Source organism: Gouania willdenowi, chromosome 17, assembly GCF_900634775.1.
Source record: "Gouania willdenowi chromosome 17, fGouWil2.1, whole genome shotgun sequence".
Taxonomy (NCBI): Eukaryota; Metazoa; Chordata; class Actinopteri; order Blenniiformes; family Gobiesocidae; genus Gouania; species Gouania willdenowi.
The window spans coordinates 1-130,000 of record NC_041060.1 but is presented as its reverse complement, the minus strand read 5'-3'; the positions used below and the strand labels follow the sequence as shown (position 1 = coordinate 130,000).

The following is a 130,000-nucleotide window of genomic DNA, read 5'->3' as shown; positions in this document are numbered from 1 at the left end:
ATGACACAGTGAATTCCTCTGGTTGATAAGGTGCCACTTGTTGTTGCCAAGCAACAAACTGTGAACTGGTTGGAAGCTTCTCAGCTGCTGGGAAAAGTCATGTTTTTTATTAGTGTGTCCCACTAAAGGTGAATCAGCTGCTTCGTTACTTTGACCCCATAATGACGAAGAAAAACCTTCTGTGTAGAATTTAAAGTTTTTACAAGTTTGGCCTAAAAACACATTATTATGCACTATATTTGTTTTACTAACTTTTAAAAATAGGACTACTTTACAGTTTTAGAGCCTGTGTTCCTCCATCTTGAAATCATGTGATTGATGATGTCACACGGCCCCATCGTATGTAAACATTCCATTGTTTTCTATTGGAGTGAAACATTCAGCCTGATTTATAGATCATTTAATAACTTTTTAGATCATTTAGTAGCTTTTCAGTCAAAATAATAACTTGTGCTGCTTTAACTTCAGGAAAAGTTAAAGATGTTGATGTAAACCTCTTTGGTTTACAGAATGAGGATAAAAACAGTGTTGACCACAGGGCTCCTCATCCAACCTATATGTATATACAGTATGTGTAACAATTATGGTATCAAGCTTTGTCAATCATACTTTAACACATTAAAATGACCGTAACTCTGTTAAAACCTACAAACATTACGGTAATCACATCCCCTCCTTCGTAGAGAGCCTACGAATAAATCACTTCAGCTTCCGGTTGTTATCATTTTTGCACATTTAAAATCATGGAAACATTTTTTTTTAATTGTAAATACTTCTTTACATTCTAGATTTCATATATTTGTTGAAAAAAAAAACTGTTATTCATTTGAGCTTTCATTATTTTCTTCCTACTTAATGTCAAAAAATGTATTTCGTTGTGTTTTTCTATTTTTTTAAACTGATATTCCACTGGTAGAACATGTAATTGTAAAAAAAAAAAAAAAGGAAAAAAGGTTAAAAACACTTCCTCATAGGACATTTACTGACAATGTTATAGACAGAATAAGCACAGAAGAAAACCAGACGGAGATATTAATATTCCAGGTGTTAAAGGGTTAATTCTGGAACTCATGCACAAGCAACGTTTGCGGGAATGTATCGTGTGTATCTGGCAACACCGCCTGTGCGCGTCCAGCTATAACCTTGTAACATGAAGGCGTAATAAAACTAATAAATGAGTAACATGGGGACAAAATGGTGAACGAGTAACTGAGAAGAAAACTTACAGTAAAAATAAGATAAGATGGAGGGATTGTTGTTTTATTTTTTAGAGGAAAATGGTTTCAAGTTTACTTTTAATTTACCTGTGTTCAATTTTTCCACAATTAAAAGTAAACGTATCCTTTGTTCTGCTTTCATTTGTTTTTCTTGTGAATATTTGACGCTATAAATAGCAGTTAAAGTACAGTAAAGTACAGTAAAGTAGTGTAAGGACTTACATGCGTTTATCCACCGGCTGCAGCTGCCGGTGCATGGCGAGAGAGAAGCCGAACAGGGAGCCCGGGTCCCCGGACTTCTTCAGGACATTGTCCACGTCTAGATTAAAAGCTGATAAACGGTTGAATTCAAACAGAAAGATGAACAAACACAGTGCACGACTGTTCCAGACCTCCATTAGAACTATAGAGCTGCTGGATGGATGTGGACGGTTGGATGTTGGTTGGATGTCGGTTCAGTTGAACTCTTCCAGCAGCTCCTCCCAGTAACCTTTCCTCCCACACACACACACACACACACACACACACACACACACACACACACACACACACACACACACACACACACATGCGGCTCTCGGTCTAATTTTATGCGGCACCCAAAGTAAACGTACAAAATGACAGAAAAATACACAAAACAAAAGCAAAAATACATTAAAGAAAAGATAAAAACACAGAAAACTACGACAAACGTGAACAAAAAAAACTGTTAGATGGAAGTTTTTTTTCCCACCGTCGCTGATGCTTATTCATGTGGATTTGTTGGGTTTTTCTTTTTTTGTTTTTAATTACGATTTCTATATTTTGATAGTACTTTGAGATGACTTTTGTTGTAATTAGCACTATTTAAATAAAGTTGAATTGAATTGAAAAAATACTCGATACACAATATGACTCTAAAAAACATATATTTTACCAAATAAATGCACTAAAGAACTACAGAAATGCACAAAATGCTTCACAAAGACAAGACAACAACAAACAAACAGAAAAACACACAAAATGACTATAAAACTTTGTTCTTTTCTGTATTAATGCTTAGATCACTCATTATTCTTAATGCTGACATGAATGTTGATCATGTGACCATCTGATCAAACAATGAGTAGAAAGTATACTTAAAAAAGTAAGGAGTAAAAGTAAAAAGTCGCCAAAAAAATAAATACTTCAGTAAAGTACAGATACCAGGAAAAACTACTTAAGTACAGTAACAAAGTATTTGTACTTTGTTACTTGTCACCTCTGGTAAGATGTTATCAACACCATCGGATTGTTAACTATCTATTAAAGTTGGGACGGTATCGACAGAGTTCACGATACGATACATTTGTGGTTCTAAAACTTTTTTTGGATCGTGACCCCATTTTGAGCTCAAGAATTTCTGGTGACCCCCATTTTCTTTCTAGAATTAGTTATTAATCATGTTTGAACTCAGATATTTTAATATTCTATTTAAAGTCTGTGTAAAGCAGAAATAAATGTGTATTATGAGTTTGTCCCACCACAGTAACATTTAAAGTATATAAAATTAGGTTTTAAAATCGTGGCTAAACAAGCACTTCACTCTGCTCTGAGATGCTGGGGGCGTGTCCATTAGAGGTGCTGGAACCACGCCCATGCGCCGCTTCCATATACTGTCTTTGATAGAGAGCAGTGTGAAAGTGGCTCCAGCATCAATATTGCTTCCAAAAATACTCTGATCGGGACAAACGAGGTGTCAGCGGAAAGGTCTGCTCCGCCCAAGTCTGAATATGTGCATTACTCCTGTGTAGAGTCAGAACTGCGCCTGCTAGAGGTGAAAAACACAATCGTAGTGTAAAAAAGTGCTCATTTCAACTGTTCTCACAGAATGCGACTGAAGCGACAAGATTACAATAAAATCAATGTAAATGATGCAACCTCAAGTTATCCCCCCTCAAACCACGTCAAGTGCAAACTCGTTGCTCCAAGTTAAAAAATGTAAACTTTTTAAGTGACTTCAAGCGACAACTCTCCCGTCCTTCATTGTCTGTAGAGCCGAGGCAGCAGCCCCTCCCCGCTACAGTGAGACGGCTGCAGCAGAGGGCTGTACTACACTTCCTCAATTTATCGGGGCAAAATGAAAGCGGTTAACTTCTTGAATGAGCCTACATTCTGCTTGAACTCATCCTTTAGTAACTCTGTACGTTGATCATTTAAACTGTAAAAGCTGAGCTGTCTATGATACGTGCTGTAAACGTACGACCGAAGAAGAAGGAAAAGAAGTGATCAGATTTCTCTCTCTCTCCTCTGTCACCGCTTCTACACACACACACACACACACACACACACACACACACACACACTGTTCCCTGGTCATTGTGTCAGTGGAGCGATAAAGCGATGACCAAAAAGCACCACACAGTGAAAAATAACAGTAAAAGCCTCAGCTCCATGAGCAGGGCCGTAGCACCACATCTTGTTGGGCCCCTACTGTAAGTTATGTACACTTTTTTTGCCCAGAAACTATACTAGTATTTTCTAGCTTTCTTTTTTTCTTCACATTAACCCAGAGATTCACACAGAAAGGTTCATACAAGGTGAAGATAGAATGATTAGAATCATGGTCATACACTGACCACCTACTTAAGACTTGGTGGCAACAAAATGTGGTCTTCAAAATATTTTTTTTTTTGAATAATTTAATTTCCAATTAAGATTTGATGTGCAAAAGGAATGTTGCAGCATTTAAATGCGCACGAGTGCACGTAGTTTATTTCAAACTAAATTATGTATTGCCTAAAAAAAGATGTTTTAAAGCTCACTTCTGAATAATCGAGTAAGCAGCAGATTTCCCTCAGTTTTCCGTGAAGTTTTTTTTGTACTTTTTCTGTCATAATCAGTTGTTCTGCACTAAGCTGTTCTAAGACGTTGGTAGAATCTCCAGTGGGAAAAATACTTATGTTCTTGGCATAGCTGGACTGCCTAAGTCATCAGGACATATCTACCTTCATAAAGAAAAAGTGCAATCAACCCTTTGTCGTTTTTAAAGGCTAAAGGTGAATAAAATACTTTGTGTGTTTGCAGAGTAATAACTAGAGTTTACAACCTTAACGTCCTCCCAAAGTTGTTCAAACATAAAGTGACAATCCCATTCTGCCATAGCATCAGCACAGGGATGGGGATCCTCCCTAATGTCTCACTGATGAGTCACTGAGATAGGACGTGGCACTGGCAGAGCGCCAACACACTCCCTTAATCACATCATTTTCAAGGCATTCCATGAAATTCTGACCCAAAGCTTGTTCTCGCTACAGCGTATTTCAGCAGACAAACGCTGGATTTGTTTCCTCAGTGGGCGGAAGAGAGGAACCGCCCACTTACAGTAACAGTAGAAAAGGCTCCAATAATGGTGAGAGAGGGAATAAAAGAGTTCCTATGCAGATGTGTTGATTAGACATAACTGATCACTATAAACCCTGTGTTTTTACACTTTAGTGTTTACCTTCCCTGTCCTGTATACTGTCTGTGTTTAATCACCAAGCACAATTATAGACTTATCTCAATCTGTCTCAATTCACACTCAGCAGCTCTAATCAGTGATGTTATGTTAGCTCACTGCTACCTTGGTTATTCTTCTTTACCATCATTATACTAGGGCACATGTTTAGTTTGTTTAGTGGTGATTAAGGAAACAAGTCACTGCTTCTCAAGTAAATCTCAAGTCATGTCAAAAGTCCTCATTTTACAGATCACGTTTATTCATCGTACATTTACTAAGTTACTTGAACAGAGTACATATTAGCACAAGCAGAGTTTGACATTTTGGGGGTGGGGGGATGAAAAAATAGAATTAAATCGATGCATTGTTTATTGTTGTAAATTCATGATAAAATTGTTCGGCTTCTATTTTTGCTGCAATACCATCCATAAACTGCTGGGTGCAGTAGCGCTTCATGAAGAATTGCGCAACAGAAGACGACTATGGTCACATGACTAAAAACCAAAAATAAATGAATAAGTATTTTTAAAAGAACAAATGAACTAACATATATTTTGTACAGTCACTGTGTTTTTTGGCACTTAAAATATTTTTATATTATGTACATTATATTAGAAATTGTATTTTATCGAATAAATACAATCCCCCCCACGCAAACTCCACGTATGCATATTAGTCAAATAATATTGATATAATCTGACATAATGAAAATCAATCCATCTTTTTAGATTTTTACATTTTTCACAGTTCCTTTATAAAAAACAGAAAACAAAGTTAATAGTCCTTCGTAATTTTATCGAGTCTGAAATAATCAAAATTGTTACTCGAGTACAAGTCATGTGACTCCAGTCCACATCTCTGTTAAAGCTACAGTACCGATTATTGAACCATGACAGAGGGGTGTGGCTGAATTTGAACCATAAATCCCGCCCCCCACTCTAATAATCACTCCCACTCTCCTCCTCTCACGTAAATGCACAAAATTGCGTATGAGAGCTAAACGTGCACTACCGTAAAACACGTATGCACACAAAATATAGGAAAATGTAACATTAGATGATCTGTCTAGAAGGAAAACAGCCACTTATGCGTCTAAAGTTAGTCCAAGACTTAAAACAAGTTTGCATCGTGCACGCCCTTCACTATATATCGCAGCAGCCAATGAGGAGGCTCCGTTGTGGGCTCTGCTCACCCCTCCTTTCACTAAATCCTGTGATTGGAGCTGGAGGGGGGGGAGGTGCCAAGATTTAGTCTTCTGGGGTGTTATTAACTAAAATAATTAATTATAAGGCACAGACAGCACGCAGACGTACAATTTTTTCAGAAATGATTATTTTTACGATATACTATATGATGCTAATAAGAATATTTTTTTTAATTAAAGAAAATAAATCCAGTACCCCAGCTTTAAGGACCTGTCAGACACATTGTCATCATCTATATATGCCTTTTAGCCAGTATTGAATTGTTTTTCTTAGTAAAAAAAAAAGTATCTTCAAAAGGCAAAGCTTTGTATTCATTGCAGTGATTCAAGAATTTTTAATTGTTCCCTGTGCTTCCTGAACATGTACAAAACCAAAATACATACACAAATCCCCCATTAAGCCCTTATGTACAATATAAATGAATATACAAGCAAATTTTAGGAGATTGGTTTGGCTACAAAGAATTTTAAAAGTGGAAGTTTTGTAGTAGAATTTGTTCTTGGAAAACACTTTCAATCCATCTGTAATCATCTCTGAGCAAAGAAAAAGGACATTTTTTTCCTGATGTAAAAGTGTCATGTTTCCAGTATTTTATTGATCTTAAACTCTTTGTTCGATATGTTTCAGTATCTAAACAGCAGAGAAGCAAGCCCCTCCCCCCAGTGAAAGCGATCTTGACTGAAACACAAAAGACAGCGCTCAGACTCGCCCGAGCCACAGCCCTGAACTCATTCCTGTAGATCAGCTCACCTGAGGGGTGTGGCAGCAGAGGAACGCTGCAGAAACACGTAGCCTCTGGCAACCAACCAGTGTGCACGCTAATCTGTTTCACAATCACATCAAGTGCAACACATTACTGCTTCATAATATACACAAAATAACTCCAAAAACATACAAAAATGACAACAAAATACATGTAAATAACAGAAAATATACAAAATGTCAACAAAAATACACAAAATACCTCATAACACACAAAACAACAGCAAAAACACACAGAATGACTCCAAAAAAATAATAAAAAATAACAGAAAAATATACAAAATGACAACGAAAATACACTAAATTACTCAAACACAAAAGGCGACTAAAACAGAAAAAACTGATGATATGATATTACCCAAAATGACTTAAACAAATAAAAATAACAGCAAAAATACACAAGACGACTACATGAAAAACAGAAAAACAAACAAAATGACAACAAAAAATATCTTGTAACACACAAACCAAGAGCAAAAATACAGATTCACACTAAAAACAGACAAAACGACAACAAAAAACAGAAAATTGTACAAAATACTTTTTTGACAACAGTGTTACGTTCAAACAATTTCAACCTTTTACATCTTTTATCATCTATTCTGCAGCAGCTTTAAGTGAACAGTGTTTTTTTTTCTTTTGATATTTACATTCCATGCTGTGCAAAAATGACGCTCCGGTTCATCAGTGATGGTAAATCTGCACTTGTTTCAAAAAACTGTTCAGACAGTTGTCTTTGCTTTTCTGCAGTGTGGCTTTTTTTTTTTTTAAACGAGCAAAGTATGAAGACGAGCAGAAGCTGCTTTTGAAAAAAACCTTTGACTGCAAAAGCGAAAAATTAAATCAGATTGTAAATGGATCAAAAGATGTGATCAGAGAAGACAGTGGTGCTTCCTTGCAGCAGTTATTGTTTGTGAGTGTCACCTCCCGTCACCATGCAGCTGAAGTCATGACGTAATCACGTGTGAAATCCTTTAAAAGTGTTAGATCTTTGAAGGAAACAGCGTTCACAACACCAGAGAGCAACTGTTGTAGCAACAAAACAAAAACAAAAACAGGGGTGAGTCGGTCGTGGCTCGACGGGTATTTTTTACCCTGTGTTGTTTTTATGCGTTTGGTGTCAGTTTCTCTTTTTCTTCTTTATTCTTTTTCCCAAAAACTCCACACTGAGAACAGACAGATTATTAGAGAACGTGGATACAAAAATATCAACAAACAGCCAAGATGTTTGCTATGAAAAATGTGTGAGGTTCAGGGTTGAGGTCAATTATTATTGTAATTGGTAATTACAACTAGAATATTTGCATTTGCTGGCCTATGTCGCACTGCATTAGCCTAGCGTAAGCATTAGCCTAACGTTAGCATTAGCCTAGCATTAGCATTGACCTAGCATTAGCCTAATGTTAGCATTAGCCTAATGTTAGCATTAGCCTAATGTTAGCATTAACCTAGTATTTACAATAGTCTAGCATTAGCCTAGCATTAGGCTAGCATTAGCCTAGCATTAGGCTAGCATTAGCCTAGCTATAGCCTAACTATAGCCAAGCATTAACCTAACATTAGCAACAGCCAAGTAATCGCATTAGCCTAGCATTAACATTAGCCTAGCAAAAAGAAAAAAAAGAATTAGCATAGCAGTAGCTTTAGCATTAGCCTAGCGCGTTAGCATTAACATTAGCCTAACATTGGCTTTACCCTGGCATTAGCCTAACATTGACATTCGTCTGGCATTAGCACTAACCTAGCATTAGCATTAGTGAACAATGCTTGGTGAATTCTGCTTCACAATGATAGGAAGAACCGACATTAACCAAGCAGTAGTGGATAATTAGCAATAATGTTGAAAAAGTTGAAAAAAGTTGAAATTGGTTGAAAAAAGTAAAAAAAAAAAAAGGTGTTATTTGTTGAAAAAAGTTGAAATGGGTTAACGTAATTGAATTGGAATTTAGTTCGTATAATTGACTTGGAAATTGTATAATACTATTCAATTACAATCACGTAAACCTGGGAAACCACATTACAGTTCAATGGCTTCTATATACATAGTTAATAAAGATATGTTTCAGATCAACTCTTCCTATTGTTGGTTCTGTTGAGGATCATTTTATTATTTAAAAAATAAATACAAATCTAGGGGTAATATGATTGACTCTTAATAACTCTTAGAATAATAATGGAATTATGATAATTCAGATAATTCACTTTGTAATTGTAATTGTCATGGAAATATAATATTTATTTGTGTATTTTTCAGCTGATTTAAGGCGTGGGTCAAACTGACCCGTTATTATAAGAGATGCTAACAGAAAGCTAACACAAGAAGGAGGTTACATTTTATGGGCTTATTTTTTAAAGGATCAGTAATTGTAATTAATTGTAATTGAACTTTAGTAATTGAGAATGTAATAATAATAACTTTTTCAACCCATTTCAACTTTTATCAACCTATTTCAAACTTATTGCTAATGTTCAACTAACGCTTGACTAATGCTAAGTTAGTGCTAATGCAAGGTTAATGCTATTGCTAGGTTAATGCTAGGCTACTACTGCTATTGTAGAGTAGTGCTAATGCTAGGCAAATGCTAACATTAAGTTAATGCTAAGCCAATGATAGGTTAATGCTATTGCTAGGTGAACACTAGGCAAATGCTAATGCTAAGTTAGTGCCAATGCTAGGCTAATGCTGTTGCTATGCTATTGTTAACGTTAAGCTAATGCTAACGCTAAGTTAATGCTAACATTAAGTTAATGGTAATGCTAGATATATGCTAACACCAGGCTAATGCTAAGTTAATGCTAGGTTAGTGTTAATGCTAGGATTATGCTATTGCTAGGCTATTGTTAATGCTAGGTTAATGCTATTGCTATTTTACTGCTACTGCTAAGCTAATGCTAAGCTAATGCAGTGCAACGTGGCCCAGCACCTGCTTCCTCACTTGCATTTCTTCAGGAAATGCAAATATTCTAGTTGTATTTGAACATGGATATGTAATTGACGTGTATGTAATTGAAAAACATAATTGACCCCAACCCTGGTGAGGTTTAATTAGCTTGTTGCCGTGTTACCTTCCAAAGCAGGAAAAACAGCAGACCCAACAGGAGGAGAAAGAGGAGGATGGAAAGCACGATGATCCACCAGGGCACGCCTCCAGACTGAGCCTCACGCCTCTCTGGGAACACCGTCAGTTTGACCTGAACAACACAACACAACCCGTGCGCGTTAACGTCCTAAAATCAGTCAAAACTGAGCTTAAAGTTATTTTCTGCTCACCTCTGTCTCAGCGTTTTGCAGCAAAATGTTCTTTGCCAAACTTTCAAAGCTCAGAAAGGCTCTGGCTGCTAGTTCTGTGTGGTGTAACTTGGAATAGTCCTGTTAGAACAAAACAGATTGTAATACATTGTAATACAACAGAAATATTTGGAGCAGGTGGGGTCTGCGTTTGGCGATTGCTGGGCTTATTTATGTGGGGTATGTAAAGTTGCACATGCTAAAATAAACTACTTTTTGTAACATTTAGCAACAAACCATGTTTAAAAAACACACGTGAATTTGTTTTGTGATAATATGCGTAATACTTTGTGATATTTTTTCACGCAAAAATTTAATGTCGGTGTTAAAACTAAATGTTAAATGTTGAATCTAAATGGCACTGGTGAAATAGCATATGTTCAAGTCAATGAGCTTTTATTTTGGTACTTTTGGTGAATTTGCATATAAGCTAAATATTTAATTTCACACGTTGACATTTATATTCAACATTTAGATTTAATGTTGACATTGTATTTTTACGAGAGAAAAAAATATCACAAATTTCACAAGCATTGTTGTAAATCTGGTCAAAAGTAACATTAAAAAATTCACATACAATTATTAAATTTGATTTCTTGCTAAATGTTACAAAAACTTGTTTATTTTAGCATTTGCAACTTTACAATTGCTGACCCATACATTTGTACTGGTGACAAAAGTGATCCGAGGCTCTCTGGGAGGGTTTGGCCGATGCTCATGGGTGCTGGTGGGGCGGATTGCGGCGTACCCCTGGTATCCTAGGCAGCGGAGGGTGTGGCCGTCATCCCGGGCTAGACTACTGCCGGTGCTGCCTATAAAGCAGTTCCCTCTGGCCTGGGGTCCTGCCCCTTCTGGCTCTGGACCTGGCTGCTGGCGGGCGCCCACTTATTGCCTGTCCGGCGCAAAGCTGGTTGCCCCCTAGGCCTAGGTCTCTGCCCTCTTGCTGGGGTTTCGGACGGGGGGCTCCCTGGGCCCTCCTCCAGGGGGTGGAGTTTTGGGGCATGGGTCAGTGTTAGTTGGGTGGCTATTGGCAGGGGCCACATGCGGCAACCAAACTAATTTTGTTAGCGTTAAAAATGACAAAAAAATATACACAGAATAACTCCAAAAACATGGATTTAAAAAATCTAAAAATGACAGGATACACATAAATAACAAAAAAATATACAAGATGACAACAAAAATACCTGGACCTCCCCCGGGGGCGGGGGGGGGGGGTCAGGTTTTGGGGCGTGGTTGAGTGTTGGTTGGGTGGGCGCTGGTAAAGGGCCTCAGGATGTGGCATTACGCATTACGCCCTCTGTTCCCTGGGGCTTGCTCAGGTGTGTGTGTGGGGGCGGGATTCTCTCGGACTGGGGTCTCAGGGGAATCTGGTTGGCTACTCGGCCGTGGGGGTGGCCCCTCCTTGGCTCCCATTGGTGCTGCTGCCCTTGCTTGACTTTGGAGCCCAGAGCGACCCCTGGGTTCACACAGCTGTCAAGGGGTGCGTTCAAGAGCCGCAATTGTGGCATCGGTCATGGATGCACTGGCATGCCTTAGGTGCGTTCACACCGAATGCAAGTTGCTTCAATCACCCGTGATGAGTCGCTTGAACATTTTCTCGCTTTTTGGTCACTCCATCACTTCATCGCTCCAGTAATGACCGGGGAATAATATGAATAGTGTGTGTCCGCGGAGCCGGCAGCAGCACTGAGAGGGCTGGTCACTTCTTCTCTGGCCGTACGTTTACAACACTTATCATAGACAGCGCTGTTTTTACGGTTTAAATTATCAACTTACGGAGTTAAAGGATGAGTTCACTCAAAATGTAGGCTTATTTTGTCCTGATAAGTTGAGGAAGTGTAGTACAGCCCTCCCGCTGCAGCCGTCTCACCGTAGTGGTAGCTAGGGAGGGGTTGCAGCATCGGCTCTACAGACAGTGGTGGCCAGGGGGAGTTGTCACTTGAAGTCGCTTGAAAAGTTCAAATTTTTCAACTTTGAGAGTCGCCGGAATCGTGCAAGTTGTGTCGCTTGAAGGCAGGTAGCTTGACGTTGCATCATTTATCTTGGTTTTGAATCTAATCTAGTCGCTTCAGTCGTGATTGGTGTGAACGCACCTTTAAGCTTTGGGATAAACTCATATTGGGCTTAACCTTAGATACGTTGATATCAGTTCTAGGTGTAAGCACTACCCCCCCATTCACAGCCACCATTATTATACTTAAGCCGGTGTTGCGTCACCCTCTTCAATCTCTCCACATTTGTCACCAGAGTGGCCCCACTCCTTCCACGGCCCCACCCCAACTTGCCCCTGTTCCTTTCCCCCTCACCAAGGTGTAACACCACCCTTCCTTATGGAGGGCTGGTGATGGTCACAACTATGCAATGAACGATACAGCAGGTGAGTAATATCAATGGTTTGTAACTTTTTACCTCTAGGAAGGTGCTGTTCCACAGCCGAGAGTTGAGAGTGATGAGTGCATTACTGTCCAACGCCCGCAGAGGGCATTTTATTCTCACACATTTAGCACCTTTCCCACAAGACTGTAAAGACAGAAAACACAAAATCACCACTGAACTCTCCTCTCACTGGTTGACACGATGAATTCAAGTGGACAGAATCAAGTCATTTACCAAAGTTTTGGTATTTTTTCCATCAGCCAGACGAGCCAGAGTGCCCTGTTTACTCTTATTTTTGCTCTTTTCTGCTGCTCTCCTCGACCTGGCACTGGATGCTCCCTTTAAATGAAAAAGGATATTTCATTTTAAAATGACAACATTTATGAATAAATGTTTAATTTCAATTCACAATGTGGAGTTTGAGCTGCTACCAAACTGATTTTTTTATCTCATTAAAAAAAACATTAGTGCGCAGAAGTTTTAAATGATCTCCTGTGTCATTAGCTGTTGTTCCATTACAGATTTTAGCAAAAAAAAAAGCGATATTTTCAATTTCGACAAAATTGCACTTTGAACGTGTTTCCAATGTTTTGGGCAGGCGCCACGTAACTCTGTGAAATCTCATCCAAAGAGACTCTATGCGGGAAGATGGACGCTCAAAACCTCCTTAGAACACTCCACATTCCTTTGTTGTTTCACGTTGTTGTGTCTCCCCAGGTGATGATGTGGATGGTAAAAAAGAGGTCGTGTGGAAAAAAAGGTCTTCATTGAAGCTGACTTGCAAATTAATACAAAGTTTATTAAAACAAGCAGAATCAAAAACCAGGGCAGAGACAAAACCCTGGGAGAACAAGGAGGTCAAATCACGCTCTGAGGAAAAAACAGGAGAACTGGAGACAGCAGTCTAGTCCAGTGAGAGCAACCGGGGTCAGATCATGCTCTGAAGAAATCCAGCCCGGCAATCACATATATAAACTGACGAGAAATTTGAAACCCAAATGGTGGACCCCAAAGCCTTAGTTTTCAAGACAAAGAAGGAAAGCAACAAATGTTCATTACGGTGGTAAAACCCCCATGCATCTTTGAGTAGCACGAGAACAGGCAACTTCCCCGATTCACAGGCAATAAACATCCCAACAGCAGAGCTACAAAAATAACTGGCTTGGTTTGTAAACCGATGTGTTCAGGCCACCTGTTGAAGGCCTATACTCAGCTTTTAAGTGAAAAGGGTATATAGCAAAACATGAATATCAAATTAAGCAGTCAATACACCTCAACGTCTAATGTGGCACTAATGATTTTGAAGTCTAACACTATTAAATTTCTGGGTCTCCCTATCTGTCTACACATACCTAGTCATATTTTCTGGGAGATAAGTGGTCATGTGACCAGGTACATCACGTTCTGTGACGTGTATTTGTATAAAAAGGGTTTTCATGGCACTTTTGCGACATTTCAATATCGAAACGTATGAAATTCCTCCTCATGAAAGCGTTAAAACTTTTTTGCGATATTTGAGTCTTTTTTCAAAATTTTGGTGTTTCCATTACCAGTTTTTATTGAACTATTTAGATTTTGCACATTTCCAAGAACAATGGAAACACAGCTCCTGACTGACCATGGTAAGAGGGTTGATCTCCCCCTTCGGCGTGCACTCCATCTCCACTCCCATGGAGCTGATCTTCATCAGGTAGAGCAGCCACTTTCCCTTCTCCGTCTCCTTTGGCCAGTCAATGTTCAGGGTAGCAGTGCCAAAGTCTGCCAGTCGCTTTCCTAAGTTAATGATCTGGGAACATGTGGGAGTGTAAATCTTCCTTCATTTAGTTCGTTGACCAGTAGTTGGACAACAGTAGTAGCATTACTCACTCTGAACTGGTGTATGATGGGATTCCCGATGTCGCTCTCTGACTTCATGGCCGCCTCCCCTTTAATGTCTCCAGTGAAGTAGATCTGAGATGGCTGGGCTTGTCTGAACAGTTAGTGACATACTTTAGTGAGAACACATTTCAACCTTATTGCTAATGTTAAGTTAATGCTAGGCCAATGCTAATGCTAAGTTAGTGCTAATGCTAGGTTAATGTTATTGCTAATGTTAAGCCAGTGTTATTGCTAGGTTAATGTTAATGCTAGGTTGATGCTAACACTAGGTTAATGCTAATGATAGGTTTATGTTATTGCTAGGCTAATGCTAGGTGAATGTTAATGCAAGGTTAGTGCTAATGTGAATCATAACATAACCTAACTGCTAGAGCGAACATGGGCTCGTCTGTAAACTGTCACATTTACTGGTTCAATAAACAGGAAGAGATTCAAATTCTGATGTAGCTGGTTATGATTTACAGTCCGCATAAACAGGACTGAATCATAACATAATCTAACCGCTAGAGCGGACATGGGCTCGTCTGTGAACTGTCACATTTACTGACCTTAGAGTCACTGTTAGCTTACCAATAAACAGGAAGAGATTGATCACCTTTATAATAAGTGCTGACTAGGCACTAGGAGTGAGGCCCAAGGCCAAGACAGGCTGACTTGATAATAATATCATGTTTTTCTGCAGTCAGTGTCTTCTCCTCGTCCTTCTCTCTCTGCTCTGTTTCAGGTGTCGTGAAGCTGATGATGTCACTTCCTGATCTGTGGTTCACGACTCAACTAGTCTGAGACACTCTGATGTTCTATCTCTCTATCCTGTTCTGTTGGTCCTTCTATCCACTAACCACAACCAGTCCACGCAGATGGCTGCCACCTCTGAACCTGGTTCTGTAAAAGGTATTGTTTTTTTCCCCACTGTCACTAAATGCTTGTTCATGTGGATATTGTTGGGTTTTTTCTTTATTATGGATTTGATATTTTGATAAGCGTATTGAGATGACTTTGTAATTTGTGCTATGTGCCATGTTAATGTCAATGCGAGGTCAATGTCATTGCTAGGTGAATGCTAATATTATGTTTATGCTAATGCTAGACTAATGTTATTGCTAGGTTAATGCTAGGTGAATTTCAATGCTAAGTTAGTGCTAATGCTAGGTGAATGTAATGCTATTGCTATGCAAATGTTTATGCTAGATGAATGCTAATGCTAGGTTAATGCTATTGTTAGGCTAATGTTAATGCTAATGATAGGGTAGTGTTAATGTGCGGCTAATGCTATTGCTCGGTTAATGCTAGGTTAATTCTAATACTAAGTTAATGCAAATGCCAAGGCAATACTATTGTTAGGCTAATGCTAACATTAGGTTAATGTTAGCTAATGCTAATTTATGCTAATGATAATGTTATTGCTAGCTATGCTAATGCTAAATGAATGTTAATGCTAATTTATGTTAATGCTAGCTAATTCTAATGCTAGCTAATGTTAATTCTAATGCTAATGCAGTACGACGTGGGCCAACACCTGCATCCTCACTTGCATTTTCACGAAATGCAAATATTCTAGTTGATTTTCTCTTTACACAGTGCGTGCGTGCGTGTGCGTGTGTGTGTGTGTGTGTGTGCATTCTTCTTACCCTGATAATGACAACTGTAACACAATGGCTATTTTGGCCTTGGCTTTGACGGGAGCTATTTGCTTCTGGTTACTTGTCCTGTGGAATCAGTTAGAAAAATAATATATTAATCATTGGAAGATATTTCGGTAACACCTTACTTGAAGTTTTATACATAAGACTAACATTATGCCGTCATTATTATGACATGACACAGCATTAGCATGAATAAGGTGTCACGAAGGCTGTCATTAAGTGTCGTTCATTACCCTAGCCCTTACCCCTACCAAATCCTAAAACTAACCCCTAACCCGACCTAGCCCCACGAGATGCCTCCATCTAACCCAAAAAATGCCAACATAGCTCCAAAAGTGTCGACTTACGTTTCTAACTGAAGTTCAATCTCCAGTTCAGAAGTGTCAGGAGAAATTCCAGATGTGCCCAAAATAATGTAAAAGGTTGTCTGTTAACAAAAAAGCAGAAATGTGATTTATAAAATGTAACTGACAATTGAAAAAAAAAAAAAAAAAAAAAAAGCCCAAAAGGAAGTTTTCTCACCTCAGAGTCACGTTTAAAGGGGTTTCCAAGATCACAGTGAGCTCTCGATCCATTTTTATTGGCAATGCAGCTCACTGAAAGCTCCTGTGGGCAAATGAAAAGGTCATGTTTGTGTTTCTGTGTGTGTGTGTTTCATGGAGGCAAAAACTCACCTGAGGTGAAACTCTGTAAGCAGCGTAGGTCAGGGAGCGAGGGAAGCTAGCGTTAATAGACGCCTCGTGTGCATCGTCTCCATCTGGATTGGTCACTTTGATCTCCAGAGCGATGTTGTTTTGGTCACTGAGCGAGATCACGGGAATGCCATTTTCCCTTTAAACAGACACAACAAAATAATATAATGTGAATAAAATGAGAATTAAGGGATAAATCTGATTTACTGTAATAAATAAGCAAAAAATCTAAATATTGTTTTCTGAGGAAGATTTATTTTTTATTCAGGAAACAAACAAGTTTATATAATGTTGTTTTAATAATAAGAAAACAAGGTTTTTGATAGTGGGAAAAAAAATGATCACGTGCCATTAGAGACACATTTTAAATTTATTTAATAAAAACAAAGAAAGTCTGCAGTGACAACAGGCTAAACATGAGCCAACAAAAACCTACAGAAGTCTAACTGGTTTGGAGCCTATTTATAGTGTAACCCAAAGAGTTTCTCTATCCATCACGTGAAAGCTGTAATAAAAAATGACAGAATGTGAAACTCTAATTTTTGTTTTAAAACAGCAGCATGAAAATATAATTTAATGCCTCAATTGCTCTTAAATTGTGTACTTTGTCAGTCAGCAAAGAGCAGTTAAATATCTAGCTCACAACTCAACTGTGCTTTGACCGTTGTCGTGTTTAATGTGAAACAATAATATAGAATATATTTTAATATGTTGCTCACTGGCATTAACAATAAGGTTGAAATAGTTGAAATCTCTATTAGAAATCAATGGGAAAGAAAAAATGTAAGTAAAAAAGTTTAAAAGTTACAAATTATAAAAGTACAAGCATAAATCTCGGAAACTTTCTGAATTTTTTGATAGCCTAATTGTCAAAATCGGATAAAACTCTTTGAAGGAGTTGGCGATGATGGAAGAAAAAGTGGATAACAATAGGGAGGATGCCTCCTGCATCATAACTAATAATTGTAATATAATATTATATAAATGACTGTATGTGTATGACTTCTTACAATTCCAAAGGAGTGAATGTGTCTTGATCAGTCGATCTGTGTCCAAAGCGATGTTTCACCTGCAGGTTGCTCTCACACACATTGTCACCGCCACAGCCTTCCTTAAGAAAATTCACCTAGAAAACAAATGTACACACAAACACTACAGATGATCTGTTATAGTTACATTTATTAGGACAATTTTTTTCAGGAAATTGACTTTGATCTTCTGACATCTTTCAGGAAATTGACTTTGATCTTCTGACAGCAGTCGAAACGTGTCAGGAGATCAAAATCAATTTCGATGGAAATTTCCTGAAAAAAGTTGTCTGAATAAATGAAAGACCAAATCAACTTGCTTGCATTACTACAGATCATCACACTACAAAGCTAGAATATGCTAACACACACACACACACAGACACACACACGTACAAACCTGTGATCGGGTCGTTGGGGGTTCGTTGGCGTCCAACACAGGTTTCAGGGGCCCATTTGAGCTCTGCCTACGTTTACGTGTTGCATCGTTGATTTCCACCGACACGTCGATCGGGATCCCATGCAGTTTGTCTTTGATGTTTTCCTGCAGGTCAAAAAAAGGCCACATTGTGCCATGTTCTCACACTGCAAATGCACTTAATGTTTTAAGGAAATATTGAAATGTTCACTACCTGTATGGCAAGCTGACGTTTAACACACACTGTTTTGTCTTTGACATTAATGGAGATGATGCCTTTGGCTTCGTTAGTTTTTTCAGATGCTCCAGGCTCTGTGAAGGACGCCCTGGGAATAAAACCATTCTTCTTTAGGTCAGCGTCTGCTTCCATGGAGTAAACCAAGGCTAAATGAAGTAGAGAAAAGAGTTGATTTAATACAGACAAGCCTGTGATGTGTGTAATATTAACAGTATACATGAGAATGAAAATGAAGAAGGAAAACACAGTTTACCTAGTCTGGGAGCGTAACTTTTAGGGTTGGCAGTGTAGGTGAAGCACGCCTCAACCGTCAAACTGGTGACATAGAGATTAGCTGCATTAGACTGGATAAAAGCATGTTTGTACTGGTTTTTAACCATTAAATTTAAGGTGTACGCACTCCAATACTTAGTTTTTACTGGATTTATTAAAGAGGCAGTATTATGAAAAAAATCACTTTATAATGGTTTTGCTACAGTAATATACATTCCTTTAGCCTGACTCAGATGGTCAAAGTTGAAAAAGTTTTGCCAAGGTGGATTTTTTTTGTGTTGTGACGTCTCAACGCGGAAACTCTTCCTCCTGACATCTATACTATAATGCAAGAAAGGTCTGCGTGCGTGTGTGCGTTTGTGGAGTGAATATCTTCCCGGCGCGGCCTCTGTTCGACTTGAAACTTTGTTAACAGCTTCCAAATACCCCAAGTGTGTGCATCTGTTATTTTGGATTTATTTGGACATTTCAAGAAGTGAAACCTATTCAGCTTTTGACCTCCGTGTGAGGGGGCGCAAACACACCACCTATATCTATTTCACTGCACAGTTCCCCTCCGGTACGTGCCAGAGCCACAGAGTCACGTGTGCAGCCAGAGCCAATCGCTCGCTGAAGACCTGGAGTAGCACCAGACCTGTGCGCAGGCAAACGAGTGAGGAAGATAGTTTAAGGCTCTTTCACAAGTTCTGAGCTCCTGAGGATTTCTCTTCTCTCTTGAGGAAACATACTTTTTGACTGTCCCTTATTTGGTGATTACATTTCAAAACATTTATTTTCATGTTTGTTATTGGCGGGCAATGGCCGCTGTGTTGAAAGCAAACACAAATTTCTCCATGGATACGGCCTTATAAACACTGATATTTTTACCACGTGCTATATAACCAAATGCGCACCTTGGATGTACATTCTGAACACACACAGAGCAGTTTAGAGAGAGAGTTGCGACAACGGAACCATTGAAATCATACATGCTGTTTTATTTTGCACCCACAAATAAACCCCTTTATAACACTACAGAGTATGTACACCTCTTTGTACATCCAACCTGCAAACATACTCATTTGGCCATAATTGACTACTGTACTTAAGCTCCCACATGAATATGAAAACATACTTCCGACGGACACTGTACTAGTAGTAAGAATGTGAGCTCCTCCCTCTCAAACTACCTCACAGCTAAAACAAACACTGTGGTTTAATATAGAATATACATTATTGTCATATATGTAAAGCTACATACATGAAATGTGTTCTCTGCATTTAACCCCTCTTTGAGGAGCAGTAGAGAGTCACGGTGTAGCACACAGGGAGGGGTTAGGGTTAATATAAGGGACTGATTAACATCCCACAGTGATGGACCAGGGAGATTAGAACCAGTGAGCCTCCAATTACAAGCCTGCTCCCTTAACACTAGTCCCTTTATCCACAGATTATATATTTACATTCAGTATATAGATTATCCAGTATTTAGATAATCGGAAGCACAGTGTGAGCGCTAACAATCAGTTCTACTTTTAGTAGCCATTATATCGCCTCGTATCATCTTTGACATGATCTGACGTGTTTGTGACCCAATGCGACGCAGCAGTTGGACAAAACAGATGATTATCACCTTAATTTGACTAGTTCTGTGGTCAGAATATGTGAGGATGATAAGAAAGCGACATAGCAGTTCCAGTGAGTGTTTGAAACATCTGAAACAGCTGATGTGATAAACACACACCCTGAAGCAGTGTGTGTCTGACTCACAATCACAATAGCCACTTAAATATCCATGTGTTTTACTGTAATGTGCTGTTTTTTGGCAGAAAACAATCACAAGTGTGTGGATAGCGAAAGACAATTGCTAGTGATCAGATGTACTGTGAAGTCGGCATCTATAGCCACGTCCACTCATACATGTGCATGAAGGGCCAAAAACAGCCTGTTTTTCGAAGTGTCAAAGTGACTTTTCAGAGGCTATTCTTATGTTTAAGGTTAAAATGTATGTAACCATTGGTTAATTAAAAAATGGCTCAGTATTTCTCATACCTGCTGTTGCTGACTATTGTTCTCTGTTTGACTAATATCAATTTATCAAGTCTTTTCTAACATTCCTCACTACACAATAAGTAATAAAAGTATGTATAAATTGTGCTGGTGTTGCATTGTTTCGATATGTATCGGCCAATTCTCAATGCACCAATATCGGCATCATATCAGAAGTGGAAAAGGTTGTATCAGGACATCTCTAGTCAAGTCATCAATATATTGCCAATTCAGTGACCCCTAACAGATTTAAAAAAATATTCAAATAATCAGACTAACAGTTGGAATCACTGCCTATTACTTGATTAGTACCATTTCCCACAGTTGGGAATGTGAGGAAACAAGCGTACCAGAAGGTGTTGCCACAGTTCTTGTTGTTGAGATCGATTTTAGTGGGCGTGAACTTGATCGTCTTCTTGATGTTGATCACTGGACGTGTTCTGTCAATACAAACATAAAAGGTTATGGGCAATACACACTTCAACTAAACTTGAAAGAAAACCAACACAGAACATATGATAGGATTACAATAAACATAACGAGGATGTTCCAACACCTGAAGATGAAAACGGCATCTGAAAGGGATCCGACAGCCACGTCAGGATATGAGTTCTCATCCAGGTCCATGTTCCCTGCCAGAGAGTAACCAAACCACTTCACTCCTAAAGGCTGGCCAGACAACACCTGAAACAAGATCAGTAGCGTTATTACTAGTATTTATAAAATAAGATGCTTTGGAAGAGAGACAGACAGGAAAATAACCCCAGGGACTCACTGCAGAGTAGCCATAACTCATTAAACCTTTTGTAGAGACTTTGAACTGGGATTCACTGGTATTATAGTTTCATTTAACCATACTAAAGCTGCTTTTTTGTTGTTGTTTAGTTTATTTGAGCAATTCACATTTATATTTTTAATAAAACACAAGATACATCATTAGATAGTAATGACAGCTCAAAGGAGTAGGCTGATGCATGAAAGCTATTAGGCTCCTCCCCCATATTCAATTATTATTATGAACATACAAATAGATCATCAACAACAGAAAAGAAGACAAAAGCATTTTAGTACATTTTGACCTCACACAGAATGATCACAAACTACACATATTTATACACACATTATATTGTTGTTTATGAAATAGCATTTGTATTAATTCCAAATATTACAGGGTTACCTACAGTTAAAAAAGTTATTTGCATATTTCTCCAAAATACTTCTCTTATGTATTTTGAATATCTGCAGACTAGTAGCGTTAATTAGGTTTCCATCTAAACTATTCCGTGGGTTGACATATTTTAGCGTGATACAATGATTTTTAAGGGTAGTACGAGCATCCTGTACCTTCAGATTAAGAGTTCCCCTTAGGCAGTATCTACACTCTCTATTAGCACATTTTTGTTGAATGTTTACTGAAGTTAGTTATTTCTGGCTTATATATTAATAACAAAGATTTCATTTCTATCAAGTCACCAAGTTTTAGAGTGTTAGATTTTAAGAACAGTGAGTTAGTACGGTCCCTATGACCTTCATTGTGCATTATTCAAAGTAATGCCCCAGGCCTCTACGCAACAGTTGATATACAGTCAGATTAGAGGACAATATAAGATAAGAGCTTTTTGGTTCAGCAAATATCTACACCTACCCATTTTAGCAACATTTGTGGCTACTGTACAGCAAATACTATTTATTTGTGATCTCCAGCTAACATTGTGGCTGAAAATCACACCTAGAAATGTATATTCTTCAAGCACTAGATGATACTGTCCATACATAGGTCTAGTATTTTATCAACAATATTGCATTTGTTAGTTTGTTGATGGTAGAGAGGAGTCAATAACAAACCTTCAAGCTGCAATTTCTATCTTCGACATTTGTTTGTGAGTCAATCCTTTTCAAAAGATTTATGAGAACAACTTTTGAATGAAATACAGTACTACTTACTCAGCTTTAACTGTTTTCTCATGTATTACATAAATAGACCAAAGGAATATGAATGGATCGTTCATATACCTGTGCAGCCTTTTCGGAGCTGAGCCCTGTGTCTGATCCATGGTAGATAAAAACATTTCCACCTTCATCATCATCATAAGGAGCTCCCACAGCAAAGTCTGTTCACAAAACCAGCAAAACTGAGTGTAAAAAAAAACAACAAAAAAACACACACACACATCTGTGAGTGTACGTGTGTTTCATCCTCACCATGGTAACCATCCAGATTGATGTCTCCAAGGTTTTCCACCGACAGGCCAAACATGGAGTCCTGAGGCCCAGCTATTCTGATGGGTGTGACTTTGTTCCATTTTCCAGCTTTGTTGACAAAGACGTAAACGGCTCCACCGATCTCTCCGTCCTTTTCAAAGTACTGAGGAGCTCCTACCACGATGTCCTCCCAGCTAACAAACAAACACCAGCATAGCATCGTCACTGTCCACAACTTTTTATCTCTTTGTATCCCTTACCCGTCCTTGTTGAGATCCAACACAGCCAGATCGTAGCCGAAAGACGAAGCCAGTCCCTCTCCTTCCAGGGAGTACTCCTTTAACAAGATGGTGCTGGTGTCTCCTCCGGTCTTTAACAGCAACACCTCTCCGCTGTGACCGGCTCGTGGAGCTCCGGCCACCACCGTCAGCTGGCCCTTCTTCGTCAAACTCCTTCCCGAGTCCAAGGAGAAACCTGGAAAAAGAAAGAGACGTGGGGAGGCTTACACAGTCAGTCTGAAGAACATCCAGTGCTGATGTGAACATTTAAAAATGGAGACCGGTCATGGATTATCTGTTTTTCTCACCCAGGTAGCTACTGGACGGAACAGGAACAAGTTCGGGTTTTCTTTTACTATCATCCCCTGTCTCGAATGGACCATCATCAAAAATGCCCAGGTCATATAAAGTGTAGTTTTTCTGTTCCAAACGTACGATACCTTAAATAAATAAAGAGAGCTAGAAATGACTCGATGGGAGAGACTGAGATAAAAGAAAAGAAAAGTCAAAATGAGGCAGCAAAGCAAACACATTTTCCATCCCAAAAAGCAACATATGAACATTCTGTCTGCGATCTCCACTTTCCAATAGAATACTTTATTGATAATATTAACATTAGACAGTGAACATGGGTAAAGGTTAAATGCAGCTGACAAACTGAATAAAATACAAAAATGAAATCGTACAACACTACACAACGACTTCTCAACTGACTACCTTTCCAGTTATAGGCTCCAGGAGCTCCAAAGATGAGGTAGTGGTAGTCTTTGTCGAATGTTGCAGAAAGACCCTGCTGACAGGATCCGAACATTGCATGACCTCCGGGTCTGTTGTCACAAAAGTGCCATCCGCCTCCTTCTCCTTCCCTCGATTTATCGGAGATTGTCAGGTCCTGGCCCAGCATGTAGCAACGGCCGATGATGTCGCGAGTTTCGAGGTCCGTCCCAACATTACTGCGACGCTGGTACCGATGAGCGCACGTCTGCAACAGGAGCAGAAAAGCTTGGTTTGACCCAAGAATCAAGAAGAATTTTTACGGTTTTTCAATGGAGGTTGCATTTTTGACCCAAGTCACTGAATTTTTTTCTGGCAGGGGGGTGTGGGTGGGGGGAGGGGTGTGTGGGTGGGGAACCTTAAAAAAACTCACTCTTCAAAGGGGGGCACGACAGAAAAAGTCTGAGATGCATTGTGAGAAATTCTAGTTATTTTAAGTAGTGCTGTCAAGAGATTTAAAAAATTGTGCAATTAATTCATTATGTTCTGTAATTAATTAATCAAATGATCCTATTTTTTTAATCGCACCTAAAGGTATTTTCTTTTAAATTAATTACATTATTGTGCAGATCAAAAGATTGATTTATAACAAACTAAGTTATTGTTTTTAACAGACTTAAACAGATGGAGGCGTAGACATTTATTTTATGCTGTATGTGAAACTAGTCCCAAGGACATATATATATATATATATATATATATATACTGTATATATATATATACTGTATATATACTCTATCATCTTGTCCAGTTTTGACAACATGGCGTGCTCAGAGCATGTTGCAGCTAGCACTCTTTGAGTGTTCATGCTAGCTGTCAGCGCTAGTTGCTACATGTTTAGCATTGAGGTGCTAACGGAGGCTGCAAAGCTCCGGTGATAAGGCAAACTATTTCTTGCTTGATTTGCACACAACTGGGTTTGTGTTTTCCACCGCTGTTTTTATTTAAGCCAAAATTAATGCAAACAAAGCTGAGCAGCTCAGCAGTCTCCCGTCTTGTTATTGTAGTTTGTGCGTCAGTATTATGGGTATACTGGGAACTCTTGAAATAAGAAAGCTTCCAGCGCTGCTTGTAGTAGAAAACAAAGCGATTAACGGCCTTATTTTTTTCAGCGGGTTATTTTTTCCTATGATTAATTAATCGCAGTGACAGCCCTAATTTTAAGATGTGGCTCTAAATATTGTGTGTAATAAGTTAAATATGAAGGAAACTTACCACAACTCTACCTCCAGGTCCCTGACTGTTGACTGTCACTCCCATCCACTGATTTTCTTTGCTCTCTCTCCTTGTATCCTCTACACACATAAAGCAAACACCACAAATATGACATATTACACAATAAAAAGCTTCAACTGTAAAAAAAAAACAAAAACATGTAATAACGGATCACTCACCAAATTCATTATCAAAGTTAACCCTTGTGCAGCCAGGAGAGGTGGATATATCACAGCTGTAAAGTCCTCCAGGGGTTTTGGCTTGATGACCACCTATGGGGCCGGCCTTAGGAGCACCAACCAACAGCCTGTGACACACACACACACGCATGCTAAGGCAAATACAGTCTACTGTATAATCAATAACTCGATGAGATGAGATACCGTTCCGTGTTTGTAAAGTTGTATACGCCCTCATCCCTTGAGGATGTGGTTGCTAAATTACCGCTCCGCCGTAACGGCAGACTATACATGGGAAAATACGGGTAAAGGCAGGAAATCGTGTTCCTATAGTTAAGTAGCTTATTTACCAATATTTTAAGTGTAGTGTTACCCAAAAACGTAATATCGTTACTGTAACGCGTTACCCCAACACTGTTGGCGACCCCACAACTGGTCCGCCTTTGGCCCCTGAACTGTTTGACACCCCTGCTCTAAAGAATCACTTAAGGTGCTTTCTCTGTTAAATAGTGGAGTGACGAGCTGCTACCCTTGATGATTTTTTATTGGATAAAATCCTATTGTATTCCTCATAGATCAAAGAATCGAACATTATTTAGATGAAAAAATCTCCAATGTAAACACAAATGTTCACACATTGCATTGTAAGATGTGGTGGAGTCATGGAGACAGGTGAATAGAAGGGTTTTTACTTCATTCTGATATCACTGGGAATACTGGGAACAAATTGAACAAAAGTGGTTTCAACCTAATCACTGTTCCACAATAAGAATAAAATCACTTTTCCAGTAACCTGCAATTTCAATTTTTTTCTTTTTTTCTTTTGATTAAATGATGTTTGATTCATTGATCTATGAGGCACTATGATTATTTAATCTTCTAAAAAAAGTAATCGAAGGTAGCAGCTTTAAGGTTTGTCAGTTGTACTGTAATTCTGGACAGCATCCAAAGCGTGTTCACAGATTTTAAATACCTGGGAAGTCATCAGCTGTATCTGCAACACTGCCTGTGCAAGTCGAGCAATTACCTACATTTCTACATGAAGGCATAATAAAACTCATCAATGTGTAACCCGGGGGCAAAATGAGAACAAGCTGGCAAAAATATAATTCACTCTTTTAAGATGGGTGGTGCAATTGTTTTTGGTTTTAAATTTACTTTTAATTTAACTTTGTTCAATTTTTCCACAATTAAAACTAAAGGTATTCTCGTCCACGCTGCTATTATGCTATAAATCAGTTGTTCTTGAACTTTTTTGGCTCATGTACCCCCTTTCTCTAACTTTTGAGAACAACATTTTGCTCAGGATACTGGGCAAAACCTTTTTACAGATAATAATGATGGAATGAATCTCATGTTGTCAATAAGTACAATGAAGCAGTATTTAGTACCTCCTAAATTATTATTTCTGGTCCTTTTCCGATTCACTCTTTGTATTTTCAGTTCATGTTCTAATTAACATAATTTCATTGTTATGATTATCATTTTTAACTCAAAATAAACATCATAAAACCCCATATTTTTAATGCTTTTATTTGTTAGTTTTCCACTCTCTCTCAAGTACCCCCTGGAGCACCATCTCGTACCTCCATTTGAAAAACAGTACTATAAAGTACAGTAAAGTAGTGTAAGGACTTACATGCGTTTATCCACCGGCTGCAGCTGCCGGTGCATGGCGAGAGAGAAGCCGAACAGGGAGCCCGGGTCCCCGGACTTCTTCAGGACATTGTCCACGTCTAGATTAAAAGCTGATAAACGGTTGAATTCAAACAGAAAGATGAACAAACACAGTGCACGACTGTTCCAGACCTCCATTGGAACTATAGAGCTGTTAGAGGAGAGAGCTGCTGACTGACTGGATGGTTGGATGTTGGTTGGATGTTGAACACTTCCAGCAGCTCCTCCCTTCCAATTTTCCTCCCACACACACCCACACACACACCTCATCCAATGTTTCTACTGTCCTTTTAATTTCCCCTCACGTCAATGAGTTGCTTTAAAAAAACATTGTCATAATATGTACCCTGGTTCTAGGAGCTGTGGTTTAATATTAGAATGTTAGAACGTTGAATAACAGTTTTATACAAAGGCTGTCATTATTATGACATAACACCTGTCGTTCTGTGTCACAAAGGCTGTCATTAAGTGTTGTTCATTACAATAACCCCACTAGATCCCTCCACCTAACCCCAAAAATACCAACATAGCTCCAAAGGTGTCACAATTTAGCGAACGACACTGATTAGCGTCCATCGGTATTACCCACACCCCCTTAACTGGTTTAAATCTCTCCGGCTGCACTCAGTTTAAATCAAACCCCTCCCCCGTAACTACAGGTGTGCCCCAAGGCTCAGTCCTGGGGCCCCTTCTCTTTGTTATTTACCTCCTCCCCCTTGGCAATATCTTCTGTAAAATTGGTATTCATTTTCACTGTTACGAGGATGACACCCAGCTGTACATCACTAGTGAACCATCTTCTACCCTCCCTCCTGATTAATGTAACTTCTTCTCTACGGTCTCCCCAGTAAATGATGTTGCCCGCATCATCACCAAAACCCCCTTCATCACTCCTGTTCTCCACTGGCTCCCCATTCAATTCTGCATCCACTTCAAGATCCTTCTGTTAACTTTCAAGGCCATCCACCACACTGCCCCCCCTTCCTGACTCCACGTCTACACTCCATCTCACTCCCTCAGATCCTCCTCCTCCATTCATCTGTCCACTCCCCCAGCCCGCCTCCCCACCATGGCTCTGGAACTCACCACCTCTGGATCTCAGGAACATGGACTCATTCTCACAATTCAAAGCTGGAATCAAAACCCACTGATTTAAAACAGCATTTCCCGCCTTAATGTCAGCGTTATGTAGAGCCGTAGCACCACATATTTGGGCCCTGGGTACAAACCATCTTGTTGGCCCCCTGTAGGAAGTTATGTACTTTTTTTGCACATAAACTATACTAGTATTCTTGCATTATTGTATAAGCTTTTTTTTTTTCACAAAAACCTAATGACTTCATATCCATTGCTTGTATTTTGTATTTTATAAATCTGTTATACTATATTTTAGTGGTTTATTGAATATTACGTTTGTAACTTACTTTTGCTACATTTTTGGAGGGGTGGGAAGGTAAAAAGATATTTATATATATTTGTTTTTAGTGCAAAACTGATTAACAATCAGCTTATTTTCACACAAGACAGTTTTCATTCTGATATAAATAATCTAAAAATGTTTAAAATGCATTTTCTTGGCTTCTCTGCTGGGTTTTCCGGGTGGTGTGAGGGTGGATGTTGGTGGGGGGCCTTGGGGTTGGGGGTTGGGGTCAGGGGTGGGGTGCGCTGGGTCCTCGGCTCCTTTGGGCTTTGTTGGGTGTGTATGTGGGGGGCTGTGGCTGCCTCTTCGCTTGGGATCTTGGGGGTGTCTGGGGGGTTACTCAGCCGTGGGGGGGTGGACTGGGGCTCCCTGGCCCCCACTCTCTCTGCTAGCCTGGCTGCATCATCAGGTCCAGGGCAGCGCTTGGGTTTACAGTAGTGGTTCCTACACATACACTGGTCTATGATGCACTGACATGTCTTAGACTGTAGATAAAACTGGTAGTGGGCTTAACTTTAGACACGTTGATCCTAAATATCTGTTTTAGGTATTACCACAGCCACCACCATTATACCTAAGCTTCACACTGGTCACCAGACTGGATTGATTACACAACACAAACACAATATACACAACTATAACTAAACATCTAACTATAAAATAATCAACTCTTCCTCACCCTTTACATTCCCTCCCCTACGCTTCTATGCTGACAAACTGGTGACCCCATTGTGATGCTGGCTGAACATCAAAACAAGCTGAAACCTGACTATTAGAAGAATGCCTTTTAACCCCATTGAGGTTGAATTTTAGAACCTTCTCCAGAGGATGAGTGAACTGGAGAATACATTGCAAAGACTAGAAGCAAACATGGAGGTAAATGGATACTGTGGATTTTATGGAAAGAAACAATTAGTGGGGAGGATGAAGCCAGCTCTTTGCCAAACGACTCGGACGAAGCTATAGCAGCTAAGGAGGATTGTCTCCATGGTGTGAGTCCTGCCTGGAACACTCTTGGAACTGAACCGAGGAGAACATCCTGTCCGGTGGAAAGTCTAACGGGTATGGAGAGCGGCTGGCCTTCATTCCCTCCCCAACAAAGAACAGCTTTGACTACCCAGACACAGAAGTGGAGATCCGTAAAAGGGAGAAGACGCACAAAACCACAAGTCCAGTTTCACACAACCTTACAGCACGGTGAGAAGCTACTCTGATGGTGGGTGATGTGACTGTTAAAGATGCTCAGCAGTAATGAGAAAGTGATCTGTGTCCTTAATAACACAATACCAGACCTGGCTGACAAGATCGTGCACATTGTGGAGAAAGAATACCAAATCATTTGTCTGACAGTCACTATACCCACTTAGTGTGTGAATAACAAAAGAAAATTGCTATAGTGATCAACTGTTGTGTGGAGTTAGCGTCTACAGACACACTACAAAAACAGCCCATTTTTACAAGAGTCATTAAAATGACTTTTCAGAGGCAAAAACTCTGGAAAACAGGCAAGTTTGGTCAAATAAACCTCAATTACTGTTTTTGGGGTTCTTAGAACAAATAGAGAAAAATAGCGTGATATGGAGCTTTAAAGTAGGAGTTCACCACTGTGTTGAAAACTGTGAGCTGTTTGCAATAATAATAATAATAATATGTTTTATAGAAAACTTTAATATTTCTTGGGAACGCAGACATCTTTCTAGAGCAGATGGTTGCATCTCTGCAACTCTTAATGTTTAATCACGATGCACAAGGTTTAGGCTTATCACTGATAAGAACCTCAGTGAATGAAGCCCTTTCTCTAGTGATTATTTAACATCTATGCCACCAGTATGTCAGTTTGTGCACATATTTTGCTGAGTACCTCCAATATGGCCACTTCCTGTTTGATGATGCGGTGATGACATGCCGTAAAAATCCTCTATTCCTTTTTTGCCATTATTGAATTGTTTTTCTTCATAAAAATGATGTTGAAAAGTCTTGGTATCCTGGGACTTGAGATGTATTTAGAGGGAGCTGTAGGCTCCATCTTGAATTATCCTGACAGGAAGTTGTAAAGAGCAAGAACTGATCATGTCACTCTGTCTCTCTCTGTCTGGTGTGTTCTACCATGTGCAGCTAAAAGCCAATACAGGATATTTTTGGTTTTTCTGGGCTACGATGATATATCTACGATGAAGATGATCTGAGGAATTGTTTTTGTATTTTTTCCTGCTCTCTGGCCGCAGTGGAAAGACTGAGTGCTTGATTGGATTCCAGGTGATCAAAGGCCTTGGTGAAAGAGATGTCATACATCAGGCATAGGCAACTGGTGGCCCGGGGGCTACATGCAGACCTTGGTCTAATTTTATGCGGCTCTCAAAGTAAACGTAAAATATGACAGAAAAATACATTAAATAAAAGCAAGAATACATTAAAAATGACAAAGAATTACAACGTTTCGGCAAAACACAGTAAAAGACAAGAGAAAAAACATAGAAAATACTCCATAAACACTCAAAAATGAATAAAAGGACAACAGTAATACACAAAATGACTCAAAAAAATATGCAAAATTACAGAAAAGGACAACAAAGGTACACAAAAAGACAAGAAATACACAAAAATGACTACAAAAAAATGCTAAGTGACAGCACAAATACAAAAAAATGACTCCAAAAAACATGGATTTTACAGGATAAATACACAAAAGGACTACAGAAATGCACAAAATGCCTCATAACGAGCAAGACAACAACAAACATACACAGAATGACAGAAAAACACGATTCGTTCTTTCCTGTATTAATGCTCGGTTCGCTCATTATTCTAATGCTGACATGAATGTTGATCATGTGACCCTCTGATCAAACAAACACATTTTTGTGGCCCCGCTGTGATACACGTTGCCTTCCTATGATATAAATCATGAGCTTTGCTGGAAGCCGCACATAGAACATATTAGATAACAAATATCTATATATATATCATATAAAGATCCATTAATCAAATGACAAAAGAGAGCATTAGGAATAATACATACATTTATAGATATAATAAGGTTATAAGTATTGTGTTCCAAGTAAGAAATAAAAGCCTTCCTTTGGGTATTACTTCTCTTTTTAAACAAAGAAAAGAAAAATCAAATTTAAGATGTTTATTTTTCTGAACAAAGTAAATTTAGAAGAAATGTTAAAAGAAGATTTCTGCATTTCTGTTTATGGTTTTAAAGTTTGGGGTTCACTGTCTAGCTTCAAAAGTTCTTTAAAAAACAAAATGTTTTGCACATATTGAAAGGTAAGATAATTTATTGAATAATGCTGTTATTTATTTTATTCTATATATATATATATATATAATGCTGTTTGGAGATGGGCTCTGTTGAGCAGTTACTACTTCAGCTCATTCCATTCATGGTTGTTTAAATGAAAGTTTATTATTTGTATTAAATTAGGTTTGATGTCAATCAATGACAACAGTTGGATTTATACCACCATCATTCGTGTTCATGTGAACATGTACAGAACCAAATAACGTTATGTTTTTAATTTCGTCGTCCAACACTGTTGTGTCCAATTTTGACAAATAAGCTATCAAAAAATTTTGAAAGTTTCTGAGATTTATGCTATCGCTTTTATAATTTGTAACATTTAAACATTTGACCTATTAAGTTTTTTCTTTCTCATTCATTTATTTTGAAAATTTCAAGCCCTTCATCACCAGCATTTCTTCAACTGATTTTGACCTTTAACATGTTCGGCCACGACCTTCAACCACTTTTAATTTTTTTCATCTTTTTCAACCACTTTTAACTTTTTTAAACTTTTTCAAATTAGATGAGAGATAAGATATTCTTTATTTGTTCCACAAGAAGAAATTTACATTTCAGTTAAATCCTGTCCAAAAAATATGAAAAGACAATGACAAGTGTCATGTTTCCAGTATTTTATTGATCTTAAACTCTTTGTTTGATATGTTTCAGTATCTAAACAGCAGAGAAGCAAGCCCCTCCCCCCAGTGAAAGCGATCTTGACTGAAACACAAAAGACAGCGCTCAGACTCGCCCGAGCCACAGCCCTGAACTCATTCCTGTAGATCAGCTCACCTGAGGGGTGTGGCAGCAGAGGAACGCTGCAGAAACACGTAGCCTCTGGCAACCAACCAGTGTGCACGCTAATCTGTTTCACAATCACATCAAGTGCAACACATTACTGCTTCATAATATACACAAAATAACTCCAAAAACATACAAAAATACACAAAAGGATTAAATAAATCTATGAAATGTCAACAACATTTCATAGATTTGTGTTTTTTGTGTCAAAAAACACACAAAATTCACAGAAAACAAAGTACCAACAAAAATACAGAGGAAAACTTATAACACACAAAATGATTTAAAAAAAGTACAGAAAATTGTAAACAATTACAACAACAATACACAAAATTACTCCAACACAAGAGGATTACAACTGATGGCTGACAAGACGACGACCCCCAAGGTTAACACACAAAATTACCCCAAAAATTACAGAAAAACAAACAAAATGACTCTAAACGCATGGAACGACAAAGCAGAAATACTTCAGCTCTTTAAGGGCCTTTACTTAGTGTCTGTTTAGTCAGTCATGCTTTCATTTGTTGGTATTTTTGTTGACGTGTTCATAGCTTGGAGGAGGGTAATCTTAGTCCATAGGTTGGTTAATCCTTCCCTTCCTTAAATCATTTAATCCCATCTTTAAAACCTGTGAAAGAGTCTTTGAGTTTCAGACAAATGAACATTATAGCATTAGCAAATCGGATTATTAAAAATAATCCTTGATTTGAGTAAATCCATTAGGTTTGCATCCCAATGATTTTGGATATTTTATTGTTAATTTGACTACATTAAATACATTCTTGAAGTGTTTTTGTGTCAATTATAGAAACTGAAATGTATTTTAACAGGAGCGTTTAATCTAATTTAAAAGCCATAAAAAAAGTTGTTAGTTTGATAATTCAATTCAATTCAACTTTATTTATAAAACACACAATATAACAGTCATCTCAAAGTGCTGAACAAATTATAAAGTCCATAGTAAGAAAGAAAGAATCCAACAAGATCCACATAAACATTTAGCAACAATGGAAGAAAAAAAACTCCCTCTTTTTTATAATAATAAATCTCCATTAGAACCAGGTTCAGAGGTGGAGAACATCTGGTTCCACTGGTTGTTGTTAGTGAACAGAAGGACAAACAGAATAGAATAGAAGGATAGACCATCAGAATGTTCTAGACTAGTTGAGCTGTGAACCATTGATCAGGAACCACCAGCTCCAGCATCAAAACACCTGAAACAGAAAAGAGAACCCTCAGAGTTAGAGGAGAAGACACAGACTGCAGAACAACATGAAACACTATGATACACTATGACACATTAGTTCCTAGTGGTTAGATTAATATTAACTTGCAGCATCCTCCATGTTCTAAAATGTTACCACGACAGACCAGGTTTCATCTTATACTGGTCACATGTAATGATCTATGGGGGTCCACCCCACAGATCATTAGTGTAAATAGTGTGAAGCAGTGTGAGCAGTATGATGGGGGGTTGTCTACAACCTGGTACAACTGTGTCTGACTGGACATCATCCCATTACAGCCATTAGAGCTACAGTATGTGTAGCAATGCATATAGAATTGTCTTTTGACTGTTTTATTTATGTGAGAGATGGAAAATGTGATTGTATCTAATCTATTACATACTTACATTACAGAAAAATGCACAAAAGGACTCCAAAAACACACAAAATGATTACATTTTGCAAAACTACAATTGTTTTTTTTGCACAGTCACAGCTGAGAGATTATAGCCTTCAACCAATCACAGACTGGTTCTTCAACACAAGCCTGCAGTGCAGCTAGTGTGTGTTTGTGTGCATGTGTGAGTCTGAGAGCACAACAAAGGCCTTAGGCTCTATAAACCTTACACACACACACACACACACACACACACACACACACACACACACACACACACACACACACACACACACACACACACACACACACACACACAGCAACTATACAGTAGAAGGTGATAAGAACTGGTGTTGACAGATTTGCCAACTTTGATATTCACATTTCAGCCAAAATGTGTTTAAATACAAAACCTATAAATACAATGTTGCATTTAACTTAAATACCTGAAAATATTGTGTGATTCAGAGTATTTAAAAAATAATAATTTTGCATATTTTTCAGTAATTTTGTATGTTTTTGGGTGTCATTTGTATTTTTATTTATTGTTCTAAATTTCACTCAAATAAATATATGCGGTATTTATTCTTTTGTGTACTTTGTTATAAAAGTACTCTTATTATCATGATGACAGATATTTCCAAGGACCAAATGCAACAAACACAATCTCATCATTTAAAGCTCAAAACCAAATGAAATGAATATTAAGACTTTTGTTTTTCATGATTTCTGTTTTTCTGGGGTTTTTAATTTAATAAGAGACGTGTTCCTCAGTGAGTAATCATCTTTATTTTTCTGGTCCTTTTTTACACTTTTGTTGGTGATTTACATATTTTTCTGTCATTTTGGGTTTTTGGTGTCATTTTGTGATATTATGTATTTTTGTTGTTTCGGAATTTTTTGTGTTAATTTCTGTATTTTTTTTTCTGGCATTTGTTTATTGCTGTATTGAAAGTTTGTGTTCCTTTTGTGTGTTTTGCTGTTGTTTTGTATATGTTGTGGTGGTTTTCTGTAGTTTTTTATGTTTTATGGTCATCGTGTATTGTGGAGTAATGTTGTGTATTTTGTGCCTTTTTGGTGTGTTTTTTGCAGTCGTCTTGTGTGTTTTAAGAGTAATGATTGATTTAGAGAGGAGAACAGGGTGTTACTCAGTGAACAGTCCTGTCGCTGCATGTCCAAGGATTGAACGTTTGGTTCTAAAAAACAAACTGAGCTGTTCACGTTTGGTCGCCAGGTTCTTCTTCTTTGGTTAGACGTTCGTACTCCACTGGTCGCTGAGTCATGTTCAAAATGCATTCTGTACACTTGTGTTTGTGCCTCCACACGTCTAAAAATGACACATCGTTTCTCCCTGTGATTCCTCAGGTTACCATGGAGACCAAGAATTTGTGAAAGTCTCAGGTGAGTGTGATGAATCCCCATCTGTCTCTCACACACGTGCAATAGTGTACGTAGGTATGGACACAACATATTAATAATAATGCTCTTTCATCAGCGGGGCCACAAACTATGAGATCCAAGGGCCACATTATGAACATTCATATTACTATTTAGAATAATGACCAATCTGAGCATCAATACAGGAAAGATCAAAGATTTTATTGTTTTTCCATTTTTTTTTTTGTTTTTGGAGGAGTTTGGTCAATCAATCAATCAATCTTTATTTGTATAGCGCCAAATCATAACCAATGGTATCTCAAGACACTTTACAGTAGAGCAGTCTTAAGGATGGACTCTTCATTTTATGGATACACACAAATGCATATATACGTATATACACATACATATGTATCCCACACCCAACATGAATTTGGTGTATTTTGGTTGTCATTTTGTATAATTTTTGTGCCATTTGGTGTGTTTTGAGAGTAATCTGTGTATTTTTGTTGTGGTTTTACATATTTTTCTGTGATTTGTGTTTTTTCTTTGTTGTTTTGTGTTTTGCGAGTCATTTTGTGTATTTTTTTGGTCCTTTTATGCATTTTTGTTGTGGTTTTGTATATTTTTCTGTCATTTGTTTTTTTGTTTTTTTGTTTGTTTTAAATTGTTTTGTGTGTTATTTGTAGTCATTTTGTGTATTTACTTCTTGGGCCACACAAACGTAGACTGAGTGCTGCCAGTTGTCCATGTTTGCTGTAAATGATCAGACAATGGCTGAGAAGTAGATGTGTTTTTTTTATACACTCTCTATTCTCAAAAGTTATTAAATGTAAAAAGTTTGCAAAGATAAAAGGAACAAAATTAGCCTCAGTGCATAAAATAGCCCAAATAGCTCTTTAAAATGTCATTGTTCCAGTTTACGACTCCCTAAGGTGTCTTTTATACACGAGGGGAGGATTCACAGGAGAAATGGAGCGATGAGGAATGCGTTGTGACATGCAGCAGAGAAATGAGATGCAGGGGGATTCAGAACCTCACCCGAACACGCCCAGATCCTCCCCAAAACACTCACCTTTCACTAATAACATATTTCATGAACAGATATGTCCTCTTAGATTTAGTAGATTAATCACATTCATTCATCTTTATCTGATGAATCATTAAGAGCAGGAAGTCATGCACTGATTCACAGGAAGTCAATAAAACATAGTGTAGTGTTGATCATACTCTACTGGTATGTTAGGCAATAATAACCAGAGGTGTACAGACTACTGATATATATTATACTCAAGTACAAGTAAAATGTAACTGCATTAACTAGTACTGAGAGTAAAAGTTATTGATTACATTCACCCTCCACTTTTATTGTTGGTAATAAATCTTGGTACGGGTTCCTTACATACAGTAAACATCTGATGTAGAAACTTACACATTGGAACTTCATTCATTTTCCACAGAGGCATCTTTATAAAATCCTTTTTTTCTATTTTATAAAACAACACAAAGTAGTTAGATTTTAAAAAAATTAGGCTCTAAGTATAGATACATTTATGAAAATAACCATCATTAAATACATTAGGTTTAATCTGATTGGTCGACTGTAATGTGATGCATTTGATTGTTGTCTGGTCATTTCATTTTTTCTAGTTTCACACTGTCTGTTGATCATTTAAAACAAAAAATAATAATTTACTCAGTAACATAATGACTTTACTTCTTTTAAAACATACTTTAGTAGAAGTAAAATGACTGATTTAGAAATATACTCAAAAAAGTACAAGTACTCATAAAAGCAACTCAATAGATGACGAACAAAATGGCGCCAGCATGTACCGTCTGCCCGCTCTGCTGGAACTTTTGTTTGTAGTCGCACTGATCGGTTTTTGTGCAAAAACATCATTGCGCTGATAGTTTACGACCGTCAGGAACTTATTCTTCTTAATCGTTCACATGATGTATGTCTGTGCTTCAACTCTGAGGATCAAACATCCAGACTTCCTCCTCACTTGGCGTCAGTACCTGAGCACCTGTCCTCCGGAGGAAGCGTGTTCAAAAACGGGGTAAACGTGGTGGAGTCCTGTTGAGAATAAAGGCGTTCTGGAGGTCAAACCTTGGGACTGATCCTTGATGCCAGTTAACATATGGATTACGGTGGATTCAGCCCGTGGCTCCAGTGCGTCTGGTCTCCGGCTTGCGTCACCTGCCGCTCGAAACACTGCTCCGCCGACGCCGTCCCCGGCATCATGGTGTGGATCACAGGTGGCTTCGTCCACTGCTCCGCAGCTCTCCACAGGCCGACGAGGAAGTGACTCTACGCCTCGGCTTGCAGAATGCTATATCACTAGCCAACAAATCTCACCTCCTGAAAGACCTTTTTATGTCCCGCGGATTGGATCTGATGTTCATTACGGAGACATGGCAACGGGAGGATGAGTATGTTCATCTTAATGAGCTGTGTCCTACAGACTGCTCCGTGTTTGGAACTCCACGGCTTACACGACGTGGAGGAGGATTCGCGCTCGTATACAGAGACGCTTTCAGCTGCAGACTGTTGGACATAAACACTTTAAACTCCTTCGAGCTCCAGATGTGTAAGGTTGGAAATGAACACTCTTTTTACTGTTTTAATCTACCAACCTCCTGGTCCGGCTTGTTAATTCCTAGATGAATTCTCTGAGTTTATGTCATCCTTGGTGATTTTAATCTACATGTTGATAATTCCTCCTGTCCTATGGCAGCTGAGCTGATGTCTCTAATGGACTCTTTTCACTTTGTACAACATGTGTCAGGTCCAACACACACTGAAGGTCATACTTTAGATTTGGTCTTTTCTTTTGGTTTAATGATTGACCATCTAGGTATTGAAGACTTACAAATAAGCGATCATTGCGGTATCATATTTAATCTGTCAATCACACTGGTACAGACTACTTCTAATGTGAAAAAGCAGAGACTCATTCTTAATGAAGCAGCAATCAGTGGATTTTCTGCCTCTTTTGATCCAACTACATTTACTAGTTGTGATGATGTTGACACTTTTATGACAAACTTCAATAGCCATTGTTTGTCTGTTTTGGACACAGTAGCACCAGCTAAAAATACTCCAGGCTCTAATAAGAAACCTTGTCCGTGGATGAATGAAGCTATTTTTAGCTTTAGGAGAAGCTGCTGAAAAGTGGAACAGTTGTAGAAAACCACTAAACTAGAGGTGCACAGACTCTATTTAAAAGGAAAGATAATGGAGCTAAATGAATTAATAAAGCATGCCCGCTCTGCTTATTTCACTAATCTTGTTTTGCAAAATAAGAGAAACCCCAAGGTTTTGTTCAATACTATTGAAAATCTTGTTCCACCCTCACCGTCCCATGTGCCTGTACACACACAGGAGGACTGTAACAATTTTTTAAATTTCTTTGTAAATAAAGTACAAGATATCAGGGCTAGCATCACTCCTCCCTTGGTTAGCTTGTGCAGTGCATCAGCCCCTGTGAGCTCATGGTCCTCCTTCACTCCTGTCAGCCTACAGGATGTTCAGGTTTTAGTAGGAAATATGAAACCCTCATCGAGCTCTGTAGACATTGTTCCTACTTCTCTGCTTTTAAATGTTTTTGATGTTGTTGGTCGTTGGGTGGTAAAATTAATAAACCTCTCACTTTTATCTGGCTCTGTCCCCAGCTTTTTTAAACATGTGATAATAAACCTAATTCTTAAAAAACCCAATCTTGATCCGGGGGAGCCTATAAACTACTGACCCATATCTAAGCTTCTCTTCATGTCTAAAATCATAGAGAAAATGGTTGCTAAGCAGCCAACCTCATACATGGAACAACATGATATTTATGATAAATATTAATCTGGTTTTAGATCAATCCACTGAAACTGCTCTTCTGAAAGTTTCTAGTGACGTGATGATGTCACTGACTCTGGTCGTTACACAGTTTTAGTTTTACTTGATCTGATGCTGCCTTTGATACAGTAGATCATAGTATACTGGTTGATCCACTTACATCTGAGATGTGTTTTCTGGTGCTGTTCTCCAGTGGTTTACCTCTTATATAAATGGAAGAACTTTTAATGTTGCTATTAATGATGTTATGTCTAATATGTCCAACCTGTCATGTGGAGTAGCCCAGGGCTCTGTTCTGGTTCCTGTTTAGTTTTTAGTTTTTATCTGATGCCTCTTGGTCGGTTGATCCGTGGTTTTAAAAATGTTTCTAATCATTTTTATGATGATATCCAGTTGTACTGCTCCTTTAATGACTCAGCGTTTCACTTTTTATCAGAGATCTTAGATTGTATATCCTGTATCAAAAACTCATCAAATTATCTCCAGATAAATTCTAATAAAACATAAACTCTGATCATTGCTCCTGATAAAAACATCCTCTAATTAAAAACTCTCTTGGTGATCTGGGCTCATCTGTTAAAACCAGCCTCAGAAACCTTGGGGTTGTTTTTGATCAGTTCATGTCTTTGGAGGGACATTGTCGTCAATTGACTAAAAACTGTTTTTACCACCTGAGAAATATCTCTAAAGTGAGGCATCTTTTATCAAAATCAGATCTGGAACTGGTCATACACACATTTATATCATCTCGTATTGACTACTGTAATTCTGTTTTTACATGTTTTAATAAGTCGACCCTAAACAGACTCCAGATCGTTCAGAAGCTGCTGTCAGACTTTTAACTGGTGCTTCTAGAACATCCCACATCACCCCCATTCTAGCTACTCTGCACTGGCTTCTAGTGAAGTTTCGCATAGAATATAAAATATTAGTTCTCACATTCCAAGCATTACATGGTCAGACCCCTAAATATATCTCAGACTTGTTGTGCCCCTACTCATCAGTGCGATGCCTTCGGTCTTCAGGTCAGGGGCTCCTAAAGACCCCAAAAACTACATTTAAAACCAGAGGAGACCTGGTGTTCCAGGCTGTAGCTCCCAGACTCTGGAATAACCTGCACCAGTCTCTCAGGGAGCTCAACTGTGTGGTCACTTTTAAAAAAACTTTACACTTTACAGTAAAGCTTTTAGTTACTGGATTTTAATTTTAATTTATCCTTTAATGTTGCTGTTCTTATGATATTTATGCACTCTTGTTTTATTATTCTATTGTGTTGCACTTGTACTTTTACCTCAACTCTGTACAGCACTTTGTGATTTTATCTGCAAAAAGCACTTTATAAATAAACTACTTACTTACTTACTCAATTACAGTAACGTGAGTACTGTAATCTATTACTTCGATCATTTATAATAATGCCTGAGGAAAGCTAAAAGCTTGAGCATGTCGTTAATGTTTCATTTAATCAAACAACTGTTCCTTTGTAAATCCACTTTGATCTCCTGACCAGACAACTGGTCATCTGGCAGTTGTCTGATCTCCAGACAACTGCCAGTCTTCATCAGAGGCGTCTGCTGATCACTTTGATGTTTCCTTGACTTCCGAGTTGTAATTCCAGCAATGTTATTTATGTCTTTGTGAATATGTTACGGTTTAAGTTCTTTTCGTTTTTTAGTCAAGGTGACTTCAAAGGAAACATCAAAGCGATCAGCAGATGCCTCTGATGAAGACTGGCAGTTGTCAGTCGAAACATATCAGGAGATATAGTGTATTATTCAAAAACAAGAGCAAAAAGATCTTGCTGGAATTGTTTGTGACGTATTATTCTATAAAGCTAAATAGTTTTACTTTTCCTGAACGGACACGACCAGGTTAGCAGACACACCTTTATTTGTCTCTTTCTGTCCGCCTCTCCCTCTAACACACACACACACACACACACACACACACACACACACACACACACACACACACACACACACACACACACACACACACACACACACACACACACAGGAAGTGAAAACACACCCTTGTGGGCATGTGACTTAAACAAGGCCACCATAAAACATGTAGAAATCTGTGCTTTAATTTCACACTGCACATTAACCACACAAAGCAACAAGAACGTCAACGTTATTTATTTGCAGAAGTTGGTCTTTATTAAACCCACGTGTTAAAGAGGGATACACACTGAGCTGGCAACCTGGGAAAATACAACCAAAGGGTAATGCAATGTTTGGAATTTATAAACTTAGCCCAATATTTTAGTTTTTACACTAGCATAACATTCCTCAGTATGATTATGGAGGCTTTAACGAAGGGTTAATTAGAGGGAAGCTGTATGGATGGGAGGCACATATTTGTGAAGGTCACACTGACAGGGACTTTTGTGTCTGTTGATTAGAACAAAACAAGTTTATTATCACATGGTGTTCACTGCCATCTTCTGGTTAACGGAAACACAGTGACATGAATAAGCTGTTTAATAGTGGTGTGACAGTAGTTTTTGTTACATACTGTATATATATTTATAAATATCTATATATATACATTCACGTTTTGGACAAATGCATTCAAACACAAACCTAGAAGTACAGTGTTGCATTTTCAATTTTTTTGTATTACTTTCTGCGTTTTTGGAGTCATTTTGTGCCTTTTGGTGGTTTTTTTTAGCGCAATCTTGTTATTTTCTTTATGATTTACATATTTTTCTGTCATTTTCTTGTCTCAGACTGAGGGATACCAGTTTCTCATGACATTAACTGATTAGCAAAAACGTATAAATACAGAGTTGCATTTCTATCTATAAATTCAAGGACTGTGTGTGTGTGTGTGTGTTTGACCTGAAACTTTGTCAACTGCTTCCAAATACCCCGAGTTATGTGCATCTGTTATTTTGGAGTAATTTGCAAATGTTTATTTTAATTTTATTTGGGCTTGACGGCACATTCAGTGAAGGGAAAGCTATTCAGTTTTTGACCTCAGTGTGTGATGGGGCGCTAGCGCACCATCTATATCTATTTCACTGCACAGCTCCTTACAGTAGCGAGCTAGAGTCACGTGTGCTGTCAGAGCCAATCACTGCGCACACAGCCAAGCAGACACAGACTGTAAACACACGAGTGAGAGAGAGGAAGATAGTTTAGACCGTAAAGGGGGAGGGGCGTCCGAGCAGCTGCGCTCACACTGATAAACTAGCAAAGCTCTCAAGTCTCACTGATTGGACCTGATGTGAGTCACTGATGTGCTAATGTTCGTCTTTGTTTACATGTGTTCTGCATGATGATTGGCTGGGAGGCTGGAAAAAGGGCGGGCGTAAGCAGAGAATGGGAGAACATTCGGTTCCCACGGATGTTGAGGAGATAAATGACGGAGTAAGACGATTCTGTTTGTGTTTTAAATTGTTTATTTTGGTTTTGGATTATAAGATTGGATTTATTGAATTGCTCTTTACATCCACTTATTCTGAGTTTCAAACATCAGCGCGTGTTATTTTTTTGCCTCAAGATAGAAACAGAACCTGCCCTGCTGTAGCACAGGTTTATATTTTTATTTTGATATATTTATTGGAATGTAAAGTTCATGCAATACTCAACTAAGGAGTAGGACATTTAAACAGAATAATGCAGTTAGGATTTAAATTGTTTATTGAAATACAACAACATCCCTTCAGTCACACACAGGAGGTCCTCGGTCAGGATGAATGAAGCAAACTCACGAGGAGAATAGAAGGGTTTGTTGTTGATGATAAAGGATTCCAGATGAGGAGAGCAGTGCTGGAGGATCACTGTCACGTTGTTACACCAGTTACTGTTCACATCATTCATCTGCAGCACCATCCTCATGTTCTTTTGGTTCTTATCAGGTTTCTGGACCATTTCTTTATAGGGTTGTCTTTAGAAGCTGCCTTCTCCTGCTCCTTCTTTTACTTTTGCTCATTCTCGTTCTGCTTCTGCATCCACAGCGCCATCCTCACTTTTTTTTGCTTTTTATCAGGTTTTTGAACCATTTCTTTACAGGGTTGTCCTTCTTCTTCTTCTTCTTCTCCTCCTGCTCCTGAATTGTGGCTTGCAGGTTGTTGACGGCTTCCTGTGTTTCCGTGAGCGTGGCCTTCATGTTGGACATAGCAATGATGTGGTTGGACCGCTCCTCTTCCATTTCCACAATTCTTTTCTCTGCTTCATCCAGGGTGGTCTGTAGTTGGACCAGCCTTTCTTTGGTCTGGTTCTCATCCTTGAGGCGAGCTTCCATTTCTGTGATTGCTTTCACAGCTTTTTCATTCTCCACCACCAGTTGGTTCCATTGGTCTGTCCTGGTTTTTAATTCACCCTCCTTCATTATCAGAGTGGTCTCCAAATGTGAAATGGCTTTTTGTTGTCCATTTATTGTCTTTTTGTTCTTTTCTAAATCAATATTCATGTTGTAGATGTTAAACTCAGTATCAGCTGTCTGCTTTAAGAACATTTGTTCCTTGTTCTGAAGCTTGTTAGTAATGTCCAACAGAGCAGCTGTTTCTTCATCCAACTGCTTCTCCTGAGCCTGGACCTTCTCACGTAGCTCCGACATATTAATTTGTAGGCTCTGCTCCCACTGGCTAGTTTTCAGGTCTAATTCCTTTTCAAACTCATCCAGTAAAAATGTGAGGTAGGTGATTTCCTCTTCCTTTAGGTCCAATTTGATCTCCTGTTTTTGTTGTGCCTGATCCAGTAAAAGACGGAGATCTGCAATTTCATTGTTGTGGTTTTGAACGATGGAATCCATTTCTTTTTCTCGATTCAGCATCTTTGTTTGCCACTTTGCACATTCACTACACTTTGGCTTTGCTGGTTTCAAAGAACCTTGTGTCTGTGCTGTGATTTTAGTTTTCTTCATTTTTAAATTTCAGATGCAAAACTTGTGAACTGTCCCAAAAAGCTGTGTGTCTTTCAAAGCAATAAAGGTCTGTGCCCAAAATAAAGAACCCTCTGTGAGATATGATATCATTGCCGTTTGTCTATGTCATCGTTAAAAAGAACCCAGTGCAAGATTCTGAATGCTGATTGGCTGTTAGGAACCACTATTCAAAATACTGATAATATTACTAAATTGATGCTTTTCAAGAAACTCAAAGACACTTTACACTTTAAAACTCAATGAAACAAATGAAAATGTTAGTGACATTTCTTTTAACTAGTTTTTAGGCCATTTTAATGATGAAGGAAACAAAACATTCAGAAAATTCTGGAGAAAGTGGGCGGGGGGTGGGGGGTTGTCCTCAAAACATTCAGTTCAGTTAAACCATATCTAACTGAAACGTTTCATCAAAGTGAAAACATTTTAGTTGCCAGGGAAACAGTCTTGGTGCCAACCTCCATTGACCAGGTTTAAACAGCAGGTTTAGTTTTACCTGCTGCTTAATCCACGTCATCATTTTTGAAAGATGTCATTTTGTGTTGCTTTAAAACACTCAATTAAGATCTACGAATGGAAAATGGAAATGTTTAGTTATGATTTTAAATCGATAGAAATCACAGTATGGAATCATTGTCTTATTATTCGTTTACTGTGTTTTTTAGGCCTTTTTCTTTTTGTGTACACACTTGTTAAAATCACTACTCTTCTGTTATTCGTGAACAGATCGAGTTGAAATTTGGTAGCTATAATTTATGGATGTGTATGCATCGACACACGGAGCCCGAAATTACAAAAAAAAAATACATAAAAGTCAACCAAAATGCAAAATGACTCCAATCTCACACAAAATGACTACATAAACACACAAAAACAAAGAGTTTTTAACCGATTTTAACAAGTTTGGTGTCAAACTTTCAGCTAATTTTTCTCTCTATGTTTCAACTTTTTTGTAACTTTGTAATTTTTCAAACTATTTAACTTTTTCACTTTTCATTTTCCCATCCACTTTTGATAAAATTCCACTTCCAACCCTCCAAATTTGAAGTTCCACTGTTCAGCCATTTTTTTGCTTATTTAAACCATTGAACTTGTAAAATGTTTGAACTTCTATCTTCACATTTTCTCTATCTTTAACTGTTTTTGACCTATGAAGCTTCACGCACACCCACCAACTCTTCATATTCCTGAAATTAGACTGGAGTGTAGCAGCCCTTATTTTAATCTGAAAAAATCTGCAAACAAATTCATAAGTTCCAAAATATTGAACACAGAGACCTAATTTTCTCAAAAGTAGTAGAGCTATGTGTTTAGCCGCTCACAATATCACAGTTTTAGCCATAAGTTCAGCAGTTTTTGATTTATCAAGCCTGAAGTAGACATAATCCTACAAATCTACAGGCTTGTTTGCATTGGAGAATCGACAGGTCACTGCGTAAAATCCATGGTCTTTCTCTCGTCCTCCTGGCCTCATCTTTTGTCCTAAAAACATAAAATTGAACTCATTTGTAGCCTAAAGCCTTGTGATTCTCACAAACTGCTTGGTTTTTCTGTAAATTATACCGTTTTTTAGTTGTGATGTGTTTTACAGAGGTTCCCCCTGGCTGTAACAGGCTCATTTCTGCCGCGTCATCCTGCACATACAGTACATTCTCTCACAGGTGCATGTGATCAGTGCTGTTACCATGGTAACTAGGTAACTGACAGCCCTGATGATGTAATCCACTGTTCTGTGTGATGTACATGTTCTCCCAATGCTTTTTTAGCAAATTTTAATCTTCCAGCCCATTATTTAACCTTTTACCTAGAACTTAATCTTTTAAATCCACCTTTCTGTGTGATTTACATGTTCTCCCAGTGTTTTTCTCCCCTTATTGGAACTTTTAACCCCTTCAGCCATTTTGTAACTGATTCAAACCAACCTTTAAAGGGGACATATCATGCTAAAGCCACTTTTTTAGCCCTTAAATGCATTTTGTTGTATATTTAGCGTGTTTAGAAGTACAGAAAAGTTCAAGTTAGTCTCTTCAGGTGCTCCGTAGATATCTTTATATTCTGTTTTGGTCATATTTTTCAATCTGTTTTGATTTTTCTATTCTCTATTACGTTTTTTGAACAATAACGTCACAGTATTTGCAGCAGAGCTGCCACATTAGGACATCAACTCCAGGTCCAACACTTCGAGCAATCCGCCATTTTTATTTCTGGCTTTTATTTTGTAGTCCAAGCTCCAGGATGCAGAAGTTACGAGAGGATAAGTCAAAATGTTGGGTTGTTGGATGTAGTAACCCACACGCTTCATTACACCGTCTCCCAGCATCAGAACCTTTTCAAAGTGTCTGGTTGAGTTTTATTTTTTATAGAAATGTACCACATCTGTGGATAAGGTCATTTTTGTGTGTGTGAAGCACTTCAATGATGACTGCTTCATCAACCTCCACCAGTATAAAGAAGGATTTACAGAAAGACTTTGTCTGATTGAGGGTTCAATTCCTTCTATCTTTGGAGACGATGAACAGAGCACTTCGGTAAGCTGTAAATAACGCTAAAAAGTGTGATGATAAGACGTCCCTGTCATTGTTTTGTTAGCATTAGCAGTTGCACCGTCTTCATATGTTAGCGCTGTGTGCTCGTTTTAGATCCTTGATGATATGGCCTACGTGATTTAATTTAAGTCTAAAGTTTTCATTAGTCATTTCATTTTGACGTTTCAACCAATTTCAACTTTTTTAAACCATTTCTACTTTTGTAAAACTTCTTCAACCTAATTGCTAGTATTAAGCTAATGCTAGGTTATTGCTATTGCTAGGTGAATGCTAATGATAGGTCAGTGCTAATGCTAGACGAATGCTAATGCTCGGGAATGCCAATGCTAGGCTAATGTTAATGCTAGGCTAATGCTATCGCTAAGCTAATGTAAATGTTAGGCTAATGCTAGGTTAATGCTGGGTTAAATTGTTAATGCTAGGTTAATGCTAAGCTAAAGCGATTGCTAGCTTAATGCTAATGTTAAGGTTAAGTTCATGCTAGGCTAATGCTCCTAGGCTGATGCGAATTCTTGGCAAATGCAATTTCGAGGCTAATGCTAAAGCAAAGGTATTTTCCTTTCATACTAGGATTTTAACACATAATATTGTATAAACTGGACTTCTAATTTGTTTCACTTTTTTTTCCTGTTTTCATTTTAGTTGGATTTTCTGCCTCTGTGTTTGTCCTGTGGGGATTTAAATTAGTTTTGTGTGAGGGGGCGCTAGCGCACCATCTATATCTGTTTCACTGCACAGCTCACATCCGATGCGTGCCAGCTGAGTTTGGCCCTGATCTCGCTTTTGTGGACTTTTCTTTGAAGGAAAAACACGTTTTTACTGTTACTTGTTTGGTGGTGACGTTTCAAAATGTTTATTTTCATGTTAGTTTGACCGTTCGCTATTTAGACCTGGAAGTATACCCCTTATGCTCCCACGTGAATGCATACTTCCGACGGGCACTGTACTAGTATCTCTAAAGCAGCAAAAGTCTGCGTGCGTGTGTGTATGTTTGTTGAGCAAATATCTCCCCGACGTGGTGGCTGTCCAACCTGAAACTTTGTCAAGGGCTTCCAAATACTTGGAGTTTGTGCGTCTGTTGTTTTGGAATAATTTGGTCATTTCCAAATGTTTATTTTAATTTTATTTCTGCTGGACGGCACATTCAAGTTTGCCCAGAAGTGAAACCTATTCAGTTTTTGACCTCAGTGTGTGATGGGGCGCTAGCGCACCATCTATATCTATTTCACTGCACAGCTCCTTACAGTAGCGAGCTAGAGTCACGTGTGCTGTCAGAGCCAATCACTGCGCACACAGCCAAGCAGACAGACTGTAAACACACGAGTGAGAGAGAGGAAGATACTTTAGACCGTAAAGGGGGAGGGGCGTCTGAGCAGCTGCGCTCACTCTGATAAACTAGCAAAGCTCTCAAGTCTCACTGATTGGACCTGATGTGAGTCACTGATGTGCTAATGTTCGTCTTTGTTTACATGTGTTCTGCATGATGATTGGCTGGGAGGCTGGAAAAAGGGCGGGCGTAAGCAGAGAATGGGAGAACATTCGGTTCCCACGGATGTTGAGGAGATAAATGACGGAGTAAGACGATTCTGTTTGTGTTTTAAATTGTTTATTTTGGTTTTGGATTATAAGATTGGATTTATTGAATTGCTCTTTACATCCACTTATTCTGAGTTTCAAACATCAGCACGTGTTATTTTTTTGCCTCAAGATAGAAACAGAACCTGCCCTGCTGTAGCACAGGTTTATATTTTTATTTTGATATATTTATTGGAATGTAAAGTTCATGCAATACTCAACTAAGGAGTAGGACATTTAAACAGAATAATGCAGTTAGGATTTAAATTGTTTATTGAAATACAACAACATCCCTTCAGTCACACACAGGAGGTCCTCGGTCAGGATGAATGAAGCAAACTCACGAGGAGAATAGAAGGGTTTGTTGTTGATGATAAAGGATTCCAGATGAGGAGAGCAGTGCTGGAGGATCACTGTCACGTTGTTACACCAGTTACTGTTCACATCATTCATCTGCAGCACCATCCTCATGTTCTTTTGGTTCTTATCAGGTTTCTGGACCATTTCTTTATAGGGTTGTCTTTAGAAGCTGCCTTCTCCTGCTCCTTCTTTTACTTTTGCTCATTCTCGTTCTGCTTCTGCATCCACAGTGCCATCCTCACTTTTTTTTGCTTTTTATCAGGTTTTTGAACCATTTCTTTACAGGGTTGTCCTTCTTCTTCTTCTTCTTCTCCTCCTGCTCCTGAATTGTGGCTTGCAGGTTGTTGACGGCTTCCTGTGTTTCCGTGAGCGTGGCCTTCATGTTGGACATAGCAATGATGTGGTTGGACCGCTCCTCTTCCATTTCCACAATTCTTTTCTCTGCTTCATCCAGGGTGGTCTGTAGTTGGACCAGCCTTTCTTTGGTCTGGTTCTCATCCTTGAGGCGAGCTTCCATTTCTGTGATTGCTTTCACAGCTTTTTCATTCTCCACCACCAGTTGGTTCCATTGGTCTGTCCTGGTTTTTAATTCATCCTCCTTCATTATCAGAGTGGTCTCCAAATGTGAAATGGCTTTTTGTTGTCCATTTATTGTCTTTTTGTTCTTTTCTAAATCAATATTCATGTTGTAGATGTTAAACTCAGTATCAGCTGTCTGCTTTAAGAACATTTGTTCCTTGTTCTGAAGCTTGTTAGTAATGTCCAACAGAGCAGCTGTTTCTTCATCCAACTGCTTCTCCTGAGCCTGGACCTTCTCACGTAGCTCCGACATATTAATTTGTAGGCTCTGCTCCCACTGGCTAGTTTTCAGGTCTAATTCCTTTTCAAACTCATCCAGTAAAAATGTGAGGTAGGTGATTTCCTGTTCCTTTAGGTCCAATTTGATCTCCTGTTTTTGTTGTGCCTGATCCAGTAAAAGACGGAGATCTGCAATTTCATTGTTGTGGTTTTGAACGATGGAATCCATTTCTTTTTCTCGATTCAGCATCTTTGTTTGCCACTTTGCACATTCACTACACTTTGGCTTTGCTGGTTTCAAAGAACCTTGTGTCTGTGCTGTGATTTTAGTTTTCTTCATTTTTAAATTTCAGATGCAAAACTTGTGAACTGTCCCAAAAAGCTGTGTGTCTTTCAAAGCAATAAAGGTCTGTGCCCAAAATAAAGAACCCTCTGTGAGATATGATATCATTGCCGTTTGTCTATGTCATCGTTAAAAAGAACCCAGTGCAAGATTCTGAATGCTGATTGGCTGTTAGGAACCACTATTCAAAATACTGATAATATTACTAAATTGATGCTTTTCAAGAAACTCAAAGACACTTTACACTTTAAAACTCAATGAAACAAATGAAAATGTTAGTGACATTTCTTTTAACTAGTTTTTAGGCCATTTTAATGATGAAGGAAACAAAACATTCAGAAAATTCTGGAGAAAGTGGGCGGGGGGTGGGGGGTTGTCCTCAAAACATTCAGTTCAGTTAAACCATATCTAACTGAAACGTTTCATCAAAGTGAAAACATTTTAGTTGCCAGGGAAACAGTCTTGGTGCCAACCTCCATTGACCAGGTTTAAACAGCAGGTTTAGTTTTACCTGCTGCTTAATCCACGTCATCATTTTTGAAAGATGTCATTTTGTGTTGCTTTAAAACACTCAATTAAGATCTACGAATGGAAAATGGAAATGTTTAGTTATGATTTTAAATCGATAGAAATCACAGTATGGAATCATTGTCTTATTATTCGTTTACTGTGTTTTTTAGGCCTTTTTCTTTTTGTGTACACACTTGTTAAAATCACTACTCTTCTGTTATTCGTGAACAGATCGAGTTGAAATTTGGTAGCTATAATTTATGGATGTGTATGCATCGACACACGGAGCCCGAAATTACAAAAAAAAAATACATAAAAGTCAACCAAAATGCAAAATGACTCCAATCTCACACAAAATGACTACATAAACACACAAAAACAAAGAGTTTTTAACCGATTTTAACAAGTTTGGTGTCAAACTTTCAGCTAATTTTTCTCTCTATGTTTCAACTTTTTTGTAACTTTGTAATTTTTCAAACTATTTAACTTTTTCACTTTTCATTTTCCCATCCACTTTTGAGAAAATTCCACTTCCAACCCTCCAAATTTGAAGTTCCACTGTTCAGCCATTTTTTTGCTTATTTAAACCATTGAACTTGTAAAATGTTTGAACTTCTATCTTCACATTTTCTCTATCTTTAACTGTTTTTGACCTATGAAGCTTCACGCACACCCACCAACTCTTCATATTCCTGAAATTACACTGGAGTGTAGCAGCCCTTATTTTAATCTGAAAAAATCTGCAAACAAATTCATAAGTTCCAAAATATTGAACACAGAGACCTAATTTTCTCAAAAGTAGTAGAGCTATGTGTTTAGCCGCTCACAATATCACAGTTTTAGCCATAAGTTCAGCAGTTTTTGATTTATCAAGCCTGAAGTAGACATAATCCTACAAATCTACAGGCTTGTTTGCATTGGAGAATCGACAGGTCACTGCGTAAAATCCATGGTCTTTCTCTCGTCCTCCTGGCCTCATCTTTTGTCCTAAAAACATAAAATTGAACTCATTTGTAGCCTAAAGCCTTGTGATTCTCACAAACTGCTTGGTTTTTCTGTAAATTATACCGTTTTTTAGTTGTGATGTGTTTTACAGAGGTTCCCCCTGGCTGTAACAGGCTCATTTCTGCCGCGTCATCCTGCACATACAGTACATTCTCTCACAGGTGCATGTGATCAGTGCTGTTACCATGGTAACTAGGTAACTGACAGCCCTGATGATGTAATCCACTGTTCTGTGTGATGTACATGTTCTCCCAATGCTTTTTTAGCAAATTTTAATCTTCCAGCCCATTATTTAACCTTTTACCTAGAACTTAATCTCTTAAATCCACCTTTCTGTGTGATTTACATGTTCTCCCAGTGTTTTTCTCCCCTTATTGGAACTTTTAACCCCTTCAGCCATTTTGTAACTGATTCAAACCAACCTTTAAAGGGGACATATCATGCTAAAGCCACTTTTTTAGCCCTTAAATGCATTTTGTTGTATATTTAGCGTGTTTAGAAGTACAGAAAAGTTCAAGTTAGTCTCTTCAGGTGCTCCGTAGATATCTTTATATTCTGTTTTGGTCATATTTTTCAATCTGTTTTGATTTTTCTATTCTCTATTACGTTTTTTGAACAATAACGTCACAGTATTTGCAGCAGAACTGCCACATTAGGACATCAACTCCAGGTCCAACACTTCGAGCAATCCGCCATTTTTATTTCTGGCTTTTATTTTGTAGTCCAAGCTCCAGGATGCAGAAGTTACGAGAGGATAAGTCAAAATGTTGGGTTGTTGGATGTAGTAACCCACACGCTTCATTACACCGTCTCCCAGCATCAGAACCTTTTCAAAGTGTCTGGTTGAGTTTTATTTTTTATAGAAATGTACCACATCTGTGGATAAGGTCATTTTTGTGTGTGTGAAGCACTTCAATGATGACTGCTTCATCAACCTCCACCAGTATAAAGAAGGATTTACAGAAAGACTTTGTCTGATTGAGGGTTCAATTCCTTCTATCTTTGGAGACGATGAACAGAGCACTTCGGTAAGCTGTAAATAACGCTAAAAAGTGTGATGATAAGACGTCCCTGTCATTGTTTTGTTAGCATTAGCAGTTGCACCGTCTTCATATGTTAGCGCTGTGTGCTCGTTTTAGATCCTTGATGATATGGCCTACGTGATTTAATTTAAGTCTAAAGTTTTCATTAGTCATTTCATTTTGACGTTTCAACCAATTTCAACTTTTTTAAACCATTTCTACTTTTGTAAAACTTCGTCAACCTAATTGCTAGTATTAAGCTAATGCTAGGTTATTGCTATTGCTAGGTGAATGCTAATGATAGGTCAGTGCTAATGCTAGACGAATGCTAATGCTCGGGAATGCCAATGCTTGGCTATTGTTAACGCAAGGTAAATGCTATTGCTAGGCTAATGTTAATGCTAGGCTAATGCTATCGCTAAGCTAATGTAAATGTTAGGCTAATGCTAGGTTAATGCTGGGTTAAATTGTTAATGCTAGGTTAATGCTAAGCTAAAGCGATTGCTAGCTTAATGCTAATGTTAAGGTTAAGTTCATGCTAGGCTAATGCTCCTAGGCTGATGCGAATTCTTGGCAAATGCAATTTCGAGGCTAATGCTAAAGCAAAGGTATTTTCCTTTCATACTAGGATTTTAACACATAATATTGTATAAACTGAACTTCTAATTTGTTTCACTTTTTTTTCCTGTTTTCATTTTAGTTGGATTTTCTGCCTCTGTGTTTGTCCTGTGGGGATTTAAATTAGTTTTGTGTGAGGGGGCGCTAGCGCACCATCTATATCTGTTTCACTGCACAGCTCACATCCGATGCGTGCCAGCTGAGTTTGGCCCTGATCTCGCTTCTGTGGACTTTTCTTTGAAGGAAAAACACGTTTTTACTGTTACTTGTTTGGTGGTGACGTTTCAAAATGTTTATTTTCATGTTAGTTTGACCGTTCGCTATTTAGACCTGGAAGTATACCCCTTATGCTCCCACGTGAATGCATACTTCCGACGGGCACTGTACTAGTATCTCTAAAGCAGCAAAAGTCTGCGTGCGTGTGTGTATGTTTGTTGAGCAAATATCTCCCCGACGTGGTGGCTGTCCAACCTGAAACTTTGTCAAGGGCTTCCAAATACTTGGAGTTTGTGCGTCTGTTGTTTTGGAATAATTTGGTCATTTCCAAATGTTTATTTTAATTTTATTTCTGCTGGACGGAACATTCAAGTTTGCCCAGAAGTGAAACCTATTCAGTTTTTGATCTCAGTGTGTGATGGGGCGCTAGCGCACCATCTATATCTATTTCACTGCACAGCTCCTTACAGTAGCGAGCTAGAGTCACGTGTGCTGTCAGAGCCAATCACTGCGCACACAGCCAAGCAGACACAGACTGTAAACACACGAGTGAGAGAGAGGAAGATAGTTTAGACCGTAAAGGGGGAGGGGCGTCTGAGCAGCTGCGCTCACTCTGATAAACTAGCAAAGCTCTCAAGTCTCACTGATTGGACCTGATGTGAGTCACTGATGTGCTAATGTTCGTCTTTGTTTACATGTGTTCTGCATGATGATTGGCTGGGAGGCTGGAAAAAGGGCGGGCGTAAGCAGAGAATGGGAGAACATTTGGTTCCCACGGATGTTGAGGAGATAAATGACGGAGTAAGACGATTCTGTTTGTGTTTTAAATTGTTTATTTTGGTTTTGGATTATAAGATTGGATTTATTGAATTGCTCTTTACATCCACTTATTCTGAGTTTCAAACATCAGCACGTGTTATTTTTTTGCCTCAAGATAGAAACAGAACCTGCCCTGCTGTAGCACAGGTTTATATTTTTATTTTGATATATTTATTGGAATGTAAAGTTCATGCAATACTCAACTAAGGAGTAGGACATTTAAACAGAATAATGCAGTTAGGATTTAAATTGTTTATTGAAATACAACAACATCCCTTCAGTCACACACAGGAGGTCCTCGGTCAGGATGAATGAAGCAAACTCACGAGGAGAATAGAAGGGTTTGTTGTTGATGATAAAGGATTCCAGATGAGGAGAGCAGTGCTGGAGGATCACTGTCACGTTGTTACACCAGTTACTGTTCACATCATTCATCTGCAGCACCATCCTCATGTTCTTTTGGTTCTTATCAGGTTTCTGGACCATTTCTTTATAGGGTTGTCTTTAGAAGCTGCCTTCTCCTGCTCCTTCTTTTACTTTTGCTCATTCTCGTTCTGCTTCTGCATCCACAGCGCCATCCTCACTTTTTTTTGCTTTTTATCAGGTTTTTGAACCATTTCTTTACAGGGTTGTCCTTCTTCTTCTTCTTCTTCTCCTCCTGCTCCTGAATTGTGGCTTGCAGGTTGTTGACGGCTTCCTGTGTTTCCGTGAGCGTGGCCTTCATGTTGGACATAGCAATGATGTGGTTGGACCGCTCCTCTTCCATTTCCACAATTCTTTTCTCTGCTTCATCCAGGGTGGTCTGTAGTTGGACCAGCCTTTCTTTGGTCTGGTTCTCATCCTTGAGGCGAGCTTCCATTTCTGTGATTGCTTTCACAGCTTTTTCATTCTCCACCACCAGTTGGTTCCATTGGTCTGTCCTGGTTTTTAATTCACCCTCCTTCATTATCAGAGTGGTCTCCAAATGTGAAATGGCTTTTTGTTGTCCATTTATTGTCTTTTTGTTCTTTTCTAAATCAATATTCATGTTGTAGATGTTAAACTCAGTATCAGCTGTCTGCTTTAAGAACATTTGTTCCTTGTTCTGAAGCTTGTTAGTAATGTCCAACAGAGCAGCTGTTTCTTCATCCAACTGCTTCTCCTGAGCCTGGACCTTCTCACGTAGCTCCGACATATTAATTTGTAGGCTCTGCTCCCACTGGCTAGTTTTCAGGTCTAATTCCTTTTCAAACTCATCCAGTAAAAATGTGAGGTAGGTGATTTCCTCTTCCTTTAGGTCCAATTTGATCTCCTGTTTTTGTTGTGCCTGATCCAGTAAAAGACGGAGATCTGCAATTTCATTGTTGTGGTTTTGAACGATGGAATCCATTTCTTTTTCTCGATTCAGCATCTTTGTTTGCCACTTTGCACATTCACTACACTTTGGCTTTGCTGGTTTCAAAGAACCTTGTGTCTGTGCTGTGATTTTAGTTTTCTTCATTTTTAAATTTCAGATGCAAAACTTGTGAACTGTCCCAAAAAGCTGTGTGTCTTTCAAAGCAATAAAGGTCTGTGCCCAAAATAAAGAACCCTCTGTGAGATATGATATCATTGCCGTTTGTCTATGTCATCGTTAAAAAGAACCCAGTGCAAGATTCTGAATGCTGATTGGCTGTTAGGAACCACTATTCAAAATACTGATAATATTACTAAATTGATGCTTTTCAAGAAACTCAAAGACACTTTACACTTTAAAACTCAATGAAACAAATGAAAATGTTAGTGACATTTCTTTTAACTAGTTTTTAGGCCATTTTAATGATGAAGGAAACAAAACATTCAGAAAATTCTGGAGAAAGTGGGCGGGGGGTGGGGGGTTGTCCTCAAAACATTCAGTTCAGTTAAACCATATCTAACTGAAACGTTTCATCAAAGTGAAAACATTTTAGTTGCCAGGGAAACAGTCTTGGTGCCAACCTCCATTGACCAGGTTTAAACAGCAGGTTTAGTTTTACCTGCTGCTTAATCCACGTCATCATTTTTGAAAGATGTCATTTTGTGTTGCTTTAAAACACTCAATTAAGATCTACGAATGGAAAATGGAAATGTTTAGTTATGATTTTAAATCGATAGAAATCACAGTATGGAATCATTGTCTTATTATTCGTTTACTGTGTTTTTTAGGCCTTTTTCTTTTTGTGTACACACTTGTTAAAATCACTACTCTTCTGTTATTCGTGAACAGATCGAGTTGAAATTTGGTAGCTATAATTTATGGATGTGTATGCATCGACACACGGAGCCCGAAATTACAAAAAAAAAATACATAAAAGTCAACCAAAATGCAAAATGACTCCAATCTCACACAAAATGACTACATAAACACACAAAAACAAAGAGTTTTTAACCGATTTTAACAAGTTTGGTGTCAAACTTTCAGCTAATTTTTCTCTCTATGTTTCAACTTTTTTGTAACTTTGTAATTTTTCAAACTATTTAACTTTTTCACTTTTCATTTTCCCATCCACTTTTGAGAAAATTCCACTTCCAACCCTCCAAATTTGAAGTTCCACTGTTCAGCCATTTTTTTGCTTATTTAAACCATTGAACTTGTAAAATGTTTGAACTTCTATCTTCACATTTTCTCTATCTTTAACTGTTTTTGACCTATGAAGCTTCACGCACACCCACCAACTCTTCATATTCCTGAAATTACACTGGAGTGTAGCAGCCCTTATTTTAATCTTAAAAAATCTGCAAACAAATTCATAAGTTCCAAAATATTGAACACAGAGACCTAATTTTCTCAAAAGTAGTAGAGCTATGTGTTTAGCCGCTCACAATATCACAGTTTTAGCCATAAGTTCAGCAGTTTTTGATTTATCAAGCCTGAAGTAGACATAATCCTACAAATCTACAGGCTTGTTTGCATTGGAGAATCGACAGGTCACTGCGTAAAATCCATGGTCTTTCTCTCGTCCTCCTGGCCTCATCTTTTGTCCTAAAAACATAAAATTGAACTCATTTGTAGCCTAAAGCCTTGTGATTCTCACAAACTGCTTGGTTTTTCTGTAAATTATACCGTTTTTTAGTTGTGATGTGTTTTACAGAGGTTCCCCCTGGCTGTAACAGGCTCATTTCTGCCGCGTCATCCTGCACATACAGTACATTCTCTCACAGGTGCATGTGATCAGTGCTGTTACCATGGTAACTAGGTAACTGACAGCCCTGATGATGTAATCCACTGTTCTGTGTGATGTACATGTTCTCCCAATGCTTTTTTAGCAAATTTTAATCTTCCAGCCCATTATTTAACCTTTTACCTAGAACTTAATCTCTTAAATCCACCTTTCTGTGATTTACAAAAAAAAAAAAAGTTTTTTTTTTTTTTGTTTTATGTATTTTATTTTGCCATTTTGTTTATTTTTGGAGTCATTTTGTTCATTTTTGTGCCTTTTTGTATAGTCTTTAGAGCAGTCTTGTGTATTTTTGTTCTCCACAAAAATAAACATTTTCCATGATATGACCCGATTAGCAGGAACTGATAAATACAGTGTTGCATTTAACTCATAAATATGTTAAAATAGTGTGTGATTTGTGGTATTTTCCTGTAATTTATAGGTTTTGTCATTTTTTGTGTTTTAAATTTTTTTGTTATTTTTTGTTTTCTTTATTTTTTTTGCCCTTTTTGAATTGGAATATTTTTGTTATTTGGTTTTCATTTTGTGTTTTTCTTTTTAATTTTTTTTTTTTTTTTTTTTTTTCGTCATTTTTGTTATTTTTTGCATTTTTGTTTTCTGTATTTTTTTGCTGTTTTGTGAGTTTTTTTAATTCATTTTGTGTATTTTGGTTGTCACTTTGTATATTTTTGTACATTTTGGTGTATTTTTGTATAGTGGTGTATTTTTTTAACAGCAATCGTGTGTATTTTTGGAACCGTTTTGTGTATTTACTACGTAGGCGAGTGCTGCCAGTTTCCCACATGACCCGATTAGCAGAAACATATAAATAGTGTTGCATTTAATTTTAATATTTTAAAATAAATGAACTCTGAGCTTTTTCTATCAATAAAACATTAAATTAGCAGTAAAAATAAAAGAAAAACTCCATATCAAAATATCCAAAGTAGCTTTTACACTTTACGGTAGTTTTAATTGAAATGAGGTCAGATGTTCATCACAACAGAAAAGTTAAACACATCCATCCTCCTGGTTGGTTTATCTGGGTCACAGTTTGTTCTCTTCAGGTAATTTGGTGAGAATTTTGACTCCGTTGGATGTAACGGCGACTGTGTGTTCAAACTGAGCTGACCTGTAACAAGTAAACATTTAAACACAAACACACACTTTTCTTAAAAGAGATTCAGCAACACATAATTGATTAAAGAGTAAAAAATAGTCATTTTTAAAACCTTTTATCGTCCATTGACACTGCGGTCCATTTGTCCTTCATAATCCTGAAGTCCACAGACCCCTCCATCAGTATGGGCTCTACAGAGGAAATGACATCATCACTCATTGTTCCACGCACAATCGCAGCTTAACATATACACACACATCATGGAGGATCAACTCTGCCATCACTAAAAAAATTATTAATTTAATGAAAATCCTTCAAAAAATTCTCTGATAAATGGTTTGACTGTCGATGACAATAACATTTATTTGTGCGTGAATAAATAAATAAATAGCATTTATTTAAATAATGAGAAATTTATTTATTAATTACTTATGGAAAATCTCTATGGAAGCCCATTTCCACCAGTTAAAAAAAACCACACACACAAAAAACTAGGAATAGTAAAATAAATTGTCATAATTATGAAATTCTCATAATTGAAATACTGAGAATTTATTATCATTAATAATTATTATTAAGATCCAATGAACTTCCATAGATATCTGTAGATATATTTATTTAATTAATGGTGGCAGAATTGTTCCTCCACACACATTAAGGTAAACGTACCTATTGTAAAAGCCATCCCTTCATCCATCGTCATGTCATTGTCGTTAGCTGCAAACAAAGCACAGACACATACAAACTATTATAGATATTTTTTTGAGTGAAAAAAAAATACTTTTAATTTAATTTAAAAAAAATTCACAGCCACACACACATACACACTGTTTTTGAATACAACCTCTTTCTTTTTCAATTTTAAATTATTTAATGCAAAAATAAACACATACGAGAACAAACTACTATATCCAGTATTTAGTGTGACTAGTTATTTTTAAGGTAAGAGCAAAGAATCTCACTGATAAATAAGTTATTGTTTGTGACCATAATACATGTGTAATAATATCATAATTAATATATTGTGATCTAATAATAATAAAAGCTTTACTAAAGCATTGGATCTAATACAATTATATTAATATGAATGGTAGCATTCAAACATTCAAAGTTGACTTAAGTTTGGAAACTAAAACATTATTTTCAAGTAAGAAAAAGGTTACATTTTTTTCTTAATATTAAATTTTCTATTTTATATTGGTTTTCTCAGGTTTTTATTTATCTATTACATGTCAAAAAATATCTATTCTATAGACTTAATCATGTTTTTTCTGTTGTGGATGTAGCTTTTACTTTAGCTTTAGGAACTGAACCAAATGCCATTTTAAGATTTAGGTTAAATGTTTAAAATGTTTTACATGTAATGCTCAGGGGCGGGGCCACAGGACACCATAGGAAACTCCTGAGGTTTATTCCATAAAGCAGGTTATGTTCAAACTCTGAGTATGTTCAGGCTCAAATAAGGGAAACTCTGAGTATCTCATTCCTAAACGTGAGGTATGTTCTTCTCTGAGTATGTTGCCATGGTAACATTGTCCGTGAACTAAACCTGGTCAGTGGCAGGTTTTATCAAAGAAACCCTGGGTTTCTACCTGGCTCCGCCCACCTGAACACCGTTTCTGAACACTTTAATGAACCTTAACTTTTCTCTGAAACACATTAGTAACATCACACACCACAGACGTGTTCACATCATTACTAATGTTGTGTTGCTTTACGTTTTTTTTTTTTTTTTTTATCAAACGGTAATTTTCTTTCTAACATTGTAGATGTAGATCATTTAGTGAAAGTCACTGAGAGGTTGATCTACATTAAAACATCTACTGACGTCTGTAATAAAGTTCACTGAATACAAACTTGTGGATAATATAAAGGAGGAGATGATCATTTAAAAATAAATACAATTTATTTTAATTTTTTTTATTTATTCAGTTCATTTCCGACATGGTTGCAATCACAGAAATTCACTTTGACATACAGAGCAGAAATCACATCGTCACCGTTTTTTTTTTATTGTATTTTATTTTTTTGTCTTTTTTCATGCCGGAAAGGATGACGGAAAAAAAGCAGTTTGCTTATCTAAATCCGTCCCCTGCTTTGAACACAGAAAATTTTACATCAAAGCTCGTTTTTTTCCTGGTCAAACATTCCTATCTTCTTCATACCACAATTTCATCTTTTCATTTATGTTTTTTTTTTTTTTTCCTTTTTTGTGTTGGATGTGTTCTCATCTGCAGTCATTGTTCCTGTTGTTACTCCTCCTCTCTCTCGTTGTTATCCGTATCCCCTCGGGCTTTCTTTTCCAGACGTTGTTTACGTTCCTCCAACTCTCCAAAAAAAAAGTTCTTCTTTCGAACTACCTTGATATCCTCGGAAAGTCGCCTCAGCATACGATACATCAGAATGGCACATGCACATACACATACCCCCATCATTACCAGGCCAAAGATCATGACCCCTAGCAGACAGATGTCCTCCACATCTTCCACTGTCAGCAGGGAGAGACAGAGCATCTGGCTTCTTCCCTGTGCATCCATGACATATCCACTTGGGTATGTGTCCTTTGGACACGCTGGTTCGTGCTGTAGTGATCGTCTCTTTGTGAAGATTGAGTCGATGGCGCTCAATGACCAGTTGATGAGTTCCATGTCGTCGCTGTTTTGATCTTGTATGCGTGTAGGAATATCCTCCGTGTCTTCTCCTTAAATCTTGTCAGATTTTCAGATTGTTGTGTCTCTGCATCAAGGTTATTCCAGAGGTTCATGGCTCTATACACAGTACTATGTTTCCCAATGTTGGATTTGACCCTGTCTAGTCTAAACACATTATTATGTCTGAAGTCAAAGGCATTTTGATTGTATGTGAAACGTTTTTGTATTTGATGTGGTAGTTTTTTAGATGAGGCCCTAAATGCATGTATTTGTGTGTTGTAGTGTATTATTTCTTGCAGTTTTAGGTATTTTGCCTTCTCGAATAATTCGTTTGTGTGTGCGTTGTGTGGTGCTTTATATAAAATTCTTATAGCTTTTTTTTGTAGTTTAAATAGTGGTTCAAGATACGTTTTGTAGTTATTACCCCATATTTCAGAGCAGTAGTTTAAGTGCGATGCTATGAGTGAAGAATAGATTGTTTTAAGTGATTTGGTATGTAGGATTTGTTGAAGCTTCCATAGAATGTAACTGCTTTTGGCAACTTTGTTTTTAACTATTTGTATATGTTTTTTCCAGGTCAGCTTGTCGTCCATCCACACTCCTAGTGCCCTATATTCTTTTACTTCTTCTATTATTTCCATGTTTAGTTTCAGTCTTATATCTCCTATTATTTTTTACTTTCCGAAATTGATGAATTTTGTTTTGCTGACGTTTAGGGCTAGTTTATTTACATCTAACCATGTCTGAATTTTTGATAATTCTTCATTTGTTGACTCTATTAGAGTTTTAATGTCTTTACCTGAGCATAGGATGTTGTATCGTTTGCAAACAACGTTAGTTCGAGACAATTTGATACTTTGAAAATGTTGTTTATGTATAAAATGAACAGTTTTGGCCCTAAAATTGAACCCTGTGGAACACCACATTGTATGGTTTGGCATTTTGATGTGTGTTCTTCAAAGTCAACATATTGTCTCCTATTTGTCATATAGCTTTTAATCCATTTTAAGGTGTTGTGCTTTATTCCGTAATTTTGAAGTTTTTCTTCTAGAATATCATGATTAATTGTGTCAAAGGCTTTTTTTAGGTCCAGAAAAATTCCGAATACAAATAGTTTTTTTTCTGATGCTTCTCTTATATTCTCCGTGATGTCAATTATAGCCATTGCTGTTGAACGTCCTTTTCTAAACCCATATTGTCCTTCATGTAGTATATTATTGTCTTCTATAAATTTGTCGAGTCTTTTCATGAAGAGCTTTTCTAGAATTTTCGATAATTGTGGTAATATTGATATAGGTCGATAATTAGTGAAATTCCATTTTTCTCCACCCGTGTAAATCGGTCTGATTTTTGCAATTTTCATTTTGTCTGGGAAAACCCCATTCTTAAATGAGAGATTACTTATATGTGTTAATGGCGGGGTTATTTCAGCTGTTATGGTTTTTATTAGACTCATAGTTAGATTATTAACGTCTCTGGATTTTTTTGAGGTACAGGTTGTGATTATTCTGTCCACCTCTGCTTCTGTTACTTCTTCAAGTATGAAATACTTATCAATGTCTTTCTTCTCATTGTCAAAATGGTTCCATTTAAGTGTTGGGTGTTGATTAATCCCTTTCTCCGTGTTTTTTCCAGTATTTATGAAAAAACTGTTCAGTTCTTGTGCTATTATGTTTTTATTGTATTCTTTTACATTGTTTATTATAAAGTGGTCTGTATCTTTTTCTTTACTTTTACACATGGTTATGGAGTTTATAATTTCCCACAATTTTTTGTTTTTGTTTTTATTCTCTTTTAATTGTTTTTCATAATATTCTCTTTTTTTTCTCTTAGTAAATTATTGACTTTGTTTCTGTATTTTTTATAACGTACTTCTGCTTTCAATGTTTTTTCTGTAACATATCTTTTATATAATGTGTTTTTCTTTTTGCATACGTTGGCTATTTTCTTATTAATCCATGGTACATTGTTTGCTTTACTTTTGGTTGTTATGTTTTTCAAAGGGCAGCATTTATCGTATATTGTTGTTATTGTGTCTGTAAATGTGTCATATGCTACGTTCACGTCTTCTTCATTGAAAACACTCCGTCTCTCTTTTTAGCTGTTGTTTAAAGTTTTCTAGTTGTTTTTCTCCTTCCAGTCTTCTGTATGTCAATGTGTTATGATTTTCAAGGTTCGTCTTCTCGTTAGTGTTTAGTATTGTAAATATTGGTAAATGATCAGAGATGTCATTTATTAATATACCACTCGTTAGATCTGAGTTTTGTATGTTTGTGAAGATGTTATCTATCAGTGTTGAGCTGTGTTTTTGGTTGGTTTCGTTATGAGAAGTTTTAATCCATTTGTGTACATGTAATTAGTAAAGTCTTCAATGTGGGGATTTTTTAAAGGATTTAAAATGTTTATGTTGAAGTCTCCACATATCAATAATCTCATATTTAGTTTTTTTCTATCATTTTGGCTAGTTTCTCATTAAATATGTCTATTTTACAGTCAGGTGCACGATACAAACAACAGATTATTATCTTATGTCCCTCTGGACTTGTAATTTTCACAGTTATACATTCCATCACTCCTTCCACGGTTACACTCGTCGATTCTATAATCTCCATCTCAATATTTTCTTTTATGAATAATGCCACCCCACCTCCTGGCTTGTGTAATCTGTTCTTATAGACAAATTTATATCCTTTTATCATAAACTTCATGCCTTTTTTTTTGTTGAGCCAAGTTTCTAACAGTGCTATTATGTCAAACCTATACAAAGTAGAGATGTAATCCTTAATGTCTTCAAAATTTGCATACATACTCAGACAATTAAAATGAATAAGTGACAGACCTTTTTTCTTCTTTGTTTCCACTTTGAATTCAGTCTCCGTATAGTAATAACAGTCTGTATCTTGTTTCCAGTGTGAAAAGTTGTTTGGGTCCACTTCGTCCACTTGATTAATCTCCCGTTGTTGATGTTGTTGATAATGTTGTGAATGATTTTTAGTGATTCTTTCCATATCCATAATTTTTAATCAGTGTTCTTGTCATTTAGGTACCTCATTCGTATTTTTCCAGGTCTTCCATCCTTTCGATTAGAATGGGTTTTCCATTTTCTTCTCCTGGAGGTGTAATGTAAATCCTGCAGCCTTTGGTCCACGTCTTCACAATTTTTCTTCCTTTTTTCATTTGTCGTGCCTTCCATGCGATACTTGCATTCTGCTTCGTCAGGTTCTCGTTCATAAACACCATCGTTTCCTTCAGTTTTCTGCCTTGCTTCATGATTTCTCCTTTAAATTTCACATTCGTGAATGTGATTTTCACATCTCTGGTGTCTTTACGTTTTGGCAGCAGCTGGCAGTAGTTGATGTTGTCAGGGTTCACGTCAATGCCTTTCGAGTCCAGGTAATCAATCACCTGTTCTTCAATCAATTTTGTGTCTTCGATGGTCGGTTTTTCTCTTTGTCTTATCGCACTGGCGTAGCTCCTTGGCCTAATCTTTAGGCCCGTGATGATGACATCCTTTTCTTTTTCTTTTCTTTCCAGATCTTCAACCCTCGCATTCAGCATTTTTATCTTTTCAACATTCTTTACATTTTCTTCTTTCAATACCCTGACGTCACTCTCCACGGTTTTCATTGATTTCCTCAGGGCATTCCTCATAGACTCCATCGCCTTCTCTAGCTGGTCTATCTTCGTAGATAGACCAGCTTTCATTTCCTTAATCATTTCCTTAAGCTCTTCCAAAGCCGGTTCAGGTTCTGGTGGATCCGGTGGTCCTGATGGACCTGTTTGTTTTTTTCTTCCAGCCATAATCTGGGCCCAAGTTTTCTCAGGCTCTCTTCGGATGCAGCTGTTCGCTGCTCGCTGTTAATCTCCCAAGGTCGTGTTATCAGACAGGAGTATTGCACTCCTGCAGAGCATCTGAAACATGTCTGTTCTCCATTGTTGTTTTAAATTGTTATACAGTTAAATCTGTAGATCACGGGCCTTTGAGGATATGATGGCACAGTGAGTTGTGATGCTACACGTGGAAGCGATGGGTCGCGGGTTCGCGTCCCACTTCAGTGTTTTTTAGGACATTTTTTAGGACGTTGAGATGACTCTGGCGACAATATTACATTAAAAATCAATATAAATGATGCAGTATCAGCGGCATTTACTGTCTTGATATCCAGTGTAACAGAAGGACTCTCTATACAGACATCCTATGATGCTGACACGTCTACTCAGACACATTTTATTCATATTATTCACCACTCGTCACGTCACTGAAGAGATAAAGTGATGAAGTGACCAAAAAGTGTGACTAATTACGTGTGATTTAAGCCACTATAATCACTGAAGACTGAACACACCTTTAGAACAGGATCATATTCATCAAACACCGGCTTATTTCACCATCAGGGTGAATAAATCACTATTTTCCGGGTGGTTGCCATGGCAGTTTGACTCATCTTCGATCCATTGATGATGGCTTTTTATCGCGTGTGCACGTCAGTAACCCAAGGTTTACATACTCAGAGTTGATTGATCCACTTCATACCAGCTGTAATGAATCAGATACACAGAGTTTACCATGGAGGGTATATTGACCTAGAGTTTATGGATAGACTCAGAGTTTGTTAAACCTCCTTTATGGAACACACCTCTGCTGGATTATTCTGTCAATTAATAATAATAATAATAATAATTATTCATTTTATTTATAAGTGTTTTTTTTTTTTTTAAAAACTCACACTTTTACTCAATTACACACAGGTAAAAAAAGAAACTCACAACAACAAAAGAAAATACAGAAAATAAGTAACAATCATAAGTTAAAGTTTAAAAAGGTGAGTTGACGAGTGATTTGAAAGTTGGAGGGTCAGTGCAGTGTTGAATGTGTGCAGGGAGTGTGTTCCACAGCATTAAACACACACACACACACACATCTATGATGTAGTTAAATCATGGCATGAATATTATTTACAGTTCTCCAAAAAGTCACTTATCATCAACACAACACTTATTTTAAAAACATTTTGTGACTAAAAACTCATGAATGTGTTTAATGTGCAGTGTTTGGAATAACAGCGTTTAAAATAACGGCGTTTTTCAGTAACAGGGTAATCTAACCAATTACTTTTAAAGCCGTTACAACGTCTTTATCGTTACTGAACGTTAAATGTGGTGCGTTACATGCATTGATTAAATAAACTGTAATCTGAAAACATCCCTGGCTTCTTACTCAGCTGTAGTGAGGAGGTGTGTTAAAAACACCGTGAGCGATTATGATTGGCTAAGGCGACGTCATGTTCCATGGTAGCCAATCAGAGCTAGTGTTTTGTGTGTGTGTGTGCGCGCCAACACACACACACACACACACACTACAGATGTGATGAATCAGCAGAGATGGTGAGCGTGAACAATCTGATGAAAAGTTGTCATTTTTAAAGTGACAATACAAACACTACTTTATATTAATTATGGTCAAAGACAAGAACGTACATGTGAAGTGTTCATTATATCCAGGAGTGATGACTTTGTCCACATCCGTTGTAAGCAACTCAAATTTAATGAAACCCCTCACAACGATACACGCATCTAAAAAGTCTGAATTATTTGACATATAGCAACTTTTTTTTTTTAACAGTAACGTAAATAGTTACTTTCCTTGGTAATGAGTTACTTTTATTATAGAGTAATTCAGTTACTAACGCAGTTACTTTTTGGAACAAGTAGTGATTAATTATAACTAATTACTTTTTTAAAGAAACGTTCCCAACACTGTTCATGTGACAGAACCATGTGCTCATATCTCACCGTGATGCCAGATCTCAGGATGACAGTGGAAGTATGAACCAATCCCGTGTCCAATAAAATAAGGACTTACGTTGAAGCCATTGACATGAGCTATTTCACTGTTAATGGAAAACACAAGTGTTTAGAGTGTGTGTGTGTGTGTGTGTGTGTGTGTGTGTGTGTGTGTGTGTGTGTGTGTGTACCTGATAGTGTTCCCTATAACACACAGCTGTGCTCCTGGTTTACAGGCGGCGATGGCCTCATCCCTGCACTTCCTGGCCGTGTCCACCAATCGCCGTCCAGCCTCGTCCACCTGACCAATCAGGAAGGTTTCTGACGTGTCACCGTGGTAACCATCTAAGTACACCTATCGTAGAGTGACGGAGGAAAAGTGAGTGATGGGAACGGTGCGGACACAGTGATTGGTAACGTACAAACATACGGTGACGTCCACGTTGATGATGTCACCATCTTCGAGTTTACGACTGGAAAACAAAAGACTAGAAGGATCAGCATGAGGTGACTGACTTAAACATGTAAATCGCTAACAGCTCAATGCTAATAAACTGTTAGCATCAAACGGTTTTACATTTGTTCAGAATTTCCCTATCAATGCAATTTAGAAACATATATATATATATATACAGTATATTTATAGATAGATAGCTTTATTGATCCCACAGTGGAGAAATTTATCAGATAAAGTGCAGTAAAAAAAAGAAGGCAACAAACGGAAAAACCCAAAAAATAGTTTCAAAAAGATAAATAAGCAAAACAATAACAGAAGCAATATATAAATAAATAAAATAATATAAAAAGATTAAAGGACACAGATATATGTATATATTTATGCTTAAATAATTAGTGAATTATATAATTTCTGTTTAGCTTTTGAAAATTATTCAATAAAATTGTATCTGATCTTATCGCTGAATAATAATGGTAGTGACAAAAAAAGAGAACTGTGTCATAAACATCTACGATGATTTGTGTCTGTATTGAGTCAACATTAATAATGCAGTGCAAACAAAATGCATAACTGGGAAATATCTATACATATGATGTGTAATTTAAATTACTCCTGATAAAACATTAAACGCATAAATCTCAATCAGATAAAGACAGTGAAAGCTTCATAGATCAATAGATCAATTACTTAGAGATAAAAATGATGTAAAAAAAATAAAATTGTGACTCCAAAGTTTAATTCCAACAAGTTATTTTGTCTTCTTTTTAAATAATATGTTAAGGTTTCATTTTCTTAACAAAATAAGACAAAAATTATGCGAAAGTCAAGGACACATTAAGGCGATCAGCAGACGCCTCTGAAGAAGACTGGCAGTTGAAATTCAAAACACGTCAGGAGATCAAATTAAATTTCCTGAAAAAAAGTTGTCTGAATAAGTGAAACCTTAACATATTATTCAAAGTTTGTTTTGATCTCCACTGTAAACACACTTTTTTTTTATATTTTTGGAAATGTTTTGTGCATTGCATTGTGGGATGTGGAGTCCTGTAGTCGAATGTCTAGAAGTGTTTTAACTTCATTCTTACTGAGATTGATTGTGTTTCTTTGCCAAATGAGGAGGACAGTGATTGGCTAGACTCCATGTTATCACCTCACTCCACAGGACGTTTCATTTCAGCTGGATTCAGATCTGTCCGTCATCCGCCATTGTTTTACTGCAACTCTCAGTCCATGGGGGGTATTTTCATTTTTAATGCTTTATTTTGAACATGTGTGAGTAACTGAAAGATCAGAATAGTCAAAACAACACACACAATAGTAAAAAAAAACAATAACAATAGTAAAAACAATAAACAATAACAATAGTAAAAACAACACAAACAATAGTAAAAAAAAAAACAATAACAATAGTAAAAACAATAAACAATAACAATAGTAAAAACAACACAAACAATAGTAAAAAAAACAAAACAATAACAATAGTAAAAGGTACAATAATATGACCCCCAATGATTTCCAAAAGGAGTAGGATAAAGCATACAATTATTAAAAATTGCAGTCAGTCTAATGAACATAAATATTTACATAAAACCTTCCAATAAATAGAAGATATATAGAGTAGATAAACCAATACATTAATAATGTATTTCAAGAATAAATAAACTTTGGCAGTTTTTTGGGGGGCAAACACAAGAAATCACTTAAAAATCACTTTTATGTATCCATCTCCAGGACTCCACATCCCACAATGCAATGCAGGAAACTTTTCTGACAATGTCAAAAAGAGTGTGTTTACAGTGGAGATGAAAACAAAATTTCCAGCAATAATTTCCCAGCAAATAAAGGTTGATTTATTGATATTATGTCTGTGTCTGATCAAATGTTGCCGTTTATAACAGCTTTGAATCTCACCCAATCAGAAATGCATAAAGCTTTTATCAGAAGTGATTATGATTCATTATCCAGGACATTTACCTGTCAGGTATTCCATGACACACCACATTGTTGACAGATGTACAGACTGACTTTGGGAAACCCCCATAACCGAGGGGGGAGGGGTAGCCGTTGTGTTTCACCGTCTCATGATGCACAATGAAGTCAATCTCATCTGTCGTCATACCAACCTACAGACACAGAATACATTAATATGGTTAATGATACCAGGGTTGACGTCAATTACATTTTTCAATTACAATTATGTTTTTAATTATCCATGTTAAATTACTACTCAATTATGATTACAATGACCAGCATTTTTTCCAATTATTGTTTCTCCCCTGAAAGTCAAATACAATTATGTTTTCAATTACTAAAGTTAAATTACAATTAAGCACAATTACCAAGCCTTTAATAAATAATTGCATAAAACGTAATCTTCCTCCTGTGTTAGCTTTCTGTTAGCATCTCTAATGCTAACGGGTCAGTTTGACCCACATCTTAAATCAGCTGTAAAATACACTAATAAATATTATTTATCATCTAATTAGTTTCCTATCTATTGGTTACCTTGTTAGGCTTCCTAATCAATGAAAATATTGGTATTAATATTTTTGGTGTCAGTATACAACTAGATTAATTGTTTTTTTAAATGGTAAAATGATCTTAAACAGAACTGACAGCTGGAGACAAAAGTAGATCTGAAAAATATTTAATTGATTGTTAACCACATAAATGTAAGCCATACATGGTTCCACAGATTTGCATTTTAGTTAAATTATAATTGACAGTTTTAATACAATTTCAATGCAAATTACAATTTCAAAGTCAATTAACTGAACTCAATTGTAATTCAATTATGAATGCAACAGCAACACATTAGTCAAATTACAGTTACAATTATAAATACGTAACAATTGTAATTAATTATTAGTTATAATTATATAATGCTTCTGCTTCTTACCCTCAGACTGGTTCCAGCCAATAGCAGGACGTGTCTCGCTAGCTGACAGGCTCTGGCCAGGCCTTTGATCTGCTCCTGGTCTTTGATCTCGATGTAATCAGGCCACTCTGGGACCAGTGCAGAGCACACGTAGTCCGGCCGCACAATGTGCTTCAATCATCACGGAAAACAGGGGAAAGGTAGTGTCAATTTTCTAGAGATTCTAATTTAAATGTTTGTTTTTTATGTGTGGTTGAGATATTATTTGGTCTAATCCAGTTGTTCCCTAACTTTCCACAGTCCCGTAACCCTTCAGACGTTTAACCTGAACCCATGTACCTCCTACTCATGCACATTTAAAAAGCACAATAATGTAATGTCATATACTGTATAATGTTGCCCTACAGTGAAATTTGTCTCTGAATGTTACCTATCATGTTGAGGTATAATGTATGTGTATATATAGAATAATCAGTAAGCACACAGATATTTAGCCTGAAAAACAATCTCTAAAGTAAGGGGTACAGGGGTAGTTTTAACTGGCAAATAATGGGCATGACAAATGGTGAATGTGGTTAAATTGTCAGAAATATTCATGAATTATGGTGAAAAGAGGTTAAAAGTGACAATAATGGATCAACATATGTGACATTAGGTGTAAAAGTGGTAGAAAGGGTTTATAAGTGCTGAACATGTCTGGAAAGTGGAAAAAATGTGTAGAAAAGACATTAAAATGTGATGTAGAAGTGTCAGAAATGGGGGCAAAAATACATTAAAAGGAGCAAAAATATGGCAAGAAAAAGTGATGAAAATATGTTAAAATATGGTGAGTTTGGTGGAGTTGTAGAAAAAGGGTAAAAATAAGCAAAAATGGGCTCAAATTGTTTAAAAAGAATTCCTCGTTTCTTGAAGGCGTCTGGCCACCTCCTCCCCAAAGTTGAGAACCACTGGTCTTGAGGGTGGTCTTACAGAGGTCAGTGTGTCATTGGTGGTAATAAATGGAGGCTCCTGACGACTGCTCTATTTATATTCTAGTTTCCAATGTTGTCACACTGTTTTTCATTTCTATTCATGTACCCCCATGACAGGGTTGCTATGGTTACGGCCTGAGGGCCGGACCTGGCCCGATTGTACATCACATCCGGCTCGTGGTTTATATGGGACAGCATTTTTAAAAAAATGTTTAATCTGTTTTATGTTTTTGTGTCCATAGCACACAACATGTGAAATAAAACCATCCAGTCGTTTGTTTATGATCTGTGTAAGTCAGAGAAAATTGCTCCGTTTCAAATTTTCTGCCAGATCAGATGAACAATTTCAAGCCCAACCACGAACCACGAATCTGGCAACACTGTGTGTGACACAATGTGACACAGCAGATCTGACTACCACCTTGAATGTGTTTTGTCTATTTTGTTGTATTTCTAATTTATAAATGTAAGCTACTTGCATGGATGGAACAATGTTACATGTTTAGAGGGTAATGTGCTTTAGGCTGATATGTAATTATAGACCTCATTGTGAGGCTATTGTGGTGCCAATGTCACTTCTTTTTTATGTGTAGACCTTCATGAATAATTTCAAGCATCATATCCATGTGTTGAGTCAGTGTTTGGTCTTTCAGGCCAAAAGTGTAATTCAGCCCCCTGAGGTCTCACTTGAAAAAAATCTGTCCCCCAGACTAATTTCACCCTGGCACCCCTGCCCTATAATAATTTCCATACCCCACTTTGGGAACCTATGGTCTAATCATAGCCGTACCTTTGGCACTGCATAGGCAGGCCTAACAGAGGCTGGACGAACCACATTGTGGGAGTTTTTCCACTTCCTCCAGAAGAAGCGTCGATGTTGCTGACCCAGAGATGGACTAGAACATCCAAGACAACAAGCTCTACGAAGGATACTGCTCAGCCCTGCAGAACGCAAAAGATTTAGAATTAAATCAAAAATTGTAATTCAAATTCACTGTCTAAAGTGAAGGGTAATAAAAGCACTCAAAATCCATCTCTTAAAATATACAATCTAAATTATAGTCTATTCTGAAGGATTGGACTGAAGTAAAAAAAATCTGATCCACAAACAACTGCTTTTACATTGTTATTGAAACACTGACTCATAAGTACACAGCATTAAATGACACTGAACAAATGTGTCACCTGTTATTACACAGGTAGTAATGCTTTAATGCAGTTAAAGGAAAGTTAATATTTTGTTACTTTTTTCTTTAAAGCAGAAAAGCACAAATGATTTTATACACACTGTACCTTTGTGTTTTTTCCCCAGAAAAGGACTCCAAAACACACAAAACTAAAGTACTGGAAAATATAGAAAATAACAAAAATAGACAGTCACAGAAATGACTAAAAACAAAATAACAAAAATACGCAAACTTACAAACATTCAAAATATGCAAAATTACTTCAAAAACACACAAAACAAAGTCAGAAACACACAATAGAAGAACAAAAACCCACAAACCCTTTATTCTTTCCTGTATTAATCATTAATATTCTAAATACTGACATAAATGTTCATAATGTGGCTCCCAGATCAAATCAGATTTTTATGGATCCCGCTGTTATAAAACTGCTCATGACGCTTCACAAAACTTAATGCAACCATTTTCACTGGCAGTACCTGATAATATGAACATGTACTATAAATAATCAGGTGGACATGTTTCTACACGGAACAACTAAAGTGACGGACCTACACCTGCTGCTCCTTGGGATCCTGCGTGTTTGTCTCATACAGCAGCGTTATAACAGTTATATAATAGATATAAGATAGATATAGATATAATATCATAAAATACATATATAACAGTCTGTCACAGAGTCACTATTCGTTAGTTATTTTCATTCAAAGCAACGTAAACAAGCTGCAGCGGTTAGCATTTAGCATCCAATCTTATTAGGTTAAAATAGTGACTTTCACACAAAATAATGATTATTACATGTCGGGTTCATTATTCCCCCTCCATTGTACACTAATAACGCTAAACAACGTGTTTTATCATCCCTGTAGAGACTGAGGGAGCAGTAGTTTTTCACCTGCCCTGGTAGTCACTCCTGCTGCACAGCGCGCCGCCATGACACGTCACGTGGTCCGAGGGTCACGTGGTGCAGGCAGTGGGAGATTATTATGGATTAGTAACTATTTCAAATCCACACAAAATAAACCAGGTCCATTTCCAGATTTGGACAAAGTCCTCACCGTTATTACCTGAGTGGAAGTACAGATACACTTTGTGGAAAAGTTCTTTAAAACAAGTAAAATTAGTTAAGTCCAAATATGAAGTACTGAAATATTTTCCTTTTTTAATTCAAATTTAAAATCTGCAACATGATTTTCCTCCTCATAATTGTAAATAAGAACACAGTGATGCACAATGTGTTACATGTTTATAGCACTGTAATACAACTGAATAACACTGTGGTGTTTCATATGAAATACAATTAAATTAGTGTTTAAAAAAAAATCTGTAAAGTAGGCTCAACATTACACAATAAAGGTAAGAAGTCCGAGTATTCTATCTCAGCTGAATTTATCAATACAACTGCTTAGTTTGACAAAAAATAAACCTGTAACACTGGCAACCTTTTGTCACATAAAAATGTGATTATCTGATCTGAGAGACACATTATCAATAGTCATGTCAGCATTTACATTAATGACCAATCAGAGCATTAATACAGTAAAGAACAAAGGGTCAGGTAGATTTGTGTCTTTATTATTCAATCAAAAAAACTTATTAAATCAAATAAAAAAGAAAGCGTTCAAATGCAATTTTTTGGGTCTCAAATATTTTTTTTTGCATTTCAACACTTTTACTTTGATTGAACATGTTTTTTTTAATTGAAGGGATTTTTTTTAATTTTATTTTATTTTTATTGAATAATAAAGACACACATTTACCTCCATAGGTTTGTGCGTGCATGTTCGTTTTTTTTGTTTTTGTTTGGTTTTTTTTTGTAGTTTTGTATAACTTTTTGTTGTAATTGTGGTTTTGTAAAATTTATTTACATTTTTTGTTTAATGTTTTACATAATAACATTTTGTGTATTATATTTTTATGTATGTATGTTGTGTTTTTATTTTTGTAAATTTTTTTAGTTGTATTGTGTGTTTTTGGAGTCATTTCGCATATTTTAGTTTTTATTTTGTGTATTTTTACTGTTGTTTTGTGTGTTTTTCAGTAATTGTGTGCCTTCCTTTTAAGGGCCACATTAAAATAGACCAAGGGCCACCAGTTGTCCATGTCTGGTCTAAAATGTCAAATCGTCAGTTGTAAAATGACTTCCTTAATCTCTCCAAAGTCACTTTTAAGCAACAGATCTGCACTTCTTTTTGCAGTAAATGATTTTACCACATTGTTGTCAAAAGTTACTCAACACAGGAAATGATAAACGGTTTGTAGGTCACTGCCTTATCAGTGTAAACAAATACTGATATCCAATACAGACACCTCACCATGGTCAGTGAGATAAACTCTCATCTGCTTTCACTGAATATAAAAAGAGAAAATCTATCTGATAAACTAAGAATCAAAATATACAATAGATCTGTTCAACTGTCTGAGCAAAGTATGACAGTGTAACATTGTAAAGAGTGAAAAGTAAGTAAGTCATGTTTATTTGTATAACACCTTTCACAGACAGATAAGTCACAAGGTGCTTCACAGAATTACAATAGAAATACGAAGTACATTTACAGTCACAAAACATGAAGGTCATAAAAAACCCTGTTAAGAGAAAAACAGTACAACTAGCATATTATCACTGTATTGCTATTTTTTGTCCATTTGCTTTTCAGTCTTCCATTTTTCTATTTTTATCTGTGTGTATTTTGCATTTCAGTTAATTTGTGACGTTTTATTTTTAAATTTTTAAAAAAATTATTATTGTGATTATTGCTGCCATGCAAAGAGGAGATGGTGTATATAATTTATCATTTCTTTTTGTTTTAAATTTCCCTCTGTTTACAAAGCCGTAGTAAGAGCTCGTAAGTAAGGGCACAAAATGACAAAAAATGCACAAAATCAGGAGAGATACACAAAAAACTGAAAAAATACTTCTAAAAAAGGAAAAATACATACAAAAAAATACATTTATTTGAATATGTATTTACCCAGGAACATCATTGGGAACCAATTTTAATTTGCATTGACGACCTTGCCAAGAGACAGAATATATTTGACAAAAAATAAAAACACAGGATGATAGAATATATTTTAAAGGAAAATGCAGAGTAAAAAATTAAATGAAAGTAAAAAAAAGTATTGGTGTGTAATGGCCAAAAAAATACAAAATTCCTCAAAACAAAACACAGAAGATGACTTCAAATGAATAACTGAAAATTATATCAAATGACAAAAAAGAATAGAAAATTTAAAAAAATAACAAAACAGAAATCGCTCCAAAACCGAAATTACAACAAATACACACAAAATGACTCATTTGATTTTATTTGTTACTTTTAAACATGTTAAAAGAAAAACAATATATGCAAAACAAAAGAAATGTCACAAAACAAGTTAATTTCCAAAACAGATCAAAAACCCAAAATAAGAACATTGTAATAAAAAAATTTGACACCCTAAATAAACAGAATAACAGAACAGCTTTGATTAATTAATTGTTTTGTATTAATGCTCAGATCGGTCATTATTATGAATGCTAACAGTAATGTTGTGATGTAATAGGTCAGATCAGATAAAATAACATTTGATAATAATAGTTCATCCATCTCTGTTGATGAATCACACCATGGCACCTTTTCTCCGCGCACGCGCACCCTTTCAGTTTCACGGCGTGAGCCGCGCGCAGCTCGCGCACACTTCGTGACGTCACACCAGCATGGCGGTCAAGGTGACTTGGGCATCGCTCCTTGAGCACTTTTCTAACCTTTTCTTCGCTTTCTGTGCTTGTCTCCCTGTCGGTTTGTGGTGTCGGTGTTTCCGGGGTAGTTCTCTCTGGTCCTGCCCGGGTTTGGAGCCTCCTAGGCGGGGCACTCGGTAGCTGTAGCATCCCCGGGGGCAGCTAGCTGCTGCCCGGCGGCTACTGGCCTTGATGAGACTCTTACAACCTGGAAGTTAGCGAGATAATAATGTTAGGAACGTGTAGTGCTGTTATTAAACTAGTTCTGATAGTTCACATAATAATGGTTCTCACTCGGTCACATTCTGGGTTTTGAAGCTAAATGGTTGTTTAGCTAGTTTGATGCTTCATTTAACCCTTATGTGTGTTTACTACAAGGTTAATTGTCTATTTGTATCTTATAATCTCTTTAAAATGATCTGCTGATGTGTATTTGTTTAGTTTTAACCTCACACGTGACTGTTGGGTTGTGTTTTTACTGGTTAGGGACGTTTCAAGTAGGGCTGGGCAACATATTGTGATTCAATATATATCGAGTTTTCTATTTTAGTGATATAGAAAATGACAATAACACCTATATTGATATATATCTGTTTTTATTCAATCACAGTAAAATTCACATCATATAAGTGTTTACTAGTATTCTTATTGTAGCTTATTTTGTATTAAAATAGCTGTTTTATGAGTTGTCGTTTGTTACTACTTAGAACATAACAGCACAGATAGATTTAAGATAAGATAACCTTCATTAGTCCTACAAGGAAACATTTCTAAACTTGTCCTAACCCAGACCTTCATCTAAACAAGCCACACTACAGGACTTACTCACACGTGCTGTCCCTTACAAGTGAAAAAGCCTAAAGAGGCACATATTGATCAGCTGTTTGTTTATAAATGTCTATATGTGGCTTTTTTCATCAGCGTATTTAACCCAGAATTGTCTTTTCTGGTCAGACTTTATTGAGTTAAAAATATCAAGGTTTATATTGTTTATCACCATTATGAGAGAAAATATCATGATATGAGTTTTGGTTCATATCGCCCAGCCCTAGTTTGAAGGTGACTCTTTGATGCTAGTTTTGTTTTATGTTGTGTCTCTAACAGCTGCTGCTTTAGCAAACAAACACTGATCAACTGATGATAAACCTATCATCTCTGCACCAATAATGCATAGGTTGTCATTTAATTATGAAAATAATTTGGAAGAGAATTATTACTTATTCCAGCACAACCAGCCAAAAAATGCATTTTTTAAAATAACAATGTGATATAATTATAACACTTTTTATATAAATGAATGCTTATAAATTACCAAGAATTTTCTAAAGTGTATTATATGATATATAGACCAATATTTTCCCTTTTATTTCCACTATAATGAGTTTGACGCACCAGGGTTATTTATTGTATTGCTCTTTGTCAGCATTCACAGAAAAATTCCTCTGAATTTTTTATTTATTTTTATATTTTTTTTACAAAAATTAGCATTGCCAGAGGGTAACTGTGAATTTACCTGTAAGCCTACTGCTTTGTACAAATGTTAACTTATACTTGTACAAATGCCAATAAACAAAACACACATGGTAAAAAGGTGTTAAATAAAAACAAAAAAAATCCATGATATTAAAACAAATTATTAAGGTTTTAGATTAAAATATTCACTAAGTAATATTAAAAGTGTGGTTGTTTTTTTTTTTTTACAAAAAAATTAAACCTAGGCTCATGCGTGTATGTTGGGATAACATTTACACCTATCTCAAAGAAATAATACATATAATTTTTCCGATTAGGAAAATTAGGGGTTCAGTGAATGCACTGATGAACTTTGAAATAAGTAAAGAAACTTTATTTATAGAGCACTTTTCATAGGTAAAAACCGCAAAGTGCTGGACAAACATTTCAGTATCATCTCATCTAAAGAAAACATGGAAAAACAGTCACAAATAACATGGGAGACAAGAACAGGAGAACTGTGGGGTTCCATGCCTCCTACAAGGTTGAGAACCACAGCTCTAGAATCTAGAATGTTTCATAAGCCTGATTAATACGCTCTGAGGTGGTAACAACACCTGAAAAAACAATATTTGTTTAATGCCTCGCCATCAGGAGAGCACAACGTGCAGAGATAATGATAATAATTAAGAAAATAAAGACGTTCCAGGTGACTCCTGACACTGTAGTGACGTGGAGGAATCTCTGATTTTTACTTCTCTCTAAACTGTGAAAGATCTTCTGAACAAAGTCTTTGTTGTGCTAATCTTGTCATTGTGCTCATGGTTTAAGGTGCAGTCTACCAAACGTGGGGACCCGACTGAGCTGAAAGCCATTTTCCAGAAGGTAAGAGCAGACAGTAGATGATAGGAATGTGCGATATTTTATAATTTATGATATATTGTCAAAAACATTCTCACCGGTAAGAATTGATCATCCCACGATATAAACAATAAATTCCCATGTTGGAAATTAGTGAGGACCACGGGCCATTTGTTCCTCAATTTAGCCAAGAATGCCCCTAAAAAACCTTGTTCCAGGGGCCAAAACTGCCCCTGTTTGTTGTCAACAACTTATTATTCTCTGGAGCGGAACGTTGTTCACGGCAGCGGAGCCTGCACGGTGTGCACTACCACCGCTCCTGCCCCTCAGCCCTCACACACCCACAGACGGTGGTGCCCGTCTCCCTTGCTGTGATACATCATGAACCACTACTTGGTTAAAACCAGATGAACGTCAACAAAGTGAATCAATCCTAGTTCCTCCATCAGATCCACCCAAAGTCCCACAAACACAGGGACAGAGATGAACCTGTAGCAACTATTATGAACTGGAAACTCATCTAAAGCTAGCTATGCTAAGCTAACACACTGACACACAGAGCTAATGCTTTACTATGGAAGGATTAAAGATAAACATGTCACACGTGTAAAATAAATATTAGCATAAATAATTATGTCACTATTAATCCGTCCCAATTTGTGAAACACAATATTTTTTAATGATATTTCACGTGTTCACAGACAAAGCTGGTCCCATTAGACTAATGTAACTATTGAGATTATAACACATAAATACACTGAATGATTTAATCATCAGATTGATCTGGTTGAGTTATAGGAAATCGTAGTTATTTATTAACTATAACTTTATGTAACTCATTATCAGATATGAAATAAACAAGATTCATCAGCAGTAAAAACATTAATGGAGTTATTTGTTCTTTTCATGTGTTTTTTTTTTTTAGATAATTTTATTTCAAATGAGGAAATAAATGAATTTCATACTAGGCAAGGCAAGGCAAGGCAAATTTATTTATATAGCGCATTTCATACTCAAGGCAACTCAATGTGCTTTACTAGTGGCCTAGTGGTTAAGGACGCTGGGTTTGTAATCGGAGGGTTGCCGGTTCAAGCCTCACCTGGGTCATCACTGTGGGATGTTGAGCAAGTCCCTTAACCCTGAACTGCTCCCCAGGCGCCGCAAAATGGCTGCCCACTGCTCCTCAGGGATGGGTTAAATGCAGAGGACAAATTCCATTAATGTAATAACATTACATGGCCAATTAAAGGCGAAAGCCCCGATTTAATCTTAATCTTTAATCTTTAATAACAATAATGGAGTGACCCACATGCATAAATATATTCCATAAATTATCAGCCCATGAACTCTGAGTCAGCAGTTATTGTAGACTTTTTAATGTGTCTAATGTTGATGTATTAACATTTATTTGTGTTTGTAGAACCTGTTTACACTAAGTTGTGAATTTTTTTATTTATAGTTTTTATTTATTGTGATTTTTATCATTATCGTGATAAATACCAGAAATTATCGGGATTTTTTTTTGTTGTCAATATCGCCCATCTCTAGTAGATGATTTAATAATTAAGATTTCATTTAATTACATGTTTTTGCATTAGGAAGGTGCTCAGTCTTCTGTTCATGAGGTAGGGCTGCACGATTATGGCCAAAATGATAATCACGATTATTTTCATCAATATTGTAATCATGATTATAATCACAAGTATTTCATATTTATATATATTTACCCTTTGTTAAATTATAGGTTTTTTTTCCTGATACATTTGTAAGTTGTTTGAATGTTGTAAATTGGAAAAAAAAATAACGTTTTAAAAAAACTGTTTTTATTACATTACTTTTAAACAAAAAATGTGTAAAGTTTACAGTTAAAAAATTAAGCTTTAAATAAGAATTATAATAAAAAATAATTTAACCTAAGAATTTAAAAGGAACCAAAGGCCAACTGAATGAATACACTATTATAGAGTGAAGAGCACATATCATAAATGTAAATATTGCCGACGATCAGGTTTATTCAATCATGGCAACCAAAATCGTGATCACGATTAAAATTCGATTAATTGTGCAGGCCGACCATGAGATAACGCTGTTTAACAGTTTAGCAAAACAAATAGGTTGAAGACTTTTTCTTACAGTGCACTGAATTTCAGAATCAGAAAATGGGATAAAGTATTTCTGATTCTGAAATTCAGCGTAATGTAAGAAAAAGTTGTTGCTTTCTGTGCTGCTCAGATTAGACGTGTTAATGAAACGACAGAAAGCTAGTCACTCACTCACTCACTCACTCACTCACTCACTCACTCACTCACTCACTCAGGACGGCTTTTACTTGAGCTGGTGATGTTGTGTCATGGGGTTTAAAATTACAGCATTAGCTACAGCTGTTATTGCATGTAAAACCTTACCTGAAAGGCCCCTTTGTGTGTGAGTTTTATTTTGAAGGTCGAGAACAGAGGTAGGCAGCTTTTATCACAGTGGGGCCAAAAAAAAGGTGTTTGTTTGATCAGAGGGTCACATGATTAACATTCATGTCAGCATTAGAATAATGAGTGATCTGAGCATTAATACAGGAAAGAACAAAGAGTTTTTATAATAATTTTGTGTTTTTCTCTCATTCTGTGTATGTTTGTTGTCTTACTCGTTGTGAAGCATTTTGTGCATTTCTGTAGTGCTTTTGTGTATTTTTTTATTTTATTTGCGTGTCATTTTGCATTTTTTAAAAAAATTTTTATATTGTGTATTTCTGTTGTCATTTTGCTTGTTTGTTCGTACTGTGTTTGTGGAGTCATTTTTTGTGTTTCATGTATTTTTGTTATCATTTTGTTTATTTTTGTTGTAGTTTTGTGTGTTTTTGAAGTATTTTCTGTGTTTTTATCTTGTCTTTTACTGTATTTTCCTGCAATGTTGTAATTCTTTGTATTTTTGTTTTGTTTATTTTCTTGTCATTTTGTACGTTTACTTTGGGGGCCGCATAAAATTAGACCGAGGGTTGAATGTGGCCCCCTTACCGCCAGTTGCCTATGTCTGGTTTAGGGGTTAAACTCCTCTAGGATCACAGGTATGACATGGTTTTTCTGACTGTTGCTGAGTTGCATAGCAAAGCTTTTAATGGACATCTTGGAGAAAGATGAGGCAGCATTCCAGTTTATTCCTTTCTACTAGGGCTGGGCAATATGGACCAAAATTAATGTCTTTATATACACAATATGAATCTCAATATTTTTAAAGTCTTATGAGAAAGACATTTATAGGTTAAATTTGCTGATGCAAAATGCCACACAGGCACATGTATTAACAAAAAGCTGCAGAAAATGTGTCACTTTTGGCTTTTTCTCCTCTAAGGGACAGCATGTGTGAGTGAGTTCTGTAGTGTGGCTTGTTTAGGGGAAGATCTGGGTTAGAATGCACTCATGAATCCATCTAATTGAGCTTTTTATGCTGTTCTGAGAAGTAGTGAAAGCAGTGACTCCTAAAATAAGTATTTTAATACAAAATAAACTATAAATTAAAAATATATCGATATAGGTGATATTGTAATTTTCTATATCGCCAAATTAGAAAACTCAATATATCTGCCCAGGTTTACTTCTTACCAATTATTGTCTTTTGCCATTTTTTTTTTTTAAATTGTTTTTATTTTTAGAGTATTACAGTGCGTACATTTCACATAGTGCTGGGTTGTAAACTGATTCATACCAAATACCAGTGTATATTTCCGTTATGATATTAATTGTTAATATACCACCAGTGTATTTGATTACACAATGTTCTGAACGCTGCGTCATTTTCAAGCTGTGGACGGAGCTGAACATAGTTTTTTTATGAGCTGTACGCACGTTACGGACATGATTAGCGGCAGATAAATCATCAAAAACATTCCCACTGGCAAGAATATGTCACTGTTACTGGTAGCTCAGCGCTGTCGACGCCGCTCACACACGTAGCTCTGATGGTCACAGTCTACCTGAAGCTGTGACGAGCAGCGACACATCACTCACCGCTGCTTGGTTCAGACCAGACCCCCACCCAACAAAGTCAACCAGTTCCTCCGTCAGATCCACCCAAAGTTTCCACAATTTGCCCCAAGCCAGATTTAAAATATCGTAACGACATAGATCAAATAATTGTACGATTTTATCATCCAATAGCCCTTGACTCAACCAGTAGAAAATGCTGTGAACACCTGATTATGAATGAAAAAATAAATATCGTCATATACCGAGAAACTTAAAATTTTGAAAAATGATGTGATATACATTTTTGGTCATACCGCCCAGCTGTAATGTCACATCTGTATTTGTGGATCTACATCTTTTAGTGAAACTGTCCAAACAACAATCATCTATTTTAAATGCAAGACCTCAACTCTTTTTGTGTTTTGTCTTTTTTTCTTCTCAAAACAGGGATGTATGAAACCAAAACAAGAAATGAAAATAATAACAATAAAATGAAAATTATACAGAGTTCTACACTTTTGGAGGGAGGCGTTCTGATAGTTTTAAGGTCATAACAGGTAGGCTGTGATTTGTCTTTTATTTGTTCCCTAATCAGTGAACGGCCCCTAAAATATCCAGTTTTTTACTCGGCTGCTCATTTTCTTTTTTTCAGTGTTCTTAGCGGTGCACAAGATGCCTCTCACGTCCCTGTTTCTATTCGAGTTGCGTGTCCTTGAACACATCACATTTAGACACACAGTAAAGCATGTGCTCCTCCTACTAATGTTGATACTGACATTTACTGTGTGGATAATACAGAAGCACCACTTTGTGTATAGATGCTACATGCAAACAGAGATATAAGTCGACGCCCCTATTATGTGAGTGAACAGTGGTTCTCCCTGGCAGGGTTCACACGATACTAAAACTAAAATACTCAATACCATTTTTAATACCATAGTGATTATTTTTTTAAATGACCCCAACATTTTATAGAAATAATTTTATTAACATGTAACAATTAACAGAACCACGGTTTAAATAATAATAACAAAGAACTGTGCAAAAAGAAAATTCAACTGTAATAAAAAGTTTAAGGTTTTTGGTGCAAAACAAAATAAAAAAACTAATTAGAACAATAAGGTAGGTTTAGTATCAATACTTTGAGCCAGATTGGAAATAAAATGGGCTTAAATTGTGGAATAATGTGGATAAAGAAATAAAAATGTGCGACACAATATATTTTAGAAACTTATGTAAAGCAGTAGAAATATGTTGAGTATATGTAAGAGTAAAAAGTGTTCTTTGTTAAATAGTTGAATGCTTGCATTTCTTTTGTGTTTTATTTACGAACAGTAACTTGAATGTAATTTATTTATTATTTATTTATTTCGAACAAACAAAAAATAAAATGGATGTAAACGAAAACAAATATGAATATTGTTGGATTTATAGACATTTTTGCTTTTGTCTGTTTCAGTCTTGTTAAATATTAACATTTTTTTAGACTGAACCAAAAAAAACTGAAATGAGTATCATATACAGAAACATTATTTTATCATGTTTTAATGTTTATTATTTATTATATCTATTCTTCAGAAGGCCTGTATAAATCTGCTGTGTCATGCTCTGACTGCATCAATCATAAACTCTGAATAACCAGGAGCAGAACATGGTTTTATAAATCACGTTGTGCATTTTGGTCAATGATTCACGTCAAATCAAAGATAGGAGAAAAATTATGTTCTAAACCACAGCCTATGATGGCATGCTGTGTGTAGAACTGTGGGGTTGCTGACGCTTTTTTAACATGTTCCTAAATGACTGTGCAGTCAGTGTATATGTTTCACTTTTCTTTAACCAGATTATATATTTTACCTTTCTTTAACCAGATTATATATTTTACCATTCTTTAACCAGATTATATATTTTACCTTTCTTTAACCAGATTATATATTTTACCATTCTTTAACCAGATTATATATTTTACTTTTCTTTAACCAGTTTATATATTTTACCTTTCTTTAACCAGATTATATATTTTACATTTCTTTAACCAGATTATATATTTTACCATTCTTTAACCAGATTATATATTTTACCTTTCTTTAACCAGATTATATATTTTACCATTCTTTAACCAGATTATATATTTTACTTTTCTTTAACCAGTTTATATATTTTACCTTTCTTTAACCAGATTATATATTTTACATTTCTTTAACCAGATTATATATTTTACTTTTCTTTAATCAGATTATATATTTTACCTTTCTTTAACCAGATTATATGTTTCACTTTTCTTTAACCAGATTATATATTTTACCTTTCTTTAACCAGATTATATATTTTACATTTCTTTAACCAGATTATATATATTTTACATTTCTTTAACCAGATTATATATTTTACTTTTCTTTAATCAGATTATATATTTTACTTTTCTTTAATCAGATTATATATTTTACCTTTCTTTAACCAGATTATATATTTTACCTTTCTTTAACCAGATTATATATGTTACCTTTCTTTAACCAGATTATATATTTTACCATTCTTTAACCAGATTATATATTTTACCATTCTTTAACCAGATTATATATTTTACTTTTCTTTAATCAGATTATATATTTTACTTTTCTTTAATCAGATTATATATTTTACTTTTCTTTAATCAGATTATATATTTTACTTTTCTTTAATCAGATTATATATTTTACCTTTCTTTAATCAGATTATATATTTTACCTTTCTTTAACCAGATTATATATGTTACCTTTCTTTAACCAGATTATATATTTTACCATTCTTTAACCAGATTATATATTTTACCATTCTTTAACCAGATTATATATTTTACTTTTCTTTAACCAGATTATATATTTTATAATGTTACATTCAATAGCTGATGCATCTTTATTTTAATAAATTTTGCTATAATAAGGCTATTGCTCCATTGTACGATGCTATGATCGATGGACGTTCAGTCGACTAATTGTTCGATGTCGTCTTGGTCGACCAAGATTTTCATTGGTCGACCAGCAATAGTATCAGTTTCAATACCATTTAAAAACAATCCAATGCACTTAAATATGTAATAAAGATTAAATGTAAAATATATATTTTTTAATGCCTAAACATGATTCTGCTATGTGTAAGTGCTGGCTGCAAACAAAAAAAGTGTTGCGCTTCAGCTGTCAGTGCAGTGCTCTGTCGTCAAATCAGATCAGATCAGATCAGATCAGAGGGGATGAATTAAGACAGGCTTGAAGCACAAGCATCCACTATTGAATCAATCTTTTTCTGCACAAGAACATAGATTATCCTTATATTTGATACGTAGATTATATAAATAGATCCACTGTCTCTGCACAGTGGGAACACTGCTCACCTGTGTTTAACGTGTGTTTGTTTCCCTGTGCACTGATCTGATGTTGACATTAACAGTTTATTAATAAAAGCAGGTTTACCATTAAAACAAACGTAAATATGTCATTTGTATGAAAAACAAATCGTGTGTTTCAGGTCAGGCTCTGATATAAATCAATAATGTTTGTCAGGTTCTGATCAAAGATTGAATAAGGTTCATATTATAAATGGTCTGTGTTTAAAAACAAATCACAAAACATCAAAACTAAATATTTTTCTCCTCGTCCTCCTCTGCACCTGATCATTCATTCTAGGTTTTTTTTATGGTCGACTAATCACTACGTGTGTTATGGTTTTGGTCAACCAACCATTTCCTTGGATGATTACAGCCCTAGACACAACTTACATTCCCTGTTACACATGTTGATATTGTTTTTATTGGATTTATTGGGCTTAGTTTTTAGGGTTCTTTAATTTATTTAATTGTAGAGTATTCTTGTTTAACATTATTATTATTATTATCAACAAATGGTTACACAACGGCTCAGTTTTTTTCTCATACCTACTGTTGCTGACTATTGTTTTCTGTTTGAGTATTATATCACATAATCAAACCTTTTCCAACATTGCACACTACAAAATAATCAAAAGAATGTATGATTCGTGCTGATATTGTTTCAGATTTTATTTATTTATTTTTATTTATTTGATGTGGACAACACAATTACATTAGTTACCCAGATGTATGTGTTAGCAGGCGCTAATTTACAACACCTTTCCACAAGAGGCTTTAAAGGGTTAAAAGTAACAGAAGTAATAAGAAAGTAAGGCACTGTACAAAACATTACAACAATAAACAAAAAGCAATATTCAAAGTTAAATACAGTCTGTTATAGGGTAGAGACAACACTGTTGTTTTGATTTTATTTGAGTTCATTGTTAAAATCATTGTCACTAGTCAATAATATATTTATTCTGTTCTCAGTATGCCAGTGTGTCAGACAAGGATGGGGAGCGGTTCATGACCCCTGCAGACTTTGTCCAGAAATACCTCGGTCTGCACACGCAAATTCACCACAACCCAAAGACGGTGCAACTCATCGCTGCTGTAGCCGACACCACGAAGGACGGGTACGTCACGTATCCACACAGAAAGCACACGATGAGCTTATCCTCGCTAATGGGACATTTATGAGGTTATTTCATATCAGTGTGTTCCATTTCAGCTACTGACAGATAAGATAAAGCTTTCACTTGTTCCCTGTTTATGATGTGTGAGACATTGAAGTTTTTCCCACAAAGAATGCTTTCATTTTTCTGGCCAATTTTCTGTCCCTTTTATTTATGTTACATGTTAGAAATTGTAACATAAATAATAAATAAAGCATAAAAACTTTACTGTAGTTTTTTGACAAGTGATTTTCCTGTAATGCAGGGGTTTTCAAACTTGGGGTCGCAAGACATTGGGAGGGTGTTGCCAGATGCCTTTATAGAAACTAAGAATATTTTTTGAACAATTTTAGCCCATTTTTGCTTATTTTTACCCTTTTTCTGCAACTCCACCAAACTCACCATATTTTATCCTATTTTCAGCACTTTTTCTTACCATATTTTTGCTCCTTTAAATTTATTTTTGCTACATTTCTCCCATTTCTGACACTGCACATCACTTTCAAGTCATTTTCAGCACTTATAAACCCTTTCCACCACTTTTACACGTTGACCCATTTGTCATGCCTATTATTTGCCGGTTTAAACTAGGGTTGCGCAATTAATCAAATTTTAATCGTGATCACGTTTTTGGTTGTTACCACTCAATTAACCTGATTGACAGCAATATTTACAACTAAAATGTGCTTCTCTGCTGGATATCAAATCATGTACTTTTTCAACCATTAGTCAGCATTTCATCATCTTTTCCCAACATTTTTAGTCACTTTTAACCCATTTTATTTCTGACTAAAACAAGGATTTACATCTTTAAGATGACTATATACTAGGGTGCACGTAATAATACATTTTAATGCCTTTTCTTTTTCTTTTTGTTGCATGCAAATACAGGCTTATTTCATTCCAGGAGTTCCTTGCGTTTGAGTCGGTGCTGTGTGTGCCTGACGCTCTCTTCATAGTAGCTTTTCAGCTGTTCGACAAGACCGGAACTGGAACCATATCCTTCGGTACGATCTTTGTTCTTTGTTGCATGAAAGAAGGTTGTGTGAGGTTCATGTCATTCCATTACCAGGGTTCCTTTTATATTGTTTATTCTTTTTTTAATTGGGACTTTTGTAGTAATTGTTGCACATTTGGACACAAAAAGAACTTCCAGTACATGGGTTGTTTTGCTACATTTTTGTTGTATGACTTTCTATCTATCTATCTAATCTGCATAACCGAGAAACACATACATCAGCCGCACTGTCTATTTAATAACAGTCCTAATATTACTGCATATATATATATAAATGCACACACAGACACACACACACCCCAAGCATGAGTAACTCTAACTACATTCATTCATCACGACTCTTTACCACAGACATAGGCAACTGGCGACCCTCGGCCTAATTTTATGTGGCCCCCAAAGTAAATGTACAAAATGACAATTACAACATTGCAGGAAAACGCAGTAAAAGACAAGTCTCATATACAGTATGTGTAACAACATATATATGACCATCAAAGGCAAAAGCCCCAATTTAATTAATTGAATTTAATAAGAAAGAGAAAACCCAACAAGATCCACATGAACAAGCATTTAGCCATCGAACAATATCAACATCATTAACACCATTAAACATAAACAATTATTTAATATAGCCTCCATACTCTCCCAACAAGAAACACAGAAACATGGAGAAAATGACAACAACTCAGAACATCCTCGGTGAGGAGCATCCACAAAGTCAATCCTTCCTTTTGTTCCATTCACTGTAGAAAGTACCAACTATGTTCTGACCTTATCTTTGCTGAAGCTCTGGTAGCTCAGGTGTTGGTCTCCATCTTTTAAAAGCTGTTGTTTTTCCTCAAAACAAAGTTTCTCTATCATCTCTAGCGCTGTCATCCTGACTGTAGTGTTATCCCGCCCACTAGCTAGAGAACGTAGCAGCAGCCATGCTGGATCAATTCACTAATGTACTGCGAACGTACGTATAGCATTTAGCATAGCACAGTTACGTCCAAAGGCAGCGTAGAGAGCTGCCTTTTGACGTAAATGGTTTTTATCTTGGGGAACTGACTGAGCATGTGCAAACACATAAAAACACGCTATGGGAACAGAGGCAGAGCAGCAATGTGCTTTTGGGAGAGGGTTATGAAAAGCACAAAATGCTGACACTTTCAAACTTATAGGTACTGTAGGAAATTGGAAAATAAATAATTTTTGATTAAAACAAATAATCAAAATATCATCAATTCACCCTTGGGTAGGCACTGCCTACCTTGCCTACCCTGACTGCACGTCACTGCTGGTTTACCAGTTCAACACATAACTTTTAGTTTTAATGTAGGACTGTAGCAAAGATTAATATATATATATATTTTTAAACTTAAGCCTTCACAAAGGTTTTGACCCTTAGAGAGTTGTAAATTTAAAAATGTCCCCCCTGGACCCCTCTACAACACTGGCGTGCCACAAAGATTCCTGATGAGAACCCTGAAGTAGTTGAAACATTGTTTAATTTCAGCTTTATTTTTAGATGTTTTTTTTAACAAGATCACAGCTTGAACTTTGATTGAAATTGACTTTAATAACAATAATAATAATAATAATCTCTTTTTCAGTGAGTTAACATTTTTCTCACCCACAGTGGTTGTTATTTAATATTGTTTGGTAAATTAATGTGTGATACATTTTGGTGCTGTAGACAATGTCCAGGACATCTTCAGCCAGACCACAGTGCACCACCACATCCCCTTTAACTGGAACTGTGAGTTCATCCGCCTGCATTTTGGACACGACCGCAAGAAGCAGCTCAGCTACCTTGAGTTCACCCAATTCCTGCAGGTCAGTCAATGATCAACCAGGTTTTTATTTTTTAACCTCCAGCCTTCGTGACTCACACGAGACTAAATGTTGTAAAGAATAAATTAAATCACACATTCTATCCATAATTCTAAGAAACTATAGAAGCTAAAACTGTAGCTAACCCACATTCACAGCACACACACCACGCCATTATGTTCAAAGAGGTTAGAGTTGACAGCTCCACAAACTCAAAATAATAATAACAAAATAACAAGGTACTACGTGAAACTACAGGCCAAGCTGAATCCACTGATATTCAGGTTGGGTATGACGACAAATTGTGTCTTACCTTTGTTGTTTCTTATCAAAAGTTGCTCCACTGTTCATAAAACTCCTTATTTTGATAAACTCATATTGATTATTCAGATAGATACCACCTTTACAGATATCCGGGCATTTTTCAGTCGTCAAATCCGTCCAATGGGCTTACAGTGCTGTTCAGTAAAATGGCAGGTCCCTCCTTTATCTGGCTCTGATTGGCCAGGGCTGAGGCCCACCCCCCATAGTGTTTGATGTCACAAATGTCTACATGTTCTGATCTTTCCAGTGCAGTGTCAAACATTCTGATGATTGGTTAAAGCATTGCTGAATAACACCCATGTGTAACGGCATCAAAGAGTGGAGGGAAAAACAGCATTACGCATGGCACAGCATAACAATTTATAATTTGTGTTTATTTCAAGCCAAAATAAGACTAAAATTAATGGAATCAATTTGACTTTCTTTATTACACAACAGGAGAAATTCAGACTAATTTTACACTCATCCTTGGGGGGGTGTCATGTTGTTTTTTTTAGGAGCTACAGCTGGAGCACGCACGCCAGGCATTTGCCCAAAAGGACAAGGGCAAGAACGGCGTCATATCAGCCATGGACTTCAGTGACATCATGGCCACCATCAGACACCACATGCTTACGCCGTTTGTGGAGGAGAACCTTGTCTCAGTAAGTGTGTGCAATTCGACACATTACCCATGATGCATTTCAGTAGTAATGAGCACAGTTGCTGTTTAGGACAATTCTGCAAACTGAGTTTAATAGTAACTACAGGGGGGTTGTGACCCCATGTGGGGTAGCCTGAAATGTCTTGTAGTAAATAAAAGAATACTATCTATTTTACACAATTAAAAAAACAATACATAATATGACAGAAATAGATATACAGTGCAGGAAGATGGAGAAAGCTCAAAATGATTATTGTTTTTCAAATTAAAATTCCGAGGTGGAATATTGTGTTTATAATCAAATGAATCTTTCCTACTCCAGGCTGCAGGGGGCAGCACCTCCCACATGGTCAGTTTCTCCTACTTTAATGCCTTCAACGCTCTTCTGAACAACATGGAGCTGATCCGTAAGATCTACAGCACACTGGCTGGGTCACGGAAAGACACGCTGGTGACCAAAGGTGAGACATTAACAAGTGTTTATTCATTAATGTCTATAAAGGTTATTAAAGGTAAATCTTTGGTTCTGACGCATTAGGAATGCAACTATTAAAGTGCTCCATCATGGTTTAGGCCTCTCATAGTAGAGCATGATGTTTCATTTTTGGGGAATACAGACCTTTAAAGCTAGTGTTTTTGGTTATTCTTTGAGTTGTTGGATAAGTTCTCACAGGGATGTTAAGCTAATGAAATAAAATAAATACACAGACTAGGGAAGACTTGATTTCTACCCTTCTATGACACCATTTTTCTAAAATGCCATGACCATTATTGATCAATATGTCTGCTCAAACCCCTGTGGGATCAGAAGGCTTGAAAATGATGCTTTGATTGGCAGCTACGCCTTTAAACAAACTGACAGCCAATCAGGAACCAGCTGAAAACATCAAGCTAGGCTGAGACGTGAGTGCGCTAGCAGAGAGAAATTATTTTAAGAGTGAGATCCTTTAGATTTAAATATTATACTGTGATTAGTAATTGATTTAGAATTTTTTACCTGGTTCTACTCCCCAGTATGATTATTGTTTGTTTGGTTAACAGAGGAACCAGGAAAAATGTTTAAATCTAAAAAGTTGTTTAATTTGTTTATGTCAGATTGTATCACTATTATTTAACAAATATGTCCTCTGTTCAAGTAATTCATTGGTTTTATCAGTTGAATAAACTGTACACTGATTTGTTTTTTAAGACTTGAAAATTGATGTTGAGATGAACCGCAGTGGCTGGATGAGATTAGAGTGGACCTTGGTAGCTGTAGAGGGGCGGAGCTTCCTCAGAGACAGGAAGTGAGAAACAGCTGGACAGCGAGAACATGTGGAAGTGTTTGGTAGGAGTGTCCAAATCCCTGATCAATGCTTCTGCTGTAAGAAAGTACCAGGAATGATCAGGATGTTCTTATTTGTCTCATTTTGGTTTGTGTTCACATGCTCTACCCAGAACCTTGTTAAGGATTTCAGAATCTCTCCAGCAATTTTAAATTAACATTTTCATTAGAATATATTTTAGTTTGTTTAGTTTACAAATGTTTGTGACCATGCAGTAAAATACTTTGTTTTTCTTATCGTCTGTCCATTAAATGCATTTTTTTTCCCAGTAAAAAAAAAAAAATGATGTTGAGGACTTCTGGCTTGACTTGGTCTTGATTTGGGACTTGACTCAAGCGTTTAGTGACGTGACGTGACGTGAGAAGCTGTGACTGAAGAGACAAGGCAGTGATTCCATAACAGGGAATGTGTGATGGAGCGAGACTTTGAGGCAGCTCAGTTTTAGGTTTTTTAATCTAAATAGAAATCTTGAGGATCCGAGTCTTCCTGCAGTTTAAAGATGTGAAAGAAAGCAGTGACCACTTTTTTTTTATCATGGTGTGAAATGAGAAACATCCTCCCCCAACGACTCGACACAATTGACACCTTTAATTTCAAAGACTTTTGTTAATACTAACAAAGGATACCCCCCACCCCCCCACCCCCCCATGGGACTGACCTCTCCAGTAGAAATCTTCCACTCCCATCCAGTCAGTCAGAAGAGCTCATCTCAGAGTTCATCTGTGTTCATATATTAACTCTTTCCTCTCACAGAGGAGTTTGTTCACGGGGCCAACAAATTTGGTCAGATCACTCCGATGGAAATCGACATCCTGTACCAGTTATCTGGCCTGCACTCCCCCTCTGGGTAAGAACAGGACTGTGTGATAAACAATCAGTTGTTTTAATAATATTGCATTTGTTATTGAAAATGTAAATTTCAACATGTTTTCAGGCGCCTGAACCTGGCAGACATTGAAAGAATAGCTCCGTTAGAGGAGGGCTCTCTACCTTACAACCTGGCAGAAACCCAGAAACAGGTACAACACCAGTGTTTCTCAAACGGGGGTACACGATGGCACTACAGTACTTGATAGAGGGAGCAGAAAATTAACAAATGAAAACATTAGAATTATTATGTTTATTTTTAAGTTAAAAAGAATAATCACGCTGAATATTACCAGCGACGCACAAAACAACAACAAAAACAATACACTGAATGATAAAATGAACAGACAAACAACAACAAAATGACACCAAAAACATACACACACACTAAGAGAAAAATACTTACTAGCAACACACAAAACGACCACAAAGACACACTAAATAAGAGAAAAGAACAGACGAAAAACCAAAAAATACACAAAATGACACCAAAACACACACACTAAGAGAGAAAAATATTTACTATTACCAGCAACACACAAAACGACAACAAAGACACACTAAATGAGACAAAAATTCACAAGATCACTACAAAATACACAAAAATAACATACAAAACCACACAAGAAACAACCAAATGACATCAAAAACACAGAGAAAAACACTTTCTAATACCATCAATACACAAAACGACCACAGAAACGTATAAAATAAGAGACAAATATACTGAATAATAAAAAGAACCGACAAACAACAACTTCATACACAAAACAACAAAATAATGACAGAAATGATCTTGATTAGATCAGGAACTGAAAACACAAAGGTTGGTGTTGGTCTCACAACAGGAGAAAGATAAATGACCGTAAATTATACAAACTATAGAAATAAATCTATTGAGGAGGCACTAAATACTGTTTCATTTATTCATTTATTTAAAATGTGTGTCATCACTCATTCATTCCATGATTATGCTTTATAGTGTTTTTTTTCTAAGCTAAATGTAGTAGTCAGACAAAGTGGGGTACTTGTATTTAAAAGGAAGAGAAAGGGGAAGCTTGAGCCAAAAAAGTTTGAGAACCTCTGTACTAGACATGAATGGTTTTTGGATAATGCATACATTTGTTTTCTGATAAGTTTATAAATGTTGTTAAGAATGTGAGCGTTGAAAGCTGAAATCTGGTTTAAATCCACTTCTCATTCACATGTTCTTCCATCAGACTCATGGTGACGGCTCCAGGTCCATTTTGCTCCAAATCGCTGAGTCATCATACAGGTTCACCCTCGGCTCCATTGCTGGAGGTGAGTTTTAAACCTGTCACTCCACACAGGTACTGGTGGCTGTAAGCTAGCAGACACACGCACACACACACCTGTATCTGACTGTGTGTGTGTGTGTGTTTTATTCCCACAGCCACAGGAGCGACGGCCGTGTACCCCATCGACCTGGTGAAGACTCGTATGCAGAACCAGAGGTCATCGGGGTCGTTTGTTGGAGAGCTGATGTACAAGAACAGCTTTGACTGTGCTAAGAAGGTGCTCCGCTACGAGGGCTTCTTTGGTTTCTACCGAGGTGAACACAGCTGCACTTTCCCTAATCACACGTCCTTACTGGCTTTTAAACTTACCATAATTGTGTACACTTTGATACTAGGGATGTAACGATTAATGGCAAGGCAGTTAAAAACCGATCAATACTCTGAAAATTGTATCGCAGTACTTTTTTTAAACAGCCGAGGGCGCTTTATATTTATCCTTCTCTTGTCCAGAAGCGTAGGTGGCGGGCGGAATCTCCTACTACGCTCTTTCTGGCCACCTTCTACTCTTAAACATGTTCATAAATGATTCCTTACCCCTTTAGCACCAAAATAATATCTGTAATATTACGTGAATATCTGTTAAAGTCATGTTTTTCTATTAGCTCTGTTTGCTAGCATAGCATCTCTTCACTGCAAGAATATCTGCATGCCAACCGACCACTGGGTTACCAGCGCCCTCTGTTGGTCCAAACTAATATCTGATGTAAATACAGTGCAATGACTGTTTTTTTTAAAGTCCAATTGTTAAGCCACAAAATACATTTTCAGTTGCACTTTTAAAAAGAAAAAGAACTATTATGCAGTTTTGCATTGTTTACTATAGAATCAGAATTTAAATTAATAGGCTTCTTCTTCATTTGTATTATTTTTTTATTTATTTCATTCAGGATTTATTTTTAGTTAAATTACATTGTTTTGAATTGTTTATCAAGGAATTTTTTTGACAATGAAAAATAAAAGGAAAATATTACAGTATTTTTTAGTTTTTTCCTGAAAAAAATAAAGGAATATTTTTCAGTTATCATTTGTCTACAGTCCCATTTTGTAAAATAAATCGTGAGAGAATCGTATCGTCAACCCAGTATCGTGAATCGAATCGTATTGGGAGTTGAGTGAATCGTTACATCCCTACTTAATATGGTTAGTTGAGTAAACTGTAAATTTCTATTTCACTATATTTGGACCCAATGTATTCGCTGAAATCGCGCAAGATTTTGCACGAGATTTGACGTCTGTTCTTTTTCTAATAATGCTAAACATTAGACCACCTGTTTCATGGTGGAAAGTTGCATGTCAATGCGTGATATTGTCCCAAAATATGTCGTTGAGGGTTTAGTCCGTGTCATGTAGCTATTTTAATTGATATTACATCAAAGTTAGCACTAGAATAGACTCATCCATCTCTTTGTCTGCCTGTTTACGGTGAAAAATGTATGTAATTGTGCCAAAACTTGCATTTGATTCTATATTCCCTGTCAGATTGAGATTTCCACTTGATTTTGTTTAAAATTATAATAGAAATGATGATAATAATAAGAATATTGCCATTTCTGTGTCACATACTAAATTATTGTAATGAGGAAGAAGAGATTAAACTCTTTATCCATGTAATTATTATCAGCACAAGTTAACTCTATGTGCAATAGAAGAGCAAGCAGAAGTAAATGAAATGAATTAGTTTGTGGTTATGCTTTACTGTTGCAAATGTGTGTTTTAACGACCCAAAGCCTTTATAGGAAGTGGCTGATGTTTAATGATGAACTGTCTGCAGGTTTGGTTCCTCAGCTGATCGGCGTGGCACCTGAGAAGGCCATCAAACTCACCGTAAGTGACTTCACAGAATGCGTTTATTTATTTATTTAGATGTCAAAGAAATATTTTTACAATCAACCAAAGTTTATTTCAAGGCTAAGTTGGCTGCTTTTGAAAAGAAAATGTGTAAAATACAAATCACACCACACCACGTATAATTCAGAAAACCTAAAACTCAGGTGTTAAATTAATTACATTTCCCTATTTTTTATTTTATTTTATATTTTTTTGTCAGTCATTTAAAAAGTAATTTTAGTGGTATTTAGTTGTGACAGTGTCTGCTTTGCAGTTTGCCTTTGTTTAATGTAATAATTTTTTTATGGAAGTGGCAGATGTTAAGTTTACATTCATCTTTTATTCTTTTTTCCAAATGTGGAGGGGAAATTTGTTTTATTGTCTTAAATGAAATAAATAAAAACATTTCTCAAATTATTCCGGCCGGGCCGGACGTGCTGTTTGTCTCTGCTCCAAATAGCACGTTCTTCGTTCCTGAGAATTCAGTTAAATGACGCGGTTCCATCGAGCTAAAAAAGGTCTCAGAGAGGCTCTAAACATCCGCTCATAGAATGTCCATGTCACATTACAGCCCGATTCAACGAGCATTAACGGAGGAGGAGTCATTTGATAAATAGGGCCCCCTGGCACCCCCGTGACACATACGGGGTAATGAGCCCCATTTATATAATGGTATGTGCCAATGATTCGGTACCACCAACCATCGTAATATTTGACTTGCAAACAAATGAGAAATTGACTTTCATCTTTTGTTTTCTTTTGGGACCCAGGGGGCCCCAAAATGGGGCTCTGAGCATCGATGTGTACAGATCCATAGATTATATCTACCAAATTTCAGGCCATTCCATACACGAATAACAGAGTAGTGATTTAACTAGTGTACACCAAGGGTTGAACAGACTAGTCGACTTTAGTGTTGTCACACGACTCTGTGTACATGAGGTCGACTAGTCGCAGTACCTGACTTTTCCCCAAGATGGTGGCGCAACACAACAAACGAGGGTCCTAGTACCCCTGCACGGCAAGGCAACACAACATCAAGTGTTTCTCACTCCTCCCTGGCTTGTGATGAAACTGCAGCTGGTATGCAGATACTACGGCTAATATACATGCTATCGTTAGCTGTAGTGGTCACATGTCTGTGTATTAAGTAGATCTAGATAACATCAGCAGTGCAGGACGGAGGCTCCGTCAGCGGAGGAAGACCGCTGTAGTGCCAAAATCTGTGACCGAAGGTGGCAACGGTTCCAACCCATGCTGCTTCTCGGCGGACGTTTACTCCCCCTTAAACACGTTTACTCCCCCTTAAACACGTTTACTTCCCCTTAAACACGTTTACTCCCCCTTAAACACGTTTGTAATTCTTCTCCAGTCTGTATTTACTTCACCCACCGGAGCGTCATGTTTAAGGGGGAGTAAATAGCTCCTTAATAGCTACAAAGTGGTTTAGCACTCTTCTTCTCTACCGCAGAGAAACCGCAGCGGTCACAGATTTTTTCAGGCATAACAATGGTCACGAAATAAAGGAAATTGACGTGAAGGTCCTGCGGGGACTGATATCTGCCACACACTGTATATCGTTAGACTAAAACTAGGCTATCAAAATGTTGAAATCAATGTTAGTGTCAGTGTTTGGCCCCTGAACTACAATGAGTTTTACACGCCTGGTCATGGCGGACTGTGTAAATATTGTGTGTTTGTGTTTTCCAGGTGAACGACTTTGTGAGAGACAAATTCACCACGAAGGACGACACCATTCCTTTATTTGCTGAGATTATGGCCGGTGGTTGTGTGAGTATCTGTGCCTTTAACTCTTCACTAATCCTGTCTCTGTGTCTCACATCATCAATAACCTAATCAATAACTGCACACAGTTAGATTGGCAGTGACTAATAACTAACCCTGACTCTAACGCTAACCGTAATAATGGAGCAACAGCTGTGATCGTCCAATGCAACGTTTGTGTTTTTTCTGTTTTTGTGTTTGATAGCGTTGCTCATCCTTACACTCATTGGCCCCGCCCTCCTTACGGCTCGAGGAAATGGCAAAGTAAATGATTGATCAGGATTGATTGAAAGTTTCTATGCACCACACTGGGCTCTCATCCCTCAGCCACACACACACACACACACACACACACACACACACACACACACACACTGAAATGTTGGATCAGGTTTTTGAATGAGTGTCTGATCCTTGTTTTACTTCCTGCTGCTTTCTGATAGGCTGGAGGCTCTCAGGTGATCTTCACCAACCCTTTGGAGATCGTGAAGATCCGCCTCCAGGTGGCAGGAGAGATCACCACTGGGCCTAGGGTCAGCGCCCTCAGCGTGGTCCGAGACCTGGGCTTCTTCGGCCTCTACAAGGTCAACACACACAGTCAGGGTTGGGCTCAATTACATGTTTTAATTACAATTACGTCTTCAATTACCCATGTCCAATTACAACTCAATTACAATTACGGTGACCAACATTTTCTCTAATTACAACAAGTAAATAAACTATTACTAAAGTTAAAATTCATCACAATTATCATAAAAGTTAACCTTGCTCTTGTGTTAGCTTTTTGTTAGCATCTATAATGCTAACGGGTCGGTTTTGGCCAGGGTTGGGCTAAATCACATTTTTCATTTACAATTACGTTTGCAATTACCCATGTCCAATTACAATTAATTTATGATTACAGTGACCAGCATTTTTTCCAATTACACTTAAACTACAAAAGTTAACCTTCCTTTTGTGTTAGCTTTTTGTTAGCATCTCTAATGCTAACAGGTCCTAAATCAGCTGTAAAATACACTAAAAAGAAATATGTAATCTTATTTATTGGTTACCTTATTACGTTTCATAATCAATGACAATATAGATTTTTTTAAATAGCAAAATGTGGGAAAGCTTGATATAAAACATATTTTAATGATTAACTACATATGTGTATAAAACATAAAACTCTAACATGGTTAAACAGGTTGTGTTTGATGAAAGAAATGTTTTAATAGAATTTCCGTATCAATTATCTGAACATGATTACATCATATTACAGCAACACATTTACTATTACTGTTATAATTGTAATTTATTATCAATTATGCAATTACATAGCACAAGCAGTTTGAGCTCACGTGTGTGCGTGCGTGTGTGTGTGTGTGTGTGTGTGTGTGTGTGTGTGTGTGTGTGTGTGTGTGTGTGTGTGTGTGTGTGTGTGTGCAGGGGGCTAAAGCCTGTTTCCTGAGGGACATTCCATTCTCAGCCATCTATTTCCCTGCGTACGCTCACCTAAAGACAGCGATGAGTGATGAACAAGGAAGACTGGGAGCTCTACAGCTGCTCACTGCTGGAGCCATTGCAGGTCAATTCACTCACACCATCACATAATATGTGTAATTGTTATAGTTTGTTGGTTTGAATGTATCAATCAATCAATCAATCTTTATTTGTATAGCGCCAAATCATAACCAATGGTATCTCAAGGCACTTTACAGTAGAGCAGTCTTAAGGACGGACTCTTCATTTTATGGATACACACATATGCATATATACGTATATACACATACATATGTATCCCACACCCAACATGAATTCATCATGGCGGCAAGGAAAACCTTCTGTTAAGCAGCAGGAACCTTGTGTGGATCCCATTCCTATGATGAACAGCCATCCACGTTATGCTGTGTTGGGTGTGTGCAGAGGAAAGGGTGGAGACAGAGTTGTTGAGACTCTGTAACTCCACACTGAGGATCCCACGGACCTGCAAGACAAAAGCCAGAAGGAGAACAGGAGCAAACACACAAGGGAAGAAGCAGACATAGAGGGAGTGTTTGAGAGAGGAATGGGACCCTCTCCGGTCCCTCTCTAACCTAAATGACCTCTCTCTTAACGCCCTCTCCAACCTCTCTCCAACCGAGCATGCCAGACCCCCCCCCGGCAGTCTATGCCTATTGCATCTTAATTATGAGCTATGAGCTGGTTCCTAACTAAAAGATTTACCAAAGAGGAATGTTTTGAGCCTAACCTTAAAGGTAGAGAGGGTGTCTGCCCCCCGAACCGTGGTTGGTAGATGGTTCCAGAGAAGTGGGGCCTGATAACTGAAAGCTCTTCCTCCTATACTACTTTTAGAGACAAATGGAACAACGAGTAGTCCAGCATTTTGAGAGCGTAGTGTTCTGGGGGGATTGTATGGCACTACAAGCTCCTTGAGATAGGCTGGTGCCTGTCCATTTAGGGCTTTATAAGTGAGAAGAAGAATCTTGAATTCTATTCTGTATTTTATGGGAAGCCAATGCAGAGAGGCTAATACAGGAGTAATGTGATCTCTTCTCCTAGTTTTAGTCAGTACACGTGCTGCAGCATTTTGAACCAGCTGAAGTGTCTTAAGCGACTTGCTCGGGCAGCCTGCTAAAAGAGAATTACAATAATCCAGTCTAGAGGTAACAAAAGCATGGACTAGTTTTTCGGCGTCGCTCTGAGACAGGATAGATCTGATTTTAGCAATGTTACGGAGATGAAAGAAGGCAGTTCTTGAAGTCCCAGAGATACTAAAATAAGTAAAAAAATATATAATTGCAGATTCTAGATTTTTTGTAAATGAATGATCACATAACTAATAAACACTACTTTGATCCACAATAACTACCGCACACTGTTTTATTGGCCACATTACAATAATTTAGAAATGTTCTTAGAGAAATCAGCCTAACATAAGCCACACCCTATTGGCTGATGAGGGAGCCAATCAGAATGGGCAGGTAGGCGGGTTGCTGTACTCATGTTAGGTTGCAGTGAAGTGTCCGTGTTTCAACTGATAAACATGAAGTCTCCTCCTCATTGCTCCATGTCTACATATCAGTACATTTACAGTTTTTTATGGTGACGTTTTACTGTAATCAGACTGATAAACCACTTCATCTGTTCTTACCGTGAACTGCCACAGAGTGATCACAGCGAGTCAGACTCTGAGTCAGAATACGGACGTGATCGCTTCTAAACAAATCCATCGTGGTGATTTGGTAACTTCATACTGTTATGTTATTATTACAAACTGTATGAATTTCACTGTAGACGGAGATCAGAACATCCTGTTTACAGCATGTATACAGGATGTTCTGATCTCTACTCCGTCTGTCCGTCATCCTTATGGAAGTGTCTCCATCAGCCTCAGAGTCCAGAGCACTGATCAATCCTGAACACACCTAACGCTGTGATTAACACCTTTATTCTGTTTATTCTTCTATTACAAACTGACTGATTTTTACTGTATCCACGCTCCATACACAAAATGATTGATCAGAATGATTCAGTGTGAGCAAAAATGTTTTAATGTTAATGTCATTGTTCCACCTGGTCTAATGTGACAGAGCTCACATTGTTAAAGCCGCAGCGTTCAAAGCGTGAGAAAAAAGTAGCGGTTTATAGTCCGAAAATTACAATCCACAATGATTTGTTTATTTATTTCTCAGGTATCCCGGCTGCCTCCCTAGTGACTCCTGCTGATGTCATCAAGACACGCCTCCAAGTGGCTGCCAGGGCGGGGCAGACCACCTATTCAGGGGTCATCGACTGCTTCCAGAAGATCATGAGAGAGGAAGGATTCAGGGCTCTGTGGAAAGGAGCTGGAGGTGTGTGTGTGTGTGTGTGTGTGTGTGTGCGTGCGTGTGCGTGTGTGTGCGCGTGTGCGTGTGTGTGCGCATGTGCGTGTGTGTGCGCGTGTGTGTGTGCTCGTGTGTGTGTGTGTGTCTAACTCACTCCTTTTCTCGGTCCAGCGCGTATGTGCCGCTCGTCTCCTCAGTTCGGTGTGACTCTGGTGACGTACGAGCTCCTTCAGAGATGGTTCTATATCGACTTTGGGGGACAGTGAGTTCATCTTTGCTTTATTTATCATGTCTATATATCTATAGTACAACTCATCTCTGATCTGCTCTGAAAATGTCTTTTCAGTGGGTATGAACTTTGTTTTCGTTATTATTTATTTTATTATTATTAGTTCGCTCATAAACGTTTATCTTGAAGCATTCTATTGTTAATTTATTGTGTTTTATGTGAAATTCTTAAAGTGTAAGTAGACCCCCAAGTTTTTGCTGACCTGTCACTAGGGGGAAATTTTAAAATTGCCTTGATGATGGGCGTGGCTCCTAGAGTAGTTAAGACATGCCCAGTCACAGCAGCCCCGCCCCCACAGCGCTGCACAGTTCCACATGGAGCTGTCGATCAGTGAGGAGGAAACTAGTCCCTCCTCACCCCTTTTATAAAAGGGGTGGGGCCAACAATGATGGTTAGTAATCTCAGCCAATAGCAAAGTGTAAATATCACACTGATGTTTTACAACATAAAAACAAAGTATTTTAATATTAGTTTTTCCCTCATGTTTGTTATACTGTTACAGTGTATAACAGTATTAATTCACAAAGTCACAATATGTGACCAGCTCAAATATGTTTTTGCTGCATTTTACTTAGATTTATATTTGAGAAATGGAAAGTATGGAAATACAATTGTTTTAATTTGAAAAAGAATAACAAATATTTCAAGGGGGTCTTCCTTTTCCTGCACTATAAATATATATTTTTGTCATATTATATATTGTTTTTTAATTGTGCAAAATAGATAAATAACAATAAATAAATAAAAGTAAGATTTTTTAGTTTAAAAATGTAATTTCAATGAGTAATTTTTTATTACAAAACATTTAATGCAACCACTTTTTAATTCCATTTCCAGGCGACCCCAAGGTTGGAAAACACCCTGTTCTAAGGACATTACTGCAGTTAAAAACTAAATACATTTTGTTTTAATTAAATAATTAAAATGAGTCATTTTTAAAATGGATTTTATCATTACTAGACATTTCAGGCGACCTCTGACTTAGAGTAAAATGTGAAGAGTGGGACGAGGATCAATAAATGACATTACTGTATTCAGCAGAATAAACTGGATTTAAAGATAAGATTTAAACCTGTTGGATCTAAACTCAAGTTTTTCAGTGTGATTTTTAACCCACAACAAACTAAATCCAACAGGAATCTTTTTATTTTTAACTGAAAACAGTTTTATTTTTCAATCAGTTGTTATATTGAATGATTTGTTAATGTTTTATGTTTATTCTCTCTTCTCCTCAGTCGTCCTTCTGGCTCTGATCCAACTCCTAAATCTCGTATCTCGGAGCTTCCTCCCATCAACGCCGACCACGTGGGGGGCTACCGCCTCGCTGCCGCCACCTTCGCTGGAGTGGAGAACAAGTTTGGTCTCCACCTCCCGAAATTCAAGTCCTCTGGAGTGGTCTCCATCCACCCACCAGAACCAGCCCCTGCCACGCCCACTCAGGCTCCGCCCATTCAGGCCCCATAAAGGTCTAAAAAAGTTCACACTTTGACATCATCGACACTTTAGATACGCACACAGAGCACATACACTCCACTGCTAACGCCCGTTCCTGGTCCTGGGGGGCTACCGGCCAGTGGTCCAGAGGGCTGAGCGGGTTTTTCCTCCTCATTGATTTTATTTCCAGCATTTCTATCAAAATGAGCCTCGTGTCGCTCATTTTCTGTCTTGTGTAGCTGATGATGTGATTTATCTTTTTTTTTTCTTCTGTTGAGAACAAGTAGGATTGATTGATAGAAACTTCACCACACTGTACATAGTGTATAACTTTACAGAGAAAAGGAACAAAGATCATCGTTTGCTCTATGGTAACTGATGTGTACAGGACTTTACAAAATGTGTTTTTATTTCTTTACTTCCAACCAGATTCACGAGCAAGAAACGTAGGTGTTGTTGATAAATGAAATGTATCTCCATTCAGCTATTGTAATTTTAAACGAAAATAAATCATCAACATATGGTTTTAATTTGTATCTCTGGTTTTTTTATTGTTAAAGGGAAAGTGGAACAATAGAGAGTTAAAGAAAAAGGGAGAGGATGATTCTGCTTTTTTTTTTCTTTTACAGAAACTTGGTAATAACGTTACAGGAGAATAGAATTCAAATGAAGTGCATTTTTTTCCCCAAGGGTTACAGAAATGGTTAAAAATGCTAATGTGCTAGTAATAAACTCATGAAATGTTGATGTTGTGACACAAAAAAATACTTAAATAAATGCAAACTTTCAGAATAAATAAAAACATGTAGTGGTTAATAAAGACATTCTGACAGATTATACAGTATATGATGGTTTAGTTATTCAGCCTGTTTATGAGGAGGATCAGAGCAAAGCTAAAAGGCTTTAGTTTCCATGTGTCACAACAGTTAGAGCTTTTTTTAAAGGTGAAGGTACAAAAATATCTGAAAAGTAATGAAAAGGGTTAAATGTGAGTCGACACATGCTGATGTCTTAACTTTCTAACACTGAGAACTTGTCAGGTTGTTTGTCTCCTTTAGGAATAAATAGTCAAAGGTTGAAAAAGCGAGAGGACAGAGCGATAATCGACTGAACTTCATCTGATCAGGCGTTGGCCAGCTCCTCGGCTTCATCCCTGTTCTCGTTGATCTCCACCAGCGTCCTGGCGAAGCGCGTCCACTCGTCTGCTTTGGGTACGCAGATTTGCTAAAGGGAGAAATGCATGAATGAAATTACATATTTCTCTTATAGCTGCAACCTAAAAACTGAAATGAAAGTGTATATGACACCATTTTTGACATTTTATGTTTTAACTATGCAAAAAAAATATTTGTTTGTTTCAGTCTAATAAAAAAATATTTAAATATAAATCACAATTTAAAAAAAACTAGTGCAGTGCCCGTCGGAAGTATGTAAGTCGTAGAGTTGTTAATTATGGCCAAATGAGTGTGTTTGAAGGATAAATCTGATAAAAGACATAACTTCATACAAATAAAACTATTTAGTATTTAACAGGTAGACATTTATTTTGAAGGATTCATTTAACCAGTGAAAAGGAAGTATCCGTCTGTTGTTAAAAACAAGCTGCAGACTAAAAGATTCTGAAAAGTATAATTACAGTTGGTAAAGGACCAGAAATATTTGTCCGTAACCAAAAATGCACTTTTAGTGGAATATTTTTATCCACTGAAACAAGATGTGATTCCTCAAGCAAACGCGTGTGCGCTTTTACTATAAATGTGCCAGCGTGCAGAGTTTGACACGGAGTGGAAAATGGAAAGTAAACACGAGTGTGATTTTTGTTTCTGTCACGTCGACACACAGCCCTCTGTGTTGACAAACACACGGACTGTTTACATCATGACGCGTGTGCGCACCAGCGCACGTTTTACAGATTCTCACATCATCAATACTTGACTTGGTCCATGTTATAAAGATCATTACTTGGATGGGATTAAAGCAATTAAAGTAAAATTCTATTACAGATTTCACTGTAATAATCATTAATCATTAATAACTTTAATACACTTTATGTTATGATGAAAATATATTTAATTTGACTCTTTCAGCAGCCCAGTCAATCATAGGCCTGTACAATATTATTAAAGATTAAATTTATTGGTCATATATGTTTTTTACATATGAAATTTGTCCTCTGCATTTAACCCCTCCCTGAGGAGCAGCGAGCAGCCATGTGGTGCCTGGGGGTTTAGGGACTTGCTCAACATCACACTGCGATGGCTCAGGTGAGATTTGAACCGGCGACCCTCTGATTATAAACCCATCGTCTTTAACCACTAGGTCACCACTCCCCCTTATTTAATGTATAAAGATTTTTTTTGTGCAAAATAAGTATTTTCATATAATTTTAATTTATTTATTCCTTGAATCATTAATAATAATTATATAATTACAAACCTTTAATAATGAGGTTAGTACACATTCATATGCCATACATTTGAATATACTAATAATTGGCATATTTTATTTTGGTATTTCAGTTTTCTGCCTTGGTTTTCTCATTTTCTGTTTCAGTTTTGGCCCAAAGCTTTAATTTTGGTGCATACCTCATTTTAGTTTATTATTAATGTGTTCGCTTTCAGCACTGCAGTGACGTCAGAACCATATATGGTTATTTTCTGAATAGCAGCGAAAAATAATGTTAAGATACAGAATAATGAATGCACTATTTAGACTGGGTGTGTTTAGCATCATCTTAAAACAATGGTGTCATATACACTTTAAAAACACATGATCTCACCTCTCCGACGTCATAAACCTGCACCTGACCCACAGAGTCGCCCGTGGCCACTTCCTTTCCAGTGTGAGACCATCTGACACGGTTCAGTGCTGGAGTTCCTTCAGCACACACAGTAGCAGTGGGAACCTGGAACACACCAGCAGTAGTTGGTTCTTATTGTTCACACACACACACACACACACACACACACACACACACACACACACACACACACCTCAGTGTCATTGTTCAGGTTCCACAGGTCCAGGCGTCCTGACAGGTCAACACAAGCGAACAGAGCGGGATGGGTGGGAGACCACATGGTATCAGAGACGTAGTCACTGCTGTCCTCGAACGAGTAGAGAGGACGGGTGCTCTGCAGGTGGAAGTAAGTGGTTTATAGACATTAGGGATGTAACGATTAATCGTAAGGCAGTTAAAAATCGATTCATAGGTATCACGGTTGATATCGATTTTCTGACAATTGAATCGCAGTACTTTTTTTAACCAGCAGAGGGCGCTATCCGGAAGTGTTGGTGGCGGGCGGAGTCTGCTAATACTTTCTTTCTGGCCGCCTTCTACTCTTAAATATGTTAATAAATGATTCATTACCCCTTTAGCACCGAAAGAATATCTATAATATTACTTGAATATCTGTAAAAGTCACGCTTTTCTATTAGCTCTGTCTGCTAGCATAGCTTCTCTTCTTCACTGCAATAATATCTGCATGCCAACCGACCACTGTGTTACCAGCGCCCTCTGCTGGTCCAAACAAATATGACGTAAATCAGTGCAATCACGTTTTTTTTTTTTAAAGTCCAATTGGTAAGGCACAAAATACATTTTCAGTTGCACTTTTAAAAGAAAAAGAACTATTATGCAGTTTTGCTTTGTTTATTATAGAACCAGAATTTAAATTAATAGGCTTCATTTTCATTTGTATTATTCCTTTATTTATTTCATTCAAGATTTATTTTTAGTTAAATTGCATTGTTTTGAATAGTTTACCAAGGGATTCTTTTGACAATTAAATATAAAAGGAAAATAATACAGTATTTTCTAGTTTTTTTCCCCAAAAAAAAATTTGTCTACAGTCCCATTTTGTAAAATAAATCGTGAGAGAATCGTATTGTGAACCCAGTATCGTGAATCGAATCGTATCAGGAGTTGAGTGAATCGTTACATCCCTAATAGACATTGTTGGTAAAGTTGCATTGCATTGTGGGATGTGGAGTGAACACTGATCTTTCATCACCACTGACAGAAGTTTCTAGAGCTAGACTTTCTACACAGGAATTTATTATTCAAACAGGAAGTACTTGATAAATCTAAGTAAACTGAATTAACTTCATTTATTTTATTAAATGTTTACATACTTTTACACTTGATTTTAAAGCTGCTGAAGACGATCATTTTTTAAATTAGATGAAGACAAAGTTTTGGCCTCATAGATCAATAAATTGAAGATCATTAACTCAAGAAAGAAAAAAAGTTGTAATTTCCACTGGAGTTTTTCTTTTTTTCAATCTCACTGTGTGTGAACCCACTCTTATTGGCACATTGCATTATGGGATGTGGAGTTCTGTACATGGTTTTTAATTCGTTCTTCCTGTGGTTTCTTGTGTTTTCTTCCACAAAAAAACACATTTCTGGTGTTTTAATGAACTTAAAGTTGTGGTAAAACAATATTTATTTTAAGGTATTGGATATCTGGCAGAGTGAGGTGATATCACGAGGAATATCAGAAACAAACTAGAACAAAAATGTGTCAAACGAAAAGAAAAGAAACCTCAGAAAGAATGAAGTAAAAACACTTCTATACATCCTCCACTTCCCACAATGAAACGTACAAAACTTTTCTGACAATGTCAATAAACCGAGTGTTTACAGTAGAGAAGAAAACAAACTTTTGAGCCAAAATTTCAACCGTTTACATCTTTTTTTGGAGCAAATGATCTTTGAGGTCTACACTATGGATTTATCTGATAAAATATAATTGTCTTTAATAATTCTAGTGGTAGACGTGTTGTGTTCTCACTTTGGTGCTCCACAGTTTGACGGTCCAGTCGAAAGAGGAGGAGATGAAGAGATGAGAGAAGTCCACAGGTCCTCCTGCACTGTGACAGCTCAGCCCTGTTACTGGACCATGATGGCCTTCAAACACCTCAGTGATGCCTGCCTTACTGTAACACACACACAGGTATCAACCAACCATCTACCATCCGCTCCAACTATTGGATAGAAGCTCTGACCTGCCGTGGCGACAGGCGGTGTAGACGGAGCCGTCCTCGCTCCCGACCACGAAGTTGTTCACGTCTCCCTGAGGAAACGCCATGGAGGTCACGGCCACCGCTTTGCTCTGTTTGAACACCAGCTCTAGACTGTCCTGGTGGAGGAAACACAGGTGTGTGTGTGTGTACACGTCTGTGTGTGTGTGTTGTACCTGCCTGTGTGTGTGTGTGTGTGTGTGTGTGTGTGTGTGTTGTACCTGCCTGTGTGTGTGTGTGTGTTGTACCTGCCTGTGTGTCTGTGTGTTGTACCTGTGGCTGTGAGAGCATGTCTAAGCTCCACGAGCACATCTTCCCGTCACCAGAAATGCTGATCAGGTTGTTTGCGTTCTGCGTTCCGACTACATTGACGCAGTAGACCGGGTGCTGAGGACACACAGCAGAGTTAGCGATGCTAATGCTAACAGGAGAATAGCCTGTTGGGCTGCATTAGCATTACTGTGTGAGCAGCAGCAGACAGAGGAGTTCTCTGCACTGGGGTGCGTTTGTTGCTCCTGTTGTCCCACAACACGATCTGTCCAGAATAAGTCCCGCCCACCACCAGGTTGGGGTGGAACTTTGCAAATCCCACTGAGATCACCTCAGACTGGGAGGAGAAAAAACATGAAACGATCAAAGTGGAACCTTTGTTAGTTTGAGATGTTGGATGTGTAACCTGGCAGTGGAAGATGTATTCAGGCGTTGCTTTTTTATACTTCATGTTCCAGACCAGAGCCACACCATCAGGCTCATGTGGAGCGTCCTCGTTGTTGTTGTAAGACGCCACCAACAGCTCTGGATACTACGGGGGGCAGAGTATGGGTGGAAGAAAACAATCGTTTTAATAATTTCTTAATGAAACAATCGATGTATTGCACAAACATACATAGCACGTAAAAGCCTGGTCACTGGGTGTCAGAGAACCATAAACTACCTCAATAATGGCATGATTTGTGGAAAAAAATTAGGTTTTTTCAAACTTGAAATGTAAAATGACTGCATTCATATGATATAAACAAAGGAAAAATTCAAGCCCCTAAAAATATTGTAAAATTGATTTAAATTGGTGAATTTCAGATATCTACAACTGGATTATTGGGTCATTTGTTTTCTGTTATTTTTACTGTCTCTAAATGGATGCTCTAATGGGCCGTATTTAAACCCCTGAGTTTGACACGTTTCTTTAAAGAAAAGAGAATATTATTATAAAGATCTGAACAGTTAAAATCCAATCATTTTATCAAGTGATGCCAAGCTAAAATTAAGTTTCTGCTTTCACAATTCTTCTTTTATCTAAAAACTTCAAATTGTATTTAGCAATTAAAAATTGTAAATACATCATAATCCTAGTTATTATTTTATTATCCTTTGTCCTGTAACTCCTCCTTGGTTATTAATGCAGCACTAATGACATGTATGTCATCTCATAGGGACAATGTCAACGATGTGCAGTTGACCTTTTTAGAGCCAAAATGTCAAGGTCACATCAAATTTATGAAAAGCTCATCTTAAGTGCAATATTTCATTTAATCAGACTGAAGCTGTACGACCTACCAGTAAAAACACTGGTAGAGGTCAAAGTTCATGACGTCACAAAAACAAAAACAGATTTGTGTAAAACTTGCTCTATTCAACGGCTCATTACAAAAGAATGAAACAAGCCAGAAACATTTCTTTTTGTTTGATGAAAGTAGAGGCTTCAATCTTTCAGAATCTGGTGTCAGATTTCAGATAGTCATAGTAGAAAATATTCTGTGGGTCTTTAAAAATCAGTCAAAATGCTCAAAAACAGCTGGAACTGAGGGGGTAGAAAATCTCAGAATGGCTGGAACTGAATGAGTTAAAGAATAATTCTGTTAATTTTTTCTTTATTTTCACTTTGTCTGCACATGCTGTCAAAGGTCAACACTACATGAAGTGCAATCTAATTCTCCTATCTTTTGTCAGATTTTTTGAGACAAACGTTGGAAAAATATGATCTCTCACCTGAGGAGACCAGTCGAGACACGTAACCACTCTGTTTTTAGTCCAGTGCTCATCTGCAAACTGTCTGTTTAGAACCAGTTTAGCACCAGCTTGTAAATCCCTGAAAGAGACACAGATAGCTCCTTTCACTGTTTCCTCCTCCACACACAGTTGTTTGTTAGTTACTCACCCTTCTTTATCCTCCAGGTCTCTCCCACTGTAGTCGAAGCAGACGTCCACCTGCTCAGCCAGAGCTCGCTCTATGATCCTGCTGCCGCGCTCAAAGAACGACACAAACTCGTCTGAGTGCAGCACCTGCAGCTTCTCCTCCTCAGTGAGCTCTTTGGGGGCGTCTACGCACACACATCACACATAGGAACCTATGTTCATGTCTCCAGTTTATGGTTTTAGAGTCTAGAAAATAGATTCTTTAAATAAAGGCCGTGGCTATGGATTAAACGTATTAATAGACTGCTACTCTGCATACACAGCGCCCCTCATTGGCCAGTTTAGATCACGTGATAGGTGCACCATGTGACTTATAGTTCTGTCAGTTGTATTTTAACTCATATTTATTTTTAGCTACCCCGCTAACCCTTTTATTTTAGCCCTAACCCAGGAATAACCCTAAAATGTTTATTTTTGTCGGATATGATTTTTAAAGGTGGAATTTGCTGTGTTAAATATGTTAGAATGAAAAAATATGTATGTCAAAAGTGGGATTCGAAACCACGTTAACGGAAGGAAGAATCCTTGAGTACGATGCTTTAGACCAGTGATTCTCAACTGGTGGGTCGGGACCCAAAAGTGGGTCTCGGACCTGTACTGGGTGGGTCGCGGACAGCTGGTCAAAAATAATATCTCTCATGTTGGACTTGTCTTTTATTTTGAAATTAACTTTTCTTTTGACAGGCATGCTGTGAAATGTATGTTACACAGGAAAATATATAGATTTCTGTTTTAAAAAAGATTATATACATGTGTTTTCAACAGCTATTTTAGAAAGAATGAATTTGGTTGGTTGAATTCTAAAAAAAAAAACAATTACCGACCGTGGTAAAATGTGGTTCCCAAGGTGAGACCAGTTGAGAACCACTGCTTTAGACCACTCGGCCACCCTGGCACGGTGACGTAGCCATAGTCCCGGGGTCTATGGCTACATTTAATTTATCTCTAGACACTAAATTACAGATTACAGAAAATGCAAAAACAATCTGGGCTGCATTTTTCCTCTTAAATTTAGTTTAAAATACCTTTGTTGCTGTTTTTGAACAATATCACGCATTTGAACACTATTTTTCTCCTCTATGACCCTATTTGGCATATTTGGTGTGATTTCTTGAAGTTTAATAGCTGGTAAAGTCATTTTAACAGAGAAAGATGAAACAAAACAGAAATGGGTGAAATGATGAAAAAACGTGTAAACTGAAACAGAATTAGGAAAATCGTAGGCCCTTACCAGTGCATTATTTAAATATATGTAGTTTAATTAGTAAAATAATGCTCCACTAATTACACAGAGTCCACTGTTACCGTCTTTCTGCTGATCTGCTTGCTCTCCTTTCTCATCCTTGACGTCTTCAGCCTGGGAAGGCGCCGTTACCTCCTCGTCCTCTTCTTCATCTGAATCCAACACAAACAAAATGTCAGACTCACCATTCATTGGCAGTATTATTCCAGTTGTTTTGTTCCTACCAGCTTTCTGCTCAGTGTGTGACATCGTCTCTGTGGTGGTCTGTGTTTCTTTGCAGTAGGACACCAGCTCCTTAGGGGCAAAGTCCACCTGAGTCACTTTGGACATGCCTAACCTCACGGCGCCGTGTCTACACATGCACATGAACATAAAAAGGATTAATCCAGGACCAGACCGCTTATTATTACACTTACACATAACACAAATAAGAACATATAAGCAACATATTTTGGAAAAATATTTGGATGATAGCGCACAAAACAAACAATTAAGGCAGGACGACAAGCTATAGGAGTGGAAGAGCAGTACCCCAGCAGCCCAGAGTCGGAGTGGAGTTGCAGAGTAGAGGGGTCAGGATCCCAATGCAATGTCCTACACAGCCAAACCAGCAGGGGGTGTTAGTGAGCGAAGAAGACAGGACAGAGAGGAGGAGAAAAAGGATGAAACCAAAGACAAAAGACATCCAATAGTGGGTTGAATTGGAAAAATGTGAAAGTCAAAAGAAAGACACACAGAGTGCATGTTAGATGAGAAACTTCAGCGTGCCGGTGAAAAGGCAAAGAGAAGACACAAGTCATAATTCATCAAATGATTATTAGCATTTTAATACAAAGTCACAGACTACCTTTGTCTCTCACACACACAAACCTTGGTCCTGCGTTTCCTTCCCCAGAATCTTGACTTCCTGCGTCGCTGCCCACTGATTTGTTGGAGGGAGACATAGGGGCGGGGACTAGGTAGTGAAACAGACACGTATCCTCTGTTACTACTCGTAGGGGCTGAGCTGTGTGTGTGTTTCAACGGGGAGGGTGTTAAGTGAGAAAAGATGCAGGGGGGTGTGAATGCATGCAGTGAGGGAGGACAAAACACAAAAGGACGGATAACGGGGTGGGGTGGGGGGGAGAGAGAGAATGAGAATAAACGGCAGGAAGGACTCAGGTGGCATGCACAGAGACGTCCATCGTCCTCGTCGTGGCGCTCATTTATCAACCTTTGCGTGTAAACGGGTGTAAATCTGAGCACACGTGTGGTCGTAGGACTAACGTGTGATTTATCAAACATTGGTTTCTGACCAATCCTAGCGTACAAATGATTGGGTGTTGATAAATGCGGCGGATGAGTTTGATCGTCATTAACATGGAACGCCCTCCTGTTTGGGAGGCCCCGCCCACTCAGGTCAAACAAGAAAATAAACTTTGGTAACATTAAGTATAAGTTATTTATAAAGCGCTTTTTGCAGATAAAATCACGAAGTGTTATACAGAGCTGTGGTGAAAATAGTGCAACATCATAAAAGAATAATAAAACATGGGTACATGTACAACATAACAGCAGCATCATAAAAGGATAAAAACATTTAAAATCTAGTTAACTAAAAGCTTTTCTGAAAAGTTTTCAACAGTTTTTTCTTTACTTAAAGTTTTATACATAAAGCTGACGCTACGCTGTCATTATTTGTCATCAGCATGAATATGGCGTGATGAAGGCTGTCATTAAGTGTCTTTGCTAAATGATGACACCTTTGAAGCTATGTTGGCATTTTGTGGGTTGGTGGAGCGATATGGGGGGTTAGTGTTAGTGTTATGGTTAGGGGTTAGGGCGACGAAGGACACTTAATGACAGGTGACTTGACATGACTTCATCACACCTTATTCATGCTAATGACAGGTGTCATGTCATAATGACATTGTAATGTCAGCCTTTATTATGTATAAAACTTCAAGTAAAGTGTTGTCAAAATTTTTTGAAGATGAAAATCACCATCCTCACATCTGAGGTGGAGAAAAACCAAGATTCGATTTTGAACGTGTGAAAGCTGGAACTAAAGGAGCTCATTTAAATGCTCTGTGGAAGTGGATCAGCTACTGAGCAGGTGAAGTCTGCCCCCCTGTGCGCTCTGAGAACAAACTTCACAACAGAGATCCTGGAGACACACACGGAAATATAACGTTTATATCAACCTCAGTTGTTCACACGCTTTAGGCAATAAATATCTCTGAAACCCTTAAAAAAGCCTTAAAAATGACTAAATGTCCCTTGTCTGTGTTTATTTTCACCTATAATTCATCACATTACTGATTAAATACTGCAGCGCATTTAGTAAAAGTTTAAGAAACTATTTACATTTAAAAGCATGAATGAGATCCTGTTTCCTCCGTACAGCCCCAGTGATGTGCTGTATGGATTAAACTGTGTGTGTGTGTGTGTGCGCGCGCGTGTGTGTGCGCGTGTGCGTGCGTGTGCGTGAGCGCTGGGTTAACCTATGCATTCTTGCTCAGTAGCAGAGTTCATTAGAAGGGTTTCTACAGTATTCCGTGAGGAAAACCATAAAAGTGATATCAGTAATTAATAATGTGGGCTTTTTGGAAATTACTTTATTTTGTTTATTTCATTTTAATAATCCGTTTTATGTGTTCTGAATATGTGTCTTTTTATATATAGGTTTGTTTAACACTTTATTTTCAGTCCCAGTCAGATTGAGCTCAGACCTGTGGTAAGATCTGATTCTAGCGTACGATCACGCCACCATTGATAAATACTGAAGCTTGCGTGAATATGATCGAACGCACGTTGTATACTCAAATCTGAACGTACGAACGGTTGATGAATGAGGGCCATAGTGTGTGTGAGTCAAGTCAAAGAAAAAAACAACAGATGACTGAAAAATGATGGTAAGCTTGAGGAAAGGGAGAAATCCATCATGGCGTGCTGCTGTTATTGTTACAATGTGTTTTTACCATGAGGGACATCAGGAGTGATGCCGACACTCTGCAGCAGCGCCTCCGCTTCCCTTCTCTTCCTCTCCAGATCGGAGTCATCGTGGCCGGCCCCGGCGCCACCGCCGGACTCCACGGCACGTTTGGAGTCTCCCTGTGAAGAACAAAGAGATTCACACCATGTGGAGGTAGAAGGGTCTGGAATTACATAGATAAATACATATTCTGTCCAACTGCATTTATTATAATATGTTGCGGTTTCATTTCTTCAGACAACTTTGTTTTCAGGAAATTTACTTTGATCTCCTGACAGGTTTCGACTGTCAACTGCCAGTCTTCTTCAGAGGCATCTGCTGATTGCTTTGCTTTGATGTGTCCTTGACTTCCGCGTAGTAATCCCAGCAAGTTAATTTTGTCTTCTTTTATAATAATATGTTAACGTTTAATTTATTCAGACAACTTTTTTTTTCAGGAAATCGAAAATGTATTTGAATATGAATTTGCTGGAATTGCATTTATTTTAGTTAAAAAAAGTTTAAATGCATAAAAAGATACTAAATATGTAGTAGTATATATGTATATATATATACTAGTAATATACTGTATATGTGCTCACTTTAATTTAAAGAATGCTAGGTACTAAATTACTTCTGTCATTAATTGTTGTTTAAAGTGTCAAAATATCATGTGGTGCAACTGACCAAAAATCTTTAAAATTACTCGAATTCTATTCAAATGTATTTTCTGCCTTATTTTAGTTACATTATAGTCCTGTATAAGGTTTCAAAGTATTTCCTTTTTGATTTCCATCATAATGTTCATGCAAACCTTGCACAGTGATGCATATTTTATGAAATATCATGTGGTGAAAATACAATACAAACGTACATCTTTCTTTTTCTTCTCCTCTTCTTTTCTTTTCTTCTCCTCTCGAATCTGAGCGATTCGTTGTTTCTTTCTCTCCAACTCAGCCTTTAGTTCACTCTTGTCAGACATTCTGCAGAAGTAAAAAGGTTGTTAATGGACGGTGAGGTGAAAAGCACAGACTGAATGTGAGTAAAATCATCACATGACTTTTCATCCAGCTCCTTAATAAACGGTAGATTATGGGAACTAAAACTCCCAAACTGTTATGAATAGGAATCGTTTCATTTGTTTGGTAATAAACATTGTGCTTTAGTGCTCAGTCTACGACTGGAACAAGTATTGACTCACACAAAGCGCTTCTTTATTTAAAAACACATACTTAAGGATTCAAGAATCTTTATTTGTCATTATGTGCATGAATATGTACATAATGAATGTCCCCATGTTCCCCGTTAATCCCTTAAAGAATAAATAGAATAAAGAATAATAGTTTAAAAACAACAACAAAAATAAAATTGAAAAACACCAGTAATATAAATAGAATATATACAATATTAATACAATAATATACAAAATCCCAAGAGGAGCAACAAAAAAAAAAAGATTTGCTACCCGACGTGAAGTCACATGTGTAGGTTTTAAACATTTATAAATATATAAAACATGTCACAATGACAGCTTGTAATTTCCTGTAAGGTTTAAAAAACAAAAGGATTTTATTTTGTGTATGACTGTGATTATTACACTGCTAGAAATGAGGAAATATAGAAACATTTTTTTAGCTGATAAAAGTAAAGATGTTCCAAATTGTCCATTGACTTTGAACTGTTTTAATTAATTTTTTTTTTAATACAATTGTGCAACTGACAGCTATTTTAATCCCAGCATGTTTGAAATTAAATTTTTAATCCAATGTTATTGTCATTCTAAGGAATGCATATTGGAAAAATGTTTTTGCATTTGCATGTTTTGTTATTATTTATTATTTTGGCTCCTGACGTGTAATATTTCCCTGTTCCAGTTTGAACACTAGTTTTATATCAGAGCACAAACACTGTTAGCCGTGGGCATTTCACACTGGAAACATGTGAACATTCATCAGCTCTTCATAACAAAGTTCCCTTTGTATATTATCAATATAAGACGGCTGTTATTAATAACACATAGAACATAAGCCCGACATGAACACAATTCATATATATAATATTTATCTATTTGGCTTTTAGATTTCATTTCATTTCATTCATATTGAAAAAATACAAAAATGAATTTGGAAGAAAAAAATAAGGAACAACAAACAACAAAAAAATTATACTTGATTAATTACGATTTTATTATTGACAATTATGAATCGATTCTTAAATTTCCAAAGATCGATTATTTAAATTGTTTAGATTTCTGTAATACTAATTGTGTTAAATGGAATATCAATAATCAGCAAAAATCAATAATAATTGTTAATAAGCGAAAAGACTTCAATAATCAGAATTAAATCTGAAAAATGGGCTGATTCACAAACTCTATTATAATTTGACTGTTTTTCCTTTTTAAAGAAAAAAAACGATTTGCAGATAAAATGTGTAGTGAATCCTATTATCTTTGCCTGGATTGGATGTAAATAAATACTAATTATTTAAAGTTAAATTTCAATTCTGGTTAAAAACCCATAGTGGTAAAGACTAGAATATAAAGTTAAACATGATGTCACTGTGGACTTTAACTCTAACCCAAATTGCGTTTTCAATGCCATTACATTTGCCATATCATGTAAAGATTATAAAGTCTGGAGAAAAATTAAGAATATTTTCAAAATCAAAGTAAACTTATTACAGAAAATGACAAAGGTTTTTTTTTTTTTAGAACACGTTACAGCGCAAAAAAAATCATAAACATAGATAAACGTTATATAAAACGCACAACTGTGTATTTATATTTATATATATTCTCTTTCATCGGCTTATATCCTGTTTTTTGTCTATTTAAGAGACAGAATGACAGTGAGCTAGCTGCTAGCTGCTAGCTGTTAGCATCCTATAATAATCTCCTCAGTCCTGCGACAACAGCGTAACTAACGTTAACAGCGCAGACCAACGCCCAGCGTCACTGCTCTACTAGCTCACAACACTACGACATCCCGGAGGATTAAAACCACATACCCTGTGACAAAAGTATGGCCTTTTAATCAATCTGGTGACAAATAAGTCCAGCTTCGTTAGTGAAGTCTCCGCTGAAGGATGATGGAGACTGAGGATGAGGAGGATGATGATGATGATGATGATGATGCTGGAAGCGGAATTCCCTTCTTCTTTTCAGCGGCTGATAAACAACTGCACAGATCGTTACCGCCACCTAGTGGAGTGGAGAGTAGATTAAACATTTATTTATTTTATTTATGTTTTTTTTCTTTGTCTGCACATGCTGTCAAATATACATTTAGAAAATTAATAATACTTTGTTTCACTTTTCTACAGCGTCTGAGTTTTTTTTTTTTTTTGAAAAGTGCTATATAAAACTTATGTATTATTATTATTATTATTATTATTATTTGAGAGGAAAAAAAATCAATTTAGGTCATTAGCATGCCCTAAAAAGCTGTTCTCTGTGTAAACATTGTATATAATAATAATAATAATAATAATAATAATATAAAGAAAAAGAAGATGACCATGACAAAATGTGGGTCCCAGGGTGAAACCAGTTGGGAACCCCTGATTTAGAGGTTGTTGAAAGATGAGAATGTATATTTATTCACATTTCATTTTCTTCAAACAATGCAAATTACACACAGTTGTAAATTTTTCTAAACACATCCACCACAAAACGCGTTTTTATTTGTAAGCAATGTTTATTTTCTTATATTGTTTATATTTGATGAAAAGTTTATTGTACATTGTTCACAGAATTATTTATTTTTTACAGCACAAAGAAACTTTGTGTCCATTCTACGGTGTTTCAGTCGTCGTCATCTCTTTAATGTAGACTTGTTGTTTCTACTCTGGTTCTGGAGCTGGTTCTGCGTAACGAAAGGGGTCAAAAAGGTCACGATCGAAATCATAGGGATCAACATCAGGAGGCGGGGCTTTCTGAGTGGCTGGCACTGAAGGGACCGTTTCCTTCTCCTCCTCTACTTTGATCTCCTCCCCCTTAGCAGCAGCAGGAGCTTCTGGTGCAACCGTTCCCAGGATGGGGCGTGGCGGGTGCTCGATGAGGCAGTCTGGATCCCAGTACGGGTCACAGTCGTACTCCATACCTTTGAAAACAATGGCAGGTGGGGGGGGAGGTTGGGCGGCCTTCTCTGGGGCAGGAGGGGGTGGAGGAGGGGTCTCAGGTGGAGCAGCAGCTTTGATCTCCTCCTCCGTCTTGGCGTTGCAGGTGTGCAGTCTGGGGTCGCACAGAGCCGGGACGGCCCCCGATGGCAGGTAGACGACTTGGGGCTTACACAGAGGGTCTTTGGGGTGACACAGGTAGAACCTCTGGGCCTTCTCCAGTGGGTCTGGTGTAGGAGCAGGGGTGGTTGGAGGTGGAGTGGGCTGGGTGGTGGTGGTGGTCAGGGCTGCAGTGGTTGTCAGAACACCGAGGGCGTTTTGGTAGCTGGAGGCGTCTGGACCATAGGTCAGCTCTAAGTGACGCATCTGCTGATAGAGCATCCGGATCCTGTCGATCTCATAAAGCTGAAGGAGAAAACACGAGGCACATCAGGAGGAATTAGGAACACAGTACTGTGTAATGTTACTGTGCCTAGGAATAAAATAACTGGCGGATATTTTTTGGGCAATAAAAAGGATATACAGTAGTACTTTAGATTTAGCAATATCAAGTCATTAAAGCTGCAGTGTGTTTGTTTTTTTTGCCATCATTTGGTCAAAAATCCATGCAAACATTTGAGCATATTGTTAATTTAAAGTGTTCCAAGAGGACACTGGATCTCTGCTCCTTCTTTTGGCTTTGTATTCAAATTTTAGATTCAAGGGGCACAACGCTCCTTTTCAGCCAATCACAGATCTTTTGACAAACCGAGTACTCCCTGAGCTGTTTTGAGCTTTACTAATGGCTGCCCGACTTAGGTAGATGCACGATCACGTCCTATCGCCAGACGTTTAAGTCCCTGTTGCAGCGTTAGGCACCGGCAACGGTTACAGTTTAAAGCAATTTAAAAAAGGAAGATCAACATGGAGAAGCCACAGTCTAAAGGACAAAACATACTCAGGCAGAACGTACGCAAACGGACTCCACGGAGGTCCAAGCGAACATCCAATACCGTGGGCAGTCCACGCCACATATACGTCTGTGGCAAGCACCAGAAAAAAACAGATACCCCTCCCTCCGCATGGTAGAACAAAACACAACTAGATATTTTTTTAGTATGATTTATAAGAAGTGAGAAAATAATTGTTGTGGTTTCTGATATTGTGTCAGGGATGTTTTTGTGTGCATTTTAGTGATATACACTGGTGATGATTTTTGCGATTTATCAAATAAATGTGTTTCAAATATTTATGTCATATTTAATATCAAAATGCTGACAATGATGAGACACATCTTAAATAAAACAATTTTGAGTCGCTTCTAAATCTTTTTTGGCGTCTGATGACAAAAAGTGACAAATTAAGTCAAAAACATTTTGACATCACAATTATTATTTTTGCAAGATTATTCATAACATAATCAAAAATACACAGCAGAATATTATTTAAGGTCTTAAAATCATCCCAGTCCATTCCAAATTTTGGGTAATTTTTGTTTTATTAGTGGGTAATGTTAGTTGAAAAACTGGGCCCAAGACTGAAGGAAAATGGTGAAAAAACCGCAGGGAGGCCCTTCAGAACCCAATTCGGGTCAAGGAGATGATACGCGAGGGTCTACAAAACCTATCTGCCGAGATAAAGTCGTTGGAAAAGACGCTGGAAAACTCACTGGAAAAACTACAAAGCGAAACAAAGGTACTGAAAGAAAAGAATGAAAGAAATGCTGAAGAGATAAAATTGTTGAACGCGAGGGTTGAACAGCTGGAACAAAAGGAAAGAGAGAAAGATGTCATCATCACAGGCCTAAAGATAAAACCCAGGAGTGACGAAGAAACAAAATCGATTGAACAACAGGTCATTGACTACCTGAAGTCGAAGGACATTGTCCTGAACCCTGACAACATCAACTCCTGCCATCTCCTGCCAAAGAAAAATGATAACAGAGCTGTAAAATAACCTTCACGAATATGAAATTCAAAGGAGAACTACTGAAGCAAGGAAACAAACTCAAGGGAACGAAGGTGTACATCAATGAAAACCTGACGAAACAAAATGCAAGCATTGCATGGAAAGCACGCCAAATAAAAAAAGAAGGAAAGATTTTGAAGACGTGGTCAAAAAACTGCAGGATTTACATCCAGGAAGAAGAGGACGGAAAACCAGTTCTCATCAAAACGATGGACAACTTGGGAAAATACGAAGGATCCACCTAAACAACAACATTACTGATGGTAATCATGGATATGGACCCAGATCTATATAAACACTGGAAACAAAACTCAGACTGTGATTATTTTACGGAGACCGAATTAAATGTGGAAACCAAGAGTAAAAAAGGTCTGTCATTTATTCATTTCAATTGCTAGGTGGTAGGGTGATTAAGGATTACATTAAATTTAAATTCAAAGTGTTTATTGTCATATGTGCAGTTAGAAACACGTTTTTTTTATATACAATGAAATTACTACCTTGCTTATGAACTAAGATATAATAATGTGTTTATACAAGTTAAATCTAACAGTGGAAAATACAACACTGCCAATAAAACTAACAACAGCAGTTAGAAACACGCTTATGAACTAAGATATATTACATTAAAATACTACTTTGCTTGTGAACTGGGATGTGGTGATGTGTTTATACAAGTTGGATCTGATCCCATCATCAGACAGTGGAGGATACAACACTGCCAATAGAACTAACAACAGCTGGATTACCCTTGATGTAGAGACAAAACAAGGTGACATTGTGGATGAAAAGGGAAGAACCTTCCAAACACCTTCGAAAGAGGAACTATTCTTGAACTGGAGGAATGCTAACAACGTCTGGCAGGGAACAAGGCCAACACGAACAAAGATAGAGGACAACACTGACTACAGATGAGAATACACAAAAAAGGACGTTCAGAAGAAATCAAGAATGTTTTGACCAGAGAGACATGTAAACCCATGTAAATCTGCGATGGTAAAACAGGGGACGGGACCCGGATAAGCAAACTGCTTCTCTCGTCTCCTTTTTCGGCATGTACAAAAAAGAAAAAAAAAAAAAAAAAAAAAAGTGAATGTAACCATGTCGGAAATAAACTGAATAAATAAATAAATAAATAAATAAATAAATAAATAAAATATATTCACACATCAATAGTTTCTTCTTGCCAAAATGTATATTTTATGAGCTTGGGGAATGGACTGGGATGATTTGAATACCTTAAATAATAATAATAATAATAATAAATAATACTTTGCCGTGTATATTGACAATGTTATGGACAATCTTGTGCAAAAAATTACTCCCTAAGTCAAAATGTTTTCACATGACGCTAAAATAAATTTAGAAGAGACTGAAATTGTTTTGTTGAAGTATTGTCTGATCATTGTTGACATTTTGGTACCAAATATGACAAAAAAATGTTTTAAAGTAAATTTATGTGACAATTACTGTATATGTTTTTGAGAAATAGCTAAAATCTTCCACAGAGTATATCATTAAAATGTGCTCAAAAACACCCCTGACACCAATACCAGAGACCACATAAGTTTTTCATAACTCTTATATATCATACTTTGAAAAAAATACAGTTGTGTTTAGTTCTACCCCGGGGGAGGGAGGGGCTTCTCCCCAGATAAGACCCTTTAGAGATATGGCTGTAAACCTAATACTGGTTTCAGTGGGAGAGTGATAACAGACTGAATAAATTGTCTGTAAATCTTAGAAAAATATATCCAAGGTGGAGAGAACATGTGCAATTCATTTACAGTCTGGACATGGAGTGGTGTGGGTCTGCTCTGACCTGCAGCTGGGCTCGCTGTAAGCTTTGTGACGGTGAGGGGCTCCCAGCAGCACCCACTGCATGTTGAGGACAGTAACTACAGAGTGATATAGTCATTCATGTCAGAGTCTCTAAAACACCAGAAAACTCACCAATAACATAAAATAAAGTCCCTAGATTTGACACGAGTTACAAACAGTCTCACAATTCTTCATACTGCAGCTTTAATGACCAAGTTAGACACATTTGAGAAAAAAACTTTTACTCTTGAAAATGACTTAGAATAAAATGAAAGTTGATGAATTTTAAGATACTTGTAGTAAATTCCTCTTTTGCTAAGTCCACAACACTGAATTCCGCTACTGGAGCCACCTTATTGTGTGGTTACATATTTACACACAACACCTGTCTACGACTTGGAGCATAAATGGCAGCCACTGTATCTCTGTTCTCCTCCTAACTGCTCCACAACGACTTTTAAAGTGAGTAACTCGACTAAACCTCTAGTCTAGTATTATAAATTATCTTTTGCAGTTTGCGACTAAAATGAAATACAGGTATCCTTAATGGTATTTCAATGTGGTTGTCCTGTTCTTACAAAAAAACTAATTTTCTGAAATTTTTAGGGAAAAAAAAAAAAAACTTTTCGATAATTTTTGGAACATTATTTGACAATTGTGCTGAGTATAGAAACCGACTCACCTAAAAACATCTTTAACCAAAATAATGTTTTGTGATAATATTGTAAAATAATGTATGGTAAAACAAATTTAAAGTAACTCCCTACCTCTGTAAATGATTAACTACACAGTAAGGTAATGCACTCAGCTCTGGATAATGCATGGCGTTTCACTCCTCTGTAACTTACACCCTCGATGTGGCCAATGCTGTTGTAGAAGCGGTAGTAGGACTGGAAGTCGGGGTTCCCTCTGTGCCATTTTGGATCGATGTTCCTCTTTGGCCGAGAATTGGTTAAGAAATCATGAGCTTGAGCAGAGTCAATGCTGACCACATTTCCTGTTGAAATAAAATAATACACTGATGTTATCTCTGCTCAAAATAAGCAAAATGAAGGACGTGGAACATAATTAGCTACGTTATATGAACTGTTACCTTCAGGTTTCTTTACTCTCACCAAAGATGAGGCTTCAAACAAACCTGATGAGATGCAGGAAATTTAAACACAAAAACACAATCTAAAGCAGTTAAATGAGTCACAACAAATTAAATGGTACAAATATTAGCAGAGTTTGTTGTTTTCTTATGTTGTTAATAATAAGAAACCTAAATAACCAACCTGGCATTAACAGTAGGTAGCACAGAAATCCCAACAGGGATGAATGGGAAACCATCCTCGGTATCTGCACGATACATAAGTGAATTAAATGAAATATAAAGTGAAATAAATAAAGTATAGATTAAATATGTATTTTTAAATGAAGATGAGTTTGTCCTTTGTGACATAAACAAGCAAAAACGGTTTTATTCTGTTAGAAAAAGCCAGAAGAAAATGCTGACGTTATTGTTTCTTCTCATCTATTAATGTAATTTATTCTGAAAATATTCATAACTGGATCATATTTATGTCTTCATAGTAAATCACATAAAGAAAGAGAAGATGAAATCTGCTCACCACTTGCTGCATCCAGTCCCTCTATAATGTGCACCTTAACATTTGCACTTCACAGGTATTACTGCTGTTATTTGGGCTCTTTCTATTGGTCAGTGAGTGGCTGTTGGCCCCAGTCCCGCCCCTTAACAGTTGTTAATGGTTCAACTTCAAACAGAATGGGATTTATTTTCATAAAGATTCAAAATGCAAACTTCCTGTCACGCAACCAATCAAAGCAGGGATGCAGAATTGCATTAAAAACTGAAACGTTTCATTTGATTTGATGGTAAAATGAACATATTTGACATTTGCCTTATGAGACAATCATCTCGTGTTGCCGTTGACTAGTTATTGACAGAAAAATTCCTGACAGGTAAAAATGAACCCTCTGTTTTTGAAACAGCTGGAAATCTCCTTTTAACTCTGGCCTCCGTCTGTCAAAAAGTACAGGGGAGTGGAGCCAACTGCTGTTTAAGCCCCCAAGAAATATGCAGGAATTATGGGCTTCCATGTCCAAACACTGATGCAATGTAGAACATTCAGAGAAAAGTGGTTTAAAAGCCACAAAAGTGACTTTAATGCATATAATTCAGGAAAAAAAAAGACGACTTCACAGCTCAGCAGTACAGTAGCGTAAATGTGGAATAATTTTATAAATAAAGTAAAGAAATCTCAAATTTAAACAGCTTTGAAAAGACTGTCACAATTGTAAAGTGCTAAACTTGAAATGGCTTTACTCTATTTGTTTTATTTTATGATAATATACATAAAAGTAAGAATACATTTTATTTAAAAGTGTCTTTCTCAGCAATCAGAGGCACTTTCCAGAGCGATAAAAAAAACAATAAAATAAGAGAAATTAAAAAAGAAAAGTAGCACAAAATGAAAACGGTGAAATTACAAAATGTATGAATCTTAAAACAGTTTTTTTTGTGTTTTTTTAATAAAGAAAAAATAGTTAAATTAATACGCAAGAAAATAAATGAAAACTTTAGTTGGATTTTTCCTGTTTCTTCTTTTTAACGTTTCTTCTTTCTGGTGTTTGTTCCGTTTTCAACCCGTATTTTACCTTTCAACAGCTCAGCATGTTTCCTCCCTCAAACGCCTCCATCAAAGACTGTCACTCGGAGACACAGAGTCTGCAGACTTCTACCAGGTGGCTAATGGTGAACATCATAACATCTCTGAGGGTAACTTTTATTTTAGACAGGTCCACAAGCTTCTTTATTAATAATAATAATAAAAGTAATAATTAAAAAAAAGGAGAATTAGGGAAGCAAATGTTCACAGGATAAAGAAAGATTTGTGCTTTTAACAAACATGTGGTGTTGTAACAATAATTTCTGAAAAGAAATGATCTGTATTTGACAATAGTATCCGATCACAGTTATTCTCACAATGCAGATGATTTTTGACGATATTCTACTTATGCCAATACGATACAGCTTTTAATTTTCATTATTAACTGATACCAATAATAGATAAATAAATCCGACCTAACTGTAGGTCACATAAATTATATATCTCTCCATGGAAATAACAAGTTAATCTTACTTTTCATAAACAAACATCATTTGTGCAAAAGTAAGAATACTTATTCAACTTTAGTGCACATGTTGCACATGACGCCACTTCTAAGTGTCGGTTATGGTGACATGTGCTCCTCTGATCTGAAATTACACCTTGTCCCAGAACCAGGCCCGTCGCTAGGGGCGGGCCCTAGAGGGCCCAGCCCACCCAGCATGAGCACACTGGGCCCACCCATCTGTGACACAAGTGATGATGGCTAAGTTTGGTAATTGAACATTTGTTCCCTGCACGACCGCAGTCAGAACCTGGTCCACATTACCGACACTAAGTTGAATTTGTTTCCAGTGAGGGTTGGACTCTACCAGGGCTGCCCTTTGTCACCCATTCTGTTCACAACTTTTATGGACAGAACTTCTAGGTGCAGTCAGGGCATTGAGGGGGTCTGGTTTGGGGGCCTCAGGATTGCATCACTGCTTTTTGCAGACGATGTGGTGACCAACTCTCACTGGATCAGTTTTCAGCTGAGTGTGAAGCAGCCGGGATGAGAATCAGCACCTCCATATATGAGTCCATAGTTCCCAACTGAAAAAGGTGGAGTGTCTTCTCCGGGTTAGAGATGAGGTCCTGCACAAAGGGGAGGAGTTCAAGTACCTCGGGGTCTTGTTCACAAGTGATGGAAGGATGGAGCGAGAGATCGACAGGCGGATTGGTGCGGCATCTTTACCGATATGTCGTGGTGAAGAGGGAGCTGGGCCGAAAAGTGAAACTCTCGATTTACAGGTGGATCTACGTTCCTACCCTCACCTATGGTCATGAGCTTTGGGTCATGACTGAAAGAACAAGATGGCAATGGCTGGGCTCTCTCTTAGAGATAGGGTGAGAAGCTCTGTCATCAGGAGGAGCTCAGAGTAGAGCTGCTGCTCCTCCGCATTGAGAAGAGCCAGATGAGGTGGCTCAGACATCAGCCACGTCCCTCCAGAAGAAGACCCCAAGAAAAATCCAGGACATGCTGGAGAGACTATGTCTCTCAACTGGCCTGAGAACGACTCGAAATCCCCCCAGAAGGGCTGGATGGAGTGGCTGGGAAGAGGGAAGTCTGGGCCTCCCTACTAAGGATGCTGCCCACGCGACCCTGCAACGGATAAGCGGAAAAAGATGGATGGATGGATGGATGGATGGACTTTCAGCAATATTTTTTATTTATTTCTGATTTACTCGTGTTTTGCAACTGCATTTTCGTGTTTTGAAGGGGCGTGTGCGTCATTTCCGTTGTCGCTGCCACAATAAGCGCGGTTTGGATGCCATATTTGGAAGTTCAACTTCCTTCACGGGCCTGCGGGTCTGTAGCTTACCTGGGTCCAGAGACAGTCTGTGGCTGCAGCCGGATCATTTACACAACACCCCCCTCCCGCCACGGGAGGGGCTGACATCACAGTGGTCCGTCATAAAGTGTCTGATTGACAGGTGAAGCTGTGGGACGATAGAAGAAGACACAAAATGAAGAAAGATACATTTAAAAATTCTGCTTTCCCTGCCTACCCAGCATAGGACCATTTAAAGCACTTTTCAGAGAAGGCAAAGAAACATGAACAAACTACATTTTGTAAACTAGGTCTTAAATTATTACCACTTCCTTTGACATGCATATATCACAAAACACAAAATTGGAAAATTGGATGAAGCCACATTAAAATGTTTCATTACGTTAACACAAAATGAAAGAAGGGACTGTGGCTATGTTTCTATATCATCCCATACATTATTAAATCCAAAAAATCTATGTTCGCCATGTTTTTGGTATAAAATGTAGAAAATATCAGGCTATTGATAATATATCAAAAGAACTCAAACACAAAATATAGATAGGAAGAACTCTGTAATGAATAGTTATTGCATGTGTTACTGACACATGTGTACAGAAACTTCCATTAAAGATTACAGTGAAAAGGAATCAATTTTTCAGATGAAAACACTCTTAACAGACAAGACATTGTTTTTGTAAATAGACTATTTGTACCCAAAACCACAACTCAAGAGACAGGTGTAGTAGAGAAAGGCACTTTAATAGGAGGTTGGTCATAACAGGCTTACAGTATTAGAAACAAACAAAACCACCATATATGGTTATATACCCACATACAGAGCAGGAAATTAATCCATTATCAAAAGAGAAAATAACCATGTTAATATAATGGAAAACTATTTTTTAATAATCTGTGGTGTTTATTGTTTTGTTTCAGGCTTTGTGCTTTTGCCTCGTTTGGAAAGGCAAGTATTTCACAGAGTCGTCGCCAACTTATTTTTCACTTTGGTATAAGTTTTCACGTAACATTTATTGAATCTCAATAATGTCAATAACTTCTAAATGTTCTCTTCCATTGTAGTCACGTAGAACTGTGAAGAATATCAATGACGTAAAAATGAGCATTGAAAAAATAGCTCAACCAGGCTTGTCAATAGAGGACTGCAGTGTATATGAAGCCAGCAGACGTTGGGCAGACGTCTGCAAAGACCTTTAAGTTCCAAACACCTCCATAAATCGACTAAAAATTAGGAAGGCATACTTGGAACACTTGAAGGTAATTTTACTGCATATATGTACAAATCTAAATTACACACATCTATGCTTTTGTCAAAGCCCATATGACAAAGGCTTTAAAGAATGCATTACATTAACAGAATAACAGCAATAATCCCATAGTAAATGAACCAACAAACTACAAACCAAACCACATTACCGTTAACAAAGAAACATAATTAGACAAAAAGCCAGGACTGGATACTGTGATTTATTAAATAATATGAAGCTTTTTTCCCCATCCTCAGAATAGTCCTGTAAACAAAGACAGAGATCCAACAAACTTTCCTTCAGAGTATCTGTTTTGCTATAATAATAATAATAATAATAATAATAATAATAATAATAATAATAATAATAATATCAAGACAGGAACGTCAAGACGGCAAAACTGAAACAGAGTAGAAAACAGGCATAAGAAAAACATTAACATCAAAAGTCAAGAAAAAACAACAATAAAAAACAGAACAAAAAGCAACCGTTGTTTGGTTATTCATTAAGGAGTCGGTTTAGACATGCAGACATGGTAAATAAATACATGTAATGAATAAATAAATAAATACATTTTCTACATTATAGAACATTTCTTTCATTTAAAAAATCGATTCTGGGAGACATACTGGTTACAAAACTCAGCATATACTGTAAAGAAATATTTCCCCCACCCCTAACCCTAATCATTTGGTTTTTGTTAAAGTTTTACACTGCAGTTTAAGAAACTGGTCTTTTTCCCCCCTTTTTTAAAAAATTGTTTTAATCAGTTATATGATCTGTTTTTGGATCATTTCCATCTCTATTCCAGCAGGTGGCGGTAAAGCTACTTCCTGTTTGGCTGCCAATATAAAAACGAAGAAGAAGAAATGTTATTGAGCTGTCAGCGTTGTAGTTCAAGCTGTCACTTTTATCATATTCCGTGTCAGTCTGAGAGTTACACTTTTCTCTCGCTTTGTCACCTTTACTAGGGGCGTTAGGCCAACTGTAAAGTTTGTTTGTTTTTTTTTTTAAACCGGTGTCTTCACTGTCTGCTTAACAGCGAGCTAACAGCTAAAGTTAGCAACCCAAGCTGCACAACTTGACTGCTAGCTTAGTTAGCATCCACTCCTGTTGAGCTGCGGAACCGTAAGTACACACAAAGTTAAACATACCTCTTAAGTTAACTGTTGGGATGGAATTTGCATGTCAGTGTTAGTTTTTAGTGTTTTGCCAGCCTGGTTTCACAGTTAGTCCTGCAAATCTGTTGACAGCAGAATAAATAATCCGTCTGTGCTGGTGAACTCAGTGACACACAGACACACACACACACACACACACACACACACACACACACACACACACACACACACACACACACACACACACACACACACACACACACACACACATATTTATATAACATCTACTGGGTCTGTGCTGTCTCAGGGTAGAAGACTCGTTTTAAAACTATGGTTGGAGGACCGTGAATAGGCTCATAACGTTGGTGTCAAAATGTAAATACGAAGCTATAACAACTAATTGATTAGTAGGGCTTGGTATCAATTCAGATTTTCCAAAATTGGCTTAAATCTATTCACAAGGAATGATTCTCAATTTAATTTGATTAGGTTTGATAAAAAAATTTCAGTCACAGTAAAAGATTTACTTGAAAATCCAAGCAAGAAACTTTTTGTCTTTTTGAATAACATGTTATGGTTTAATTTATTCAGACATAATGTTCCTTAGGAAATCCACTTTTGATCTTTTAACATGTTTTGACTGTCAACTGCCAGTCTTCATCAGAGGCGTCTGCTGATTGCTTTGAAGTTTCCTCGTAGTAATTCCAGCAATTCAGTTGTCTGAATAAATTCAACCTTAACACATTGTAGTTTTACTTCAATGTGGAAAACATTTTTAATGAACTAATGCTGTAAACCACGTGTGTCAAACTCAAGGC

The 130,000-nt window shown here is 37.2% G+C and overlaps 6 protein-coding genes across 9 annotated transcripts in view; 1 reads left to right on the top strand and 5 right to left on the bottom strand.

The window, feature by feature from the left end:
• LOC114479518 (integrin alpha-6-like) overlaps positions 1-1,804 on the bottom strand; it is a 31,354-nt gene extending 29,550 nt beyond the window's left edge. For both annotated transcript variants that reach the window (XM_028473236.1, XM_028473237.1), the window contains exon 1: positions 1,440-1,804. In XM_028473236.1, coding sequence (XP_028329037.1) covers positions 1,440-1,615 — 176 coding nt within the window. In that variant the 5' untranslated portion in view covers positions 1,616-1,804. The remainder of the gene's footprint in view (positions 1-1,439) is intronic.
• A 5,514-nt stretch (positions 1,805-7,318) lies between these two features.
• On the bottom strand, positions 7,319-27,350 carry LOC114479517 (integrin alpha-6-like). Its single transcript, XM_028473235.1, has 25 exons — positions 26,798-27,350; positions 25,159-25,286; positions 24,980-25,059; positions 23,708-23,972; positions 23,299-23,430; positions 22,973-23,186; positions 22,713-22,906; positions 22,524-22,621; positions 21,067-21,194; positions 20,861-20,950; positions 18,463-18,524; positions 18,186-18,355; positions 17,954-18,097; positions 17,536-17,651; positions 16,508-16,664; positions 16,356-16,439; positions 16,181-16,260; positions 15,819-15,896; positions 14,179-14,281; positions 13,931-14,098; positions 12,547-12,651; positions 12,346-12,456; positions 9,916-10,014; positions 9,711-9,836; positions 7,319-7,810 (listed from the first exon to the last, which is right to left on the bottom strand). Exons 1-25 carry the CDS (start codon positions 27,103-27,105, stop codon positions 7,751-7,753), a joined length of 3,300 nt encoding a protein of 1,099 aa, XP_028329036.1. The 5' UTR covers positions 27,106-27,350; the 3' UTR covers positions 7,319-7,750.
• Positions 27,351-58,012: 30,662 nt separating this feature from the next.
• Positions 58,013-73,050, bottom strand: metap1d (methionyl aminopeptidase type 1D (mitochondrial)). 2 transcript variants are annotated; one of them, XM_028473053.1, is made up of 10 exons: positions 73,005-73,050; positions 71,713-71,864; positions 69,973-70,122; positions 69,048-69,196; positions 67,047-67,089; positions 66,808-66,971; positions 66,626-66,723; positions 58,851-58,898; positions 58,294-58,372; positions 58,013-58,193 (listed from the first exon to the last, which is right to left on the bottom strand). In XM_028473053.1, exons 1-10 carry the CDS (start codon positions 73,042-73,044, stop codon positions 58,109-58,111), a joined length of 1,008 nt encoding a protein of 335 aa, XP_028328854.1. In that variant the 5' UTR covers positions 73,045-73,050; the 3' UTR covers positions 58,013-58,108. The 2 variants fall into 2 exon arrangements, with proteins under 2 accessions (XP_028328854.1, XP_028328856.1); XM_028473055.1 differs by having other exon boundaries at positions 58,108-58,232.
• A 2,672-nt stretch (positions 73,051-75,722) lies between these two features.
• LOC114478965 (calcium-binding mitochondrial carrier protein Aralar1-like) lies at positions 75,723-103,599 on the top strand. The gene is made up of 18 exons (XM_028472338.1): positions 75,723-75,821; positions 78,114-78,167; positions 86,433-86,578; positions 87,509-87,624; positions 89,314-89,453; positions 90,272-90,418; positions 90,740-90,878; positions 92,496-92,589; positions 92,677-92,761; positions 93,830-93,911; positions 94,024-94,182; positions 95,700-95,752; positions 97,466-97,546; positions 97,984-98,124; positions 98,969-99,107; positions 101,215-101,373; positions 101,518-101,608; positions 102,871-103,599. Exons 1-18 carry the CDS (start codon positions 75,810-75,812, stop codon positions 103,097-103,099), a joined length of 2,067 nt encoding a protein of 688 aa, XP_028328139.1. The 5' UTR covers positions 75,723-75,809; the 3' UTR covers positions 103,100-103,599.
• Positions 103,600-103,642: 43 nt separating this feature from the next.
• LOC114478966 (cytoplasmic dynein 1 intermediate chain 2-like) lies at positions 103,643-117,649 on the bottom strand. Of its 2 annotated transcripts, XM_028472339.1 has the most exons (17): positions 117,493-117,649; positions 115,358-115,466; positions 114,491-114,623; positions 112,401-112,485; positions 112,062-112,124; positions 111,755-111,882; positions 111,593-111,682; positions 110,250-110,412; positions 110,081-110,180; positions 108,771-108,896; positions 108,555-108,701; positions 108,368-108,481; positions 108,080-108,213; positions 107,866-108,010; positions 106,063-106,203; positions 105,849-105,974; positions 103,643-104,293 (listed from the first exon to the last, which is right to left on the bottom strand). In XM_028472339.1, the coding sequence occupies exons 2-17, from the start codon at positions 115,463-115,465 to the stop codon at positions 104,192-104,194; spliced, it is 1,905 nt and encodes a 634-aa protein (XP_028328140.1). In that variant the 5' UTR covers position 115,466; positions 117,493-117,649; the 3' UTR covers positions 103,643-104,191. The 2 variants fall into 2 exon arrangements, with proteins under 2 accessions (XP_028328140.1, XP_028328142.1); XM_028472341.1 differs by lacking the exon at positions 112,062-112,124 and having other exon boundaries at positions 103,645-104,293; positions 117,493-117,648.
• An 824-nt stretch (positions 117,650-118,473) lies between these two features.
• Positions 118,474-123,702, bottom strand: LOC114479530 (mucin-7-like; the record flags this gene model as incomplete). Its single annotated transcript, XM_028473263.1, has 4 exons — positions 123,648-123,702; positions 123,464-123,508; positions 123,219-123,367; positions 118,474-119,007 (listed from the first exon to the last, which is right to left on the bottom strand). Coding segments are annotated over exons 1-4 (783 nt in total), but the record flags the coding sequence as incomplete, so codon positions are not given.
• Between the last annotated feature and the right edge of the window lie 6,298 nt (positions 123,703-130,000).

Excerpts from the sequence above, each read along its gene's own strand:
- LOC114479517 (XM_028473235.1), bottom strand. The coding sequence starts at position 27,105 with ATGAGGTGTGTGTGTGGGTGTGTGTGGGAGGAAAATTGGAAGGGAGGA. Across the intron at positions 22,622-22,712 it reads CAATCTGGATGGTTACCATG|ACTTTGCTGTGGGAGCTCCT; the intron begins GTGAGGATGAAA and ends TTTTGTGAACAG. Across the intron at positions 21,195-22,523 it reads GCTCCGAAAAGGCTGCACAG|GTGTTGTCTGGCCAGCCTTT; the intron begins GTATATGAACGA and ends ATCTTGTTTCAG.
- metap1d (XM_028473053.1), bottom strand. The coding sequence starts at position 73,044 with ATGGCGGCGCGCTGTGCAGCAGGAGTGACTACCAGGGCAG. Across the intron at positions 58,899-66,625 it reads TCCTGAGATCTGGCATCACG|CTAACGACAATGACATGACG; the intron begins GTGAGATATGAG and ends CTTTGTTTGCAG. Across the intron at positions 58,373-58,850 it reads AGGGATGGCTTTTACAATAG|AGCCCATACTGATGGAGGGG; the intron begins GTACGTTTACCT and ends TTTCCTCTGTAG.
- LOC114478965 (XM_028472338.1), top strand. Across the intron at positions 90,879-92,495 it reads AGACACGCTGGTGACCAAAG|AGGAGTTTGTTCACGGGGCC; the intron begins GTGAGACATTAA and ends TTCCTCTCACAG. Across the intron at positions 93,912-94,023 it reads CCTCGGCTCCATTGCTGGAG|CCACAGGAGCGACGGCCGTG; the intron begins GTGAGTTTTAAA and ends TTATTCCCACAG.
- LOC114478966 (XM_028472339.1), bottom strand. The coding sequence starts at position 115,465 with ATGTCTGACAAGAGTGAACTAAAGGCTGAGTTGGAGAGAAAGAAACAA. Across the intron at positions 114,624-115,357 it reads AGGAGAAGAAAAAGAAAGAT|GGAGACTCCAAACGTGCCGT; the intron begins GTACGTTTGTAT and ends TGTTCTTCACAG. Across the intron at positions 108,482-108,554 it reads TGTCTGCTGCTGCTCACACA|CACCCGGTCTACTGCGTCAA; the intron begins GTAATGCTAATG and ends GTGTGTCCTCAG.